The sequence below is a fragment of the Engystomops pustulosus genome, chromosome 4 (assembly GCF_040894005.1).
Source record: "Engystomops pustulosus chromosome 4, aEngPut4.maternal, whole genome shotgun sequence".
In the NCBI taxonomy this organism is placed as follows: Eukaryota; Metazoa; Chordata; class Amphibia; order Anura; family Leptodactylidae; genus Engystomops; species Engystomops pustulosus.
In genome coordinates, this window is record NC_092414.1 from 25,797,336 (window position 1) to 25,913,953 (window position 116,618).

The 116,618-nt window shown below is 44.9% G+C and overlaps 5 protein-coding genes across 6 annotated transcripts; 1 reads left to right on the forward strand and 4 right to left on the reverse strand.

Annotated features, from left to right (window-relative positions):
* Nucleotides 1-10,499: 10,499 nt before the first annotated feature.
* On the reverse strand, nt 10,500-13,768 carry LOC140126290 (zona pellucida sperm-binding protein 4-like). Of its 2 annotated transcripts, none has more exons than XM_072145556.1 (11): nt 13,622-13,768; nt 12,992-13,144; nt 12,625-12,812; nt 12,302-12,399; nt 11,988-12,115; nt 11,673-11,862; nt 11,451-11,601; nt 11,203-11,281; nt 11,038-11,121; nt 10,738-10,863; nt 10,500-10,664 (listed from the first exon to the last, which is right to left on the reverse strand). In XM_072145556.1, the coding sequence occupies exons 1-11, from the start codon at nt 13,698-13,700 to the stop codon at nt 10,522-10,524; spliced, it is 1,419 nt and encodes a 472-aa protein (XP_072001657.1). In that variant the 5' UTR covers nt 13,701-13,768; the 3' UTR covers nt 10,500-10,521. The 2 variants fall into 2 exon arrangements, with proteins under 2 accessions (XP_072001657.1, XP_072001656.1); XM_072145555.1 differs by having other exon boundaries at nt 10,738-10,866.
* An 11,353-nt stretch (nt 13,769-25,121) lies between these two features.
* Nucleotides 25,122-30,615, reverse strand: LOC140128905 (zona pellucida sperm-binding protein 4-like). The gene is made up of 12 exons (XM_072150600.1): nt 30,408-30,615; nt 29,710-29,831; nt 29,194-29,290; nt 28,922-29,077; nt 27,999-28,189; nt 27,804-27,901; nt 27,602-27,729; nt 26,304-26,493; nt 26,088-26,235; nt 25,917-25,995; nt 25,661-25,774; nt 25,122-25,281 (listed from the first exon to the last, which is right to left on the reverse strand). The coding sequence occupies exons 1-12, from the start codon at nt 30,586-30,588 to the stop codon at nt 25,145-25,147; spliced, it is 1,641 nt and encodes a 546-aa protein (XP_072006701.1). The 5' UTR covers nt 30,589-30,615; the 3' UTR covers nt 25,122-25,144.
* A 3,161-nt stretch (nt 30,616-33,776) lies between these two features.
* Nucleotides 33,777-40,168, reverse strand: LOC140128906 (platelet-derived growth factor receptor-like protein). The gene is made up of 6 exons (XM_072150601.1): nt 39,971-40,168; nt 38,557-38,887; nt 36,677-36,828; nt 35,118-35,411; nt 34,690-34,829; nt 33,777-34,187 (listed from the first exon to the last, which is right to left on the reverse strand). The coding sequence occupies exons 1-6, from the start codon at nt 40,017-40,019 to the stop codon at nt 33,966-33,968; spliced, it is 1,188 nt and encodes a 395-aa protein (XP_072006702.1). The 5' UTR covers nt 40,020-40,168; the 3' UTR covers nt 33,777-33,965.
* Nucleotides 40,169-49,250: 9,082 nt separating this feature from the next.
* On the forward strand, nt 49,251-55,047 carry LOC140126293 (zona pellucida sperm-binding protein 4-like). The gene is made up of 12 exons (XM_072145558.1): nt 49,251-49,455; nt 50,543-50,664; nt 51,918-52,011; nt 52,408-52,563; nt 52,672-52,862; nt 53,600-53,697; nt 53,763-53,890; nt 53,969-54,158; nt 54,231-54,381; nt 54,459-54,537; nt 54,699-54,803; nt 54,885-55,047. The coding sequence occupies exons 1-12, from the start codon at nt 49,278-49,280 to the stop codon at nt 55,025-55,027; spliced, it is 1,635 nt and encodes a 544-aa protein (XP_072001659.1). The 5' UTR covers nt 49,251-49,277; the 3' UTR covers nt 55,028-55,047.
* Nucleotides 55,048-57,578: 2,531 nt separating this feature from the next.
* On the reverse strand, nt 57,579-87,030 carry LOC140126294 (cationic amino acid transporter 2-like). Its single transcript, XM_072145559.1, has 12 exons — nt 86,898-87,030; nt 74,016-74,391; nt 72,307-72,462; nt 71,928-72,093; nt 70,379-70,515; nt 69,932-70,154; nt 61,326-61,462; nt 59,585-59,687; nt 59,380-59,507; nt 59,062-59,228; nt 57,909-58,017; nt 57,579-57,739 (listed from the first exon to the last, which is right to left on the reverse strand). Exons 2-12 carry the CDS (start codon nt 74,389-74,391, stop codon nt 57,666-57,668), a joined length of 1,776 nt encoding a protein of 591 aa, XP_072001660.1. The 5' UTR covers nt 86,898-87,030; the 3' UTR covers nt 57,579-57,665.
* Between the last annotated feature and the right edge of the window lie 29,588 nt (nt 87,031-116,618).

Consider the following 116,618-nt stretch of genomic DNA (forward strand, 5'->3'; position numbering starts at 1 on the left):
TTCTCCCTCCAATAGCCCCAAAATCTAAACAACTGGAGACACTGGCAGGGTAATGCCATAATTCTGCAGTATAAGGCCTCATGCCCACGAACCGTGTTGTAAATCGAACGACTTTGCGGGTCAGATTTTGGTCAGATATTTTCGTAGTTTATTCAGGGTGCGTTCAAACATTCAGGTTTTCAGATGCAGTTTTTGATGTCCAAACCAGTGGAGTGAAAAAAAGAGCCTGATAGATATCCTGCATGTGTCGCTTCCCCGCTCAGGTCCGCCGGAGTTCACCTTCTTCTTCCTGGTGCATGTAAGTGCATTGTCTTGCGACACAATTTGAAAGTTAAATCCCGCGCTCAGTCCGAATCAGTCGGATCATCGGACAGCCCACCCCCGATTTATGTTGCATGAAAGCCGGCACAGTTACGCCACAATCCGATCACGTGCAACTCAATCCCACCGCAAACCCCAGTTAAATACCTGTCAAAGCTGCGCAAATCCCGAAAACAGTGAACAGTCTGATGAAAGTGCCATCCGCGACCCTTAGTAAATAAGCCCCAATATCTTTCACTTTTGTCAGATTCCCTGAATCACTGACCTAGTCAGGTCAGTTTTATTTTTCACATACCCATAGACTTCAATGGGCATTTTTTCCCTCAAGCTCACATCAAACTAGAACATACTCTACTTTTGATGCATCGCAACGGAGACAGACAGTCGAGGAAAATGACGAATGTGTGTAAAGATCTATGGAACAGCTATGTGTCAGTGTTTAGTGTGAGTCAAACACGAAGACAGATCACATTGGACTTGCACAAGAAAAAGCTAATGGGCAAGGGGCCTTAAAGCCAAAAAGGTCCAAGAACCTGACAATCCCACATCATGTTGATCAGGTAGGCTCCATCTATCCCACACCTCGGACACAACCTCTAAACCTCACTCTATGAACCCGGCAAGGGGTCTTGTACACCCAGGGCCAGATTAAGAGGGCCATTGGCCCTGGGCTGTATGAAAATTGTGTGTAAATGTAATTATTTACTTCCTTCATATGGTACTAGAACTAGCTATTTGGGAAAGGAGGGGGTCCCTTCTGTCATCTTGTAGTTCTGCACTTTGAGTAATTTTGGAGGATCTTCAAAGTTCCTAGAAGGACATATGTATATATATGTGCTGAGGGATTGAGGATTTCATCACTGGAGGTCCTTCTGTTTGTTATCTTTACATGGCAGTATCATGGCGATTGGTTCAGGCGACTTGGGCCCCCTAGAAGTCGTGGGCCCCAGGCAGCTTCCCAAACCATCTATATCTTAATCCACTACTGTATACACCCTGTGTAAAAGTAATGGCTGGGAAAGCAGATGTGATTCACATGGTGACAAATCAGGAACCCAGGTAGCGTAGACCACTGCTCATCACACAGGGGCCTACATCCTCCTGCCATTTAGTTCTAATATGTAGCGGAAATTGCTTATGTTAGGATTCAAGCAATCAATTATACACAAAGTAGAGAAATCCCCTTTGTGTGAATTAATTGTTAGGTCCATGCCCCTTACCCTGCATCTCTAGAACATGGCGAAGCTGTAGATATTGGTAAAAATAACTATGTAATATGTTAAACTCCATCTGGAATTGATCAAATGACTTCACTTGGGTACCCTGGTATAGTTGTGCCACACTGTGAACTCCCATCTGCTCCCACCTACCTTCCAGCTGTTGTACTGGTGAAGCTGCCTCCCGGACTTATAATATAGACCAATACTCTGGTTGGCCCTGGTGTACAGCCATATATAGGGATTTTTTTAATAGGTAAATGGAAAAAATGTCACCTAAACGAGGGAATTCTAGAAAGGACAATTCATACCCTACCTCAGTGCGATTGTAGTTTAATGGGGTAAAATACAAGTTATTAAATGGAATGTTATTACATATTATTAAGAAGGAAGATAAGTCCCGAGGGATGTTGGAGAGTTGAGCCGGCGCTTCCTATGTCTTAATTCACACAACGTGATGTGTAGATCAATAGGTTGCTTTATTGTTATTGATCTACACATCACGTTGTGTGAATTAAGACATAGGAAGCGCCGGCTCAACTCTCCAACATCCCTCGGGACTTATCTTCCTTCTTGGTCTACACGCATCCGGGATCCTGGTCCTGCACACCGAAGCGTGGTTCATCGAGGCCGGCTGCTCCGCTTCACTTCTATGACATGCCCTGTTAAGCTAACCACCAGGTGAGAGTCCACTCACAGCCTGACACATATTTTCTAGTGGTCAACGATATTACACGAGGTTGCGCTCCCGTTTGTGTCTCCCCTCCACACGGGGTATCTCGAGACCCCTCGAGTCCCCTCCTCTCCAGGTATCCTCCAATTACATATTATTAGACAAAGCCATAACTGAATGAGACATGACAGCTGGAGAGACCAGTGACATCACAATGGAGGTTGCCATGGTGAGGAACATTATGACATCATCAATGACATCACAATGCCAGGGAGGTATAAATACCGGCGCGTGGGAGAGAAGATCAGCATTCACATTGAGGAGGTCGAAGGAGACACATGTGAGAGCGTTCATAATGCCGAAGTCAAAGAAGAAGACTAAGCATTTGGAGGAAGAAGTAGAGAAGAAGGAAGGCAAAGCTAAGAAGACCAAAACACAACGCTTCATAGCGCGCCTTCAGAATGCCTGGGCAAGACTCACCTCATGTATGGGAAGAAGAAAAAAACCCAAAAAACATGAGGCGTCTTCCAGTGATGTCCCAGGACCCAGCAGCATCGGTCTGGAGGATGAGAAAGGTCGGAAAGGATAGAACCTTTATATATATTCACACAACAGGCCTCAGCCACCTGACACCACATTTATCACTTGTATACACATTATGGGGGATTTATTTCACTCTGTGGTTATTTTTTCCACTTTTTGGGGTCCATTGGTGGATTTGCACCTAAGACACTCACTCAACAAATATTGCTGAGACTGAGTTATTTATTTATCTTACAATTCCAAATTTTTGCATAAAAGTTGCAAACAGACGCACATTTTTGCTCAGAAACTCCACTCCCCTAGCTGCGTAGGATAAAGATTAGAATGGGTTGCTCAACCGTTGGTGACTTTACACTGTATAACTCCATCATATAGGGAAATCTGTCACAATCTTTCTGGAAAAAAATCTAGATATATTTATTACTATAACATGTGATATAGATCTTAATGATGTATGACTCGTCTATTTCTTCTTTATAGTCCATGTGACTTCTGCCAGGAAAGAGAAACCTGAAGCTGGAGAAGATCAGAGCTTGAAGACACATGGCCAAGAGAAGGACAAGCTGACTCCGAGCATCGATGTGGTCCACCACATTCTCCAACACAACCAGGAGATCCAGGCCCAGTTCCTCATCAATGAGGATGGATGCGGCCTGTACCATGGCCACCCGGAGACAGAGGAACCTTCTTCCATTGATGCCCCCAGACCCAGTAGCATCAGTTTAGAGGATGAGAAAGGTAAGAAATAATGGAGATAAAGTGAAAAAATTCAAATACATAGAATGAATATTAACATACTAACATTTTCATATGTTTCCCAAAAAGTCCATGATACATTGGATAGGAAGGAGATTCCTATTTGCTCCACTGAAGAGCAAATTCTCCTGCATTACCAACAAGAACTAGAACAGATCCAGTGCTACGAGGAAGTGTACGTACACTACTATGGCCAACAGGAGATGGAGGAACATACTGGAGAGGAAACAGAGGACAAGAAGGACGTGACTCCAGAACTGTCACAAAGTCCCAACAGTTGCCACTGGGAGAGAAGTGACAATGTCTGTCTGGAAGAAGAGGCCACAACATCTTCTCAGAGCAAGGAGAAACATACTGGAGAGGAGACAGAGGACAAGAAGGACGTGACTCCAGAACTGTCACAAAGTCCAAGCAGTTGCCACTGGGAGAGAAGTGACAATGTCTGTCTGGAAGAAGAGGCCACAACATCTACTCCGAGCAAGGAGACTGCCACGGTACCACTGACTCTGCAATCCTTCTCCTTCCATGATCTATTAGGAAAAGGTGGATTTGCAGATGTTCTGCTAGCAACAGATATCATAAAGAAACAACCAGTTGCCGTTAAAGTGGTCACCAAGATATTCTACACAGAATATAAGTATAGCCTGGCAGAGCGGGACATCCTCCGCATATCCCATCAGAACCACTACCTGGTCCATGGCCTGGCCGCCTTCCAGATGAAGAACCACGTCTACTATGTGATGGAACTTGCCACCAGGGGAAGCCTTCATGAGCTGATTTTCAGGAACAAACGCCTGGATTTCCCCACATCACAATTTGTAACAGCAGAAGTCATCTGTGGTCTGCAGTTTCTCCATGAAAATGCCATCATTCACCGTGACATAAAGCCTTCTAACATTCTAATCACCAGAGAGGGCCACATCAAAATAACCGATTTTGGAATATCAATAACTAATGTGCAGGAGAAAACCACAGACGTATGCCAAGGAACACCAGGCTTCGCTGCCCCAGAAATGATCAAGCACTTAAAGTATGGACGAGGGGTTGACTTCTTTGCCTTGGGAGTGACCTTATACCACATGACCGCTGGATATTACCCCTTCAAGGGGTTAACAATGGGAGCACTTGAGCGTGATGTCATCAAAAAGACGCCTTTCTTCCCAGGATTTCTCACCCCCGAGACCGTACAGATCTTACAAGGACTTCTGTGTAAAGACCAACACAGTCGGCTGGGAGTCCATGGAAACATCAGAGATCATCCATTCTTCTCAGCTATAAACTGGGCTGATGTGGAGAACAGGACAGTGGTTCCCCCTGAGATACTGGTGACAGTTCGTGAGGTCCTAAAGTTTACTGATGACCTGTGCTATGAGGAAGAGCCATGCATCCAGACTCAGAAACTCTTTGTAGACTTCAGCTTTGTATGTCCTCCGTGGTCTGACACCTATTATGTCAACAACAACGTGCAGACCTCAGGACGGGGGGCCAAGCTGTTCTCCAAATGGACATCCAGAAAATAAGATCAGGACAATACTGCAGTAAAAACTAAGGAAAGTTATCACTATAGCCAATCTATAGATGAAGAAGCAGACATTTGTCCTCTCTGTGGCCATCCGGTCCTCACTCAAAACTCCTGAAATTAGAAGACCAGTGCTTCAGGGTCTGGGTTTGGATTCTGCCCTCAATTACTGGATATGACAAACCCATTGGATTTTCCAGCAAGAAGATGTATTCAATGATCAAGTGGATTTCCTTCTGCACCCACTGGATATAAACCAACCGACCGTGACAGAAGTGAGACGTATTCACTCTTGAAGTGGATTTCCTTCTGCACCTACCGGACTTGACACATTACATGGACTTTCCGCAGCGAAAACATCTGCTGCCACCATCATGGGCAACACGGAGGCTCAGTGACTAGCACTATTGCCTTGCAGAGTCCAAATATAACCAAGGACATCAACTGCATGGAGTTTGTATGTTCTCCCCGTGTTCGCGTGGGTTTTTCTCCGGGTACTCCGGTTTCCCCCACATAAAAAGACATACAAAAATAAAAAAACCTATTCTATTGTGATCATATATATTTTGATATGCTATTGTTTTTATTCAAAGCCCAAGTGAAGGACAGTGAATGCAGGGTTATTTCTATACAAGTTCTCAAAAATTTCATGAGTTGTCCCCTGGTCACCTTTTGGTGCAATACAGTGTTTTGGGGTCTTGGTTTATTGATAGTGCAGGTTCCTAAAGGTGTTAAGGTCAACAACATTACATTAATAAGATAGCCTTTGGATGGAATACTTTATATAGCAGAATGAGCTGTATACTCCATTAGGTGATATAGCCACTTAGGGCCCAGTCAGATGTTCAATAGGTTCTGTGTCATCGGTTCCTTCAAAGTTGCCAGAGGGTATTGGCATTAGACCTGTTATTGTGACCTCAGTGAGAATATCAATACCCTCTGAGTGGGGTATCGCACACTTACCCATTCATGTCAAAGCAAATGTCATGGCAAAGCATGTGCCAGGCATGACAGATGTAGATTTCATCTTGGAACTTGCATCTTTCTCCAGACCAGGGGCCGCATCTAATCAGACCTATATAGCTATATGCATCCTTTGGACCAGCCCTTTAATGTAATGCTGGGCATAAGAAGCCATAGGGATTATTCTGTGGTGCACACATACAGTAGTGGAATCCTGTCTTTGTAACTCAAGGCTCTTCATAAAGCATGATACATGGAGACTTTTGTAGCACTAGTGATTGATTTTAACTATTGAGTGACCCACCGGTGTCCATAGGAGAATGCAGTGTCCCATGAAGTTTATTTTTTATTAAGTTCCATTTTTTTTTAATGAAAACCTCAAACTTTACTTATCTAAATGCCCTACCATAATACTCATTCCAACCCCCATATTATTGAATGTATTTAAAGACATCTAGGCTCAGAGTCATAAAAATGTCCATCTGCTGCCACCACTAGGGGGAGCTCATTACATAGGAATTAATACAGCTTCCATTTAATTCAACGAAGGCTGTAAAAATCTATTTTCATTGAGTTTCCCTATATTTGCCAACCTGAAAATGCATCAATTAAGCATGAGAAGATGGGAACAGTTCCCTCTTAAGGTTGAGGGGTGACTTTTGGTTGGCATGGAGCCAGTCTTGGCAGTAGCTGAGGAAGTGATCGCTAAAGATCTGGAATAGAGTATGAAATGTTGTGCCTAAATCTGCAACTTTTCCACTCGCCTAGCTGCACAAGAATTTTTCGCTGTTGTGCCTGTTAAATCTTTAAAATTCAGATGTGGACCTATGAAAAAAAAAAATCACTATTTTGGTGCAAATCATGGCTAAAACATCACAAATAAACTCTAATCCGATCAGGCATAGGAAAACTTTAGAAGGAGTTACAGATGAGTTTTAATAAAAAGTCCCAATAACCCCACAGACTCAGCTGCCTTTAACATCCCCCTCTAAGATAAGTCATTCAAGTCCAAATGCAGGAATAACCAGAAAAAGATACACAAATTTCCTAACTCAAGATAAATGACCCCCAATGTAAGGTCCCCCAAGCAGGTTATGAACTACAGAAACTAGTGATCAGACTGTGGAGGCTAATGTTCTGGAATGATGGTCAAGGACAATAAAGTCATTACAGCTGGAGTGACTCGGTCGGGTCCCCACCAAATGTCTGGGTAATCCCTACAGTATCGGAGGTGTGGGACCGATGTACCTGCTCCGGTCATCATCTCAAAAAAATCCCTCTCAATACAAGCGCCTATTTGAGTGAACAAAATGGAGCTCCACTGCCTTGTACTGGCCTCACAATATAACTAATTAACATATTTGGATGTGGATGTTTATATTATGCTGATTTCACACTTTCGTGGTAGACTTTCCTCCACGTTACATTCCAGAAGGGAAATTCCAGTGATAGATATATATATATATATATACACACACACACACACACACACACACACACACACCCACCCAGTATACGGTATATGGTTATGGTGGCAGAGTAGTGGAGTCAGAGGGTAAAGTTAGATTTGCACCAGATTCTCCTTTCTATAGCTGAAAGCGAGGGAGGTGGCAAGGGTGTGCATAATTAGCAGTCCAGACCACCGGACATTTTTTGGACTTTTTTTTGTCTTTTGTGGGTTAAGATTAGTGACAACAGCATCTGGAGCGAAGTGAAGAGAAGCAGAGGTGGGTATTAATAGTAGAGATGGGCGAATCGATTCTAAACAAAGTGGAATTCGTTTAGAATTTCAAAAAAACAAATTTTTTTCCCCCCTTTATTAGCAAAATGGCCACGAGCAAAGTGTTACATGGGACAGAGAACTATAGGAAGAAGATAGGAAGACCCTCGATCACATGTGCAGACATGTAAGCCAATCAGTGAATGGCAGGCTTATGTGATGTCACACAGCCCTATAAAAACATGCGGCCATTCGCAATCCCGTCATTTCATACTGCACGTGCAGTCTCCAGCGTCTAGCTGCTTGTACTCAGTAGCTGATGGTGTGATTTTTTCAAAGACCAGGGTGTCAGTTGAGGTTCTGTATGCCCCCAATTTCAATTCTTTTTTGTTGCTAAAGTTGACATCAAGAAATCTGTGTCAAATCAACATAGTTGGATGGTTTTTGCTCTGACCACCTGATGTCACCACCTCCACACTCATTGTGCCACACTGTGGCCTACCATGTTGCTGCCACCACCAGAATCTTTCATTGTGCCACTCTGGCCTCATGCTGCTGCAACCCACCTACACACACTGCGATTGTGCCACTATCTAACCTCCTGCTGCCACCTCTACACTGTCATTCTGCCACTCTGCAGCCTACTCATGCTGATGGCAACTGACCGCTGTGTCCCTGGAACACCCTGTGATTTCCAAAATGCTGTTTTCACCCTACACCACTCTATGACGTTTGGTTTCCCCCTTCATTTCATCTCACGGAAGGAATGAAAAGCCACAGCCATTGATAGCCAAAAGCAGGAGTGGATACAGAACATGCAAATATTCCATTTACTGATCATCTGTTTTGGTTCCACTCCTGTTTGTTTTCGGCTTTAGCAATACTGATGGATTATTGACCTATTGAAAGCGGACACTGACGGATGAAAAGGGCAAAATGTCAGTGACATCAATGTAGAATTACTGCCGTCACCCTCTGCACTCTTTGGGGGGGGGGGGGGGGGGGTCTGCATGTATCAGGGTCTTACAGAACAGGTTCTGTCGTAATCTATGGAATCATCTGATGTCAGTGTAAAAAGAGTGCACTCTGATGTTATAGAGGGATCTTGGCCCTCAGCTCAGTCCTTTTGAGCTGGCACAGACATTACCATGTCAGGCTGCGTTCCCGCTTCGCTTATTTGGTGAAGTTGGGCCCCTGTAAGTGCCCATGGAAGTAGAGTGAAGCGTTTCTAAGAGCCGCTGCTGTCATGTGCGTATCATACTAAAACACAGCATTGTTTGAAGACCAAACCACGCTCCCTATACATATTTAAGCATGGCACAATGTTCAACACCCTACATGCTCTCTGCAGCCAGGAAATACCTGTATTTTTTTTTTGCCCATCCCTAATTCTATAGGTTACTTTTTTTGGTTGTTGGTTTGCCAATTTCCTGGTGGTACACAACAGGACCCAAGGAGGGGGGGGGGGTGGGGGTGGGAGAGGAAGAACAATATAAAATTGGGGCATAAATAGGATGCACTTCAAAATGGGTACCAAAAGAGGGGGGGGGGGGGTTATTGCATAGAGAGCATAACCTTCAGTACATGAAATAGGCAGGACAGTCTTCAACTAGTCAGCATCTCAGCTAGGCTTCGAAATTTACTGCACCCATTAATACTTTGCCCCAGCCCATGAGCACACATTATGCACATTAACTTGGCTTTCTCTCTCCTTACTAAAGTGTAGGAAAAGCAGGAGACTTGTGCGAATTTGAGATGCTGCCATTTTCCCAAGCCTTGACATTAGTCACCAATGATCTGTGGCAAGATAGCAGCAGGCATGCCTTCTGCTAGTTGAAAAGAAGCTGCCATTTAAATCAGTAATATCCATAATTTGTGCCAGGTGTTACTGGAGGGATTTCTGTATCCCAGCTTTGAAGTTTGGGCAAAGCCAAACCTCAATTAGGTCTGCTCATCCCAGGGCTGTATCCAAGCTTCCAATATACAGGCATCCACCTTATATTGTCTGAGTCTGCTATAGATATGAATGTGTAAATTGTATTGAAACAGCATTTTTTTGGACTGTGCCTCTAATATTTAAGACCCTAGGAATCAATTACTCATGTAAGCAAGTTATGGATGTGAAGTTGAAAACCCTTGCCCTGGGGCTCCATAATGTTCCAATCCAGAACCACACAGTTAGAAGCAGCGGTGGATTATAATATGGGTGGGTTTGGGCAGTAGCCCAGCCATACTCACACCTAACAAATTTTATACTTCGGACTTAACCCATGAAATGGCTCGTGAATTCAGAGCAGGAACAGATTTACAAGACCTTTGAAACATGTCCTGAAACTGCTGACTGAAAGCAGGGAGAAGGGGCATATCCTCCATTCTCAAAGAATTTTGATTCTAATACCAAATTTAGGAAGAGACTTCCAGATGTGTAGGGTCTACAATATTCATACAGCCCAGGGCCCATGGCAGCTTTAATGTGTCCATGGCTAGAAGAGAAGGCTCTGTATAGCTCTGGTTCTGGATGAGCATGGATACCATTGCATAGACTCTCCAGACATAGCATTAACAAGGTGTGGAGAGAACAGCATGTAAAACACAAGTCCTTGCTTTATCTAATACATAACCTGCTGTAGATTTACCCAATGTCACCCTAACCTTAAGTCCAGGATCTTAAAGTGCAACCCATTTCAGTTTAGAGAAGATGTCACAGCAAACATGTCCCATCTCTCCCAAGCCTTACAACATTAAAGTGGAGCTTCATATACAATCACTACATAAATACAGAAGCCATTTGTGGTGGACATTACTTTATTCAGATTTTTACAGAGTACATTGTGGGGCTCCGTCTTTTGCGGCACCTCCATACACCTAGTACTGCAACAGTAACCGCGAAAACACCTCCTCCAACAGCTAGTGCTCTGAGCCACATCATGGTGGATGAATCTGGATCAAGATCTGGCAAGAATATATAGTATAAGCCAACAGATTTTTTTTTTCTTCATGTCAGAAATCTCAGTTCTTTCATTACCTTTGACTCTACTAGGGAAGTTCTTGCCAACATCAATTAAGCCTCCATCCATAGGATCTGCTTTTTTGGCACCAACGAAGTCTGGCCCGGCTGTCTCATTCCGCAGATCATCCTCCCATGTGTCATCTGCTGGTACAAAACATAACAAAATTGTGGAGGACACATGGGCATGGCAACTTTATACAAGCCTACGGAACCCATTACCAAACAAGGAAGCCTTTACGAAGCTAAAGTTCTTAGAAAACCTCCAAAAATATTCTGAGCTCCACTTGTATTTTACATGGACAAGTCATCTTGTACCTTGAGAGCCAACAGGGTGGTCAATGAAGCTAACAGGGCCTTTGCTTACAGTCATCTTCTCAGTGCCATCCTTGATGTCTCGTTCTAAAGTTGAAAATTAAGAGTTAAAGTTAATGGTTTGACTTTCCTACAGCAGACTGCCTCAGCTAAATAAAAAACACTTACTTTTTCTTTGGCCACATGAGGTACTGCAGGATTCGGTAGCAGATGGGACACATACAGCAGCGCTGCAGTGAAAGTACACCTGTGAAGATATAGGGTCATATCAAACCACAGCATTGCATACAAGTTGGCAAAACCACACACACACTGACTCATGGAGGTATTAGGACATGGTCAAAACACTTGAACTTGAATAAGTACCATGGCATTTGCCAACATGCTACTTGGCACAAAACATGCAAAAGTTTTACCAGTCCACCAAGTGGTTGTTGGTCCTGGGAATCCACAAATGTGAAGGTGCTGACAGCAAAACGCTGGTAATGTGTAGGGTATGGCACCAACTGCGAGGGACCTCCAACTTGGAGTTGTTTGGTCTGGAAGGCATCTCCAGGAAATGGGCATCTGAAATAATCAATGGGTTACAAATGTAGAAGATATCTTCTTAAGCATGTAGTACATGTAGATGTACTTACCCATTTAAAAGTACAGGCCACTGGACTTGTTGGGTGGGATCTGCAGTGGAAGTGGCCCAGCAGTTATCCAACATCAAGATAAGGCTTGGATCTGTTCTTTGAAGTATGCGAACCTCCAGGAATATTGGCTCTTTGAGATATTTTATCACAGGATACTCATTGTCCATGTAGTAGGATGCATATACCTCATCTACAAGAGAATTGAAGTTATTTCAGAAGATCAAAGGTTAGATTCATCATGGAGGCCAACATGTTCATCTCCATGGCAGAGTTATCCACTGGGGCGGTTTCTAGAACTGCAATAGACCATTTTACCTTTAGCTATTCTCATCTCAAGCTTCAGGGGTCCTGTTGTTGATACTAGAAGAGGTGGTGGCAATGTGAGTACCTCAACTTGTAGTGGGACATACCCAGTCTGGGAATAACTGCAGCGAACAGTCAACCTACAGCAAGAGAAAGGGAGATAATTGGGTCAAGGGATGAAGTTAAAAGTGTTGTCCTTTTTAGGCGCTGCTTGACCCCAATTTCCTTAAAAATCAAACAGCCATGAACCTGAAAGAGTGACTAGTATGAAGTACCTGGACCTTGTACATAAAGTACAGAACATCCAACAATTGTGCTCCTCCTACCTCATTGTACTGTCTCTTGTGATTGAGGATCCTTGCCACGTCCGAACATCCCTTGTGGCCTGAACTGTATTTTCATAGACAACGTTGTTTCCAGAAACCTGCCAACAAACATAAAAAGCCCTAAAAGGTTGGTAGTGACCATAGTCATCACATTACAGAGTGTCATGTAGTCCTGGTAAATGTATAGTCCAACTACTTAATAGGAGGTAGAGTTTTTAATCTAGGACCACCACACTACACTAGTCACCACCAACAAGCTATTGGCATTCCAAGGGGCCACTTTAAGGTTGCAAAAGCTCCAGGTTGATTGACTGCCGTCTTACCCGAGATGCTCCACCACATGAAAGGGGAAATTGAAACATTAAAAACATTGAATTCTTAAAGGTTTGCATCTGCAAACAGGATGAAGGGTCCACGCCGAGGACAGAAGCTGAATCCAAGATCAAAGATGGCACAGTTATCTCCTTAGAAAGGGTAATCAGAACCTGACCATCTGTACACTGTGCAGTCACTGGAAGAGAAAAGACAAAGAAATCCAACTTTTCAAAGTTTCCCCATTTTGTGCAATTTAATCACCATCTCTAAACAGTGCCCCAACATCTAGAGTCTAAACAGGTTGAAATTGATATACAACCATGGTCCATACAATGTTTGGCTATACATCTAGTCCTGTGCACCCTCATGACTTACATTTCTTTCCATAATAACACTGAGGCTGGTCTCCTGGAGAGAAGCAGCACCCCAGCCGCTCACACACGTCCTGGGGCACAGATGAATTGGCACATTGCAGGCGATCAGCCCTCTGAATGGCAGCACAGTCACTAGGGCTTGGAGCATCCATGGCTGTAGAAGTTGAGGAATATCAATTAAACTGGATATTTAATGCCTTGGGTACCACCAACCCAATCAACAGTGACCATAATAGGACAGATTTAACATACTGTAGAACATCCAAGTTTTATCAAACTAGTATTAGACTTCTCATTGATTACACTACCAACATCACATACAGTAGATCACGTTGAGTCCCAAGATGACCATCTCGAATTGTTCCCACACGCAGTGGTGTAGCTAGAAGCCGATGGGCCCCAGTGCAAAGTCTGTGCCGGGCCCCCGACTATAATGTATGGTTTATAGTAATAGTCTTCTCATATGGGAAAGTGACGCCATAAGGGCCCCCTAAACCTCTTGGGCCCAGGTGCTACCGCAACCTCTGCCCCCCTCAAGTTACGCCCCTGTCCACAAACTAGCAGTGCTGTGTCACTAGTGTCTTCTACAACCATAGGAATATAGAACCATACAACATGTTCATGCAGATACCTGGTAAGGAAGCACAGTTGATATCCTTTTTGTGATGTTCCACATGACCATTCTTAATCTGTTCCACAATCAGGGTCATCAAGTAATCTTCATGCTAGGACACAAGAACCACAAGCATTAACTCCAAACTCTACCAAATTTTTGCAACCATTGACAGATTTAATGTGACTGAATGCTAAACTACAACCAAATCTCTTCCCACAAAACCCATATTAACTCCACTTTTAAGAACCTGCCTTTGCTGATCCCCTCCCACACCTCCATTAAGGTCAACGGAAGCAACAAAAACAGCCGAGGGTATATGTTCTGCTCCAAGTCTATTTGGCCTTATATTGGTGAATATCTTTAATCAATACATGGTTACCCTTTATAGACTGGTGGTTTAGTGTCCCAAATTGACATCTAATCTTTAGTAAAGGGTAAAAGGGATAGCAGAAGGAACAAGATGGCAATAAAATATAAAAATTTGTTAAAAAAAAAAATTTACACACAAAGTTGCTTGGAACTGCAGGAAGATTCTTGTCCTGTCTGGTGTGCCGGGGTGATGGCCTGGGTGCCCACAGTGAGGGCTCCGAGTGCAGCCTCCAGTGCCCATGCCTTAGGTTCGCCACCACTGCCCTAGGGTACTTTAACATGGGGATTTTGCACATCATCCATTACAATAGGCACATTGTAATAGATTGCCCAAAACATGACAGCCTCAAGTCTTTGTGTGACCTGAGGCTGTAATAGCCACGGATCACTGGTCCCTGATTAAGTCACAGGGACCAATGATCGGCAATGCCTTTGGTGATCGAAGGGTTAACACCCGTGATCGGTGATAACACCCATCGCGGGTGTTTGCTCCATTGTGCAGCAAACACCCGCTGAGTATGAAGAGGGCTCAGCCCGTGAGCATATACTCCTGATTCATACTCTCCCACCATTACTGGACGTACAATAACATAATGCAGTAAGGGGTTAAACCATGCATAAGCAGCCTGTATTCGAAGTAACCACTACAAAAGTGGTTCTGTAGTGTGACAAAGGCTTCTTACTGTACCAGGACAAGAGCCTTCTGTCCAACATGCCGTTCTGTTGCTTTGGTGACATAGTGGTATGGCTAGGCTTAGACCTCTCAGGTGGGGGGTGCTACGTCTTGGCTGACATCTTGCCACAGGAGCACTTGTTAGTTCTGGTTCTATATTACACCTGTGAATCTAGCACTATTAGAGTTACATAAGCTGCAGACCCCTATAGAACAAGTAGCAGTGCAGTCACTCAATACATTGGGGGGGGGGGAGGGGCGGGTTTTATTAACCCACTCGCGCTACAAACACGGTCCTAAAATGCATTGCACCACAGTTAAAGATGTAAACAGTTTTTTAGCAGCTTCCCGACTTGTCCGCTTAAGGGGGTGTGGCCTTCAAGAGATGGGCAAGGCTTGCGGGGAATCATCCGTGCGCCCGAATTTTTGGCGCATAGTTTAGACCAACTACAAGTAAGAACTGACAATCTTATGCTACAACAGAATTAATCAGAGATAAAACTAGCACAGCAAAAGACAAAAGCGTTCTCCAGCTAGAGACTGGCAAACCTTAGACACATTGTTAAATCACCCCCCTCCCCCATTGTGCGGCAATTCAGGCTCCACCTACCAGTAAAACTAACACTATACAGGCAGTTCCCGGGTTACATACAAGATGGGGTCTGTAGGTTTGTTAAGTTGAATTTGTATGCATGTCGGAACTGTATGCAAGTCAGAACTTTTTTGGTGTCTGACAATTGGATTTTAAAAATGTTGGATTGTCATAGGAATCAATATTAACACTAACGCTTCATTACAGACACCTGTGATAACTGTTATAGCTGATAATTGTAGCCCAGGACTAAAAGAAAGTCGTCTCCCATATGCCTGTGGGTAAGTACAAGAAGTTTTTTACCACACTGGACTTACTTCCCTTCTGACATAGCAGCCATCGTATGCAGCTACAATGGTCATTGAGCCATCTAGATCATGTTCTACCCAGAATCCACAGCGAGAGTCATTACGCACATCTTGGGAGTTTCCTTCAGAGTCTGGAAGACAAAGCTCAACTTATAAACCAACTGGTAATATGGATTACGGCCACCATGAGTAGTAGTGGAATAAGACACTTCAAAACCAGCATTTTGGAGCATGAATAATTGAGTGGTAGTAATTCTACAGAGATGTATCTATATATTGATTAAGGCCCAGTTCACACCTGCTTAGTGCAAGGAAAAATATAATTTATATATATCAGAAGTTCATCATGAGTCTGTAGAATGGAAGGCAAACTTTATTACTAATTATAGTTTCCATTAAGATCTATAACAGAGTGGAACAAAACCCAGACTCAGATGTGAACTGAGTCTTATACTTGATGAACATTCATCAGACTGGCAGCTGCCTGACCGCAGGACCCCATGATCAGCAGCCACACTGCTCCTGTATAGGACATGTAGATGCCAGTATTCAAGTAAATATGCTTTCCAATTAACCATTAAGATTAGTAATGACAAAAAAAAAAAAAAAAAAAAAATTCAAAAATATTAATTTACATATGATAGGCTTTGTCCTAATGAGTTAATAACAACCCTTTACTCACCCAGCACCATCAGAGCAGAGGCAAACTCTTTTGGCATAGAAGGGAGAGAAAACCTCATTCCTCTGGACTCACACCGCAGATCAGAAACTTCATCCAAAAAATTCTCAATGCCGGACACTAAACATTGGAAACTACAGCAGCAAACCAGGAGCAGCCTCCACAGAGCCCAGTTCCCCCAAACCATCATAGCTGCAGTTCCCAATACTCCCCACTCCTCCCAGCTCAGACAATTATATCACGAGGAGGGGGTGGAGGGCTGCATTGTGATTGGACAGGGGGAGAGTACTACAGGTGTATGTTATTGAGTATAGTACACCTCCATTCATCATATTATATATGTCATGGCTATTATGCCCCCCCATCCCCCCAAATAAGGTTGACGGCACACGTGACGTTTTGAACCCATTTTTGAACGTTGTTTGTCAGTTTTCAAATTATCCTCATTAAAATAATTGGGAAAAACTGTCAAAAATGGATGCGTTTTCAAAAACACATGCTTTTTTTTAACAGACTGCTTAAAAACAACCCAAAAACGGGTTCAAAATGTCACGTGTGCCGCCGGCCTAAGCCCCCACCTGTTTACAAACACAGCGGGGACAGGCCTCGGCCCGATCGCGATAGATCGGTATCCAGAACCCAGTGGGGGACATTTACTATGGCGTTTCCGCCAGTTTTGTGGCGCTCTCACCACATGTTCTGCTCTCAGACTTATTTATTAGCTGGCGGCGCCAGAAAAAAATGACTTTTTCCGTCTGCTCCGACTCTTCTCCGAAAAGGGGCGTGGCTTTGGCGGAGTGGAAACTCAATTAATATGTGTCGCAGCCCTTTTTGGGCGCTGTAAACTGGTGGAAAGTAGACCAAAAGAAAACTGGTCTAGCAGGGACTGTTGGACACATTTCTGGTGCTCGGGACAGATTTTGGTCTCAGGGGCAGAAAATGGTCTCGGCACCAGAAATGTCTCTGCACAGCTCCACAATATTAAATGTGTATCTTCTTTCCCAGAGCAGGTCGGTAACAAAGCCAATGCAGACACCGACACTTTAAGTAAATGTCCCCCATTATTTTAAAGCAAGACACCAGGTTCTGGTTACCGATTGCATGTGTTTCCATAGAAACACATATGCGATTGGTCCACGGCCCGCCCCGAAACCCTAGCTGGCAGTGCGCATTACTGCACGTTCACACATTGTGTTTTGGTTGCGTTTTCATTGCGTTTTAAAACACATTACAACAGCTGATGAGAGGGGATTTCTGTTAACATTAGCGTTTACAAAGCTATGTTAACGCATGTGTTAACGTTGCATAAACAAATGTAAGTAGTAATGTAATTAGGCAAATCAACCTCTCCTCAGCTGTTGTAATGAGTTTTAAACACAATGAAAACGCAACCAAAGCGCAACGTGTGAACGCAAGTTCACACATGGTATTTGCGTCGCTTTCCAAAACCAATCGGGTCTTTCACAAAGTGTCTTAACTTTGTGACACAAACACTGCATGTGTCACTGGCTTTATTGAAAGCATTTAGTAAACGCAATGTTAACGAAATCTTACTTCACTAGGTGATCGCAGGTGGAGACTGTGCGATGCCTTTTGAAACGACTAGGGAGTTCTACATCCCACTGAAAAATATAGCAGTGGTCCAGCGCCACCCTGTGCTTAGCGTTAATAAATGCCCCTCAGCATTTCATGAGCAGCACAGTGGCTCAGTGGTTAGAACTACAGTCTTGCAGCACTGGGGTCCTGGGTTTAACATCTGTCTCTCCGTGTTTGCGTGGGTTTCCTCTGGGTCCTCCGGACTCCTACCACACTCCAAGACATACTGGTAGATTGATTAGATTGTGAGCTCCATTGGTGACAGGGACTGATTTGGAAAGTTCTGTGCAGCGATGTGGAGTATGTTGGCGATATATAAAGAAATTATTATGGAAAACAACGCTCTGGTCCTATATAATACACACCCCTCAAAATAAACTGCCCATGTTGTGTCCCTTCAGATGTCAAAATACACCCCATACATATATGAAATAGCACCTCCTAATTATCAGGGAACAGTGTAATATGTATATATTTTTCAGGTGCTTCTATTACAATTAATTATGACAATCCATATTTAGCTCCATAGTCTCACTGTAAAGAATACCTGTATAGGAGGATGAAAGAACCAACTCTATGCTTAGAAGATGTACGATGTATATGGTGATGGTGGAATTGCTTCTCCTCTACATGTAGGGGATGCCCTCTGTCTATGGTGATGGTAGAACCTCCTCTACTCTAGGTGTAGAGGGTGCCCTCTGTCTATGGTGATGGTAGAACCTCCTCTACTCTAGGTGTAGAGGATGCCCCCTGTCTATGGTGATGGTAGAACCTCCTCTCCTCTAGGTGTAGAGGATGCCCTCTGTCTATGGTGATGGTAGAACCTCCTCTACTCTAGGTGTAGGGGATGCCCTCTGTCTATGGTGATGGTAGAACCTCCTCTACTCTAGGTGTAGAGGATGCCCCCTGTCTATGGTGATGGTAGAACCTCCTCTACTCTAGGTGTAGAGGATGCCCCCTGTCTATGGTGATGGTAGAACCACCTCTCCTCTAGGTGTAGAGGATGCCCCCTGTCTATGGTGATGGTAGAACCTCTCCTCTAGGTGTAGAGGATGTCCCCTGTCTATGGTGATGGTAGTACCACCTCTCCTCTAGGTGTAGAGGATGCCCCCTGTCTATGGTGATGGTAGAACCGCCTTTCTTCTCTAGGTGTAGAGGATGCCCCCTGTCTATGGTGATGGTAGAACCTCTCCTCTAGGTGTAGAGGATGTCTCCTGTCTATGGTGATGGTAGAACCGCCTCTCCTCTAGGTGTAGAGGATGCCCCTGTCTATGGTGATGGTAGAACCTCTCCTCTAGGTGTAGAGGATGCCCCCTGTCTATGGTGATGGTAGTACCACCTCTCCTCTAGGTGTAGAGGATGCCCCCTGTCTATGGTGATGGTAGTACCACCTCTCCTCTAGGCGTAGAGGATACCCCCTGTCTATGGTGATGGTAGAACCTCCTCTCCTCTAGGTGTAGAGGATGCCCCCTGTCTATGGTGATGGTAGTACCACCTCTCCTATAGGTGTAGAGGATGCCTCCTGTCCATGGTGATGGTAGAACCTCCTCTCCTCTAGGTGTAGAGGATGTCTCCTGTCTATGGTGATGGTAGAACCTCCTCTCTTCTAGGTGTAGAGGATTCCCCCTGTCTATGGTGATGGTAGTATCACCTCTCCTCTAGGTGTAGAGGATGTCCCCTGTCTATGGTGATGATAGTACCACCTCTCCTCTAGGTGTAGAGGATGTCCCCTGTCTATGGTGATGGTAGTACCACCTCTCCTCTAGGTGTAGAGGATGTCCCCTGTCTATGGTGATGGTAGAACTGCCTCTCCTCTAGGTGTAGAGGATGCCCCTGTCTATGGTGATAGTAGAACCTCCTCTCCTCTAGGTGTAGAGGATGTCCCCTGTCTATGGTGATGGTAGAAACCCCTCACCTCTAGGCGTAGAGGATACCCCCTGTCTATGGTGATGGTAGAACCTCCTCTCCTCTAGGTGTAGAGGATGCCCCCTGTCTATGGTGATGGTAGTACCACCTCTCCTATAGGTGTAGAGGATGCCTCCTGTCCATGGTGATGGTAGAACCTCCTCTCCTCTAGGTGTAGAGGATGTCTCCTGTCTATGGTGATGGTAGAACCTCCTCTCCTCTAGGTGTAGAGGATTCCCCCTGTCTATGGTGATGGTAGTATCACCTCTCCTCTAGGTGTAGAGGATGTCCCCTGTCTATGGTGATGATAGTACCACCTCTCCTCTAGGTGTAGAGGATGTCCCCTGTCTATGGTGATGGCAGTACCACCTCTCCTCTAGGTGTAGAGGATGTCCCCTGTCTATGGTGATGGTAGAACTGCCTCTCCTCTAGGTGTAGAGGATGCCCCTGTCTATGGTGATAGTAGAACCTCCTCTCCTCTAGGTGTAGAGGATGTCCCCTGTCTATGGTGATGGTAGAAACCCCTCACCTCTAGGTTTAGAGGATGCCCCCTGTCTATGGTGATGGTAGAACCACCTCTCCTCTAGGTGTAGAGGTTGCCCCCTGTCTATAGTGATGGTAGAACCGCCTCTCCTCTAGGTTTAGAGGATACCCCCTGTCTATGGTGATGGTAGAACCGCCTCTCCTCTAGGTGTAGAGGATGCCCCCTGTCTATGGTGATGGTAGAACCTCCTCTCCTCTAGGTGTAGAGGATGCCCCTTGTCTATGGTGATGGTAGGACCCCCTCTCTTCTAGGTGTAGAGGATGCCCCCTGTCTATGGTGATGGTAGAACCTCCTCTCATCTAGGTGTTGAGGATGCCCCCTGTCTATGGTGATGGTAGAACCGCCTCTCCTCTAGGTGTAGAGGATGCCCCCTGTCTATGGTGATGGTAGAACCGCCTCTCCTCTAGGTTTGGAGGATACCCCCTGTCTATGGTGATGGTAGAACCGCCTCTCCTCTAGGTGTGGAGGATGCCCCCTGTCTATAGTGATGGTAGAACCCCCTCTCCTCTAGGTTTAGAGCAGGGGTAGGGAACCTATGGCTCGGGAGCCAGATATGGATCTTTTGTTGGCTGCATCTGGCTCTCAGACAGATCTTTAATAAATAGTGATGGCTGCTGTGTGTCTTAGACTAATCACTGGACACAGGCAGCGATGTTACCGCTGCCTACGTCCTTTGTATGACCCAGGTGCCATCGCCGCCATCATCTAAACCTGGGTCAAAGAGAAGAGCATGGGAGTGATGAGGAGCTGGCTGCAGGGAGCGCTGGTAAGTGAATATTCATTTTTTCATTAATTTTTGCTGTGACTACCTATCTACTGGGGGGCATGTGCTGTGGCTAGCTACATACTGGGGGGCATGTGCTGTGGCTACCTATCTACTGGTGGGCATGTGCTGTGGCTACCTATCTACTGGGGGGCATGTGCTGTGGCTACCTATCTACTGGGGGGCATGTGCTGTGGCTACCTATCTACTGGGAGTGTGTGCTGTGGCTACCTATCTACTAGGAGTGTGTGCTGTGGCTACCTATCTACTGGGAGTGTGTGCTGTGGCTACCTATCTACTGGGAGTGTGTGCTGTGGCTACCTATCTACTGGGAGTGTGTGCTGTAGCTACCTATCTACTGGGGTTTTGTGCTGGGGCTACCTATCTACTGGGAGGCATGAGGTGGGTGTCAGGATTTAGAGAAGTAAGCCCCCTGGACCACCGCGGACGATGATGTAAGGAGACGCCTGGGATCAGAATCTAAGTGGCACCCGGTCCTCACCAGAGCCCACCGCAAAGTAGGATGGTCTTGCTGCAGCGTGGTACCACCAGGTCATTCCACAGGCACGACTTGTCCACAGTGGCAGCCAAGATCGAGGTACAGGATCACTAGGCAGTCTTGTGGTCAGGAACAGGCAGACAGTCAAGGCAGGCGGCAATGATGTGAGGTCGGGGACGGAGCAAGAGGTCAGGGCTGGCAGTGAAGGAACAGAATCAGGAACAGGTCCGGGGTCACAACGGGAGGTCAACACTTGGGAAGGAAACACTGTGGAAAGCTTCCTCATAGGCAGAAGCACTAAGATCGGCGGGCAATTCTGGGAGCCGCCGAACTTTATAGGAATCCGGGAAGTTGGCAGAGCCAATCAGTGGCGTGCTGGCCCGTAAAATCTGCGAATGCCAGCGCTTGCGCGCTGGGCAGCCAGGGCTGGATAATGAACGTGAAGAGGTAAGTGAGCCTGGTAAGGAGAGGGGCACGGGTGTGCCTGCGATCCAAGACGTAGATCCCAGGGGTACCCGTGACAATGGGACTACCTATCTACTGGGGGACATGTGCATATTGTACGGCTCTTACGGAATAACACTAAAATATGTGGCGTTCATGGCTCTCTCAGCCAAAAAGGTTCCTGACCCCTGGTTTAGAGGATACCCTCTGTCTATGGTGATGGTAGTACCACCTCTCCTCTAGGTGTAGCCAATGCCCCCTGTCTATGGTGATGGTATAACCACCTCTCCTCTAGGTGTAGGGGATGCCCGTCTATGGTGATGGTAGAACCACCTCTCCTCTAGGTGTAGAGGATGTCCCCTGTCTATGGTGATGGCAGCACCTCTTCTCCTCTAGGTGTAGCCAATGCCCCCTGTCTATGGTGATGGTATAACCACCTCTCCTCTAGGTGTGGAGGATGCCCCCTGTCTATGGTGATGGTAGAACCACCTCTCCTCTAGGTGTAGAGGATGCCCCCTGTCTATGGTGATGGTAGAACCACCTCTCCTCTAGGTGTGGAGGATGCCCCCTGTCTATGGTGATGGTAGAACCACCTCTCCTCTAGGGGTAGAGGATTCCTCCTGTCTATGGTGATGGTAGAACCACCTCTCCTCTAGGTGTAGTGGATGTCCCCTGTCTATGGTGATGGTAGAACCACCTCTCCTCTAGGTGTAGAGGATGCCCCCTGTCTATGGTGATGGTAGAACCTCTCCTCTAGGTGTAGAGGATGCCCCTGTCTATGGTGATGGTAGAACCTCCTCTCCTCTAGGTGTAGGGGATGCCCGTCTATGGTGATGGTAGAACCGCCTCTCCTCTAGGTTTAGAGGATGCCTTCGAGTCCTGGTCACAGGCCTAGGTTTAATTAAAATTGCTTAACCCCAAATTTTGTAATTTGTCCTTGTATTCTTGTTAACCCATTCCTGTAAAAGTCTTGGTTGCCCTCTGGTAGTGCTACAATGTCCTTTTTACACACTGGTGCCCAAAACTACACAGCATTACATGTTCAGTCTGACCAGTTATCTGTATAAAGGCAAAACTGTCCTGAGAATCCATTCCCCCCTCTTCATACATTTCTCTTTTTGCTGTAGTTTTACCAGGTAATGGACTTAATTGTTCATTTCCAATTTTTCTTTGCCAAGTGCTTTAGCATAATTTACCTACCCTTAAACTTAGTTGGCCCATTTATCCAAATCTGATCTTATGTGCCTCTATTTGTTACTTTGCAGAGCTTAGTATCTGCAAATATTGAAACTGATGTCATTGAGTGCGCGTTCACACGTTGTGCTTTGGTTGCGTTTTAAAACGCATTACAATGTGACGAGAAGTGATTTGCCTAATTATGTTAAAACGCATATGTTATCATTTACAAAGCATTTTGTAAACACAAATGTTAACAGTTATGTATTTAGGCAAATCACCTCTCCTCATGCGTTTGACTCAACCAAAGCGCAACATGTGAATGCGCCCTAAGTAGTTAAAACCCACACCATTTCTTAGGGGTTGCTGAAATAAGTCCAGCGTGGGATGGTGGAAAGATCTTAAACACTTATTGGCTCCAGTAGCAACAGATACATTCACATGCGCTCGAGCACTGCATCCACAGCGAGGGCTATGGTTCCTTGCCTACGCGTTTTGAGTGCGTTATACACTCTTACTCAGGTGAGCGTTGTTGGCTGTTTCTTACAATGACTGCTTTAAAATGCTGAAATAAGTGTCTGGCTAAGGCCATCGGCACACGTGGCATTTTGAACCCGTCTTTTGGGCCATTTTTAAGCAGTCTGTTATAAAAAGATGTATTTTTGACCGGTTTAACCAATTATCTTAAAACGCATGCGTTTAATGGACTGCTTAAAAACTGCCCAAAAAGCCACACGTGCTAATGTCCTAAGGGGGTGACATGACCAGTCAAAAATTAGTAATTCCATAGAGCATGTCTGAAGCCTACACTTATTGGTTCTTTAAGTAATGTTATAAGGTCATTCTGTTGGGGAGGCTCTTGCAGCTTTATTCAAGATACAGCTCAACTTCTGTCTATAGGTTGTGTCTGGCAGAGCCGGGGTAGGCACCACACTGCAGCCATCCTGGACCTCTAATACAACAAGCATCTTAAAGATGCACATACCTCTGACTACAGGGTTCTGGCAAGGAAGTGATACTGCTACCTTTCTACAACACCAGAAGATGCAGTGACTTGTCATGGGATTGTCCCAAATCAGGTTCCCTTAAAAAGGTCAGGGTGTGCCAGGATTTGGGCCACGCCATTTTTTATATTAAAGGAAACCTACCACTATGGATCAACCTATTATGGTAATTTTTTTAGGTGGCAGATTAAGACCTCCAGGGGCCCTGGACTGTATGAACATCAAGCCTGGAATCACTTCCTACATACAGTTCTAGAATCAGCTTCTTCACCAGAAATCCTTGAGTATAAGGGTGATGGCACATGGCATTTTTTTTGGAGCATTTTTCATCAGTATGTTAAAAATGCATATGTTTTTGACCGATTATCTTAATTCAAACTGGTCAAAAAACGCATGCATTTTTTTGACGAACTGCTTAAAACGGGCTAAAAATGCGTTCAAAACACCACGTGTGCCATCACCCTAAGGGAGTGTATACACATTGCACTTTGGTTGTATTTTAAAACATTACAACATCTCAGGAGAGGCAATTTACCCAATTAGTGATATTTAATTACATTAATGCATGCGTTTAGTAAATGTTAACAGTAATGTAATTTGTCAAATCATCAAAATGCAACCAAAGCACAATGTGTGAATGTACTCCAACAGTGAGTGTTTATGGTAGGCACAACCCAAACCATAATCCCCTACCATTAGGTGGTCTAGCCCATCGATCCAAATTTTGTCCCACAGCCTTGGCCCCTTATTCTTACTATTGTAAATGGTAAAACCAAAGTAGCAAAAGATAGTCATGTTACTCCAGTCCCATATGGATGCATTGACCCAAAAACCAAGCTCAAAAGATTTTATTTCATGGATATGCAGTTCCATGTACAGGACTTGAATTTTTTTTTTGGCAAGAGTAATGACAAGGATCAATTCCCAAAACAATTTGCTGTACAAAATGCATAAAGACACAAGTTTTTAGAAAAGTCCCACTTTATTCAAGCACTGATTGTGGACACTGCACATTTCCTTTGTCTTTTGTACAAATATATACCCAGAAGAGACACCATCACAATAAAACCAGCAACCGCTGCGCCTTGTAGACCGGCCAGAATAAGCCCAGAATCCAGGATACCTGCAAGAGGGAAAAAGAAACTCAATGACAAACCTGGCATACATGTGTTGTAATAATATTGTCTGTAGGAACCACCACACCTAATATCTTATCAGATAGCTCTGGTTCCAAGCATTCCAACTGGCAAGTAACAGAAGCTGCCACCAAAGCTAGGATGGGGCATGTTGAAAGACCTGCCCAATCTTTACCTCAAGTACCTTCCATTAACGTAGGACACCCAACCACTACCAGAGATCTTGTCAACCATTTACCAGGTTGGTCCTTCTCCAGCACAATTCAGTTCCCCTTGTACAGCCATTTAAAAGGGAGTAGAGGTACAACGCTTATGTTTCATTGTGGGTAATGACCAACACCAAAATGTTAACCTATAGCCCCTTACCTTCCTCCTCATTTAGGGCTTTGTCAGCTTCCGTCTGAGCATAGAATATAACAGGTCCATGGGAAGAAACTGTTGTAAGAACGTCTTCTCCGATTCTGGCTTTAGCCGTTCTCTCTGCAGGACAAAAATTGGATTACTCAAAGTTGGGAAAATGGTGGCAGTAATTTAAAGGGCAAGATCCAGTGTAGGAAACCCAAGCCAAATTCCAAACACTTAACCCAGTAAGGACTATTGTTTTATATAATGAACCACCTACTTTGCCTTTGGTTGCAGGTCACGGAGCAGGACACTCCAGAAGTTGGGGTGCATACTGAAGCAGAGCAGTGGAAGAAGATCTGGAGGAACACAAGATTGTGGGATTGAGTTGGAGGTGGCATTGGCACAAAACACCCATGCATAGCCTAAAGTTTCCATGCAAGAAGCTTACCGGTCCTTTAAGGGCAGTTTGGGTTTCAAAATCCACAAAGGTGAAGGCACTAACGATGAAGCGCTTGTAATGTGTTGGGAAAGGCACACTTTGGGAACGGTCAACAGGAACCTGCTGAGTGCGGTAGGTGTCTCCCTCATAAGGGCAGCTGAAAGGAGTTCACAGCATAGTCATCTTATACACAATTATTGTAGACCCTTTAGTGATTTAACTCACCCGTTGTTCAAGACAGGCCATTGGGGGTTATCTGTAGGCACAGGAGAATTGGTCGCCCAACAGTCGTGCAAGACCAGAACGAGGGTTGGGTCAGTCCTCTGAAGAGCCCGAACCTCAACGTGTACAGGATCTCTCAATACTCTCAAAATTGGATAGTCTTGGTCAGTGTAATAGGAGTCATACTGCTCATCTGAAATACATAGTCATGTGATTTTAGTTTCTGATAAGCTGTTTGGACTGACTCATGACAACCTATGCAAGATGGCACAACCATTCTGCTTACCAATCTCACAAGTTTCCATATAAACATTTCATCAGACCAGGACCCACTGCCACTTGTGGGTAACTGCATGACTGCACCCTAAAGAGAACCTTTTTACCGGACTAATAAGTCCCCTCAGGCAAGTTACAAAATGCACTTTTATACTTTGACATCTCACCCATTTACCTATAAAATATCTCCCCTAAAGTCAGACAAATATGACTTCTCACATAAGTTTAGTGGTTGCAGGGGTAGTGTCACTTCAGAAGGTCCCACCTTCTGTTCTGTAGCACCTTGAAACATGCTGCCGACATCATTAAAGATAGTCTCAGGTCAAATCACACAACTGCAGCCTATGAACTACAGAACAGGTGGTTGAAGACAACCATGGGTGGGAATGCAAGCTGCATTATTAACTCATATGGGCTCACAGAACTGCAAACTTGACAGTATCTTGTCATCTTTAATAAGACAAAAGCTCATTTTAGGCCCTAAAAACAAACTAGGGGCTTCTGAAGAGATACTCCCATGTAAAACTGGATGAGAAGAGTACTAAAAAAATTCTCCAAGTTAGGCAAATATAAGACTTGATATAAGAGCATTTAGAAGTCACTCAGTTTGGTAGAATTTGCGCTACACAAAGAACCTAACAGTCACCAAGACATAATAGGATATGGACCATTCCAACAAGAAAAACCATGACCAGGAACACCAGGTATACGGCTAAACACGCACAGTAACTTTCATGATATGAACTTGCAGGCAACAACAAGTTCCTCAAGAACATTAGCAGCAAGAAGTCCTATTCTGTGGCATGTACTCATGTTGCAGCCAACAACTAGGATGTCCAGCATTTTGCTTTGCCTCTTCATCTGCCCAAGTAGATACTGTTGGTACTATTACAGTGAATAGATCTAGTAATCTTAGACAGAATCCCCCATCTTGGAATGGTTTCCCTTCCAGTTAGATCTTGTGCCCTTCCATCCTGTGCAAAGGCAAAATACAGGAAACTAAAACACTAGTCATGAGAACTTACCTGGAGCTATTCTCATCTCAAATGTTAGAGGTCCAGAGGTAGATACAGGGAGAGGTGGTGCATGGGTGAGAACTTCAACCTGCAGAGGGGCAACGCCAGTCCGAGCATAGCTGCAGTGTACAGTCACCCTGTGTAGAAGGAACATAAGGGTGAGACTAAAAGTACCATAGAAGACCACCACTCCCATTTCTAGTCCACTTACCTCATTGTACTGTCTCTAGTTATTGAAACCGCCTGCCAGGTGAGTACTTTTTGGGTTGCTTCAAGAGTGTTTTCATATACCACGGACAAGTCAGCTGCCTGTTACACCAACAAACTAGTGTTAGACACCAAAATCCCTTTGGACATTGCAAGTCTTTGTAGGTCCTTCATTAGACACATCTGTACATTCACTTACCTGTTTGGTACCACCACAGGACAGAGGGAAGCGGAAGGCAATGAATGATTCAGTTGATGATATCCGCAGATCTTTGCAAGAGTCAGAATCCACGCCAATCATGTGTGCAGAGCTCAGAACCAAGTCAGGTATGGTGAGATGTTTGGAAATGGCAACCACCATGTTGTTATCAGCCGTACACTGGGCAGTCACTAGGCAAAGGAAAAATATCAAGGACTAAAATATTTGCCAACATACAAGACAGGGGTTAGCCAAGCCAATACAAGTATATAAATCAGTAGGGGCCATGAGCCATCCCACACGATGCACAATACCCCCATGAATTTGGCAACTATTTAGCCACCAGTAGAGAGTCGGAGCTGGGGACTGCAGGGAATTTTGGGTGCATGATTTGAAGTGCTTAAATGATTGGCCCCCTTTCCCCCTGGGCAATCATCAAGGGTGGGCACTGGCCACAAGTTATAAGAGTTAAGGCCTGTGTGGAGGCCTACGCCACCTTTCTTTATGCCCTCAGGATCGGGAGGCACGGAGTCTGCCCTCAGGTTAACCCTCTTTACCAACATTTCCCCTTTCGTATCCGACTCCAAAACTTAAGTCCTTCATTCTTTGGAGTCTGGGGTCAAGAGCCAGATTTGGCTTAGTTCACAGATCCATACAGCCTAGAATAGACAAACATGTGTACCAAGTGGGAATTGCCAAGAGACCAGAACCTATTAGTAATGCAGTCATGTAGTAAGACTTAACACTGGTGCCAGTGCATATTACAAGAAATTCTGGGGTTTCCCAAAGCAAAATACATCAATTCTAGTAGACTACAGAATGGGATCATCCAACCAAATCCCAACTTGGCACCAGACATCCCACTAGGAGCCTTTACACGAAGTGCCACCACTAATACCTGTAGTTTTATGACAAAGACTTACATTTCTTGGCATAGTAGCAGCGCACATTAAAGTCACTTTGGGAATAGCAGCATCCAAGACCTTCACAGCGTTCTCTCGATATGGAGTCATCGGCACATGACAGGCGCTCAGGTGGTGGAACTGCACCACATTCACTGGGACTAGGAGCATCCATGGCTACGGATCAGAAATGGAGTCAAGAGTTTTTTGACCAACATTCACTTTACACATCTTTCAAAGTCAACTATACAACACCCAGAGGTTAAGAAATCCTCAGTGTTATGGTCATGTACCTGGAAGTATTGGGCACTGAAGATCTTTCTTGTGATACTGGGTTTTCCCATCATGAAGCATTTCTTCTAGAGTGATTGTCACGGTGTAGTTCCCATCCTGTAGTTATAGAACAGTTATGCTCTGATGTAGGAAGAAGTCATGTGCTCAAATATAAAAACCAAACCCTTACAATAGTAGGGATGCCACCCATATGTCAACTGAAGGGACATTAGCATTCAGTTGTTTACAGCACAATGTGAAGTACAGTGGCCATGCTTTGTATTACAGCTCCATCCCAGTTACATAGGTGAGAAGGAACTTCAGGCAGATCATGTAATGGACACTTCACAAGATTTCTGATGGGCGTCAACCATTAATCCCTACAATATTAACTAGTACACAGGCAGATACCACCCATTACTGAATTTGTACCTACGGTCAGGAGAGTTTTTGCAGTTTGGCATGTACTTGAGTCTACATTAAAACTCAGGAGTGGTTGATCTCAACATTGCTTTCTAAGGTCCTTCACAACTTACCTCCTCCCGTACATAACAGCCATCAAAACTAGAACCGACCACCAGCGAGCCATCATCTTTCACCACAATCCAGGTTCCACAAGTGGAGTCATTGCGAAGATAATGGGGTTTTCCATCCTCATCTGGAGAAGAGTCAGATATTTCACACATGTTAGGAGTTATTGACCCTCAATTTCATCTCAACATTTCACTCATGAATTGTTGATGGTGAAAGCTCAGGGGTCTGACTAGGACGCTTTATAAGGGCCAAATCCCATCAGTGTCCAGGTTTCCATCTGATAACTAATGAACAGATCTGGTTTTTCTCATTGATTTCAGAAGACTTGGTGGAGGATTAATTATCCACACTCAGATCCAAAAAGTGACCACCACATTTGGTCTCCAAGGTGGACATTTCTACAAGGGATCGAGTGTCCAGATTGTTAACAGAACCACATACAAGGCAACTGTAAGTTCCCCTGCGTTATTGGTGGGGGTATTAGGGTTCTTGACTAGGGATAACCAGGGTGCATTAACATTGAGTTTGATGTCTAAACCAGGACAGGAGTTAATCAAGGGAGCAACATCTCAATAATATGTCCTCACCCATCCACCACCTGCTTTTGGCTGAATCTGAACATGGGAATCCAGCCTTATGAAGGACCATAAAAACCACATGAGAGTTGTAGTGCTATGGACACCACCACCATGGTACTTACCAATGATAGTCAGCGCAAACACTGCATCATCTAGCAAAGAAGGGAGCGAAAACTCCATCACTTCAGACCCACAATGCAGATGGGAAGGGTCATCCCAATAGTCCTGCACTGCACATACCAGCACCAGGCCATACATCCAAAGGACTCCTGCAAAGCCCAAACCACTCCTACACAAGGCCATCCTGCCTGCAAGTGCCTGTACCCCAGCCTGCCCCAGGCCAGAGCTATATACAACAGGAGGGAAACCAATCCGCTCTCTGATAGGACAGGAGGCAGGGGCGAGGGCTATCACTAATGTGCACCTGTGTAACCCAGGAGAACAAGCTTAACCCCGTCATAGACTAGTCAGGCAGATCTGTGGTTTTATGGCCGCGGTCACACATACCGCTAGGCGTCCGTTTCCAGGGTAACGCATGCGATTGTTAAGCCGATCGCATGCGTTTCTCTGGAAACGCATGTGCGTTTGGGCCGAGGACCTCCCCCTGTGCGCTAGCGTCGTGTTATGAACGGACGCCCAGTGGAACGTGTGACCGTGGCCAAAAGGCTTCAGCCTTGATCACATGTAGAAGTAACATTGCGTTTTAGCAAATGCAATGGAAACGCAATGTAACTTCAACATGTGATCAAGGTTGAAACGTGACGCAACGCATTGTGTGGATGCGCCCATACAGTGAGTTTTTGAGACACGCGTTCACACGTCGCGTTTTGGTTGTGTTTACATTTCATATTGAAAAGCATTACAACAGCCGAGGAGAAGTGATTTGCCTAGTTACATTACTGTTAACATTTGCATTAACAAAACAACTGTTTAAAGCAATGTTAACACACAAGTTATTGGGGCTCATTTACTTACCCGGTCCTGCAGCGCGTTCTCCATCGAGGATTCGGGTCTTCCGGCGATTCACTAAGGTCGTGCGCACGATGTCCACCAGGTGTCGCTGCTGCGCTGAGGTCCGCCGGAGTTCACCATCCTCTACCTGGTGCATGTAAGTTCGTGTCAAGTGACACATTTTTTTTTTTTTAAATACAGTGGTTTTTCCGAATCTGTCGGGTTTTCCGACGGCCACACCCCCCATTTCTGTCACATGCAACCTGGCGCCGATGTGACACAATCCGATTGCGTGCGCCAAAAACCTGGGGCAATTCGGCACAAAACGGTAATTTTCAGGAAACCTGACGAAAATTAGCAATTCGGGCCCTTAGTAAATGAGCCCCATCGTGTCACTGTGTGGACAAAATGAATGTGTTAACATGTTGTAAAACATGTGTTTACATTGTGTTCTGTAAACATTGTTAACACATGTGTTAACATCCCGTTTACAATGCATTTTGTAAATGCCAATGTTAACAGTAATGTAATTAGGAAAATCACCTCTCCTCAGCTCTTGCAATGCGTTTCATGACGCAAATGGGTGACACTCATTGAGTTTTTGTTGCGTTTCAGGCCGCGGTCACACGTACCGCTAGGCGTCCGTCATAACGCGACGCTAGCGAATAGGGGGAGGTCCTCGGCCCGAACGCACATGCGTTTCCAGGGAAACGCATGCGATTGTTAAGCCGATCGCATGTATTTCTCTGGAAACGCATTTGCGTTCGGGCCGAGGACCTCCCCCTGTGCGCTAGCGTCGCGTTATGAACGGACGTCTAGCGGTACATGTGACCGCTGCCTAAAAGGATGCATTTGAAATCACAAAAAAAAACGTCAAGTGTGTCAGCGGCCTCAACAGTAAGGCCGCGGTCGCACGTACCACTAGGTGTCCGTTCATAATGCGACACTAGTGCATAGGGGGCGATCCTCGGCCCGAATGCACATTAGTTTCCAGAGAAACGCATGCGATCGGCTTATCAATCGCATGTGTTTCCCTGGAAACGCATGTGCGCTCGGGCCGAGGACCTCCCCCTGTGCGCCAGCGTCACGTTATGAAGGACGCCTAGCGGTACGTGTGACCGCGGCCTGAGGGCGCTGTCACACGAGACGTTTTGGTTGCGTTTGCAAACGCAGACCAAACCGAAGCCATCAGGGCTAAGGAAACGCCTGCAATTGGGAACGAGCCGCCGGTGTTTTGCATTACTTTAATGCATGGGTGGAACTTGGTCTGCGTTTGCAAACACAAATGCAGCCATAAACTTCTCGTGTGACAGTGCCCTAATATTAGGCCGGGGTCAAACGTTCCGCTAGTGCTGCGTTCCAGAGAAACGCATGCGATCAGTAACCAGGCCCCGGTGCTTGTATGTGTAAAGACACTGGGGCACGGTTACCAAACGCATGCGTTTCTCTGGAACGCATATGCGATCTGGCCAAGGCCCACCCCATGTGTGCTAGCGTTCCGTTATGAACGCAATGGTAGCGGAACGTGTGACCCCAGCCAGATTAGACAAATCACCTCTCCTCCGCTTTTGTAATGTTTTTCAAAACGAAGTGCAAACGCAATCAAACCGCAACCCTGAGGCCGCGGTCACACGTACCGCTAAGCGTCCGTCATAACGCGACGCTAGCGCACAGGGGGAGGTCCTCGGCCCGAATGCACATGCGTTTCCAGGGAAACGCATGCGATTGTTAAGCCGATCGCATGCGTTTCTCTGGAAAAGCATGTGCGTTCGGGCCGAGGACTTCCCCCTGTGCGCTAGCGTCGCGTTATGAACGGACGCTTAGCGGTACGCGTGACCGCGGCCTAAGGCCGGCGGCACACGTGGCGTTTGAACCCGTTTATGGGCCGTTTTTAAGCAGTCCATTAAAAAACGCATTGCAAAAACCGGTCAAAAATGGATGCGTTTTTAACGGACTGTTTAAAAACGGCCCAAAAACGGGTTCAAATCGCCACATGTGCCGCCAGCCTAAGGCTTCTCCCATGATCACATGTTGAGGTAACATTGAGTTAACATCGCGTTGATGTGTTGAAAACACATGCAAACAAAACGCAACATGTGACTGCGGCCTTGAAAAAACACATCCGTTATCTGAAAACGCTTCTTATTTTTCCAAATTATGAAAACGGACAAAGACGGAAAAAACTGATGTGTTTTCAAAAACGGGTTCACTTACTAAGGTTACTTAGGTTTTGGGCTTACTGATTTATCTTAGTTCACACGTTTTGCTAGTGTTGCATTCATAACGCGACGCTAGCGCACAGGGGGCGGGGCTCGGGCTGATCGGACCCAAAAAAGCTATGCTTTTTGGCCGCACTTGGGGGTTATGTTAGGGGCTGATCAAGGGCAGAGCTTAAGAATTACATATTTTTACATGTTGCCTTTCCAAACGTTGGGGTGGGGGGGGGGGGGGTTTCGCTATAGCCTGTATGTGTCTCTCTATTCTATAAGTCACAAGTCAAAGGTATAACCTGGACCCGACACTATTAAAGGCAATATTGCTACAATAACAAGCTAAAACGTGCACTTTAATATACTATAATGAAACAGATACAAAACATATTGTGGGTGTAGTAACCAGGAGACTGTAGAACCAGTCCCTCAAAAATATTCAACACAAAGACAAGTTTTATTTCTTCCATCAAGTCCTATGACGTCGTCCAGCCGGACATACACCGGATCCTAGGAGTCTCATCCTTGGTTTCTTGCCCTGCTTGTAGAGGATGCTGGGAGGACGGTAACCCTTGTGGTAACAGACGTGCTCCCCTGTAAGTTTTGGGCGGTGCAGGTATAGATGCCGTCATCCACAGCACGGGCTTCGTCGATATAGAGGACGCTTTCTGACTGCTGCATCAGCTGGCCTCCGCGTCTGGTCTGTAAGGTGTTCTCCCGGACGTAGGGTGGCCGACCGATCTGTAGGAACACAAATATAAGTCCATAGTTTTACCCAAGCAAATTTTACCCATATTCAGGTTAGATTTTTTTGGCTTTACCATCCAAAACTGATCATAGATCACAGGGATTTTGTTGTCCATTAAACAGGGTGAACAAGGAGAATTCAGCTCATCATCATGCTACTCCCTAGTTCCCCAAAACCTGACGAACTAGCATCCCACCATAGTGTGTTTCCCCCTGGGATGCATTTTAGGGAAATCCACCCAATGCCATATATTAATGCAGCCAGTGTCGGACAGACCCACCGGAGTACCAGAGGATCCTCCGGTAGGCCCTTTCTCAAACCTAATACTAGAATACATAGATATAGCAGAAGACACCCTAATTTGGAGGGTAGTTGGTCTATCTTGTTGGGGGATAATGAGGGGTAGATCCCAAAATCATTCTCATTTGGTGGGCCCACAGAACCCCATTCCAACACTGACTTCATCTTAGAGGGCAAAGATTCACTCCGCTTTACCTGTTGCCCAGGAAATTCCCAGGTGAAGTCCACACTGATCTCCAGTTCTCCTAGAACAGTACAGGTGACAATGAAGTTCTCTCCTGCTCGTATTGACTTCACTGATGCTTCAATGGTGGGTTTAGGTGGGGCTGATGGGTCTGTGAAAAATAGAGAACTTTTTGGGAACTTTTCTTCAAAATCAAAATCAAATTACTGGACTCAGGGAGCTAGAATTAACCATTATATAGAAGATATTGAGATTAGACCCCATGCAGGTGGCATCTCTGCAAGCATTAAACCTATTTGGTGGACCATAAAGTTCACACTTTTAGGTGCTCTACAGATCCATATAACATGGATTTATCACATTTATCACCCTAATAAATACCAGTTAAAGTAGGACTACAGGATTGTCCTGCCTTGTTTCCTCTGAAGATAGCACTTACAATGCACATAGATCAGCATATACTTAGTGGACATCTGTCGGAGGTTTCCATGCTCTGCGATGCAGAACAGTGATCCAGCAAGAGATTGTTTGGGTTGATATATGACAAATCCCTTCTTTAGGTCATAGGCAATCTTCACTCCATCCACTGGGATCTCTTCTGGTGGGAACTCTCTATGTAGAGTCACCTTGGCTAGAGGGTTGGTGACCTGACATGGAAGTAACGCCGGCTGTCGTGTTCGGAGCTGGACAACCACATAATAGTCCTCCGTTGGGACAAAAAGTTCTTGAGGATCTACATGAAAACATAATAAAAATCTTAAAAATATTTATACTGTAGCACTTTGAAATTTTAGAGAACAGATTGGACTCAAAAACTTCAACTACAAAGAGAAACGGACATGGCAATGGACATCATTCAACCAAAGGCGGCTTCAATCAACTATAGGCGGCATCTCTCAAACATAAGTGGCATCAACCTCGCAAAGGTGACATAAATCAACCATAAGTGCATTAATCAACCAAATGCAGCACCAATTAACCATAGGTTGCATCAATCAACTATAGCCTGCTTCAATCAACGGTGGCCCCAATCAACCATAGGAGACATCAATCAAACATAAGTGGCATCAATTAACAATAGGTGACCCAAATCAACCATAAATGACATCAACCAATCATACGTGATATCAGGTCACCACTGGAAACATCAATCAAGCATAGGTGGCATCAATCATCTATAGGTGTTACCAATCATCCATAGGAGACAACAATCAACCATAGATGGCATCAATAAATCATAGGTGCCATCAGTCAACCAATGGAGACCTCAATTAACAGTAGGTGGCATCAGTCAACCAAAGGGGAATCCATCAACCAAACACAGCATTAATTAACCAAAGATGGCTTTAATCAACCATAGGCAGCTTCAATCAACAAAAGGTTGCCCAATCAGGAAGACATTAATCAATTATAGGTGGCATCAATCATAGGTGGCATCAGTGAACCACTGGAGACATCAATTGACTATAGAGGGCATCAATCAACCAAAGGGGAATCCATCAACCAAACCCAGCATTAATTAACCAAAGATGGCTTTAATTAACCATAGGCAGCTCAATCAACAATAGGTGGCCCAATCAGGAAGACATCAATCAATTATAGGTGGCAGTAATCATAGGTGGCATCAGTGAACCAACGGGGACATCAATGTACCATAGGTGGCATCAATCAACCAAAGGGTAATCAGTGAACCATAGGTCACATCAGTCAGAGCTGTCATCAGTCACCCAAATCAGTGACTCAAAGCTGAGATCAATTAACTAAATCCAGTATCAGCCACCTATGGGTGACATCAATCGGCCAAATGCAGTTTTAATAATCGAACGGTGGCATAGGCAACATCAATCAACCTTAGGTGGCATCAATGAAACACAGCAATAGGCAACCATCAGTGACCATGTTGTGTGTGTCTAATATTTGTACGGTTGCTGATTTTATTATTTCTACCAGCACCAGGTTTGGTTTCCTATAGAAGGTCCATACAGTGCATACACCCACCTGTGACAAACACAAAGGTCTTTCCAGTTTTCTCTTCTCCATCATGGCAGTCATGTCCTCTGCACTGGTAACCTCCACAGCTGAACTCCCCAGTATCGGCTGCCGAGGCATTTACCAGGATGAACTGGCTGTAACGTCCAAAGTGTTTGATCCTGAAATATAATGATTGTTCTAGGCATGAGAACATATTTTATGACGTCTCCTTCATGGCTGGACCTTGACTTTCCTTGATTGAAAAGATGAACCTCTCAGATCATCACAGCCCTTGGAGAATTGCTAGTTTAAGGTATCAAGAAAATAAAAAGGGGTAACTCAGACAAGCCAAAATCCAGTAGCCTCTTTTCTCCTCCTACCCTGACATCTTTGGCGCACAGGCCTCGTAGCTGCACGCCCTCGTACATTCTTCGTACGCCCTGCGCAGCCGCGGACCAGCCATTCTGCACATGTGCAGAACGCCGGCTTCTCGGACGAGGGCACGTAGCTCCGAACAGCTGCGCGCCGCAGATGTCAGGGTAGGAGGAGAAAAGAGGCTACCGGGGCGTGGAGTAGCCGCGACGTGTAGCCTCATGTCCGGCTACTCCACACCCCAGTAGCCGCTTTAGAAAATTTACATATTAGGGTATTAAAGATAGCGGGGACGTGAGGATTAGCTCTAAAAAGGTCTATCCTCACGTCCAATACATCCACCTACCACCCGATCTACCTTTATAGGTAGAATAGGGGTTGTAGTTTCCCTTTAAAATATCTTTCGAAACAGTAGTGAAGCTGTAGACCATCAGCACTGTTCATCAGGGATGTCTCCATTAACCTATTTCTGCTCCAGGATATCAGAAAAGAAAGGTTTTCTATAAGAAAACATTTATTCTAGATTTATAGATTTATATACTGTACATATATACAGATGAGTCACTTTAAGAGGCTGGAGGAGTGGGGCCATCACTTCAGACACTCGTATTTTGGACTCTACAGTAGCTAGTACCAGGCTTCTGGAGTCATTATAAAGATGAGATCTCATCAGGATTGATGTTCTATGTGCTATAGATCCAGAGATTAAAGGGTTTGTCCACTTTAAGCAAATGATTTGTACTGTTTGTATAATCAAAAGTTATATAATTTTCCAATATACTTTCTGTATCAATTCCTCATGGTTTTCAAGATCTCTGCTTGCTGCTCTTCAACAGAAAGCTCCTACCTATGTTTACTTTCAGCGCAAAGAAACCTGTTCATGGTCATTTGATGGATACACAGGTGCACAAGGCGTTATTATCACAAAGAGTAATCAGAGCCGTGTGTTATAACGATTCTTGCGCCTGTGTGACATCACATGACCACGGACAGATTTCTATCCATTGGAAGTAAACAAAGAAGATTTCTATAACAGGGCAGCAAGCAGATATCTAGAAAACCGTGAGGAATTAAAACATTGAAAATATATTGGAAAATGATGTAACTTTTCTGTACACAAACAACATCAATTATTTGCTGACAGTGAACAACCCCTTTAGTTAAAGTTAAAGACACATGCGGTGAGTTAGATCTTTATCTGCAGCTTGTTATTTGAAAGATGAGATTCTCATCTTTACAATGACACAAAAAGCATAGTTCTTCTGGCTATAGAGCGTCTCCTCCTGTATCTAAAAGTGACTCAGCTCTGGCTAAAAAGTGACTCTTCTCAGCTCATTTGCATATGGCTTTGGAGGTGATTTTTATGGGTAAATGGGGCAGTTTTGCCATGGAAGGGGGAATTCTAAAAATTCTAGAATTCTATATATCATAACTGACCTGAGATGTCTGGTAGTTTAGGGGTGTAAAAGCTGGTGACAGGTGCGGCGTTCGGACCCTTAGTAAATGAGCCCCAATATTTAGCAGATTTGACTTACTTTAATCTTCCTTCATCATCCTCCTGTAAGTAATGAGGATAGTTCCAGCGCACGGAGCTGCCCTTACAGCGGAGATCCAGGGTCTGACCAGCTTTGATTGTCATCGTGTCTCCGACTGGGACAAACTTTCCTGCTTGCAGGACCTGAGACAGAATGGACCCTGCTGCTTGGCCCTGGAAGGAAGGAGTCGCTGGTTTCACCTTGGGCTGGCGTTTGATGGAGTCCTGCTTGGGCTTCTTTGTTGTACTTTTAGTTGATGCCCCGAGGGGTTCTTGCTTTGTCGCCTTTTTGTCGGCAGTCTTTTCGGGCTTTTGCTTGACGTCACATTCCACTGGAAATGAATTTTTAATAAAATTTAATAAAAGCTTTCGTATATTTATTAACTCTTGCCACTTCACTTCCAGTATACATAATCTTTTATTTGTATATATACATGAAAGAGGGTGTTTATGGGTAGTTATGAGGATTTGGACAGGCAGTTATAGGCAATGTTTAAAATGCCCCCCAATACTTTATGGACGGATTAAATGCCCAAGGTCAGCGCTTCTTAGATCCAGGGTGCTCTGGGGTGGAGCACTCTCCACACTTATGGGCGTTATGATGAGATCCACTGCACTTTTTTGAAGGTGCAATTGGACAAGATTGTGCACTAGACCTCATTGCCCCTCCCATAGTGCACCAATATACTAATCTGCCTATGTATAAATTTAAAAATAAGATTTTTTTTCTTGCATTTGGGATTTTCTTGAGGGCTGGTCATGATATAGGAAGCCATGAAGCGAGTTGAACCTCTTGCCTCAGGCAGCACCACCTGCAGGAAGATAGTGGGGAGGATCAGAGGTGCAGTTATATGCTACAAATCAGGATCTGCCACATAAAAATAGTGTCTCTTCACATCTGATGTCCACATGGGTGGCCCTGCAAAGAATAACCTGATACATTACTGTTGGATGGGGTGGAGGGGGCGCCGTTCTATAGCTCGCTTCAGGCAGCACACAGTTGTAGATGTAGGGAACTTAATCTACAAGATCTTATGTTTAGGTAGAGGGTTTAAAGTCTCTTTAAAAAAGAAAAAAGATAAATCATACTGTTCATACTTGAATTAGAAAGTGACATATTCCAATCTTTTTATAGCAAATGTGACAAAATATACAGTTTATAGTACGCGGTGTACGAATTTTAGAATTGGAGAAGGCTATACACTTCCATTAGGCACTATGTGAGCTACTACAGCTCCAATGTGACTTACAAAGAACTTACTATGACTTTCAGAGTTTTTTTTGCCTAAAAATGAAGCTGTATATTTGGGGCCCACATACAATAATCCCATTGTCCACTGAGCTCCATAAATCGTCAGCACGGATCCACCATGTAGAGGAATTATAATATCAGAAATGGTTTGGAAGGAACTCACCGAGAAGTAAGAGGCTGGGGAGAAGGATCAGCAGCAGTTTATACTCCATGACTTGTCTGGCAAATTCCTCTCCAGAGTGAGAAATGTTGAGGATCGTTATGGAGGTCACAGGATTCCTGACTGCTCTCCTGCCAGGCGGAGGGAGGTGCAGGGAGGTGGAAAGGGGGAACGAAGAGGTGGGATTGTATAAAGGATGAATTTTACTTCAGGAACTTGTTGGATCTGAGAGCAGATTTCACATAGTTAAAACACATTGATCTTGGAGACCTTGTATGGTTGGACATTGCGTCTCCAAGGTTTTTTGACATATAAAAAGAGGCACAATATGGATCCATAGCCATTTATAAAGACTTAATTAGAAGCCTACTGTATACATGGCAGATCTGTAGGCAATATAGAACCCTATGAGATCTTGGTGGCATACATTGGGGCCTACTTTAGCATTTTACCTCTAAGGGTGATGCCACAAGTTCAGTTTTTAAGATGCAACACTTCTTAAAGGACTGACCGTATTACCGTTTACCCAACAAAAAATGTACCCCACTCCCCCTTTCCCAAAAAACCAACACAACTACAATTCTTGGGATAAAAAACAGGGGGTCGGCCACAGCTTTATTATTTACATAACAAAATAAGTGACCTGTGGGAAGAACCCTGACCCTTACCCTAACTTCACCTTGCATGCCTGGCCCCGCCTCCGCGGGGGCATGTCCTAGTTGTTCCGTCAGGTGATTTAACTAACCGCCGAGAGGGTCAAGATTCCACCACAGGCCAAGCTGTGACTACCAACAACAACATGAATAATGCAATAACAAAGATCAAAGAATAAAATATTAACAAAAACAATAATATACAATATTAACATAGGGAGGGTGGGTGGGATCTCTTGAGCGCGGAGCAGTCAAAGAGGCTGGCTAGCTCCGCGCTCAAGAATAAATATCCTGGCCCGCTGCCCCCCAGTGGCCAGCGGAACTCACTGGCCACCAATGGAAATTAAAACAGAGAAGGAAAGGGGAGGGGGAGAGCAGGAGGGACCGTGCCCCTTAAAGGAGCCAGAGCACGGCCAGTCCTGCAGCCCCCCCGCTTATACAGCCTGCGGGCTGAGCAGGAACCTGTCACCAGGGACCTCATTTTCACTAAAGACAGATTGGAAAAGCCCATGACACCTGCAGTGCACATCTGCCTCTCTGACTTTTCTAAGAAGTAGCATTATAATATAATTATGTGTTATAACTTACTCTTGCATCCTGACAAAATCCTGGGGTAGTCACAGGGGCTGGACTTTGGATTGGATCCATTTAAAAAACAACAAGTGACTTATCTGAGCTGCAGGCTGCCTCCATCTTTGTGCTCCTGTACAGCTCCTCCATCCCCTACTGATGTCATCTCACCTGGCTGTGACCTCTGAGAAGGAGCAGGAGGTGGAGCTGTGCAGGAGCACAAAGGTGGGGGCTAAGATCTGAGGAGTGACTAACACAGACATGTCACATGTTTTTAGAAATGCATCCAAACCAAAGTCCAGCCCCTGTGACTACCCCTGGATTTTGTCAGGGTGCAAGGTAAGTTATAACACACAATTATATTGTAATGCAAATGCTTAGAAAAGGCAGAGAGGCAGATTTGCATTGCTGTCTTTAGTGAAAATGAGGTCCCTGGTGATAGGTTCCCTTTAAAGGGGTTATCCGAGATTAATAAATAAATTGGGGCCATGCTGGGGTGGACTTTTTAAAAATAATAAACGTGTACTCACCTTCTCCGATGCTGCTGAGGACCCGCGCCGCGGTCTGTCTGATCTATGCCTATGTTTGTTTACAGGGGCACAGAAGCCACACACAGTGAGCTCCCATTCGACACCATCTCCCAGTGCCCTACAATGCTGAGAGATAGGGACGGATGGGAGTGGCCGGCCACCTCAGACGGCCGAAAGCTCCGTGTGCAAGGCTTCTGTGCCCCTGTAAACAAACAGGGGCACAGATCAGATGGACCGTGGCGCTGGACATCAGCAGCGCCAGGGAGGTGAGTACACGTTTATTATTTTTAAAAAGCCTGCCCTAAGTTATGTATTAATCCCTTTAACCCCTACACGCACCAGGATGTTATAGTACGTCCCTGCGGGTAGATACTTCCCGCACGGGGACGTGCTATAACGTCCTGCTTCTGGCACCGGCTCACAAACGGAGTCGGCACCAGAAGCAGCGGCTGTCAGCTGTGTATCACATCTGACACCGCGCGCTAACACCCGCAATCGGAGCCAACTCTGATCACGAATGTTAACCCCTTACATGCCGTGGTCAAGCATGACCGCGGCGTGTAAGGGTCTTCCCCTTATGGATCGGATCCGCTGTGACGCTTACCGGGGGATCCAATCCACTTTCCTCTATGCAATACATGTCACAGCCATGCAAAACCCAAAATCGAAAGTGAGGCCGCGGACTCTTAGTAAATGAGCTCCATTGGGTGCTGATTGCATGCGTTTTGAGTGCATTTCAAAACAGAATCAGCACCCTAAGGAGAGCTGTGTTCATAATTGACATTTTTAAGGCCCATTGCCCTTGAGTTTTATCCGGCTGGTAACATTGCTATGTTCACTTCTGAGTTTCTTCTTATTATGTCTTTCCTGTCTTTCTCCACAAGATGTCTTCACCTGACCAGCAGTTGGATACTTTCCATAGTGCTGTAAAGAGAAACAGAAAGAGTGGCTGTAACGACAAAGAGAGAGGGCAGATTTAGATTAGGATGCATTCACACGTTCAGTTTTTCAGATGCTGTTTTTAAAGCTAAAAGCAGGTGTGGATCATAATGGGTGAGAACAAATCATCGAAAGAAGCTGTTACTCCTCTTGTTTTATTCCACTCCTCTAAAAACTGCACCTGTAAAACGGAATTGAACGCAGCATTACACAACACGCATGAGCAACCCTTAAATGATGCTAATATATTTAATATTTGTGCTCCTGGGACAGGAAACTGTCGGCCAAAATGTGTGCCAAACCCCCAATTATAATGTATTGTGCAACACCCCTGCCAATGCATAGGCAGGTGGGTAGTTGCGAATAGCGCCCTCTCCATGTCAAGATCCATCTGGCGAGCTCGATCAACTCATCCTGAGGATAATGCTAGGAGAACATCGTGTAATTGCAGCTGTAGATACTGCCTGGAAAGGCAACAGTTAACTGGTGTGTGTAATAATCTGTCTGCTATGTTAGCTGGAGTGTGATTGGAGAGGTGCTACCACCTGACCAGGGGGAGTATAAAAAGCCCTGCTGGGTGGAAGTACATGGTCTTTGATCCCAAGGACAGTGTGGAGCACATCATCAGTGCTGCCATAGATACTAACCCTATCCTAAAGTATTTATAGTCCCTCAGGCCTAATGCCTGACACTTATGGCGAGTCAGGAGACTCTAGCCCAGAGCTGCAGCTTCCATAACTTGGACACAGCTCCACCTCCACTATCCCAGCCTGCATCTACTACCAGGCTGCGTGCACCTCTCCTGCAGACCACTCTCCATGACCACTTCAGCAACCTGAACCTGCTGTTAACCGTTTTTGGGATGTTGCCTGCTGTTCAATAAAGAACTGCAAGTTGATTTGCACAACGTTGCTTTCGTCTGATCCCTGGATATGGCTGTCACCACCACGGGTTTTCCCGTCCATTACCCAGGGACTCAACCTACAGACACTCAGGGGTTGCCCCAGGGAGAACCAGCCTCTCCCTCCATATTTCTTGCACACACCACCTGCTGGAGAGCTGCCAGGCTGTTGGACAGCCCTCCGGTCCCCATACCAAGCACCGTGACCACAGCGTGCCCAAGGCCACACCAGCCACACCAGCCAGCCACTCCGGTATTCTGGACCCGGGTGGCTCCAGGCCCACAAGAAAAGGGATGTTGGGGGATGTTGCAATTGTTTATTTCTACTCATATAGGAAAAGCACACCATATGGGCCCCCTAGTGGGTTTTCCCACAAAAACAAGTTAGGCCGTATCCACAGGATAGGGACTAACTTGCGGATCAGTGGGGGTGTCAGTGATGAGACCCACAAAGATCACAAAAATTAGGGGTCTGATGGGGTCCCACGTACCTCCATCGGGCCCCTTGTCGCTCTGTCAGACTAATGGAGCAGACGGCCGCACATGACCGTTCCATTAATCTCTATGGAGCTGACGGAAATTGCCGAGTGGCCACAGCCTTTTTCTTCAGATTCAGGATCTTCTTCAGAAGAACGCCTTGGAGGAAGTGTCATATTCTCAGAAATCCAGAGGGAACTATACCAGGGTCTTTCAAGTGATGAAACTGCAGGAAAAAATGGCGCCTTATAATAGATGTTACCTATCTAAACAAATTTTTACTGAAATAAACACTTCAAGATGGAACTATTGGATAGCTCTTCAAACCCAGTCAGAAATTTACCATTTTCAATTCAAGTGTCTCCCGTCCAGGATCTGCTCTACTTCCCAGGTATTCACAAAGCTGGTAATAGTGATAACAGCAGCCCTCCATCTTTAAAGGACACCTGTCATCAGGTCTGTGTCACTTGTCCTGTCACTACTACCTGTTGGAGCAGCTCACAAGGATCCCATCCCAGCCTTTATCTAGTTATTTCATACATTAATCATTATAAAATCATCTATTCTTTATTATGTAAATGAGGCTGGTCACATGGTCAGAGGCAGTGATGTCACCCCTGTTACCCCTCCCCTCTCCTCCCCCTTCACAGGTCTGTGTGTAATGTATAGTAAAGCATAGTTAGTGTGTGTGCTGCATCTGCTGACATGCTGCATCCTCCTAATACACAGAGACACAGACATCAGCTACACAAGTACCTGACATGTTCTGCTATAACATGTCTGCCTGGAGCTGTTGTATCTCTCCTATACACACGCACACATGCTGCAGGGGGCGTGGCCAGCACCAGGAAGCAATCTGGACAGCTTGAATATGCTAATGACTCATTGGACACTTCACAGGTCATTTGCATACAGCTTTAGGACCTCATTGCTTAGGTTTACAGGCATGTAGAGGGACAATGAAGGAATAGAGGCAATGCTCTCTAATGGCAGTTTCTGAAAATCTATTTAGATTAGGGGGGTTATTTTGCATGACGGGTTCTCTTTAAGGCATGACAATCAGCCCCTACTTAGACCATTGGCTGATTCTGGCACAATCTCGCGTTCTGCAACTCCATTATCTCCTGATTATTATTTAAGAAGTCCTGTCAGATGAGGTTCTAATAAACTTAGGGTAATCTCAGCTGCTCCTGGTTCAGAAGATAAAGTTCCTGGGCTTTCTGATCGATTCGCAACAAATGAACCTAAGTCTTACATCAAACAGGAGACGTAAGATTCTATCCAGCATTTCTTCCCACTCATCAGCCTGCAGGATCACAATTCGTAAGGCAATGAAGGTTCTGGTTCGCCTTACTCCTGCGATCGATGCTGTGCCCTGGGCCAAGGCTCACATCAGCAGCATATCAGCTTATAACCCCTTTAGGTCTGGATGTTCAGATGATCCTCCTGGGAGAGCGGAGCCTGCGTAGCTGGGCGGAGAGCGGGCATGACAAGCTTGGCAGGGAGGGACGTATAATAGGTGGGTGGATTTCTATTGGGGGAGGAAAATAACAGCGTTAGGGATAGGGGGATTTAAAATGGGGGAGGAGTTAGAGGTTGTTTAGGTAGCTGGCAGGAAGGAGTGGCCTCATTCTGGCCAGAAAAAATCGTACCACCCACCCTCCCCATAGTTTTGTTTGTATAGGGAACACATGTGTGTTTTGGGGGAGTAGGGATACAAGTAGATAAAGATTCATTGTCAGGAATTTAGGCATTATTGTTTGTAAGGTGGCGGGTTCTTGGCAACAGCCAGTGGTGCATAAAAAAGTGTGGTTAAAAAAGGTAGCCACGATTTATCAGTAAGGTGATGTTATTGAAGTGAGGTGCTGGTGGTTTTTCCCTTGGATCGTCATCCATGTGGAATGGTTGGTTTCATTGTCTCCGAGTTGGTTTGGTCTAGGGCAACATCTTCGTTTGCCATTTTGCTAGGAGGGTGACGGCAAAGTGGAGCTGGGGGTGTGGTCCTCGTGCGCTGTGTGTGCAATTTATGGTTTATGGAGACAATGAGGAAAACAGTGGTTTGGTTATGGTTTAATTACCATAAATGCCAATTAGGGTTGTTGCCAAGAACTTTGCTGTCATTAGAAGTTTATGTATTTTATTGTTATGTTAATAAATGTTTCTTATTTTTCAGATTTACATCCAATTTGTAATAAAGAGCTGTGACCAATCACCTTTACAATCAATAAATGTGTCCGTATTTTATTTGTAGTTAGGTGGTGGTCAGGCTAGGGGGGTATTGGGGTCCTTCCCTGAGTGCCGAACTCGGCCATTGCCTGGTCATGAAGGTGACGATCACGTTGGATGCCTCCTACTGGGGATGGGGTGCGCATGCTGGAGACCCTCTGGGTCCAGAATTTATGGTCACCACAAGAAAGGACCCTGTCCTCCAAACACAACGTGTAAGAGCAATAAGATTAGTTCTGCTTCATTTTTAAAAGATCCTATCCAAAAAGAGCGTAATTGATCAGTTAGACAATATAGCATCAATATTTAATCTGAACAAACGGGATCTCTTTCTTCCCGGGCAAATCATCCTTGAACCTGAAAGGTATTCCAGATAATAATTTGGAAGATGGGAGTCCTGCAACTGGATGGGAGAACCGGAAGCTACCTATCTCCTAGGAGTCACCCAATTACCATAGACGTTATCAGTTTGTCCAAAGAAATGATCATTGCGTTCCCTGAACTGCCATTGTACTAAGATCCATTGATCCTAAATTCTGGACGAGAAAGCCAAAGCCATAGGGATTCTTCCATTATGGCCCTGTCAGGCCTGGTTTTCACTTGCACAATGGGGCTCATTTACTAAGGGTCCGCGGATCGCACTTTCATCAGATTTTGGAAATTTTTCAGGATTTGCACGGCTGTGACAGGGATTTAACTGGGGATCGTGTTGCACGCAACCTGATTTTGACATCAGTTGGACGATCCCACTGATCAACCGTGGGATTTAATATTCAAATTGTGTCGCATTCAATGCACTTGCATGCACCGGGAAGAAGATGGTGAACTCCGGCGGAACTGAGCGGGGAAGCAACAGATGCAGGGCACCTTCCCACGTGGCGTTTTCGTTGTGTTTATAAACGCATACAAAACTAAAGTGGGGTTTTGAACAAAGCGCAAATACGTTGAAACATGCGTTTGAGGCAGACCCCCTTCCCACTTGCGTTTAAAAACGCAACGAAAACGCCACGTGGGAAGGTGCCCTTAGGGGTAAGTGAAGGTTATTGATTTTTTACACATATTTGGGTCTGTTCATGCGCATCCATCTGTTTCTTATTGTTTTGATAACCTATGTTAACCCCTTTCCGCACCTTGATGTGATTCTACGGCATAGGATGCGGGTCTTTCCCACACCTTGACGTAGAATCACGTCATGGCGATCGCCCGGGCTCAGATAGTCGCGATCCCAGCTGTTTAAACCTATAGACGCCATGGTCATAGTGACAGTGGCGTCTATGGTGCATCTGCGCGACGATCATGCTGATCGTAACCATGGCAACCCTGAGGTCTGACAAGGACCCCAGGGCTGTCTACAGTAGCTGCCTGTTAGGATTGTGCACTTTGCACGATCTAACAGTGCAGCAGAATGCATAGGCTGACTGTAATATGCTGCAATATATTAGTATTGCAGTATATTACAATGAACAAGTGATCAAATGATCAGTTGTTCATGTCCCACCCTGGGACAAAATAAAACAGTAAAAAAGTTTAAAAATAAAAGTGAAATTAAAAATAAATATTAAAAAAGCATAAAAGTCCCCTTAAGTCCCATCCCATGCAGTAATCAGATATAACATAAAAAAGTGAAAATCACCAGAAAAACATAACATATTGGGTATCACAACGTCTGTAACAACCCGTACAATAAAATAAAATTGTCACTAAACCCGTACAGTGAACGCCGTAAAAAAAACACAAAAAAACTCACAAAAAATTTTCCACATCTGACCACAAGTGATCAAAAAGTAAAATTTACCCCAACATGATACCACGAAAAAATACAGCTTGTTTTGCAAAAAATAAGCTCCAAACCAGCTCTGTAAACAAAAAAATATAAATGTTCTTCCCATTGTTACATGGCAATACAAAAACAAGCAAATTTATCCTGCAAAACAAGTTAACCATAAAAAAGCTATATAACTGGGGTATCGCCGTAATCGTGACGACTAATAGAATAAAGATAACACATTATTTTTATGGTCTGTTGAACGTCCGGGGAAAAAAAATGCTAAAAACCATAAGGAAGAATTAACCACCACCAAGAAAGAGTTAAGAAAATCTGATTATTAGCTATTGAACCCAATGTAAATGATGTACCTGGAAAGTGGATCTCATCCACAAAAAAATAATTCCCCATATGTCCAAATTACAAAAATAAGAAACATTTTACAGCATGTTTACATTAAAAGCGTCACTAAGTTATAACCTCCTATAATGACACAGGGCAAATTTTAAAAATCAGGCCTGGTCCTAAAGGTCTAAAATGGCTTGGACACAAAGGGGTTAATGCAAGCGCTAACATCGCATTTACAATGTGCTTTGTGTTTTAACAGTAATGTAATTAGGCAAATCCCCTCTCCTCAGCTGTTGTAATGCGTTTTAAAACGCAATGAAAACGCAACCAAAGTGCAACGTGTGAACGTGCCCTAAGGGTGATGGCACATGTGGCGTTTTGAACACATTTTTGACCCAGTTTTAAGCAGTCCGTAAAAAAATGCATGCGTTTTTGACCAGTTTCAATTAAGATACTTGGTCAAACCTGTCAAAAACACATGCGTTTTTTTGACGGACTGCTTAAAAACGGGCCAAAAACGCCACGTGTGCCATCACCCAAAGGGCGCGTTCACACGTTCCGCTAGCATCGCGTTCATAATGCTACACTAGCGCACAGAGGGACGGGGCTAGGGGCGGTCGCATATGCGTTTCCAGAGAAAGGCAAATGCATATGCGATCGGCCCGAGTCCCGCCCCCTGTGCACTAGCGAACGCGACGCTAGCGGAACGTGTGAAAGCGCCCTTTCTCTCGCAGCCAAAAATGCAACAAAAAGCACAAGGCCATGTGTGAATTTGGCCTAACTCCTCCTCTGTTTGCAGGGAACAGGTGTTCACGTCAGTAGCTGCCCAATCACATTAGACTCCGCCCCCTCCTCACCATATAAATGCTCAGTGTGGGCAGCAATCAGGATCACAGGGAAGATGGGGAGCTGCAGAATGGGACTAGGGATTGGGCTGGTGTTCTGGACATGGTGTGTGCTATGGAGTGAGGCCAGGAAGTTGTGGGATGAGTCTTCACATCTCCATTGTGGTGTTGAAAGCTTGGAGCTGTCTTTTCCTATGACTATAGAGGGTGCTGCTTTTTCACTGACTGTTCTAGGTGAGTGTGACTTACCTCTTTAATATATGGGAAAATAATTAGGAACTCAGGCCCTGTTTCTTTTCTTAGTGGAGTCTAATGTATGTAACTCAGAATGCAAGTTCTAATTTTAACATTAATGTGAACATGGTCTAAATTTGTACAGAAACTGTGCAAACGCTTTGGTTAAGCACTGGAATTTAAGGCTGAATTCACTTGTTAAGTTTGTATTGCTTTTAGAAACTCTGGTGTCTTGGGTGGGGCTCAGTCCAATCCTATATCTGTTTCCATAGTACGCAGCACCTGCTGTTTTGTTGTTCACGTGTGAAATGGTGGGTGCTAGTTACCAATCGTGTGCGTTTCAATGGAAAGTCATGTGATTGGGCCATGTGCCTTATTTTACTAAGCACAATGCAAACTGAGCAGCTGCATGCAGTCTAAGGCCGTGTTCACATGTGCAGTTTAAGTTGCGTTTTGGAATGCAGTACTATAGCTGGGGAAAGGGGTTTTGCAATTACATAGGATAACATTGTGTCTTGCAGCAATGTAATTAAGCAAATTAAGCCGCACAGTTCATGTGCTTTTCTTGCCTAATTTAATGGCTCTCGACGGCAATGACCAAAAAACTCTTCAGTTTAAAGTTGAAGCCTGAGCTCAGCTGCTGTATTGCAAAAACCAATGTGAACACAGCCTGACAGATGTCTCTGCACAAGGGACTCATGAATGGTGAAAATGGAAGAAAGCATCTATGAGAAAAAATTTTTTTTAAAAATTGGACAAATGTTTTCTTGGCCAGGTTAAGGTTGCGTTCACACTACCGTATGGGGGGGGGGGAGTGTGTGTGTGTGTGTGTGTGTGTGTATATGTCCCACGTGGATGGCAATGGCCGCTCAGAGATACAGTGCCATACACCAGGGTGGGGGGCTTTGTTTAGATAAGATATCTTATCTTTCCCTGTAGTACGGCTTGTATGCAATGCAATATGGAGAGGTGAGGGGTCACCTTTCTCCATGGCGCCAGATATATGCACGGCTCTAGCCGTTCTTGTAAATGCAGCCTTGCACTTCTCAATTTTTTTATTTTCTTTCCACACTTTCATCTCCGTTAGATTATCAGGGGGAGCCTCACATCCTCAGCAATAACTCGGCTTGTGGTTTTGGGGTGAGCAAGAGACTAGATGGCACAATGCTCATCAGTGCGGCTTACGATGGATGCTACATAACCAAGGAGGTAAGACTGTGAAGATGGATGTGTACTACTCAGCCCTAGCAGTTTAAGGGGATCAGAGACTTAAAAATATTGTTGGTTTAGATGCCTAAAATTCAGCTTTTAGGACACCACCTGGCCAAGAAGCAACTAAAAAAAAAGCCAAAACTGAGATTGTGGAGGTTTTTGAAGGCTGTATCCTCAAATGTGTTGACAACTTTACCTTATGTCATTTGTTGGGGGGGGCAGAATATTGGGTAATTTACAATCTACATATCAAGAAAGCACAAATATTTATAGATTTAAAGTGAATCTTTTACCTCATCAGCCAGAGATTCCTGACCATAAAATGGTGGCAGATGGAGGGTTACGTGATCTATCTGCCCACGAATAAGCGCCCTGACGGGACCTTATGATAGTATTCATGAATATAAGATTAAAGGAGCACTCTGGTCAAAGCCAATTCATTGGTCTGGTGTAGGACTCTTTTTCACTGTATTCCTAGAACCACATGCTCTTCCCTTCAGGCCCTGCACAAGGTATAACTCATTGAATGTGCTTTTTATTGGAGTATTCCTTTAAGGTGTTGGTGATTTCTCATGGACAGAGATGCCTGATCCTCAGAGGCCATTTTATGGTCAGGAATCTCTGGCTGATGTAGAAAGGCTTCACGTTACATATCAAGAATGTGGTGCAGAACTATTGATAGATGTATATTGGTAAGTTTTCTAATATCCACCCCCCCCCCCCAAAAAAAATAAAAATAAAAAACTTGAGGCAAAGGGCCAACCCTTTAATGTATAACCTGTGACTGGCATTCCATAGAGATCCAAAGCAAAGAGCACATCAACATTCACTATGCAAAGACCAATGTAGAGTAAGACTTCAAATATATCAAAGCAATGCACACCTCTCAATAGATGTATATTGGTAATGTACCTAATATCCTGCCCCCCAACACTTGCATTCGCACACTGAAAAAAAAACACTAGAGCTTCTGTCATAACTAACTAAACTTCTAATGGTGACATTTCCAGGGCCACTTCTACTTATCTCTACATTAATGGACCTCATTACATGGGTGCTGGATTACCTGCTGCTAACATCTTGTAAAAATGGAGTTGTGTGGTGTCATTACAATCACCAAATGCCAACTACCAGTAGCACAGGATATTAGACAATGACTGTCCTCCCTTAGAAACCCAATTGTCCTTTATCCAGAGTATCAAGGAAAATTGTCAATAGAAAAATCAATTTTCATCTATGACTCTTTCCAGGATCAGGAATACGTGATGACTCTTCTCTTAGAAGAAATTCAGAATGGAGAAGTTGATCAGTACAAGGTGGAGAAAAGATGTCCCATTACAACTGGTAAATCTGTATTATAGATGTTTGCGTTTCGCTGGGAAGGGTCTTCATTGATTAAGGAAGTCTTGTAACTGTTCTACGGTGGAGTCAGCAGCTTCCCCAAAAGTTAATGTTCCTTTAAAATGTGGCTCCTTGAAGATGATTAAAGTATTTTAGGTGACTAACCTTTGGACCTCATGGGTGTAAAATTGACCATCCCCGTAAGCAACACTTCTGCTCCAAACCAGTGCATCATTTTTGTGACTGATCTTAGAATTTCTTCCAAATAATTTTAGTTCTAAAGTAAGTTTCTGACCTACTGGGCAATGTAGAAAAGGGGTGACCTCATGGCACAACCTCATAGTAATCTGTTATTGGTCCAATGTAAGTTACATATCCCTACAATCTCTCCTACTCTAGTCATGGATGTTCCTAGCCCAAGTATTTGCTCTTCTGTGAGTCAAGTGGACAAACTTTCTTGTATGGACCCACCCGTGTCTCAAGAAGTCTGTGCACAAGCTGGGTGCTGTTTCTCACTAAGTGACCCTGCAATGCCCTGTTACTATGGAAATTTATGTAAGTATCATATGGAAAAGTGCTACTGCCTTCCCTTAGTAGTTACAAGAAACGCTGGAGAGGACAACGGGTCACCAGGGGTAATATGTAATACTCCTTTTTCTGCAGTGACCACACAATGCTCTGGTGACAATCACATGGTGGTTGCATTTTCCAAGGATCTAACAAGGCCACCGCTAAACCTGACTTCTGTCCATGTGGTGGGCTTGGACTCCTTCACTTGTCCAGGGTTGTCCATGACCATGAGTGCATCTTTCGCAGCCTTTCAGTTCCCGTTGGCCTGTGCCACCAAAAGCCAGGTGAGTATTATGCTGTTATAATTTAGTTAAACCATTCAAGGCTGTATTTGACATTTGTTGGCTGTGTAATAGTCACCACTAGCCACACATTGAGGGCTTGGTTTATGAGCTGTCTACCATTTCATGAGCTCCCATGTACATTGGCTGGTGAAAGGGTTACACAAGTTTATTTGTGTTCTTACTGAACATGGGCTACAAATCTATTACAATCTAAGGTCCAATGCAAATGTGGGAGCTATATCGGTTCCCGTTGGCACCTATGGTACCCGATTAGTGTGTACTGTGCAGCACATGTTGTCTCCCTGCAGTGTCCAATATTTCACTGCAACTGCCCTGCCCGCTTCTATAGAGAAAACAGTGCTCCATTCTCTCCTGCACTATGGCCCAGTCAAGCATACACTAGTATGTAGAGATCCTAATAGAATCTAGGATTCAAAATGTGCCCTGCTTGGTGGTCACTTAGGCCATGTTGGCTAGCTACTCCATACTAAAGTTCTTGGCTTGTCGAGAACATAATCTAAAGTCATTTGGTGCCCTTTTCCATGATGGAATGTCTGGATATTGGAAAACTCAATGTAAGAAATTGTCCCTCTTGTTCATGGGTTTCTGCCATTGCTGCTCAATTGAAGATTTAATGCTACATCTCTAATTATTGAATCTTTCATACAGCCAAAATGGTGCACGCACAAAAACTTCTTGTTGGATATGACAACTTGTTGGTTAACTGTCCAATGTAGGTACCTGGTAGCCCAATTGTGTATGAGAGCACCATTGAAGCTTTAAGAAATGCCATCTCATGGCGAGGATCTACGATAACAAGAGACAGCACAATGAGGTAAGTGCAGGTGTATTTGGGAGGGTTCTCTGGTTCTGTAAGAATAACTATATACTCTTGTCCAGGGTGACTGTACAGTGCAGCTATTCCCAATCCGCCATTGTTCCTGTACAAGTTGGTGTATCCACTCTACCACCACCGCTTCCTGTTACCACCTCTGGACCACTCTTGCTGGAGATGAGGATTGCACAAGGTGACTGAATTCACTGGCGCATCTTCATGAAGAGGACCTCCTTACTAATTTATTGACCTTTTGATCTGATCTTTGCAGATGTGCAATACTCCTCATACTTTTCTGAGATTGATTACCCTGTGGTTAAAGTACTGAAAGATCCAGTGTACTTGGAAGTCCGTCTCTTGCACAGAACTGATCCCAATCTTGTCCTCATCTTGAATGACTGCTGGGCCACCAACACTCCAGACCCCACACTTGTTCCTCAATGGCCTATCCTGCTGAATAGGTTAATAACACACTACCTATTTTATATCCACTAGTTGGGTTTATGTACCATACTAACTTGCATTATTTTCAGATGCCCCTTTGATGGTGACAACTACAACACCCAGACTTTGCCTGTTGGAGGACCAACGCAAAACTTTCCTTACCCAGATCACTATAAACACTTTGCAGTGAGCACTTTTACATTTGTGGACCAAAGCACCCAAATGGCTCTTCAAGGATTGGTAAATATAGAGGGTGGGGGAAGCTGTCATGACACGGTTTTAATGGATACAAACTGGTTGTGATCTTTCCATTCCAGATCTATTTTCACTGTAGCGCTTCAGTCTGTGTCCCATCTGCTACTGAGAACTGTGTCACTTCATGTGCCCCAAGAAGGAGTAAGTATTATCTGACTGGGGAGAAAATTTCGGCATTCTGAAGGGAGATGTACGTTTGGCTTGAAATGTCTTTGTCCATGAACTTGGAGGAGTGGGTGTATAGCACAATTCAGTCTGCTATGCTGAATGTACTAATCTCATGATTATGTGCTATCTTGTAGAACGTATGGCTGAAAACGTTGCCTTCAAACCGCTGAAGAATGTGGTGACCTCAGATGGACCAGTTGACTTCATCCCTATTGGAAAAGATACCTTAAAACTGGAAGGTAGTGTGGTTGTGCTATATGTATATACTGTAAAGTTTGACCTTAGATGTGCTTGGTTATTAACATGTGTCCGTCTTGTAGGTCACCTGTACTCTGAATACTCTATGCTGGATGTTGTCAGAGCGATCACCGCTGGAGGAGTAGTGGCAGCCATGTGTCTACTATTTTTAGCAGTTTGGTTTCGGCGTAGATCTCAAAGTAAAAAGCACAAACTAAATGCTTGAATAAAGGCTGTTTTGTAAAATGTTGGTCTGTAACTGTTTGATTCCAGGCACTACACTCCCCATGGTCCCTGGGATATGCTTGTGATCACCCTGTAGTGCTAGCGCTTCATCCTGCTTATGCTTTTTCCTTCATACTTGTTACTGAACATCATGGAAACTATTCTGCCTCTTGACATCCTTAGTCAGTCACAGGCACATCACCCCACCATGACTGCTGTGCCCCCTCTGTCCAATGTAACTGCCTCAACCCAGAGGTTGTCTCTCATCCCCCAGGGGAAAGGAATAGGTTAAAAGCCCCTCCTGCCATTAGTTTCTTGTCTCTACAGAGAACTTCCTCTGGGGAATTTCCTTTGTGGAGGGCTGGGGGGTTTAGAGGTTCAGGTTACACCCATGGAGCCTCTCCTTAATTGGCCCTTGACCTTCATTGCGGTCCTCCTTGGGGCCTGAAGTCACTTGTGGGTGCATCCCTGGCTGACCTACAGCTCCAAGGCAGCCACAAGGAGTACTTGTGAGTGCATGTATGCTGATCTGTGGTCTTGTCTCCTTTCCTCCTGTCCTGTGCCTTCCGGTTAAACTGGTGTCCATGGATAACACCCAGAGGCAATCTTACCACTTCCTGGTGACCATGTAGTCTGCATAGGGTCTCGTTTGGGGCATATTGTGTCTGCTTTTACAGGGGTCCCTAGATATAGCAGCTGCCGGCTATAACTAACAGTTACTTCCTTTTGGGTTATGTTTTGTAGGACCCCCCTTAAGAGCAAGAAGCATAAAACCTGATCTAAGATGTAATTCATGTGGGCAAAGCTACCTGAAGCATATAATAAATCCAATTGTAACGATCCTGGCAGAATTAAGGGTGTTGGTCAGACAGGAGGCTTGTCTCTCCTAATCAGGCTAAGACACCAGGGTCTGAGTCAGGTTCTTATTCAGGGCTGTACCTGGCTGTGTAGGATTATCTTACTCCTAGCACATTGGGAGGAATGAGTGGAACTTTTTATCTGCAAATTAGCTTTCAGCAGAGGATCTAGATATCTGATACATTTGATACTGAATGTGGTAGAGCTTAAGACCATCCAGGATGAACTGTTTGGGGGGCAAAGATTACAACATGTTTCCTAATAAGAATTTAAAGGAAATGGAGTTTGTTGAATGGAGGCAACCAGAAAGGTGACTATAGAATCCAGAATTTTTAAAAATTGCCTCTTTTGATGCTATGAAGCCAAATGTGACTAGGTCCCTAAGGTAGACATTCTGGTAGCTAGGTTAGTAAGAGATACCATGTTTCAAAGACTCAGCACAACTAGGCCCCAATGGCGAGGGAGACTCAAGAAGGATCTGGGCCAGCTCAAAGCTCACATTAAGGAGGGCACCTCCCAGAGGAGACATACTAGCATTAAACGGTTCTAAAATCAGTCACAAGGTTTCAGGTGGACACTTCAGCAGAAAGTCTGAGAATGGTGGTGCAGGAAGGAATGCTCAACGTTGCAAGAGCCCTATGGCTGCTTTAGTGGAGATGGGATTTTTTTCTAAGGATAAATTATGTAGCATTCCATTTGCTTGAATTTTTATTCCGCAAGGATCTGGACGAAATCTTAGGGGTTCTCGGAAATCGTAGTCCTTTTGAAACCCCAGGGATAAGAACTTTCAGGGTAAAGGAAAGAAGGGCTGTTAGAATTACCCCAAGGGAGGAAAAGGTAGACCATTCCCCTTTAATCCTGCAAATCGACTCTCCACTTCTAAACAGCAATGACTACAGGGTAGAAGGAAGACTTTCATTTCTTCACCCAGTGTCATCCAGCATAACACATTGGGTCATTTCTTTAATGTAGACTAGTTATTGTATAGTGGGAAGGTCCCCTCCTCAAGGTTTCATAATTACAAGACAACCAACCCCTCCTGTGGGGAAATGTTCTCCCTTTTCCTTTCTTCAAATGTGGTAACCAGAGTTCCTCCGTCTGAGCAGTGTATCAACCACTTACACTCCCCTCTTCCTCATATATGAAAACCCAATGGCTCATAATGGTAAATATCTTGTCATAATGTAGTATCTCCGGGGTACTGTTAACACTGCGCATAACAACGATCTTGCAGATCCTAAATGATTTGAAGCCTGGGCTAAAGACCCGACTTCCAGAAACCGTCCAATGGGGAAAACATAATAACCCATAATGAAAAAGGAAAGCAGACAAACGACTAGTACAACATCCACGAAACAAAACAGACTCAGACAAAACACATTGAGATGTTGGGGGATGCAATGGCCCACCCATGATTCATTTGTTAATGCCCAGAGAGACCCATGAGACAAAATCTTGAGGAGTCTCTAAAGGACGTCCACAGGAACCACCTAAGATGTGCCGCATCCAATCAGAAATCATCCAATACCAACAGTTCCTCCATTTGCACTATATAGGCCATTTCTGCCACCCACATCGCCCTGGTAAGCACAAAGTAAAATTTCCACAATCTAGGAATTATTTGCCTAACTGCCATTAGTCCTGAAAGTGAGTGATTGAGGAAACATTTTTTGAACTTATTAATATATTTATTAAAAAAAAAGGTTCCCGTTGGGTGCGGTAAGGATACTAGCAGAATATCCAAACCGTTGATCCCATATCTGCTGTGTTAGCCCCGTCCTTCATGAGATCATAGTTGGCAAGTTCAACCTCTCAACACTGTGGTGGATTCCATAGCCGAAATATATTGCAAAACCTGCAAAATGACTTTGTATAGTAATTAGTGGAAAACAATAGGTTGTTAAAAGAAAAATAAAACTAATCTTTAATGTTCATTTTCTAAAATGTATTTTGATGAATATAAGAGATGTATAAAATGTTATAAAATGTTCTCTTTACAAGTTACGACTTCTCTTTCAACTTACCAAGTACCATCCAGACGGCGTATCGCAGCCAAGTGTCGGGACTTAGTTGGACCATCAAGTATATATTTACAAGGATGCTAAGTACTGGTAGAAATGGCAGACAGGGAACCTACAGAAAATAAAAAAAAAAAACACGAGTGACTACCTCACTACCGAATGTTGTTCCCCAATCGGCATTGTCCCCAAACGTTTGATTTGATATGGACCAGATGGTGTGAGACACTACCTTTGTGTTAGCCCTCTTGTGGTGCTGGATTTAGGGGGTGGGGATCTGGATGTCTGTGGTAGTGAATGGTTTGTCTGTTTCTGTGGCGCTTTATTTTGCTTCATTGAATTTTGATTGTTTGCTCTAATATAATTCACTCTGTATCATGTGTCTTGTGCTTTGAGTGCATCTGTTTGCCATATATTGATGGTGGAGCATCTACTCGAATTCTATGGTGTCCTAAGCATCTAGACAACCTAGTCTTCCCGTTGTGTCTTCTGTTATTGCCTATGATTTTTTTTTTGTAACACTACAAGGCTTTATTCTTTCAAATGTGTTTCCAATCTGTGTGTTTTTGGTCCATAACACCACCAACCTGAACAACCTGCCAATCAGTGGTGGCTTGTTGTTGCATTCTTCAGAAGTTTCCAAAATGGCACCCTCTTTTTTGATGTCACCCTCTGATACAGCTTTAGCCAATAGCTGCAGAGCACAAACACTCCCTGTTCGGCCCCTACCCCTGCATCCACTAACTCATAAAATTAAGACTGCCCCAGAGTATAAACCAATCCACTTATCTTGACATAAAATGGACCTCAAAAATCCAGGAATAGGAACCTTCTTTTGGACTATTTTTTGGAATCAATCGTTTGCCACTGGCGATTTTTTTTTTTTATGGATAATTACGGTACAAATATTCAATTAGAAACCATAAATATTATATGTCCAATGATTGCAATGAATAGAACGTGACTAGATATTCTGTGGGATATTCCAGAATCTGTTCCTCTATAGAACCTATGTTCTGACCCATAGAATACTGGTTATACTAGTGGTTATATAAATGATTCTTGCTCTATTTTTATTCTCTTGTCCCAGAAAGCAGAAAAACCTGGAGATTTTACTCCAACTTATGTGTGGCCAAAATATGGTGTGTCTACCACTTACCATGAAGGAGGCTTTGCTCGGATTCTGTGGTTGCCTCCAGATGAAGATGGTAAGTGCTGCTATTCCAAGCAGAGCCAAAGCAAGCAGAATTATATACCACACTGTACCGGACAGCAGATACTCCGTTCCTACTGTAGACATCACACTGGTGATACAGATTAGAATGGCTGGAAGAAGAAGATACTTGATAAACGTTATTCCGATATTTGCTTCCCCATCAGGTGACTTCTACTAATGTAATTTCCACAAAAGTTTCAAAAATAAACCTACAAATTATATGGTGCCGATATTCCCGCATTATTCTTTTTGGGCACTTACCTATTGCTATCACGCTCCGTGTCACCAGTATGGAGGAACGCGCTGGTGTTATGGTTAAAGGCCCGTTACCATTAAGTTCCTGGAAGTTTCCATTGATCGTTGGGCTGAATTCAGTGTGTAATTGATACCTGGAGTTATAAAATCATATTTTAATAAAGTGCTGTCAATTCTAGTAATATAAAAACTTAATCGTTTATTACTTTACCTCAGTAAAAGGACACAAGACGACACCAAAGTGTAAGCGAGCAGGGTGCCAATAGACATCATATCCACCAAGGCCTTCAGATCAAACAGGAACGCCATGACAGCTGTAGACCAGAACTTGTGATGTTAAAAATTATTGTTTTCTTTAGTAATGTTATTAACTAATATCCATTATTTTAAGGGTGTTTCAGGAATTCTGGAAAACCCACTGGGGACTGGGGCAGGTGTGAAAAAAAAGGATGTTTACTGAACCCGCTAGGGCTCTGCATTGCTGTGGTCTTCAGGTTTTGGCACTAAAGGCAGTGGTGGAGGTCGTACGACCCAATTTAGCCAATCAGTGGCCTCACAGGAGAAAGTGACCACTGATTGGCCAAAACGGGTTCTATGTTTCCCGCCACTTCCAACCAAGTAGTCCGTACTGAAAACAGGAAAACCCTAGCAACGCCGTAAGCAGGAGACGGAGTAGTGTAAGTACATGGTGTCACGAGTCCAATTCATTCAAGAATAGCATGCAAACCAAGAATAAAAACACAAGACAGTCCGACTGCTTTATTATTGAGTAACCCAATTTCTTAATAAATAATTCGATAATGGGGCACATTTGCTTACCCGTCCTGCGCAACCCTGAAAGTGCATTGTCCGACCGAAATGTACATCTGCCGCGATTCACTAAGATCGTGCACCCGATATCCTGCATGTGTCGCTTCCCCGCTCAGGTCCGCAGGGGTTCACCTTCTTCTTCCTGGTGCATGTAAGTGCATTGTCTTGCGACACAAATTGAATGTTAAATCCCGCGCTCAGTCCGAATCAGTCGGATCGTCAGACGGCCCCCCCTCGATTTCTGTTGCATGAAAGCCAGCGCCGCTGTGTCAAAATCCGATCACGTGTGACACAATCCCCTGCTAAATACCTGTCACAGTGGCGCAAATCCCGAAAATGTTGGGGAAATGCGATCGGCGGACCCTTAGTAAATAAGCCCCAATATATTCATACATTAAATAGATTTAATAAATTAATAATAGCGTTTAAAGACATATTAATAAATATTGTAAAAATGGTACAGCTCGAAGAGAAAACCACCACTAATAAAATATTGCGATATTAAAGATCTCTTACAAAGGAGAACCAGGCGGGGGTTTTCTTAGCTGCAGTTTGATCTCAGACAATTGCTGCTTTTATAGGTGAGTAGCCAGGCTAAATAACCAATCAAAATAGAGCCTACAAACATTAGCATGGAAACAGCTATTCTATTGGTCCAGCTCGTGACAAATCACAGCTTACCTTTTACTACCACTAGGCAGGAACAGGATAAAGCTTAAGGATAAAAAAAAGTGCGGGAAAAATGAATACCAGAAATTACCTCATAAAATACAAATACTTCAACCTGAGGTAAATTTAAGCAGCTGTAAAGAAAAATCCTAATGGAATCTTGAAAGTGAGAAAATTCATGAGGAACTGTGACACTATGCTTCCCCTTACACAATTAAATCCAGTGGGCCCCTACATTTTGTTTTTTCTTTTGCCAACCCAATCCTGGCTCCCAGTGGCGTTCCCAGACTTCCATGAAAAAAACATGTTAATTTAAACTTTCTTAATGTGTTTTTATAGATGGTCTTTTACTATGTCAGACCCCCTGATCTCATACAACCCATAATTTTAATTCCTTATTATCCGACACAACACTTTACAAATTGTAATGAATATATTCAAATTTTTAAATGCTCTAGAAGAGGAAGTCATACCTGCCACTGCTCCAGATGTCATGGTGGCGATAACAGGACTCTGCCGACTGCTCACCCGGGACAGGGGTTCAAATAGTAATCCATCTCTAGCCATGGCAAAGAGTATGCGCGGCATCGGGAAAATAGACCCTAGAAGACTGTCGCAAAGATATCATTGGCAAAGTAGAAAACGTGAATGTGCAGGGCTGTTATATAAAATAAATCTACTATGAAAATCCATCATGATAAACCAGGTACACACTCATAGATCAGGCAGCATATAAGCCGGAAGAAGCATTGTAACGCTTAATGGCCGTTGCTGATTTTGTGATGTCCTGTGAGTCCTCCCTTCCCTCTGTGATGTACTAACTTGTTCATGTAAGGTTACTAATGAAGAACATTGGACCTGTTATGTTGTGTGCCGCTCCAACCCTTCCTTCTATGGATCTTTTTGCTGCTGAGGAAGTACAACATCTCCACACCGGGGCCTGGCCTGTTGGCTTGGGCTAGCTGGATTCCCCTGGTACTGGAATGGCTGGCTAGAGGGCGGCCTAGTACAGGTACAGGTGGAACAGGCCTCGTCCACGCCAGGCAGTTGTCCGACAGGTGGAATGCAAAAGAGGGAGAGGAGGATGGAAACACTTTTCCATGGGGCACTCCGATGTATGTCTGTGAGAGGATCTCTAGGTAGATGGTAGAAGGGAGACCCTTGATGTTATGCGGCCTCCAGGGATCACACTTAGAAAGGGTATGTGAAACATCAGTTCACAGTTCCTTTATTCCAAAACACCAACTTGACAGAGGCAATAGGCCAGGGTAATAGTCTACCTCAGGGATGGCAAACCTTTTAGACGCCGAGTGCCCAAACTACAACCAAAACCCACATATTTTTTGCAAAGTGCCGATTCAACAATTTAAGCAGTAACTTATTACTCCCTGCTCTGTCACAGGTTTAAATTGTAGGCACCTGAGGAAACCAATACAGTAGAAAGAAGGAGAAGAAGTTTGGATTATCATTGTAGCTTCCTTCTAGGGTCCTGGGCTGCCTGGGACTGCAGGAGGCCTTGAGTCCCTTATGGTGAACTCTGCACTGGGGTGATGGTGCAGGTGCCCATAGAGAGGGCTTTGAGTGCCACCTCTGGCACCCGTGCCATAGGTTCGCCACCACTGGTCTAACTGGTCCAGGTCCCAGGACACTGGTTGGATTGTGTATGGCAATGGTGTCTGGTTTAGGTAACTTCAGGCTGGAGAGGTTAGAATGTGCTTCTAGCTGTTGTTCTATGCAGGCTCTGTAAGGTAGAGTCCTGCACAAGGCCTGATATCTGCAGGTTGTGTATCTGCTCATCACTCCTTCTTAGAAAGAACTCTCTCACCCTCTCTGGAACTTTCCAGCCACAAGGGATTTTATAAACTTTGATTGAGAAGCTAGCAAATTCCATTATCCAACCAGGGACCTTCTTACAATACAGAATTAACAATTAATAAACATTCTCTAATAGGTCAGTTTGTTAACATCATGCTGAGGACATGTTCTAAAAGGCAACTTCCTATGGGACTACACAGATTACAGGATCAGCTAGCTGGCCATACTTCACCTACATCTGGAGGATATTGAAGACACACAGTTTGTAACGTAAACCCGTCTGGTGGGCCATTACAGAAGCAAGGGGGAGGGGGAGACAGTGTAACAGTCCGTAAAGCCAGGTCACAGAGGGGCTAGCCAATCAGGCTCTTTAGATTAATTTTTTAAGTTGCGTTTAGAAGGAAGGAGTTTATTTCACAAAAAAGGCCTATATGGCCTCACAAAAGACCCATTGGTCAAGGGATAGGGAGATAGTAGATTTTTCCCATTAAAAGCGTAAATCTTTATTTCAATTAGTTAAAATTGTGTTTCTTGACACTACCAGAAAGTTTAAAAATCTACAGTCAGAAGGGGTTGATATTTCTCAGTGTCGTTCTAAGCTATAGCGGCAAAGGTCTTCTGTATTTTTTATATTTTATATTATTTTAGTAGAGGTGGCTACTCAGGGCTTGTAGCTCCTATATTTTTTCAACTACCCTAAGTGTGTTCATGGGATCTATGGATGGGTCACCTTGGATCGGTATAGCTCCAGAGAAGTGGAGTGGACTGTATAGTGCTCATACGTTTATTATTATACTGTGCTTGCAACTACTAGGTGTCCCACTCAGGCTCTCACTCTAGTTGTCCATAGTGTGTCAAAATTGTATTGTTGCAACTTTGTTGCTAAACACTAGTGTCCTTCATTGGTAATCTATTTGGTTAGGTCCCTCTATCATACCACTATTCCTCTTTTGGAGATATTTCATTGATATCCACTCATCCATACAGCCACTCTACATCCATTTGTAGTCTACTACATTCACATACACTCTTTGGTACTGCCGCTAATCTTCTAGCTCCAATTCAAACCCTCTGTTCTGCTAAATAAAACCTAACTAAACACTACAGCCCCCCCGACATGTTTCGCCACATCCGTGGCGTCCTCAGGGGTGCCGGGGCTAAGTGTGCGATCTCTCAGTCCATCACTGCTATTTAAGACCTCTGTTTGTGACGTGGTGAGTGACGTCTTCCGCTAGAGAGTGCGTATCTGATTGGGTCCTCGTGGCCAATTGGTTTGCGTCCCTCTCAATCAAAGACCGCGCATGCGGGAATACTTGCATCTGGGAGGGTACCGAAACGGGTATGCTCATATTCGCGCATGCGCCCTAACTCGAAGTGTTAGCATCATACGCGCATGCGCGTGGACTTAGAGCGATTCCCATCGATTCGAGTGTGCAGGTGGCATTCCCACCATTCCTGCCCCACTCCAGGTATCAAACTCTAGTTTATATGCTCATATGTCACTCAACAGTCTATATGAATACTGTAGTAGGACTGTAATAGATACAAGATAGTGTCAATCTGTCGTTGTTGCAATTATTTAACATAATATGGTAAGTATTTTATTTTGACAATCATTCTAGAACCTCTATCCAATTGTTCAAGGTAAAAGATGCTACAGGAAGGCGGCGTAAGTAAAGCCTTCATTTAGTCCCTTTGGGCTAAGGCACCCAAGTCTCTCTATCCAACGCGCTTCAAGTTGTAATAGTTTTTTATCAGTGTTCCCCTTACGGGGTCCTGGTTTTATTTGGTCTATAGCCCAGAATCTTAGGTGCTCCATCTGACCTTCGTGGCACACTTTGACGTGTTTTGCCAACGAAGTTTCCTTATCAGTACGTATTGTACTCAGATGGGAAGATATCCGTCTCCTAAGCTCTTGAGTCGTTTTCCCGACATATATTTTAGGGCACGAGCATTGGGCAATGTAGATAACACAAGTGCTCCGACAGTTGTAAAATTTTTGAATGGAAAACATTCTTCCATTAGCTTCAAACTTTTTCGTTCGTACCATGTATCTACAAAAACTGCAATCCCCACATGGGTATGAACCCAAGACTGGGGTAGATAGCCAGGTCTTTTTTTCTAAGGGTTTTACTTGAAAGTGGCTATGTACCAGTCTCTCTCGTATGTTTCTACCACGTCTGAAAGTAATGGATGGTTTATTTCCTATAACTTCAGCTAACTCACCATCTGTCTGAAGTAACGGCCAAAATTTATTGAGAATTGTCTTGATATCCTCAGCATACGCATCATAGGTGCCAATGCAGCTTACAATTTTTTATCTTGTTTTTCATCATTGTTGATCCCTCTGTTGATAAGGGTTTCTCTGTCGGTCATCTTAGCTCGTTTGTATGCCCGTTTCAGAACCCTTTTTGGATAGCCTCTATCCTTAAATCGTTTTTGTAAGGTCTTACATTCTTTTTCAAAGGCGTTTTCGTCCGAACAGTTCCTCCTCGCTCTTAAGTATTGCCCAATTGGGATACCTTGTCTTAGTGTTTTTGGGTGCCAGCTCTCCCATTGGAGTAGGCTATTTGTGGAAGTGGTTTTCCGGAAAACAGTGGACCCTACCATCCCTTTAGTGTCAATGTGTAGTGTGAGGTCCAGGAAATTAATTGTGACCGGGTGAATTTCTGGAGTAAATTTCATACCAATTATATTGTGATTAAGGGTCTTAACAAACGCATCGAAGATGTCCTCACCCCCATGCCAGAGGATGAGGACATCATCAATATATCTGCCCCAGAAAAGAATGTGGTCTGTGAATTGAGTCAAATTATCACTGAAGACTTGTGTTGCTTCCCACCACCCTAAAAAAAGATTAGCAAAAGTGGGTGCACAAATAGTACCCATGGCGGTGCCCTTCACCTGTTGGTAAAAGGCACCGCCAAACAAAAAATAATTGTGTTTCAAAAGAAAATCAAGCAAAATAAGAATGAAAGAATTGTGATCCCTGAATTGTGTTCCCTTGGTGTCTAAGAAGCTTTTTACCGCAAGAAGTCCCAACTCGTGTCTGATGTTAGAGTAGAGGCCCTCGACATCTAGGCTGGCTAGATGGGTGCCAGGGGGGACTGTGATGTCTTGTAGCTTCGTTATAAGATCTTTGGTGTCCCTGATGTATGAGGGTAACGAAATAACAAATGGTCTCAAAACCAAATCAACGTATTCACTGATCCCCTGTGTCAGGTTCTCTGTTCCTGACACTATAGGTCTTCCTGGGATAGGAGTGCTTTTCTTATGTACCTTGGGGAGGGCATAAAATGTAGATATCATAGGTTTTTTGTTTAGCATGTATTTGTATTCGTCTTTTGATATAAGGTTGTTTTCTAGAGCTTTGTCTAGAACTTCTTTAAGCTCCCTCAGAAAGGACTCCGTAGGGTCGCCGGGTAGTTTTATATATGTCTCTCTATCGTCCAATAGGCGCTTTACCATCGCTATATATTGCTCGTTGATTAAGAGGACGATATTGCCGCCTTTGTCTGACGGTTTCAGAACTAGGCTCCTATTTTGTTTGAGTTTTTCAAGTGCCTTTTTCTCCTGGCAATCTAAGTTGGATGCTACTCTTACCATTTTTGGTTTAATTTTTTTGATTTCTTGTGTAACCATTTGAACAAAAGTGTTAATATTTGGATATTGTGAAAAGGGAGGTGTGGATTTTGATTTTGGTTTGAGACAAGTGAGTGGTGGATTTATCCCTTGTGGGGTAACGGAACTCTCTTGTTCCAAATCTATTAGTATTTGTACCGCTCTCTCATCTCTTAGGGTAGCTATTGCTACATCGTCTTTTAGATGTTGTTTGTGTAAAGCCAGCTTTCTCGCAAAAAGATTAACATCTTTTATCCAGAGGAAGCTGTCGAACAATGGGGTGGGAGTAAATGACAGTCCTTTTCTTAGGAGTCTAAGTTCATTTACATCTAATTCATATGATGAGAGATTGATCACTAATTTGTCCTCCTCATTCCTAGCCTTAAGCTCCTCCAAATTCATCTGACTTTCTTTTCTTGTTATTTTCCATTGTAGCTCCATTCAAAAATTTTACAACTGTCGGAGCACTTGTGTTATCTACATTGCCCAATGCTCGTGCCCTAAAATATATGTCGGGAAAACGACTCAAGAGCTTAGGAGACGGATATCTTCCCATCTGAGTACAATACGTACTGATAAGGAAACTTCGTTGGCAAAACACGTCAAAGTGTGCCACGAAGGTCAGATGGAGCACCTAAGATTCTGGGCTATAGACCAAATAAAACCAGGACCCCGTAAGGGGAACACTGATAAAAAACTATTACAACTTGAAGCGCGTTGGATAGAGAGACTTGGGTGCCTTAGCCCAAAGGGACTAAATGAAGGCTTTACTTACGCCGCCTTCCTGTAGCATCTTTTACCTTGAACAATTGGATAGAGGTTCTAGAATGATTGTCAAAATAAAATACTTACCATATTATGTTAAATAATTGCAACAACGACAGATTGACACTATCTTGTATCTATTACAGTCCTACTACAGTATTCATATAGACTGTTGAGTGACATATGAGCATATAAACTAGAGTTTGATACCTGGAGTGGGGCAGGAATGGTGGGAATGCCACCTGCACACTCGAATCGATGGGAATCGCTCTAAGTCCACGCGCATGCGCGTATGATGCTAACACTTCGAGTTAGGGCGCATGCGCGAATATGAGCATACCCGTTTCGGTACCCTCCCAGATGCAAGTATTCCCGCATGCGCGGTCTTTGATTGAGAGGGACGCAAACCAATTGGCCACGAGGACCCAATCAGATACGCACTCTCTAGCGGAAGACGTCACTCACCACGTCACAAACAGAGGTCTTAAATAGCAGTGATGGACTGAGAGATCGCACACTTAGCCCCGGCACCCCTGAGGACGCCACGGATGTGGCGAAACATGTCGGGGGGGGCTGTAGTGTTTAGTTAGGTTTTATTTAGCAGAACAGAGGGTTTGAATTGGAGCTAGAAGATTAGCGGCAGTACCAAAGAGTGTATGTGAATGTAGTAGACTACAAATGGATGTAGAGTGGCTGTATGGATGAGTGGATATCAATGAAATATCTCCAAAAGAGGAATAGTGGTATGATAGAGGGACCTAACCAAATAGATTACCAATGAAGGACACTAGTGTTTAGCAACAAAGTTGCAACAATACAATTTTGACACACTATGGACAACTAGAGTGAGAGCCTGAGTGGGACACCTAGTAGTTGCAAGCACAGTATAATAATAAACGTATGAGCACTATACAGTCCACTCCACTTCTCTGGAGCTATACCGATCCAAGGTGACCCATCCATAGATCCCATGAACACACTTGGGGTAGTTGAAAAAATATAGGAGCTACAAGCCCTGAGTAGCCACCTCTACTAAAATAATATAAAATATAAAAAATACAGAAGACCTTTGCCGCTATAGCTTAGAACGACACTGAGAAATATCAACCCCTTCTGACTGTAGATTTTTAAACTTTCTGGTAGTGTCAAGAAACACAATTTTAACTAATTGAAATAAAGATTTACGCTTTTAATGGGAAAAATCTACTATCTCCCTATCCCTTGACCAATGGGTCTTTTGTGAGGCCATATAGGCCTTTTTTGTGAAATAAGTTCATGTGATGAGGACCCAGTCAAAAACTCATCCACAACTCACTTGGTATGTTATAGAAGGAAGGAGGACATGGATAACAAATATAAGAAGATTACCTCAGTCACAGCACCTGGATTTATGAGTAAGTGTCCCTGGTTTATCATTATGTATTTTGATGGTAGATTTCCTTTAAGATTGCTGTAGGAGTAACTTTTAGACCTTCCAACATGTCCACCCATGCACACTTACCTATGCACACCTATTACACTGCAGTATATGGGAGCATGTATCAAACTGTGTTCCTCACACCCATCTTAATACTCTGTAAACCTGCCTAATATAAGGCTACATTCACACGATGTACATCGGCGCTGCGGAGAGGAGCAGGGGATGAGCGCTGCTCACTCCCGCCCCTCTCCATAGCGATGTATGGCCGCGGCGCCGTAATACGGGGAAAGATAGGACATGTCCTATCTTTTCCCGGGCTATGGAGCGGTACGGTGCCGCAAGTGTGCTGCACCGTACCGCGCCCGTACAGGGCCGTGAGCCCATAGGAGTGTACGGGGGACGTATATCGGCCGTATATTCGTCGGCCGTATATACGTCCCCCATACATGTGTGTGAATGTAGCCTAAGACGGGGCCAAGTTTAGAACTGACCCAGAGGATCAGTGGGACCAGGCTCTGACACGAGCAGAAGACAAACCCACTAGGTGGTGGCAGAGCAATCTTTTGACACTAGGGGCCATCTTTTAAATTTCCAAATATTACGGCAAATTAGTTAATACATCCTACATGGACATGCAGAGGTCCATTATGGTTGCATAAACAAATACATAAAGAAAGTCCAAAACAGCTAACCCCTGAAAATCCTTGTTAAGATTTTTTTTTAATGTAACTCAACAAAGTATTTAAGATTTTTTAGGCCTATGCCTGGACTCCTCCACTATTGTCTCCATTATAGTTGGACATTAGTCACTTTAGCATCATCACCCCTGAGGGACCATAGTTTCCACTCTTCACTTCAACACTGGGGCACATTTACTTACCCATCCCGTTGCGTTCCCCGAGGTGCGTTGTCCGACGAGGATTCGGATCTGCCGCGATTCACTAAGATTTTTCGTCCAATTTCCTGCATGTGTCGCTTCCCTGCTCAGGTCCGCCGGAGTTCACCATCTTCTTCCCGGTGCATGTAAGTGCATGGCTTGCGACACAATTTTAAATGTTAAATCCCACGCTTAGTCCGAATCAGTCAGGTTGTCCGACGGCCCGCCCCCCAATTTGTGTCACATGAAAGTCGGCAGGATTGTGCCAAAATCCGATCGACTGCGCAAAAAAACCCAGTTAAATGTGGCGCAAAACAGAAAAAGTCGGGAAACCTGACGAAAATGCGCTCCGCGGACCCTTAGTAACTGTGCCCCACTGTGTGCAAGTATTCTAGTAAGTATCACTACACATAAGGAGCCCATGAGCCTCCATGTCCAGACCAAATATACCAATAAGGGTACAGTACGGAAATCTGTGACTTCACAATACAGTTTCATGTCGGCCAGTGTATAATGGCTTGAAATGTCTAAGATAACAAAATAACAAAAATTACAAAAAACCCCAAAACAGTTGACCTCACCTTGTGGTCAAGGCACATAAGGAACCAGCAGCAACCACGTATTTGGCCACATTCCACCCAATGTATTCAAAAGCAACCGGCAGGGGACTCTGGGAATCCAGGAGGTAATATGGCATCATGAGGGTGAGGGAAGCCGAGACTCCAAAATACGTCAGGAAGCAAATGGACAGAGAGACCACTATTCCAAGAGGTATGGCTCTTTGTGGGTTTTTTACCTCCTCTCCTGAAAATAAAGTATTACTTTTATCATTTTGGACCGGTTCATTAACTTATTCATGTCCATGTCCTATATGTGACCACCACTCTTCTATTATGGAGACCCATGTTCTAGCAACTCACAAAGTGGGTGTAACCCCTTCAAATATGGTATAAAATTGATCACAATATAATTTTACATCTAAGAAGACATTAATGTCTAATATATTTTATGACATAGTAAACACCTACCTGTGGTGGCAATGCAGTCGAACCCAACAAAGGCATAGAAACAAGTAGCTGCTCCAGCCAAGGTGCCACTAAAACCGAATGGCATGAATCCACCGACTCCATATGTGCCCGTTATGTTGCCACCTGCAGAATGATTACTGTTGGTATGATGGATAAAAAATGTATCTCAATAATGTCATAGGTTATACAGAGTAATACCTTATATAGTGCACTCTTTATATACATCTTAATGACAAATTGCCTTTCTGGTTAATCTTTTACCTATACTAGAGTTTACAATATATACATCATATACAGCAGCCTCCCCTCACTAATGTAATGCCCAGCAGCCTCCCTTCACTAATGTAATGCACATTAGCCTCCCCCAGTAACGTAATGCCCAGCTGTCTCCCCTCACTAATGTAATGCCCAGCAGCCTCCCTTCACTAATGTAATGCCCATTAGCCTCCCCCAGTAATGTAATGCCCAGCAGCCTCCCCAGTAATGAAATGCCCAGCAGCCTCCCTTCACTAATGTAATGCCCATTAGCCTCCCCCAGTAATGTAATGTCCATTAGCCTCCCCTCACTAATGCCCAGTAGCCTACGTAATGAGCCCCCCCTCACTAAAGTAATGCCCAGCAACCTCCCCAGTAATTCAATGCTCCACCAGCCTCCACTACTAAAGAAATAAGGTTATGGCTATAGATTGGTGGGAAAGATGGGGTATCATCGTCAAAGAAATCCTTGACTCAATTCCCAATAAAAACTAATTTATTCAAAATTGTTAATGTGTCCATCCTGAAACGCGTCAGCTGGACTGTAAATGTGATCATTTTAACCTTTTAGAATAAATCAGTTTTAATTGAAAGTTTAGTCAGGAATGTATTTGACGACGATACCCCATATCCTACTACATTTTCTTACTGAATCCCAATGTCAGTTGTTTTGGCTTAAGGCAGCTTTATTCGGCACCAATTGATATTGAGTGATTTCCTCACATTGTTAAAACCGGTCCAACTTTGTTGTCCCATTTGGGGTCATTTCCCCATTCGCTTAGAAGGTATTAGTGGAGGAGCCATCCTCTATATGTTTTTTTTTATCCACTAAAGAAATCTCCAGCAGCCTCCCCCACTCTTGCCTTACAGACTCTTCTCACTAATGATATCCCCAGCAGACTCCCCTCACTAATGATATCCCCAGCAGACTCCCCTCACTAATGATATCCCCAGCAGACTCCCCTCACTAATGATATTCCCAGGGACTCCCCTCACTAATGCAATGCCCAGCAACCTACACTCACTAAGGAAATGCCCAGCAGCCTCCCCTCACTAATGAGCAGCCTCCCTTCACTAATGAAATGTTCAGCGTGCACGCGGGCAGAGTGCATGGATTCGCCTCTGTGCTGAATAACTAAGCTTATACTTGAGTATATACAGTATATGAATATTCACCTTTGTAATATACTAAGCATATGTGATTACCGGTATCTACTGATTTCAGGCTTGGCATACTCTTATGTGTCGTGTATGACAAATTACAATATGATCCCATATATAAGATCACCATTACCTCCTATTCTGAATGGCCTCATTGAGCTGCTCCTCTGTGATCTCCCAGTTCCTCAGGTCACCCTTCACACATCCACTCACTATGACAAACACCAAGACTATCATGTTTACAGTGGTGAAGACTTTATTCACTGTGGTTGACTCCTTCACACCAAAGGAAAGAAGCCCTGGAACATAAGAAAAAAAAATTTCCATATAAAACAAAACAACAAATCAGGTAACACGGGCTATAGTATAACAGGATGGGCTCCAGGTTTCAATAGGCCCCTGGGCAACAGAGCCTCAGTGGGCCCCTTTGCAGTGAACTTAGGTGGCAGCACTAAAAATTCAGAAACTATCAATATCAATAAACACTAAGTAGTAAAATATTCCTCAGATACCTGAAATAATAAGAATAAGACACACAGCGAAGATATCCGGGTATTCTGCCAACCCTGGTAAATTCATTGGCATTGTACTGCTGAAAAATGTTCCTATTTCCTTTCCAACAAGTTCATCAAATGTAGCGCTCCAAGCCCGGGCCACACTAGAAGTGCCTGCAAGACAATACTGAGAGGTTGAAGAAAAGGGAAAACGTAAAATTATGTAAATTATCTGTGGTAAATGCACCGTCGCCACTTACCACTGTGAAAAATTTATCTATATTTCCGGATTGCAGCTGGACTTAGAGCACTCTGGTGCACTGGTATGTGAAATCTCTTCACTGTACAGTACTACATAGAGAAACTACTGTAGTATCCAAACAGAAGCTGCTACAGTTCTTATTCAGAGCATACGGTTGGTCCTGTACTGAGAGATCCAACACACTTGTGTACCAGTAAGTCCAGTTCCGATCCTGGATTAAATGTCCATATTTAAATATTCTGCTGCTACTAACAACCCATGCTAAAGTATGGTGACAAAGATCTCCAGCACTGTTACTGTGTGTGAGCAAAACTGATGACAGCTTCACTTTAAAGGTCAGTACGATTATAGGGCTTATTTATTTATTTAGTATAATATATTATAAAATTAATATTTTTAGCACAATAAAAACTAGACCAAAAACATGAATATTTTAGGGTAGATTCATCAAGCTGTCTGAAAGTTAGAATATTTCTGGTTGCCCATGGAAACCAATCACAGCTCCCCTTTAAAATATTCATGAACACTGGTAAAATGAAAGCTGAGCTGTGATTGGTTGCCATGGGCAACTAGAAATATTCAGATTTTCAGACAGCTTGATAAATCTGCCCCTTTGTGTCAACAAAGGCCTAGGGCCAGACTTGTTTTTTCAGGAATGATATGTTATTTTCATCAGTACCATTTGGGGGTAGCTGTCTTGTTCTACCTGCTAAGGAGTTTAGGGACTAATTTGTTCCCTATTAAAGGAAATCTACCATTTATTTTTATGCATTGTAAACAAACATGCCTTGAGAAATCTGTAGCTACACTGATGCAGAAACATATCTTGTTTAATCCCTGAACCAAGTGGTTTTGCTGAATAAAACAATTATAAAATTCAGGACCTTTGGAAAGCTGGGTTGCATGCAGGCTTCCTACTTTAACACATTACACGGAGCTTCCTGAACTGTCCAGACAGGACTAATCAACCTGAGCTGGATGACTCATACACAGCAGCTGGGGGATGGTGCAGCGATTGATTACTTCTGCCTGTCAGGGACAACACAGTGATGAAACATTCTCGGCTTATGCTGGACAGGACAAGGCCGAAACAGTGCATAATTAGGTTAAGAGGAGAAGAGCTGGGGCAGCCACAGGAGCGACAGAGCCTCATTATCATAACATAATAACTTTTTCAGCAAAACTGCTCAGGTTCAGGGATTAAACAAGATGTGTTTCTGCATCAGTGTCGCTACAGCATTGTCAAAGTATGTTTTCTTCATATTGCATAAAAGCAAATGGTAGATTTCCTTTAAATACTTTGGAGAGGTGAAGGGGAGTAGTAAGTGGATCCATAGTGACAGCAGGAAGAGCGCTACACAGAACTACTGCAGGTAAAACTTAAGTTTCTATCTCCCCCCAAGTGCTTTAATCAGTACAATGTGTTTGCACTTCATACTACAGATGGAGAAACTTTAGCACTTGCCTATGACATAGGAAAGTATCAGGTTCCACCCTGTGATGAAAGCCCAGAGCTCTCCGACTGTTACGTAGCTGTACAAGTAGGCAGATCCAGTCAGGGGCACCCGGGCGCCAAACTCAGCATAGCACAATCCCGCCATCACCGAGGCCAGAGCCGCAATCAAGAAGGATATGATGATACTTGGACCCGAATCCACTTTAGCCACTTCTCCTGCTAGTACATATACACCAGCGCCTAAGGTGCTCCCTACACCCAGTGCCACCAGGTCCACGGATGTCAGACATCGGCAGAGGCCCGATCCCTGTAGACTTTCTGGGCTTATTTTTTTTGTTCTCGTTAGACTTTGGTAAAAGTAACTCAGGGCATCACAGCGCGGCATCTGTAAGGAAGAAGTGTAGCTATTAAGTCAGATATTAGCTTTGAAGAATGAACATGGAATCATATGTATGTTCTTTAAATGTCATCAAAACTTTTGTATTCAAACCATAAATCATTCTACTCAGTTCCTCCTGCTCTATAACATACTGCCTGTAGATCGGACACTATGTATAATCTGCTCAACTCCTGCAGGTAGGACACTATGTGCAATCTGCTCAGCTCCTCCTGCTCTATAACATGTTTCTTGCAGATAGGACACTATGTAAAATCTGCTCAGCTCCTCCCGCTCTATAACCTGCTGCCTGCAGATAGGACACTATGTACAATCTGCTCAGCTCCTCCTGCTCTATAACATGCTGCCTGCAAATAGGACACTGGGACAGATTTACTAACCCGTCCCTGCACGATCCCGAGGTACGTTGTCCGACGAGGATGAACAGTTACACAACAGTTTCACTTACAGCGTGCGCCCGATATCTTGCATCTGTCGCTTCCCCGCTCAGGTCCGCTGGAGTTCACCTTCTTCTTCCCGGTGCATGTAAGTGCATTGCTTGCGACAAAATTTAAATGTTAAATCCCGCGGTTTGTCAGAATCAGTCGGATTGTCCGTCGGCCACGTCCCCCGATTTGTGTTGCATGAAAGCCGGTGCGATTGTGCCAAAATCAGATCCAGTGCGCCAAAGTAAATGTGCCCGACTATGTTCAATATTCTCAGCTCCTCTTGCTCTATAACATACTTCCTGCAGATAGGACACTATGTACAATCTACTCAGCTCCTCTTGCTCTATAACATGCTCCCTGCAGATAGGACACAATTTACAATCTGCTCAGCTCCTCCTGCTCTATAACATGCTGCCTGCAGATAGGGCACTATGTACAATCTGCTCAGCTCCTCCTGCTCTATAACATTCTGCCTGCAGATAGGACACTATGTACAATCTGCTCACCTCCTCCTGCTCTAATTACCTATTTTGACAGAATCTGCATTGATATCTCTGTTGTAGGTTAAGCCTTAAACTTGAGCACATACCCACTAATACATTCATTGTGACATATTATAATCCTCACTGGTTGAACGGTCTCTTTTACTTTTAAAATTTGCTCACTGAAATTTTTGTTTCCTGTAGTCTAAAGGCAGCACATGAATACACGGTTTCTATATGCAGTAATATCAACATTTATTGGGGGGGATGGGGTTACATGTGCTGCCTTCGGACTACAGGAAACAAAAAAGGGGTGGGATTAACTTGAGGCAACCATACTAAGCACTCTTCTGACGAAGGCTGAGCTTACCCCTGGAGCCTACATCCAGCCCGGGGTGTTTTACGAAGGTTGAAGGGTTTGACCAGACTGCGGTTTTACATATCTGGTCAAGTGTAATCTACGCCATCTCAGCCCAGGAAGATGCTGTTGATCTGGTTGAATGTGCTCTAAGATTCAACGGGGAAGCAATATCCTCCAGCTGGTAACATAAAGAAATGGCACTTTTGATCCACCTTGCCAAGGTTGGTTTGCTTGCCCTTTTGCCCTTGTTAGGACCTCTAAATTGCAAAAATAAAGCTTCTGACTGTATGAAGGAATCAACTTTTTGCAGATAGCATAGCAGTGCTCTCTTCACATCCACAGCCCAAAGTCTTATTTGTTTTTCATCAGAAGACTTCATCCCCAGGAGTCTTCTGGTAAGCATTTCCTCATTCAATGCTAACTGAGAGGAAGAAACCTGTCAGGCTACGGGATGTGGATCCTCTGGACCACTGCAGACGATGACCCAAGCCACTACCTGAGACCGGAGTCTAAGTGGTACCCAGTTTTCACCAGAGCCCGCGGGTTAGACAAACTGCGGCGTGGTACCACCAGGTCGTTCTTCAGGCGTGACTTGTCTGCAGTGGCGGCCAAGGTTGAGGTACAGAAACAGCAGTCACACTCGAGGTCACAGTCCAAGCACAAGGTCAGGGCAGGCGGCAGAGATGCAACGTCAATCCGGGGTCAGCAACAGGAGGTTCAAGCAGAGGGGTGCGGGAACACAGCACACAGGACAGCAACACGGAGGAACACTTGTACACGGAAACACAGAGGGACTCAGGCAACAAGGGAACACGGAGGGAGTCAGGAACGCAGGAGACACTGGAACGCAGGAGACCGTGGCACGGGCCCGAGCGCACACAGAGCGAGGCCGGGACTCGGGAGCGGGGAGAGGTAAGACGGAGTATGGCGATATGTATCCTTCAGATCTATTGTTGTCATGAAACGGTTTTCTGAAATTATGGCGACAGCAGTCCAAATCAACTCCATCTAGAATCTCTTCTTCACCAAATATTGGTTAAGATGGGTAAGGTCTATTACTAGCCTCCATGAACCGCCTGATTTTGGTACTGGAAAGACCCTGGAATGAACGCCTAAACCTTGCTGATGGAAAGAAACTGGTTCTAATTTGGAGACAAATTCCTGGATGAGATCCAAAACAACCTGAGAGGAGGCAAGATTGAGGTAAAACCTGTCTGGAGGAAAACTCTCCACCTCTATTGCATAACCTCTCTTGATTAGAGAGGTGACCCAAGTGTCTGATAAAGTCTTGGCCCAGACGTGGGCAAAGAGGGACAATCTTGTTCCGACCTGGCATTAGGAATAATTCCTCTTAGAAGATTCAGGCTGAGGTTGTTTTGACTGAGAAAACCGCCCTCTATCATTCCTCCTGTCAAACCTTCTGAATTTCCTCTTGAGTTGAGGGGATTTCTACACTCTAGGATGAGAGGACCTGAAATTGGATCTCCTTTTGGGCCTAGGAAAAGATGATGAATTATGATCAGTGGCCACTTTGAGAATTTCTTCCAGTTGTTATCCAAACAAGCTAGAAGGCTGAAAAGGTAAATTGCAAAAATTAGATTCAGCAGGAACTTCACTTGGCCACAGCTTAATCCATAAGGACCTTCTCCCATAAGCTGAAGCTAGTTTAACTGTGTCAATATGTGAAGCACACAGAAACTCCGATGCAGACTTCAACATAGGAAGGTCTTTCAGAAGGTCACCTCTTGGTACCCCATCTTGGATATCATTAGTCAGCTGACTGAGCCATATTCTGGGTGCTCTCGCCACCGGCACATGAATTCACAGAGTGAGTGTAAGATTGTTTTGAGCAAGTGTCTATCTTTCTATCCCGAGATACTCTTCTGCAGGAAAGACTGAGTTCATGACCAGTTTATCTAGAAACAGGTTTATCTTGGGAACCGACTGCCATTTAGCAGACACTTGAGGATCTAATTTATAGACCCTTTTAAATTTGACACCAGGGTCTAACCTTTTGTCAGGCTTGTTCCAAGAAGATTCAACAATGGTTTTCAAATCAGGTGTCTAAGCATAAACTTAGACTTCTTCTAAGGGAAGTAACTTCCTTTTTAGAAAGCTCCTCAGGGTCTTTATCAGATTCTACAGTCTCTTTAACTGCCCTGATCAATCTGTTAATACCTTTCCTATTGAAGAGATAGTAATCATTCGGATCTGCATTCACATCATTATCATCAGAACTATCAACAGACCTATACCCCTCTAACCCAGAAGGCCCTGGAGACTCTGAGGGTACAGGTTCAGGCTTCTTCCTCTTGGGTTGTGTAGCCTCAGAAACTGCTTGAGATATAATAGCTTTAAGCCATGAAAAGAAAACCCTGGAATCAGTCTGTAAGTGCAACAGCCCTGCCAACCCAAGGGTTTGCGAAACTCAAATCCCTCTCCATGCAAAAGGGTGATCAACTCACTGAGGGCCTCCAGTGTGGAATAGTGGTAATGCAAGTGAAAGTCTCTGCCTCTGAAGTACTGTTATGCAATCAGAGTTTAAGTATCATTGTAATGTCAGGAGCAAGCTGGTTGGGTAAGGGGCTTGCCACTTGACACGGGGAATTGATAAAACCCCTTTTGGGAGGAAGCTCAATCTCTTGGTGTTCTTGGGCTTGTCTTGAGATGCTGCCCTGACACATTGCTCTGTTTGGACTCCTCCTGCAGTGGGGCACACCCCTTACAAAATTCAGTCTCACAATCATGTTAGACAACACCTGTGTCTAGACTTTCTGGATTTCTTTCTCCCTTCAGTAGGCATCTAGAGCAAAAGACACAGACATTACCATATGCACATAAGAGATATAACAGTCTTGGCATAAAGAGTTCAGGAGTCATTACTTACTTTACCCGTGGGTAGACTCAGCTGCCACGCTTATCTCCTTTAAAAAAACATCCCACGTTACAAGAATGCCCTGCACGTGCACAGTCCAGCTCTGCCCGCAAGTACAGGAGAGCCCGGTAATGGAGACCCCCAACCAATGAAAAATGGAAGGCTGAGACAACAGAGGCACAAGGTCAATACACGTGGGTTTGCAACTGGCTACTTTAAGGGAACCTGTCACCGGGGACCTCATTTTCACTAAAGATAGGTTACAAAAGCCTATTACAGCTACATTGCAAATATGTCTTCTTGCTTTCTCTAAGCAATTGCATTGCAATATAACTTACCTTGCACCCTGACTGAATCCTCTGTGTAGTCCCAGTGGTTGGGCTTTGGTTTAGATGCATTTCAAAAGACAGTGGGGCTTATTTACTAAGGGTCCGCAGATCGCACTTTCGACAGATTTTCGAAGTTTCTGGGATTTGCGTTGCTGGGACAGGTATTTAACTGGGGATTGTGTCGCATGTGATTGGATTGTGGCCGCCTTTCATGCAACAGAAATCGGGAGGCAGCCCATCAGATTATCCGACGGATTCGGACTGAGCGTGGGATTCAAGATTCAATTTGTGTCGCAAGACAATGCACTTACATACAACAGGAATAAGAAGGTGAACTCTGGCGGACCAGAGCGGGGAAGCGACACATGCAGGATATCGGGCGCACAATCTTTGTGTATCGCAGCAGATGGGCATTCCGGTCGGAGAATGCACTTTCAGGAGCAGTACAGGAGCACAAAGGTGGGGGCTGAGAGCTGAGGAGTCTGCAGCACAGACAAGTCACATGTTGTTTTTTGAAATGCTCCCAAGCCAAAGCCCAACCCCTGGACTACACAAAGGATTTTGTCAGGGTCCAAGGTAAATTATAACACACAATTATATTGTTATGAAAATGAAGTAGGCAGATTTGCAATGCGGGTGTGGCTTCTGTAACCTGGCTCTAGTGAAAATGAGGTCCCTGGTGACAGGTTCCCTTTAAGAGTAGCAGAACACCGAGGCCATGGGACAGAGAGCCAAGCTCAACAAACATTTCTTCTGGAGTTAACTGCACCCTTAGGGCCCTTAGGACCCTAAATAACTGCACCCTTAGGGCCCTTCTGCCAATAACTATTATACCAGTATTATAAATGTGGGTTACAGATTTTGCATTAGGAGCTATGAGCTCCTGTTTGTCAGTACAATTTTCTCATTACAATATCCTTAAATGACCTCAAGCAACCCGTTACATTTGTAAGCAAGAAGGGTAATGGTCATTGTTATTTCTTCTCCCACTGCGGGACCAGAGTGGAATATTAAGTACAGTTCAGAGACTGATATATATGCACATGGAAAAACACTGAGGTGCAGAGGTAGGGGATTATATTATCTGGATAATGCCAAAATATCCTTGAACATGCATACAGTAATTATTATAATATTCTAAGAATTTTTTTGTTTTGTTTTTCATCCGTTGCTGATTAAAATCCTATCCTCTGATTCTGATTAGCTTACCCTACTTCTCTCTACTATCAATGATTGTCACATACTTTTAGTTTCAGTCAACAATTGTATGTAAAGGGCAACCTTAGACTGTGAGTATAATTAGTTCTTGGGAACATGCTTGTAATCCAAATCGTTTGTATATCAAAGCAAGTTTTCCCATAGAAAAACATTGAAACCCATATGATTGGTTCCACAATGACCGAATACCTTGTATCACAAGCAGAATTTGTGTTCGTAATCCAAAGAGCTGGTATATAAAAGCAAATTTTCCCATAGGAAATCATTGAAACACAGACGATTCGTTCCGCACCCCAAAAATATTTAGTCATGTGTAAAACAACATCTAGCCCCTTTATTTCTTATACTATTGTGTTATACAATTTTGTGAGGGGGGAGGTACAGTACAGTAGATGGTGTGGAGGGCACATAATAATAATTCTTTATAATTATGCTCGTAATATTAAATTTTGCTTGTAAACCAAGGTACATTTTTCGGTCTTGCAGATCAAGTTATTTGTAATCCAAGGTTCCTCTGTATATGGAGGACTTCTAACCTTTTGCCGATGGCAGATACCATGGAGTTGGGTATGTTGGATTTTGGATGCTTGATCCATTATCCTCACTGCTTCCATATTGCATAAACTGGGCATACACATTAGATGAATGTTTGCCTCCAATCTTGGAGGAAGAGGCCAAACATCTATGCCCGATGATCTTGTTCTTAGTGAAGATAACCCACCATCATGGGTGTCTGACACTAGCTCACATCTCTTTCTCTAGTCATGAAACACGAGGGGAATGATATCTCTGACAGTGAGATTTAGCAAATTTGGGGCAAATCAAAAGAGAAACGTATCAATTTCATTGTTTTCGATGGGTAATTTCCCAACTTTTTTCCTACAGACCAATCAATGGTTGTAACGTTACTAACTGGTCAAGGGATCAAGAAAGATCAGTACAGTGATGGTGTTTAGTTGCCTACATGCACAACAAGGTTATCTCCTTGTGTGGACCTATTTGTTGGCATTGATGATGAGACGGCTAAACATTTTCTTTGTTAGAAAACAAGGAGAAAATGCACAACAAATGGGTTAATAATGGGTCTACCACCAACTTACCATAGACCTTATTGAACTGTTTCACTGTGGTTATTGTTGACCCTGATAGATTTTATTGAGTTCGAGTTACCACCAGTATAAGACTAGGGCTTAAAGGACACCTGTCATCAGGTCTGTGTCACTAGTCCTGTCACCACTACCTGTTGGAGCAGCTCACAAGGATCCATTACAGCCTTTATCTAGTTATTTCATACATTATTCATTGTAAAATCATCTATTCTTTATTATGTAAATGTTACCCCTCCCCTCTCCTCCCCCTGCTCATGTCTGTGTGTAATGTATAGTAAAGCATGGCTAGTGTGTGCTGCATCTGCTGACATGCTGCATCCTCCTAATATACAGGTGAGAGACACAGACATCAGCTACACATGAATCTGACATGTTCTGCTGTAACATGGCTGCCTGGAGCTGCTGTATCTCTCCTAAACACACACACACACATGCACACACAGGCTACAGGGGGCGTGGCCACCAGCACCAGGAAGCACATCATTATACAGCCTCACATCATCATACAGGCTGTCAGTCATGCACTGGGGGTGTGGCTGTGCCTCCCACTCATGAATAGAGTGGACAGCTTGAATATGCTAATGCTTCATTGGACATTTCACAGGTCATTTGCATACAGCTTTAGGACCTCATTGCTTAGGTTTACAGGCATGTAGAGGGACAATGAAGGGATAGAGGCAATGCTCTCTAATGGCAGTTTATGAAAATATATTTAGTTTAGGGGGGTTATTCTGCATGACGGGTTCTCTTTAATGCTGAGTCCTTAAAGGAAATTTACCACATGGATGTAGTATTGTACACCAAGAACACTAACACACTGGTGCGTGTCACCTGAAACAGGATCTGTTCTTCCTTTGTTTTGTGTGAAGCCCGAGTGTTGCAAGTTCAAGTCATCACTTGGGTCAACACTGTGGTGGATGCCACATTGATTTCTAAAAATCTTCCACCATTCCTGAACGGTGAACTGCTCTATCACCGAAGGGAGACCACACAATCCAAAACCTTTACAAACACAACCTACAAATCTGAGTTGGGGACCCCATTGTAAATTCTACCAGATCCGCATTGTAACTCATTGAGGTCCGTCAAAGGTTGGGTTCCGTCAATGCTTATGTTTACAGATCCTCTGTCTTTCATGTCCTTGTGTAGTGGGGCCATATTGTGTTTTATATTTTATACCCAAGGTCAAAAATTTACAAAAAATGATACACTTAAAGGAAAAATGCAATAAAAATACTGTACTAAGCAAAAGAACCCCTTACCTTTAACGTGTTGCACTGCCACCATCTGACAAATGCCACTGATCTGTTCCTTCCTGAAAGTATTTCTAAATTAATTCGGATAGCCCCCACCTCCTGGCTTTTAAGCCTTCTAATATTTTAACCCTTACTATAGTCCACTTGCACAGAATCCCGCCCCTGTGTTACATAATCCATCATGCAATGACTACCATAATGCAAAACTCAAGCTTCCAAGAATTTCGGAAACAGGGGGTTAAAGCTGCTTAAGACGCCAGACCCGGTCCAATACTAAACAACTATTTAAAGTTGGCATTTCTCAAATCTCATAATCTCCTTTGGTTGGGAATGCGCTGCAGGTCTCGCCTCTGCTTGTGTTTAGCAGCGATAGTCAGCAGATTGTTGGCTTGGGCCCTTTGTGTTGGCATCGGCGACGAGAGGGCCGAACATTTTCTTTGGTAGAAAAAAGTTTAGGAAACAATTAAAACTTTTGGCAAGATCTGACTCATTGATGTCAGTTTCTATTCGTCGGACAGTAAAGTTCATTGTCATTTCTCCATATTTTGTTGTGGACAAAGACCTTATTCATATTCGTCAGTTTTCTGCTGACTTATGCCAGTGTTACAATATCAGTTACTGTTGGCTTCAGATGCCAATCTCTTGTACCAGCTGTCAACTGCAATACAGTATATACTGAGCCGGTGCCCGCATGTAGAATAGAATTGCCAGTAATGACTCTGTACCTAAACAAGGTCAGGGACAAACTGGAACCTTAGTTAACCTTAAGTTAACCTTAAAAGTGGCGTAACTAGAAGCTGATGGGCCCCAGTTCAAAGTCTGTGCCAGGCCCACGACTATAATGTATGGTTTATAGTAATAGTCTTCTCATATGGGAAAGTGACACCATAAGGGCCCCCTAAACCTCTTGGGCCCTGGTGCGACCGCAACCTCTGCACCCCCTCAAGTTACGCCCCTGAACCTTATATGGTATGCAGTTTAGAGGTAACCATCCATTAACTCAAATTTACTGCATGACATGACCATTTTGCCACAAAAGGGAGATTTATTACGCTTTCTCTGCCAGTTTTTGCAGAATCTCCCTGACAGTTTTTATGCTTCTCCGACCCTCTCACCACTTTGGGCATGTCAGGTCGGAGGGTGAGCTCGGGCAGGTGGAAGGAGGGAACCTTTACATTTACTATAGTCTCCAGTGGACACTAAGCAAATTATTCCGTCAATTCTGATTTGGTCTACAGGTCGGAACAGGCGGAGTTTGTGCCCATGTCCATTAAAAGGTCAAAGCCTCTGAGTAAATATGGGCACCGGACTGCCAGTGGGGGCAATTTTAAGACCGGCGTTCAACATGAATTCCCCCCCATAGAGTGCCAATGTAGTGGTGTCATATACCAGTTTACATGCACATTTCCTAATTTGGGATAAATTGCCCAAAAAATAGGGTGTTTTTTCCTTTCACTCCTTACTTTGGGGTCAAGGTGACCCCAGGTACTCCCCAAATGCATCCTGGTATCTAAAAACTATGTCAGCCAAATCTGCCTCCCAAAACCCCAATGGCGCTCCATCCCTTCTGTTCCCCACAGCAGATTACCACCACATATGGGGAACTGCCATACTCAACTAACAAACTACCAGGTTCCTTTTTTCTGGTTAACCCTATATGAATAAGCAAATTTTGAGACTAAATGAATGTATTATTTTAAATATTTCGCATCCATTTGTTTTTAACCACGGTGAAAAACCATTTTGGATATGTAGTTTCTAAAATGGGATGAATTATGGAGGTTTCCTTTTACACAGACCCATTAAAGCCAAAACTTAGGTTTTTACAGAAAAGCCGCAGACACTACAGATTTTCAATCTAACAGCCAGGTGCATCTCCGGATATACTAAGTCTATGTGGACATGTACATGTGCTTAAAATGGACCAGAAACCAGAGAAAATCTTTTGGAGATGGGAGCCACGAAATGGGCCGGAATGGAACTCACAGGATCTTTTGCAGCATTAGGCCCAGCTTGGCCATGGCGCGGTGTACTCACTTCAGACCGTGAACGTGAATATTGAATGTCAATGGCAGCCATCAGCCAGGTGCATATTGTGTGGCTTGTTTGCGACCTCCAAAAACCGTCATATGCATGAGGCCCAAAAGGCTGGAGCTCCTTAGTAAATCTGGCATGCAGTGCACTGGCAGTAGAAAATTACAACTGGTGCTCAATGCACCCCCCCCCCACCAAAAAAAAACAATCTCAAAATTAACTAGTTACATAAAAGTGTTTCTAAAATGAAACCACTTAGGCCAGCTCCCTACTAGTCGAGTGTCAATTGTGTAAGATTTTCACAAGTTAAAATCTTATAAGTTTGGTCTGATATCAGTCCTAGAGATATCCAATGCTATCCGAAGCCTTTGTTTTTGTGTTCCAAGTGCCATCCAAGTTGTGTCAGACTTTGCAAGTTCTGAGCTCCTTCCACGAATCATGTGCTTGAACCCCTGACCGCACTAAAGATGGCGTCTTAGTGTCGTCCGTCTTATTTTCACTCGCAGCTCACATGAGAGTAGTGCATGCTACATTTTTCTCTAAAAGGATAGGTGAAAAGAATCTGAAGTGTGCAGAACACGATAGACTATCAATGAGTCAGATGTACAATAGAAAATCTCCTGCTACATTTAGCTTCCCTTCTTCATTCTTTGTTATTTCTCCGCTCTGCCACTAGAGGTTGCGTAAAAAGGCAGAAAACTGATGGAACAAACGGATACAAATCGAGACCCTCCGTTTTACATAGAAAACAATGTAAAAATTCTGACGAAAAGGGGGTCTTCCATAGGCCTTCTGTTACTTCTGAAGAATAAAAATTGCTCAGCAGTTTGGGTCCAACTATCCGCTCAAATAACGGAAGACCTATTGGAAAATGTCAATATACATACTCAACCGTTGCAAGTCTATTGGAATCAACAGGAAAAACGGATCTGTTAGCCATCCTTTTCTAAACATAAAATTCCAAACGGAAGCCACAGCGCAGATGTGAATTAACCCAAATTTATTATGCATTTTTAAATATGCAGTTTTTCCCAATTCGTTTCAAAACGCACTGCAAACGCATAATGTGAACGCAACCTTATACGAAAAAAATTTCTCACAATGTCTGCAGCTTTAAAACACCAGAGCAGCCGCTGGCCGGCCTCTTATAAGAGCAGATGCACCCTGCGGCAGGTAAGTACTGGACAACTCTAGTATCAGGACTGTCCCTGGGTTTGGTACATGGCTATATGGTATGGTATAGGTGAGCAGTCTTATGAGCAAAGGAAAGAATAAAACACACAGGGGGTCATGATTCGCGTTTTTCCGACGTGTTACCCGAATATTTCTGATTTGCGCCGATTTCCCCTGAATTGCCCCGTGGCATACGTGCGACGGAAATCGGGGGGCGTGGCCGAACGAAAACGCAACGGATTCGGAAAAACCGCTGCATTTTAAAAAAAAAATGTGTCGCGGAGCTTGCACTTACCTTCACTCAGCCCGGCTCGGTGTATTCCAGTGCGTTCCAGGGAACTTCAGCGCAGCAGCGCCACCTGGTGGACGTCGGAGGAACTTCCTTAATAAATCCCGGCCGGACCCGAATCCAGCACAGAGAACGCGCCGCTGGATCGCGAATGGACCAGGTAAGTAAATCTGCCCCACAGAGTTTTTACTAATAGCCATTGAATGCTAGACATTGACCCCTCTGCCCTCTCCACTTGAGAGGTAAGTATTATGTCATACTATATACAATATACAGGTTAGTATTAAGACATGCAGACATCAGTTTCACTGTATAAGACCAAATTTGGCATCTATAATACCCTTGGCCACCGGCATAGCAGATACTAACCATTTCACTACCCTTCTCTTTATCACAAGACACAAAACCACTAGATTGTAGCAATATATCCTATTCAATACCCCATTGGTAAGTAACCTCTCTACCATAAAATAAGGCATTAACCCTTTTAGTATCATATGAATCAATAAAAACAAGTACTAGACCACCAGGGACAATAGTTTTAACATCTTCACTGTCGACATTGTTTCTTCTCCTACTCAATCAGGATACCAGAAATGAATCCATCCTATATCAAGACGGGGAACAAAACTTAGAATCGACCCAGTTACCAATATACATTACTAAGGATGCAGAAAATAACCCCTTCCCTACAGTATACCAAATTAGGGATTGATCCCTCTTCTGCTCTAGACCACCAGGGATGTATTCTTTATGATCGTATGATATTACATTAAACCTCATTCTAAAACAGGACAAGATTCCATAAAATTCCATAATTCTTTGACTTCCACCTCCATTCCATGGACATTCTAAGTAAACAGGTGCATTATTTTCTGGGAATAAAAAGGGAATCCAAATTATAATCTGATCATAGGGTACTAGAATATTTAATACTTACTGTACATCAGGTATCGGAGGAGGCTATACGCTGGCAATCATGATCTGGTATACAGAGAAGAGGAATGGTCCAGAGTCTGGGCAGTCCTATGTAAATAACTGGATTTTCAGAGAAATGCTTTCTTTTCAGCCAGATCCCCCACCTACTGATGCCCCCCATCAGCGCCTACCGCCAGCTCCAGGAGAAAAAAAAAATTCCCACAACACTTTCCAAATTCTTCACAAGTCAGAGCACAGATAAACCTACTGAAAGGGTTAAAGCCGTCATTAACATTTGGAAGGGACACATTATTGTGGCCAGAAATTTCTATCCTGCGTGTTACGTTCTTTGGAATTTATGCTTAAATTTAGTATAAAACGTCATAATTTTAATAGTATTTTCAATTCCGGATTTGGAAACCTTACGGATTCTAGGGGGCGCGACCTTTACCAATACAATAACTGTATAGAAGGATCCATTACCGGAAATGATCACAATATTAGAAGTCATGACCATAAAAAGTAATAGACCATTTATAACTGTTATAAATTCATTATTTATTAGAATATGTCTCAGCTGCAGAACCTCTTTGAATTCTTCCACAAATTTTGTGAACCCAAAGCAGCATAAGAAAAGAGGTCTCTGAGATTCCTCTGTGAATGGTAGTACGGTGTGCATGACCACCCACTTTTCGATTCAGTTCTATAGGGCTGCCGAAATTGCTACATCAGTAGTACCATAGAAGTGAGAGGAACTTCTTCCATGTTTCACACCAAAAAAAAAACAAACACTGTTTATTAAAGGGCATCTAGCACCAGGGTGAAGGACTGTATGCAAATGAGCCTGAGGGGCTCCAGGCTCCATATGTGTTAATGGAGCCCCTGAGGCTCATTTGCATACAGTTTCATCCTGGTAGTAGAAGTCCTTTAAAGGAAACCTACCATGAGGAATCTACTATGAGAAGTAGATGTGATCTTAGATTCCTCCTGTCTCTTCCCTAATCTGTAATTTAATAATCCTGGAACAGAACTAATTTGTTAAAAACTTTATTTTAGTAATATGTAAATGAACTGCAGAGGCTACTGGGGCGTGGAGTAGCCTTAGCTCCCAGTGCCCGACCAGGCTAGTACACGCCCCAGTAGCCTCTGCAGGTAATTTACATATTACTAAAATAAAGTTTTTAACACGTTAGGTTCCCGGATTATTCAATTACAGATAAGGGCAGGGACAGGAGGAATCCACCATCACATCTACGTCTGATAGGAGATTCCTCATGGTAGGTTTCTTTAAATGAAACTGCATTCACACATTTTGCTTACATTACAGTTTTGAAACTCATCCTACAAACGAATGTGTTTCAAAACTGCAATGAAAATGCAACGTGTGAACACAGCCTGAGGCCGTAATGAGGTCTGTGTTCTGTTTGCTGATTTGCGTGTTGAGCACATGATGTATCTCTGCACCGTGACCGCTTGTCTGCCTATGGAGGGAGGAGGTGGTGAAGAGCACCCGGCATCTGGTGGGGATGCACCCTGAGAGTGAGTTCCCATTTTCAATTTTTCAGAGGCAGTTTTCGAAGTCCAAACGTGGCCCAAAGTGTAAAAAAGGGAGGAGTTGCACCTTTCAGTGATAAGTTCTCACCCTTCATGATTAGCACCTGCTTTTGGCTTAAAAAACTGCATTTGAAAAATTGAAAGCAGGAATGCACCCGAGGTCACGTTTTCGATGGCCAAACTATGAGTGGAGTGCAAAATAGAGGAGTGTGATCCACACCTGATTTGGGCTTCAAAAACTGCATCTGAAAAATGCAACGTGTGAATGTGACCTTAGGGTGATGTCACAATACAACATCTGAGAAAAGGAGATTTGTCTAATTACACTGGGGCTCCTTTACTAAGGGTTGTGCTGCTGACTTTTGTCTGACTTTTTGCCGTTTTCGGGGATTGCACGGTTTGGACAGGTATTTAACAGGTGTCTGTATTGCGATTGTGCCGCACACGATGAGATTGTGGGGCGACTGCGCTGGCTTTCATGCAACACAAATTTGGGGGTGAGCCGCCTGACGAGCTAACTGATTCGGACTGAGCGCGGGATTTAACTTTTGTGTCACAAAACAATGCACTTACATGCACCAGGAAGAAGAAACTGAACTCCGGCGGACCTGAGCGGGGAAGCGACACATGCAGGATGTCGGGCACCCGGTGTCTTGTATCATCTAAATGCAAGACACCGGGTGCTGGTGATAGGGATACCCTATTATTGTAATTTAGTGAGATACCTTTTTAGTTAAAAAGATCCATGACCCCAAAGCGCATAGAGAGGGGGCGTGAGACTGCAGGGGATTTCGGTCCCCTTTTTAAAATGATGCCAGACGGCCAACAAGGAGGGGGGGTGGGGGTGGCGGGCTTTGGTGGGGCAAGGGGTTCTCTTTCCTTCTGCTCCCAAGATCGGGGAAGTTAACACGAGTTAACACATGCGTTTTGTAAACAATGTTGACAGCAATGTAATTAGGCATATCTCCTTTTCTCCGATGCGTGTGAAGACGCATTAACGGAACGTGTGACTGCAGCCTAAGCAGTTTGGCTTAGCTCTTATATCCCTGCAGTCACAGTATAGTTAATATAATACAGTATCTGCCATATATCTTGGGTCAGAGACTTTTTGGCTACAAGGAGTTTTTAGCTTTACTGACTGTTCAAATATCAGCTCAAGACCGAATAATGGAACTTTGACATCTGAATCCGGAAAGTACACAGCAACATCCCTTGTGTCAACATAAAGCGAATAAAGGCCAAATGTTTCTAATAAAATGTTTTACCCTGTTAACATTGCCCTGAAAAGTAAACTAACGTAAACTTTTCAGTGAGATTAGCGAAGATTTCAGTGAGATTAGTGAAGATTAGGATAATGTAAAAGAGATTAGTTTAGTGCGTGTTCACATGTGGCGTTAACACATGCGTTTTCAACAGCTGAGAAGAGCACGCATGCGTTTTGTAAATGCAATCTTGACTGCAATGCAATTAGGCAAATCTCCTCTTTTCAGGTGTTGTGATGCATTTGAAACCGCATGCGTTAACGCCATGTGTGACCGCACCCTTCATACATACTTTGCCAAAGATGTAGGTTAAACACCTTCTCTGTTTGGTCTATAAGATAATCACCTGATCCATAAATTATACTGTATGCCCAGACTAACCCCATATCTGTGGCTTACTGCGAGCACCTTAACTATTTTAAAGCGGTTTTCCCACCAAACAAGTAAGGCCGGCGCCACACGTAGCGCTTTGTCTGCGCTTGCAAACTCAAACGCAGATAAAGTCGCGCCCACCGGGGCGGGCCTCGGCCCGATCGCATCGGCGCTTCTATGGAAATTAACGCAAAACACTGGCGGCTCATTCCCGATCGCAGGCGTTTCCATAGAGTTTTCTGTATTTTCATGACTATAAACAATTCTTGATTCGCACAAGACATAAAAACTATGAGTTAACACGTGTGGAGTAAACAACTGAAAATATGTCTTATATTCTAGGTTCTTCAAAGTAGCCACCTTTTGCATTGATTAATGCTTTGCACACTCTTGGCATTCTCTTGATGAGCTTCAAGAGGTAGTCACCTGAAATGGTCTATCACACTTGTTGGCCCTTTTGTCTTCACTCTGCAGTCCAGCTCACCCCAAACCATCTCGATTGGGTTCAGGTCTGGTGACTGTGGAGGCCAGGTCATCTGGTGTAGCACTCGATCACTCTCCTTCTTGGTCAAATAGCCCTTACACAGCCTGGAGATGTGTTTTGGGATCATTGTCCTGATGAAAAATAAATGATGGTCCAACTAAATGCAAGACAGATGGAATAGCATACCGGCGCAAGATGCTGTGGTAACCATGCTGGGTCAGTATACATCCCGAACAAGGCCCCCCTATACCATCACACCTCCTCCTCCATGTGTCACAGTGGGAACTAGGCATGTAGAAGGTGTGACTCGTTGAATGAGAATGAGTCCAAACTTGTGGTCGGACGCCTTGTCGCTCAGCAAGATGAATGACCGTTCTGCTCCATTCATCTCTATGAGATCGCTGTTCTTAAAAACTGATGAAGAACGCACAAGTTTTTTTCTCATTGATTTCAATGGACTTGCAATAGTGTCCATCAGGATCCTTTTTACATCTTCAGCTAAGCCTTCAATTATTTAAGCTGATATGAGTAGCAATTCAACGAAACGGATGGCTAAAAAATAATGACAAATTGGAAAGCAAGGTATCGTTTTTTTTTTCTTTCTTTATTAAAAGTAACCGGATCTTTTGATATTAATGTATCCATTCAGACATCTCTTTAAATAAGGCTCATTTCACACTACCGTTCCTTCCCTCAGTTAAAAAAGTAAGGAATGGCGGATTAGCGGAGGTTTAAAGTATCAGATATAAATCTCATTGGGGCACATTTACTTACCCGTCCGTGGAGTTCCCCGAAAGTGCATTGTCCGACCGGAATTCACTCTGCCGCGATTCACTAAGATTGTGCGCCCGATATCCTGCATGTGTCGCTTACCCGCTCAGGTCCGCCGGAGTTCACCTTCTTCTTCCTGGTGCATGTAAGTGCTTGGGCTTGTGACACAATTTGAAAGTTAAATCCCGCGCTCAGTCCGAATCAGTCGGATGGTCCGATGGCCCGGCTCCTGATTTCTGTCGCATGAAAGCCAGCCGCGCCACAATCCCATCGTGTGCGACACAATCCCCAGTTAAATACCTGTCCCGGGGGCGCAAATCCCGAAAACGTCGGAAAATCTGAACAAAGTTTAATCTGCGGACCCTTAGTAAATAAGCCCCATTGACATCAATGAAAATCTTATGTCATCCCTTATGGTCAGTTAGGCAGGGATCCGTTATCCAAGCGGAACTACTATCTAAGATAGACCTTCAAATTTCTTGCTTTGTTTCATAATTATAGTCTAGCTGCCTATTATCACCACTAGAGGGAGCTCACTCGAGATATATATGTATATATCTATAAATGAAGCTGTGTGAAACATCTAGCTCCCCCTAGTGGATCCTTAGGGCAATACATTTCCTAAATGCGTTGGAGAAAGAGCATGAGTATATATACTGCAGTGCAGATCTGCTGTAAGGACAGATTTTAAACAGTTTTTTATTGCTTTTGACTTTACATATTGTTTTTCCTTCTAAATATGTTACTGCTGATAGTGGAAATGGATTGGAGATCCCCTTAAATGTCTTCTATGAGGTTCCATAGATACATTAGTATTGGTACAATGTAGTATACAGGAAGGTGTTCAGATATTGAGGACTCTATGTGAGTGTCTGCACACAGCCCTCGTTTTTGTCAGAGAAGGTCCCATGACGTTGGCTTTGATCCCAGACAACACAAGAATGGACTCTCTGTTCGCTGGACGACTTTCAATATCTCAGCATCTTTCAGACATTCTGAAACAATCTGACAAAGATGTTAGAGTCAGCTGCTGGGCTGTGGTTAACTTAAAGGGGTGTTGCAGGATTTGTTTTTTATTGACGCAACTGTTGTAAATTCGACTTGCCTGATTTTTCCTTGTGGACACCAGCTGTTTCCCTCTGCCCCTTTACTCACCCATAGCCCTCCAATTTTCTAACCTTACCCCTCCAGGTGTTTGGACATGCACCTCTATCGCTTTACACACCACCTAATACTATGACAGGTATAATATAGCTTCCTTTAATGCAGAGGGGCTGAATGTCTCTGAAAAACAGTCCCAAAATTTGTACTCCTTCAACAAATGGAAGGCTCAGGTTCTGTGCATGCAAGAAACACACTTCAACTCAGCGCACACCCCAACAATACTCACAGGTACTGTGCTAAGTGTATATAGAAATTGCTTTTCTCCAATTTGGGCTGAACCCATTATCAACTGATTTTATCTTGACCTAGAGACCTTTCTGTGGCTCTTATCTACTTAAAAAGCCAGAGACATTGCTGGACTTCTCTACAGTTGTGCTTAAAAGCACCCCTCTCTGTTAAAAGCAGAACTAGTTCTGCTTAAGCACTGTGCCCCTCATTCAGAGGAGATTCTTCACTCCTGTTCCTGCTCCACCCCTTCCAGGTTTGGCAGCATACCCGGACCTCCTGGAGGCTGTGCTAGTAATTACAGCCCCAGCCTTGCTTCCCCAAAAAGGTCCATAGCCTAGCCGTGGGATAAGGGGTAATGTAACAGCCAAACAGATGGGTTATGTTACAAAATGTATCCACTTCCAATGTTCTTAAGATGTAGGAGTATGGCCAGCTAATCCTACAATCTGTCTAGTTCATAAAGGAAGTTGCCTTTAAGAACATGCTCTTTACTCTCAATGATATATGATATATTCATTCCTTAGTAACATTGTTATATACTGCCTGTATTTCATATTGCTGTTTTATATCTGCCCAGGAAGGAAATGTTTACATTCTGACCAATAGGATGTCATGTTGATTACATATTGTAAGAAGGTCCCTGGTTGGATAAGCTCTGAACTCTCCTCCCCAGGTGAAGTTTATATAAACTGTTGGCTGTAAAGTTCCAGTTCTTTCTAAGATAGAGTAAGAAGCATGTGTCTAAAACCTGATATCCAGACACCTGGCCTAAAGATAGAACTGTTACCTTTGCTGTGTTATGGAATAAAGGAACCATGAGATAGTGTTTACATCTATTGGGGCAAATTTACTTACCCAGTCCTGTCGCAATCCCCTCTCCGGGCGGTCCGACGATGGAACCTATATTGTAAGTAACCCGGGGACTGCTTGTACTATGGTAACAGAGCAGGACAGTCTGTTACATCATTACTGGGAGCAGAGCATACGAGGGATGAGGAGTTACTGAGGGATCATGGGACTTGTCGTTTCCAGTGGAGGCCATTTTGGAGATAACTCCAGCCATAACATTTGTGAATCCTAAAATCAGACTATTTAAGCTCCATTTTGTGTCTATTGACATTGAGTTTTGTTATATTCATTTATTTATAGCATCATGGGTTTTTGTATCAGACGTTCATATTCCCGGGATATCCCTTTAAATCAGTCAACATCTTCAAGGTTTAGGTGGGTTTCTTGAGTACAAATTATGTCACTCTTTAAAGCTAAGGCCTCTTTCCAAAAAAATTGCTCTTTCCATAGGGTTATTTAGGTCGGTTGATTCATTACCCTGTGGTTCTTGTGCTTTCTGCAATTTGATGCCAAGGACAAGATCTTTTGTGAATCCTGTGAATGTGGAAAGGGTTGAGATTAGGCAGTCTGTCAATTGTAAAGGCGAAGGAGTAGTCTATGTGGCTAGATGTTCTTACCCGAAACTGAATGTAGGGCAGACTGTACAAGAACTCAGAATCAGAGAATCTCTAGTCACATTAGTACTATCAATACTGAGGAAGACGCCTCCCTTTCTAGGCACATAAGAATGGTACATTAAGGTAATATGAATCAAATTACCGCTAAGTTATAGGACTTTTTCAGCTGAAACAAAGAACATGTAAAGGAGATTTGAGTAAAAGGCTACAAAAACCTGGATTCAGAGACTGGGCACCCTGAGCCCTAGAGGCCTTAATGAAGGATTTACTTATGTAGCCTTTTTGCAACTTGCAATCAACTAATTGTATATTGATACTGATATGTATAATTTATTCACTAGCAACAAATGAAGGGAAACATATGGGCAGGACGAGCCGATGTTATAGGCCTGCAGCTGCCCCAGGGCCAGACTATTAGTGTAGGGGGTCAGGCAGTGCAATATGTTTATACAGTATATAGCCAGCCAGTCCCCCTATTATACATCCAGCCCCCCTGTATATTGCCAGCCAGCCCCTCCCAAGTATACAGACAGCCTGACTCCCCTGTATATAGCCAGACAGCTCCCCCAGTATATAACCAGCCCCTCTGTATATAGCATGCCCCCCAGTAAACAACCAGTCAGTTCCCCCAGTATACAGCCAGCCAGTCCCCCTAGTATACAGCCAGCTTGCCCACCCAGTATATAGCCAGCCTGCCCACCCAATATATAGCCAGCCAGTCCCCCTAGTATACAGCCAACCCCCCAGTATATAGCCAGCCAGCGGACCCAGTATATAGATGGCCCCCCCAGTATATAGCCAGCATGCCCCTCCCCAGTATATAACAAGCCCCCCTATACATAGTCAGACAGCCCCCCAGTATACAGCCACCCAGTGCCCCTAGTGTACAGCCAGCCCTCCCAGTATATAGCCAGCATGCCCACCCAGTATATAGCCAGCCCACCCAGTATAAAGCCAGCCCCCCTATATATAGCCAGACACCCCCCCCCCGTTTATAGCCAGCATGCCCATAGTATAGAGACATCCCCCCAGTATATAGCCACCTAGCCCACCCAGTATATAGCCAGCCAGCCCACTATATAGCCAGCCCCCCTATACATAGCCAGTCAGCCCCCCCAGTATATAGCCAGCCCCCTATACATAGCCAACCAGCCCCCCTAGTATATAGCCAGCCAGCCCCTCCCCTGTGTACAGCCAGCCCCCCCACCCTGTATACAGCCAAACCCCCACCCCGTATACAGCCAGCCAGCCAGCCCCTCCTCTATTTACAGCCATTCTGCCCCCCCCCCCCCCTGTATACAGCCTGCCAGCCAGTCTCCACCCTAGTTCATACATATAAAAAACCATGTACTCACCTTTCCGACGCTCCCCTACAGCTCTGCTACTTTAAGCAGTCCGGCAGGCGGTAACAGCTGTAACTGTAGGCCGGACTGCTTAAAGTAGCAGAGCTGCAGGAGAGCATCAGAAATGTGAGTACATGCTTTTGTATTTTTCCACCGGCCCCACCAGGAGCCTGGTCCGTGTGTCAGATGCTGCCATTAAAAGAGCCACATCTGGCTCCCAAGCCATAGGTTCCCGACCCCTGGTGTAGATGGTCTGTCCCTGCAGGTACCCGGATATTCCTGCCACCCCTGGTGGTGGTGGTGGGTGCCGGGGTATTTATTTGGGGCTTGGTGCTAGCACTAAGCCCCAGCCTTAGTAATGGTCGCCGTCTATAAGACTAAAAATCTACAATGTGGTAAAAATAAATAAAACTCACACACAAAACTCACACACATTAAAATATATTTTATTTATATAAAAACTCCCCCAGACCCCTGATTGATCATTTTATTAAATATAATAATAATCCAAAGGGTCTCGAAACCTGTAATAAAAAAAAAAAAACATTAATGTATATAATAAAAATATCTGACCTGTCGCTGAAGCGCAGGCAATCGGTAAGTAGCACCGGGTGTTTGGCATTGTTTACATGGAAAACACTGGGTGCTCGCTCCTGATCACATGTATTTCAGTGGAAGCGCATAACAGATCAGGGCAAGCCTTCACCTAGAACTTAAAGGGGTTGTCCGGTAATAGCAAGTTGGGCGCTGTCCACAGGATAGGGCCTAACTTCTTGATAAGTGGCGGTCTCAGTGATGAGACCCTAACGGATCACTGAGACCATCACTGGTCAGCAAGTTAGGCCCTATTGTGTGGACAGGGTGTAACTTGCTATCACCAGACATCAGACAACCCCTAACTTAGGCTGAATTCACACAAACGTATGCCTGCACAGCTATATTTCAGCATGTCGGACATATGCCCACACGGCCGTAGCTGTGGGCGTACGTTTGTGTGAATTCGGCCTAAGTTAGGGGCAGCCTTGCTTCCTTACCTCTCCATGCTCCTGCTCCGGATACAGCAGCCCAGAGCACATGTCCCCACCTCCTAGGCCGTGCACACGCTCGTAGATTTAAAGGACCAGTGCACCGCTAATTGGTACTGGCCATTCCCAGGAAATTTGATAAAAGCTGGCCTCTTCCTGCATTTGCCGCCGGATCTTTGTGCCATATGCCTCAAATAAAGTGTGTTTCGTTGCCTAGTGCCCGTCTGATTTCCAGTTGTGACTCCAGTTCCGTTCCTGACTGTCCTGACTTCCTGCTTTGTTCTTGACGTTGATCCCGTGCTGCCTGTCTCAACCTCTTGTCTGTCCCCGACCATGATCCTGCCTCACGAGTTTGTACCACGCCTTGGCCACTAACACGGGCAAAGTCGCGCCTGTGGAGCAACCTGGTGGTACCCTGCTGAAGCAAATAGATCCCGCTTTGACCTGGTGAAAACCAGGTGCCACTTAGACTCTGCTCCCAGGTGTCGGCTTACACCATTGCTTGCAGTGGTACAGAGGATTCACTACCTCAGACCGCTAGTTCTCTAAGAGATAACAAAGGCAGCTGTGGTTATCTCTGACCCACGGAAGGTGCCTGTGACAGTGGGGCATGAATCTTAACTCTGTTAACATACAGCAGTACCTGGCCATACGGGAGAACTGTAAAAACACAATTCTTGCTATCCAACACGTGGCGCCGCCTGTGGGCAGGAGGGGTGCAACCCGCGTAGGCGCTGTGCCATACTGATGGCCAGCGCTGCATTACATCCACGGTGCACCAGCCATGGCCATTATAGTGCACAGCGCTGTAGTCTGGCTGCGGCGCGCTGTGGGCATTAAAGGTTGCAGCTCTGCAGCTGGACAGTGGCGCCACAGGCCCGGGATCTGGTGGTGATGCAGAATTAACTATAGTGGAGGGAGCGGCAAGGTGAATGATAATTCACGTGTGTGCCGCCCCCTTAAGGGACCGGACTTCTGCCGCCTAAGGCAAGATTCTAATCTCGCCTCGTGGCAGATGCAGCCCTGAGGGAGAGAGAGCTTGACTTTTGTGTTAACATCTCCTTGACTTTATACAAGCAGTTTACATTTCATTTCAAAGTAGATTTTCTGGATGATGCCACCACACTAGGTCATGAAAGAAACATTATCGGAAAGGTGTTCAGCTTCTTCACAACACAATTTTTGCTGACAGGTTTCCTTAAAATTCCATAGCTTAGAATCTAGGTCCATGCACATGCGCCTATCAACGTAAGGTTATTGTGCATAGCTGTAGATATACATGTAAACATGTAATATGCAAATACAGAGGGATCGCAATGCCGACGTGTGACACCAGAAGCAATGTAAGGTAAGTGTTATCACGTGAATGTGACACACTGTTACTACCAATGATATTGCTGAATGTCACGATCATGACACGGAATTAATCAGTAGTAAATTAATAAAAGATGGGGACTCGTTTTTTGCATTTCTTAATGCCCCATGTGTGTTTCCCCTGATGATGCCACGGAGGTGGCAAAACATGTTTGGAAGGCAGATATTATACTTTTAAATAACACCAGTAACCCGCTGATGTGTAACCCTATACTGCAGATAGGTCTCACAATGAATAACTAGATGTACCTCATATGAAAGTGGAGACCGACATAGTAACCCCAATTCCTGTTTAGAAGGACAAAAGGGCTTTACTATTACTGAATGGATACAGACATAATAATCTCTGAGAGACAGCTGACCTTATGTCATACTAGTTACTTAAAGAGGACCTGTCACCCAATTTATCGGCACTAGGAGCTGCTTACTAAAGTAACACTGCGGCGGGGTACAATGTAATTGTCGGACCGATCGCAAAGCTGTCCGACGTATTCATGAGGAGGCGGGGTTGGGGCATGGCTATGGGCGGTGACTGCCGCCTAGCGCGCGGCAGTCACTGCCGGCCTATGGAGCGGGCGGGGCGGTCCGGGGAAGAGGCAGCGCCTCGGACCGCCCCCACATGAATGCAAAGCTGTCCGATGATTACACTGTTCCCCGCCGCAGTGTTTGATAGTGTTACCGGAGGTTTCCGGTAACGCTATCACTCTAACACTGCGGCGTTTGATCAAGCACTAGGAGCTGCTTACTTTAGTAAGCAGCTCCTAGTGCTGAAAATTTAGGTGACAGGTCATCTTTAAACAGTCACATAAAGAGATCTATGGATTGACACGTAATATTACCTATTTATGAGCAGGGCTGGAAATTAAAGGGAACCTGTCATCTGGAGACCCCCTCCCCATCCCCATAGAGCATTGTACATACACTGCTAAAAAATACGGGAAACCGCTCCTCTGTGTGTAATTTTCAAAAGACTAATTCCGCCCCTCACCCACCCTTCTCCCTTCATTTCAACGCCCCCCTAGCCCCGCTGACTGCTTCAGGCATTCTCACGCCTGCGCGGTCAGCATCTCTCGTAACGTGCACACGGACAAGCGCAGGTGAAGCGGATCCCACATTCATCTGCCCATGCACCACACTACGCTGCCGACTCGGAGTGGCTACTCATCAGTCAAAGTGTATGAGAACTGACTATGAATGAATGGTAATATATATTATCACAAAAATGAGTTGACACGAAGTAGAGTAAGAGCCAGATGTATCGCACCTTTTCATTTACCAGCAGTGTTTGTGCGCCCATTTTGCGCCTAAATGCTTAAAAAATGACCATGTTTTCCTTATTTATCCTATCAATCCAGATGTTTTTCTGTGCCTAATAATCGTTCATCATTAGCGGCTTCTTCATTTAGGCGCAAAAACTCTCCAGCCTGAAGGTGGCATAGACTGAGAAGCAAGAACTGAGATCTTGTGCAGAGCCGTATATCCCCTGTATAGTACAGCAGCAGAGCAGTGTATCCCCTGTATAGTACAGCAGCAGAGCAGTGTATCCCCTGTATAGTACAGCAGCAGAGCAGTGTGTCCCCTGTAGAGTACAGCAGCAGAGCAGTGTATCCCCTGTATAGTACAGCAGCAGAGTAGTGTATCTCCTGTATAGTACAGCAGCAGAGCAGTGTATCTCCTGTATAGTACAGCAGCAGAGCAGTGTGTCCCCTGTATAGTACAGCAGCAGAGCAGTGTATCCCCTGTATAGTACAGCAGCAGAGCAGTGTATCACCTGTATAGTATAGCCGCAGAGCAGTGTATCCCCTGTATAGTACAGCCGCAGAGCAATGTGTCCCCTGTATAATACAGCAGCAGAGCAGTGTGTCCCCTGTATAGTACAGCAGCAGAGCAGTGTATCCCCTGTATAGTACAGCAGCAGAGCAGTGTATCCCCTGTATAGTACAGCAGCAGAGCAGTGTGTCCCCTGTATAGTACAGCAGCAGAGCAGTGTGTCCCCTGTATAGTACAGCAGCAGAGCAGTGTATCCCCTGTATAGTACAGTAGCAGAGCAGTGTTTCCCCTGTATAGTACAGCAGCAGAGCAGTGTATCCCCTGTATAGTACAGCCGCAGAGCAGTGTGTCCCCTGTATAGTACAGCAGCAGAGCAGTGTGTCCCCTGTATAGTATAGCAGCAGAGGAGTCTGTCCCCTGTATAGTACAGCAGCAGAGCAGTGTGTCCCCTGTATAGTATAGCAGCAGAGGAGTCTGTCCCCTGTATAGTACAGCAGCAGAGCAGTGTGTCCCCTGTATAGTATAGCAGCAGAGGAGTCTGTCCCCTGTATAGTACAGCAGCAGAGCAGTGCATCCCCTGTATAGTACAGCAGCAGAGCAGTGTATCCCCTGTATAGTACAGCAGCAGAGCAGTGTATCCCCTGTATAGAACAGCAGCAGAGCAGTGTGTCCCCTGTATAGTACAGCAACAGAGCAGTGTATCCCCTGTATAGTACAGCAGCAGAGCAGTGTATCCCCTGTATAGTACAGCAGCAGAGCAGTGTATCCCCTGTATAGTACAGCAGCAGAGCAGTGTGTCCCCTGTATAGTATAGCAGCAGAGGAGTCTGTCCCCTGTATAGTACAGCAGCAGAGCAGTGTGTCCCCTGTATAGTACAGCAGCAGAGCAGTGTATCCCCTGTATAGAACAGCAGCAGAGCAGTGTGTCCCCTGTATAGTACAGCAACAGAGCAGTGTATCCCCTGTATAGTACAGCAGCAGAGCAGTGTATCCCCTGTATAGTACAGCAGCAGAGCAGTGTATCCCCTGTATAGTACAGCAGCAGAGCAGTGTGTCCCCTGTATAGTATAGCAGCAGAGGAGTCTGTCCCCTGTATAGTACAGCAGCAGAGCAGTGTGTCCCCTGTATAGTACAGCAGCAGAGCAGTGTATCCCCTGTATAGTACAGCAGCAGAGCAATGCATGCCCTGTATAGTACAGCAGCATAGCAGTGTATCCCCTGTATAGTACAGCAGCAGAGCAATGTATCCCCTGTATAGTACAGCAGCAGAGCAGTGTATCCCCTGTATAGTACAGCAGCAGAGCAGTGTATCCCCTGTATAGTACAGTAGCAGAGCAGTGTATCCCCTGTATAGTACAGCAGCAGAGCAGTGTGTCCCCTGTATAGTACTGCAGCAGAGCAATGTGTCCCCTGTATAGTACAGCAGCAGAGCAGTGTGTCCCCTGTATAGTACAGCCGCAGAGCAGTGTGTCCCCTGTATAGTACTGCAGCAGAGCAGTGTGTCCCCTGTATAGTATAGCAGCAGAGGAGTCTGTCCCCTGTATAGTACAGCAGCAGAGCAGTGCATCCCCTGTATAGTACAGCAGCAGAGCAGTGTGTCCCCTGTATAGTACAGCAGCAGAGCAGTGTATCCCCTGTATAGTACAGCAGCAGAGCAGTGTATCCCCTGTATAGAAAAGCAGCAGAGCAGTGTGTCCCCTGTATAGTACAGCAACAGAGCAGTGTATCCCCTGTATAGTACAGCAGCAGAGCAGTGTATCCCCTGTATAGTACAGCAGCAGAGCAGTGTGTCCCCTGTATAGTACAGCAGCAGAGCAGTGTGTCCCCTGTATAGTACAGCAGCAGAGCAGTGTATCCCCTGTATAGTACAGCAGCAGAGCAGTGTGTCCCCTGTATAGTACAGCCGCAGAGCAATGTGTCCCCTGTATAGTACAGCAGCAGAGCAGTGTGTCCCCTGTATAGTACAGCAGCAGAGCAGTGTGTCCCCTGTATAGTACAGCAGCAGAGCAGTGTGTCCCCTGTATAGTACAGCAGCAGAGCAATGTGTCCCCTGTATAGTACAGCAGCAGAGCAGTGTGTCCCCTGTATAGTACAGTAGCAGAGCAGTGTATCCTCTGTATAGTACAGCAGCAGAGCAGTGTGTCCCCTGTATAGTACAGCAGCAGAGCAGTGTGTTCCCTGTATAGTACAGCCGCAGAGCAATGTGTCCCCTGTATAGTACAGCAGCAGAGCAGTGTATCCCCTGTATAGTACAGCAGTAGAGCAGTGTGTCCCCTGTATAGTACAGCAGCAGAGCAGTGTATCCCCTGTATAGTACAGCCGCAGAGCAGTGTGTCCCCTGTATAGAACAGCCGCAGAGCAGTGTGTCCCCTGTATAGTACAGCAGCAGAGCAGTGTGTCCCCTGTATAGTACAGCAGCAGAGCAGTGTGTCCCCTGTATAGTACAGCAGCAGAGCATTGTATCCCCTGTATAGTAAAGCAGCAGAGCAGTGTGTCCCCTGTATAGTACAGCAGCAGAGCAGTGTGTCCCCTGTATAGTACAGCAGCAGAGCAGTGTATCCCCTGTATAGTACAGCAGCAGAGCAGTGTGTCCCCTGTATAGTACAGCAGCAGAGCAGTGTGTCCCCTGTATAGTACAGCTGCAGAGCAATGTGTCCCCTGTATAGTACAGCAGCAGAGCAGTGTATCCCCTGTATAGTACAGCAGCAGAGCAGTGTGTCCCCTGTATAGTACAGCAGCAGAGCAGTGTGTCCCCTGTATAGTACAGCAGCAGAGCAGTGTGTCCCCTGTATAGTACAGCTGCAGAGCAATGTGTCCCCTGTATAGTACAGCAGCAGAGCAGTGTATCCCCTGTATAGTACAGCAGCAGAGCAGTGTGTCCCCTGTATAGTACAGCAGCAGAGCAGTGTGTCCCCTGTATAGTACAGCAGCAGAGCATTGTATCCCCTGTATAGTACAGCAGCAGAGCATTGTATCCCCTGTATAGTACAGCAGCAGAGCAGTGTACCCCCTGTATAGTACAGCAGCAGAGCAGTGTACCCCCTGTATAGTACAGCAGCAGAGCAATGCATGCCCTGTATAGTACAGCAGCAGATCAGTGTGTCCCCTGTATAGTACAGCAGCAGAGCAGTGTATCCCCTGTATAGTACAGCAGCAGAGCAGTGTGTCCCCTGTATAGTACAGCAGCAGAGCAGTGTATCCCCTGTATAGTACAGCAGCAGAGCAGTGTGCCCCCTGTATAGTACAGCTGCAGAGCAGTGTGTCCCCTGTATAGTACAGCTGCAGAGTAGTGTGTCCCCTGTATAGTACAGCCGCAGAGCAGTGTGTCCCCTGTATAGTACTGCAGCAGAGCAGTGTGTCCCCTGTATAGTACAGCTGCAGAGCAGTGTGTCCCCTGTATAGTACAGCAGCAGAGCAGTGTATCCCCTGTATAGTACAGCAGCAGAGCAGTGTGTCCCCTGTATAGTACAGCAGCAGAGCAGTGTATCCCCTGTATAGTACAGCAGCAGAGCAGTGTATCCCCTGTATAGTACAGCAGCAGAGCAGTGTATCCCCTGTATAGTACAGCAGCAGAGCAGTGTACCCCCTGTATAGTACAGCAGCAGAGCAATGCATGCCCTGTATAGTACAGCAGCAGAGCAGTGCATCCCCTGTATAGTACAGCAGCAGAGCAGTGCATCCCCTGTATAGTACAGCAGCAGAGCAGTGTATCCCCTGTATAGTACAGCAGCAGAGCAGTGTGTCCCCTGTATAGTACAGCAGCAGAGCAATGCATGCCCTGTATAGTACAGCAGCAGAGCAGTGCATCCCCTGTATAGTACAGCAGCAGAGCAGTGTGTCCCCTGTATAGTACAGCAGCAGAGCAGTGTATCCCCTGTATAGTACAGCAGCAGAGCAGTGTATCCCCTGTATAGTACAGCAGCAGAGCAGTGTACCCCCTGTATAGTACAGCAGCAGAGCAGTGTACCCCCTGTATAGTACAGCAACAGAGCAATGCATGCCCTGTATAGTACAGCAGCAGAGCAGTGTATCCCCTGTATAGTACAGCAGCAGAGCAATGCATCCCCTGTATAGTACAGCAGCAGAGCAGTGTATTACCTGTATAGTACAGCAGAGCAGTGTGTCCCCTGTATAGTACAGCAGCAGAGCAGTGTATCCCCTGTATAGTACAGCAGCAGAGCGGTGTATCTCCTGTATAGTACAGCAGCAGAGCAGTGTGTCCCCTGTATAGTACAGCAGCAGAGCAGTGTACCCCCTGTATAGTACAGCAGCAGAGCAGTGTACCCCCTGTATAGTACAGTAGCAGAGCAGTGTATCCCCTGTATAGTACAGCAGCAGAGCAGTGTGTCCCCTGTATAGTACTGCAGCAGAGCAATGTGTCCCCTGTATAGTACAGCAGCAGAGCAGTGTGTCCCCTGTATAGTACAGCCGCAGAGCAATGCATCCCCTGTATAGTACAGCAGCAGAGCAGTGTATTACCTGTATAGTACAGCAGAGCAGTGTGTCCCCTGTATAGTACAGCAGCAGAGCAGTGTATCCCCTGTATAGTACAGCAGCAGAGCAGTGTATTACCTGTATAGTACAGCAGCAGAGCAGTGTACCCCCTGTATAGTACAGCAGCAGAGCAATGCATGCCCTGTATAGTACAGCAGCAGAGCAGTGTGTCCCCTGTATAGTACAGCAGCAGAGCAGTGTACCCCCTGTATAGTACAGCAGCAGAGCAATGCATGCCCTGTATAGTACAGCAGCAGAGCAGTGTGTCCCCTGTATAGTACAGCAGCAGAGCAGTGTGTCCCCTGTATAGTACAGCTGCAGAGCAGTGTGTCCCCTGTATAGTACAGCTGCAGAGCAGTGTGTCCCATGTATAGTACAGCAGCAGAGCAGTGTATCCCCTGTATAGTACAGCAGCAGAGCAGTGTACCCCCTGTATAGTACAGCAGCAGAGCAGTGTACCCCCTGTATAGTACAGCAGCAGAGCAATGCATGCCCTATATAGTACAGCAGCAGAGCATTGTATCCCCTGTATAGTACAGCAGCAGAGCAGTGTGTCCCCTGTATAGTACAGCAGCAGAGCAGTGTATCCCCTGTATAGTACAGCAGCAGAGCAGTGTACCCCCTGTATAGTACAGCAGCAGAGCAATGCATGCCCTGTATAGTACAGCAGCAGAGCATTGTATCCCCTGTATAGTACAGCAGCAGAGCAGTGTGTCCCCTGTATAGTACAGCAGCAGAGCAGTGTATCCCCTGTATAGTACAGCAGCAGAGCAGTGTATCCCCTGTATAGTACAGCAGCAGAGCAGTGTGTCCCATGTATAGTACAGCAGCAGAGCAGTGTACCCCCTGTATAGTACAGCAGCAGAGCAGCGTATCCCCTGTATAGTACAGCAGCAGAGCAGTGTACCCCCTGTATAGTACAGCAGCAGAGCAATGCATGCCCTGTATAGTACAGCAGCAGAGCAGTGTGTCCCCTGTATAGTACAGCAGCAGAGCAATGTATCACCTGTATAGTACAGCTGCAGAGCAGTGTGTCCCATGTATAGTAAAGCAGCAGAGCAATGCATGCCCTATATAGTACAGCAGCAGAGCAGTGTGTCCCCTGTATAGTACAGCAGCAGAGCAGTGTGTCCCCTGTATAGTACAGCAGCAGAGCAGTGTGTCCCCTGTATAGTACAGCAGCAGAGCAGTGTATCCCATGTATAGTACAGCAGCAGAGCATTGTATCCCCTGTATAGTACAGCAGCAGAGCAGTGTATCCCCTGTATAGTACAGCAGCAGAGCAGTGTATCCTCTGTATAGTACAGCAGCAGAGCAATGTGTCCCCTGTATAGTACAGCAGCAGAGCAGTGTGTCCCCTGTATAGTACAGCTGCAGAGCAGTGTGTCCCCTGTATAGTACAGCAGCAGAGCAGTGTATCCCCTGTATAGTACAGCCGCAGAGCAATGTGTCCCCTGTATAATACAGCAGCAGAGCAGTCTGTCCCCTGTATAGTACAGCAGCAGAGCAGTGCATCCCCTGTATAGTACAGCAGCAGAGCAGTGTATCCCCTGTATAGTACAGCAGCAGAGCAGTGTGTCCCCTGTATAGTACAGCAGCAGAGCAGTGTATCCCCTGTATAGTACAGCAGCAGAGCAGTGTGTCCCCTGTATAGTACAGCAGCAGAGCAGTGTGTCCCCTGTATTGTACAGCAGCAGAGCAGTGTGTCCCCTGTATAGTACAGCAGCAGAGCAGTGTATCCCCTGTATAGTACAGCAGCAGAGCAGTGTGTCCCCTGTATAGTACAGCAGCAGAGCAGTGTGTCCCCTGTATAGTACAGCAGCAGAGCAGTGTGTCCCCTGTATAGTACAGCAGCAGAGCAGTGTATCCCCTGTATAGTACAGCAGCAGAGCTTAGCCATTGTTTACACTACATGCAACCTCTGTTTATAGTTCGTGAGCTTCTATTTACAAATAATCTGCAAAAGCAGAAGCTCAAGGCAGGATAGAAATAAAGTGTGAGGGGGAGGGACAGTACAGAGAAGTGTCCTCTTGTAGCAGGATAGAAGAGAAGTGTGTAGGAGCTTCAGACAGGGCAGAGAAGTGTCCCCCGTGTAGCAGGATAGAAGAGAAGTGTGTAGGAGCTGTAGACAGGACAGAGAAGTGTCCCCCGTGTAGCAGGATAACCACACAGGTGTCTGAGGAGGATACTGACCAGAATTACAGGGGGGCAGCAGGAGACCAGCACTGGGGGATCCCCTACAGGAGAAGCCCCTGCTGAGGAGATCACTGGGTGCAGCTTGTCACACACCTGGGTGCTGCTGTGAGGGTCATTCTCATGCTGGGGTGCGGGAGAGAAGCAGAGAGGAGCTTGTAGGAGGATCACATGTAAGAGACCGAAGCGCCTAAAGTAAAGTGCAGTCGCACAATCATCCTGAGACCCACAAGTGATTAAGGGTGATGCCACACATGGCGTTTTGAACATGTTTTTGGGCCGTTTTTGAGCAGTCTGTTAAAAAACGCATGCGTTAAAACTGTTTTTGTCTGTTTTTAATTGCACAAATTTGGTGGATTTTTTCTTCATTCTTTGAATGTTACAATTGTTGTTTTTAAAAAAGAGGATAAATAAAAGTTATTTCTTAACAATAGGCTTATATATGAGGTCATATTTAGGTGTTTCATTACAGCACCTCTTTTTAGTGTATGTAAAATAGAGACAATGGCCTTGGACACAGTCCCATGTGTAGATACTTTTTGCAGGAGGTGTGTTGGTGCTGTGGGGCTGCTGGGGGCACTATATCTCATATCTGGTGGAGCTGCCCCAGGTTCTAACCCTTCTGGCAGAGTGTGATAGCTCACATCCAACTTCATTTTGGGTAATACACCAGTGGCCCTTCTGTTTTCTACCTTGCCTACCTCCATCCCCAAGGCAAAGCGCTCCCTAGCGAGTTTTATGCTTATTGTAGCTTGCCTAGTAATTCCGAGACGTGGAATTCCCCCAGAGCATTTTCGGTATCTAAATGGTTCCAAGAATTCCTCCATCTTCAACGCATGGATGAACTCCTGTCTGGTGCAGAAAACAGATCTCAGGCCTTCTCTCAAACATAGGGACAATGGGGGTCATTTACTAAGGGCCCGATTCGCGTTTTCCCGACGTGTTACCCGAATATTTCCGATTTGCAACGATTTTTCCTGAATTGCCCCGGGATTTTGGCACGCGATCGGATTGTGGCGCATCGGCGCCGGCATGCATGCGACGGAGATCGGGGGCGTGGCCAAACGAAAACCCGACGGATTCGGAAAAACCGCCGCATTTAAAAAAAAAGTGTCGCTCAACACGCGCTTACCGTCACTCACGATAGGACGGTGAACTTCAGTGCGTTCCGATGGTCTTTAGCACAGCAGCGCCACCTGGTGGACGTCGGAGGAACTGCCTTAGTGAATCGCCGGGTAAGTAAATCTGCCCCAATGAATCAATTCCCAGACATGCCAACGATTTGGGACACTTTTTTGATCACTTCTGAAGCCTTGAATAGTTAGAGCAGCGTCCAAAGACCCTCCTGTCCCCCCCCCTCTTACCTCCTTTTTCCTGATTTTTTGTTATCTAACCAGGGGCATACCTAGGAGAGGCAGGGCCCCATAGCCCATTTACACACTCTTACACACATATGAATATTTATGCACTGATATATACATTTATACACTAATACGTATACGCCCCAGTAGCTGCTGACCACTTGGGGGAAGTACATGGCAGGGATTAGAGAGATTCATAGTCCTGTCATCCTGCTCTCCCCTCCCTCTCCCCAACACTTCTTATCTCAGCTGCCGCCTCATGTTGTGTACAGTGGAAGACATGCAATGTACAATGTGCAGCATAATATGTATATAATGGTTTACCGTATATACTCGAGTATAAGCCGACCCGAGTATAAGCCGAGACCCCCAATTTTACCACCAAAAACTGGGAAAAACTACTGACTCGAGTATAAGCCGAGGGTGGGAAATGCATTGGTCAAACCCCCCCAGTAGTATACAGCCTGCCAGCCCCCAGTAGTATACAGCCTGCCAGCCCCCAGTAGTATACAGCCAGCCCAGCCTGCCCCCAGTAGTATACAGCCTGCCCAGCCTGCCCCCTGTAGAATACAGCCAGCCCAGCCTGCCCCCAGTAGTATACAGCCTGCCAGCCCCCATGTAGTATTTAGCAGCCCCCTAGTAGTATACAGCAGCCCCCTAGTAGTAAACAGCAAGCCCCTAGTAGTATACAGCAGCCCCCTATTAGTATACAGCAAGCCCCTAGTAGTATACAGCAAGCCCCCTAGTAGTATACAGCAGCCCCCTAGTAGTATACAGCAAGCCCCTAGTAGTATACAGCAGCCCCCTATTAGTATACAGCAAGCCCCTAGTAGTATACAGCAAGCCCCCTAGTAGTATACAGCAAGCCCCCTAGTAGTATACAGCAGCCCCCTAGTAGTATACAGCAGCCCCCTAGTAGTATACGGCAGCCCCCTAGAAGTATACAGCAGCCCCCTAGAAGTATACAGCAGCCCCTAGTAGTATACAGCAGCCCCCTAGAAGTATACAACAGCCCCTAGTAGTATGCAGCCAGCCTGTCCCTTAAAAATATAAACTTATATACTCACCCTCCGATGTCGGCGCTACTTACCGATGTTCCCGATGTCAGCGCGGCTCCCCGATGTCCCCGATGTCAGCGTGTCCCGTCTTCTTTCTTCTCCGCGGCTCCTCTTCTCTCTTCCGGCATGCACGCGGCCATGTTTTCTTCTAGCATGCGCATACTATGACGCGGCCGCTGCTGACGTCATAGTATGCGCGGCCACTAAGAAACCATGGCCGCATCCATGCCGGAAGATAGAAGAGGAGCCGCGGAGAAGAAAGAAGACGGGGCGCGCTGACATCGGGGACATCGGTAAGCCGCGCCAACATCGGAGGGTGAGTATTTAAGTTTATTTTTTTTTAAGTGGGTAATTTTTTTTGTTATAGACTCGTGTATAAGCCGAGGCGACGTTTTTCAGCACATTTTTTGTGCTGAAAAACTCGGCTTATACACGAGTATATACGGTACATCTTACATAATTTAGTGTGTCTGGTTGTATCCCAGGGCCCCCTACCACTGTGGGCCCCATAGCAGCCGCTATGGCTGCTACCATCGTAGTTACGCCCCTGTATCTAAATTTACATTTTTTCTTGGTGTTTTGCTGTAAGTATGTCTTGACTCTCTGTGAACGTACTAGTGAAGCATAATAACCTTTAGTTCCCTATTTGTCGCCATGCAGACGGAGCCTTCTGCTGACTGTTTGCTGCTGCATGTTTTTGGAGAATATGTTGCGCTACTTTTACTTGCGCCCGTAAGACGATATGCTTGACTCTTCCATTACCTAATATTCCTGTTGCTTTCGATAGGTCAAATAAAGTTAAAGGCTGACTGAAATGTAAGATGTTATAATGTCAGCTAGCCATTAAAAAGGTATCACAATATCAAGAAGGTCACTTTATTTGACCTATCAAAAGCAACAGGAATTTCTTCGACTGGCTAACACGGTGCAAAACTTTTTTTCTTATTACCTAATACTGTGATGTTTCTAATAACGCGCTATATCATGCATTTTTGTCAACTTGTTAATAAAGCTTTGATTGATAACAAAAAAAAGGATGCTGCATCAGGGGAAACACACCTGTGTGTTAGTATACTTGGGCTAAAACCACAAAATCCATGTGGTTGATTTACTTTCAGGCACTTGGGGGAGAGCTGCAGAGGGAAGACATTGGGGCACATTTACTTACCCTGTCCGACGATAATGCACTGTACCGCGATTCAAGAAGATTGTGCTCCCGATATCCTGCATGTGTTGCTTCCCCCATCAGGTCCGCCGGAGTTCACCATCTTCCTCGCGGTGTATGTAAGTGCATGTCTTGCTACACAATTTTTAAGTTAAATCCTGCGGTTTGTCCGAATCCATTGGATCGTCCAACGGCCCGCCCCCCGTTTTGTGTTGCATGAAATCCGCCACGATTGCGACACAATCTGATCGCATGCGACGCAATCGCCTACTAAATACCTTTTCCAGCGGCGCGATCCCCGAAAACATCGGAAAACCCGACGGAAATGCGGCCCTTAGTAAAGAAGCCCCAGTATCTGGTTGTAAGAGAATCCTAGGAGTCATCTGAAGTCTGTAGGTAGTGTCTGTTTTGGTCTCTGTAATTGTTCTCGATGTCCTTTTAGAGTGTTCGGTCTTGGGTCTCCATTTTGTTACATATATGCAGTGTGAAAATGCGATCAGAATTAAAACTGTGTTTCCACTGTTAGCCCAGAGGGGGCAGTGTTACCATATTAATACCATTGTTTTCCAAACAACACTCGACAGCCTAGGACAGTGGTCAGAACTCATCTATGAAATAATACAGAACCGTAAATTAGTTTTTTCACCCTAGATTTTAATTTGAGGTTTTAGTTTTATATTGTATTTTTCAGCTTCTTTAGAGAGGTCAAACCAAAAAAGAATTTTTTGCTATAAAGTTGCTAAGTTCAAAAGGCACATAAATACCATGGAACACATAAAGAGCACTCAAACCAAAAGAAGAACAAGTTCCACAACAAGAATAATCAAATATAAATAAATATTATAGAAAAAATATAATAAAAAGATTATAAATATGTACTGACTAATGGACAACTATGCACAGGAAAAGTATGCCCCGGCACTAGACAGCGTGGGCTAGAGCTATATACAACATTTTACACAATGGCAACATCCAAGCTGCATGATAAAATTACTGACATTAAGTATCATGCAGGCACGGGTGAGAGGTATGTACAAAAAACCAAGTATGGGATCTGTACACAAAATGGACACAGAAGAAAGTATACAGTATACAAGTGTATGAGAACAAAATAGACTGCTGGTGATCAAAAAGTAAACAGGAAAGTCCAAATATCCTCACCCATAATGAGAATGAGCCCCAAGCTGACCCCGACGCACGTTTCAGCTGTCAAGCCTTCATCTGGGGCTTGACAGCTGAAACGTGCGTCGGGGTCAGCGTGGGGCTCATGCCCCATCATGCCAGCATGATACTTAATGTCAGTAATTTTATCATGCAGCTTGGATGTTGCCATTGTGTAAAATGTTGTTTCTAGCTCTAGCCCACGTGGAGTTTTTAAACTCGGCATAGACGCAAGTAGGAGGGGTTTGGCCAAAACACACACATTTCGGGACGAGCACCACATATTTTGCATTACTTACTTTGCAAAACATCTGGGGAGAGCACCGTTGTATGATGAACTCCCCACCCCTCAGACGCCGCCGGATACACAAAGAGACTCCTGCCCCATGATATATCCGGCAGGCCGGGCTGTGAAGCGGCTATTTCTACGCCCGGTCCAACCTGGCGTAGGAATATGCGCAGAAGGTGAACTTTCACTCCTGCGGAGGCAGGAACTCAGCACCAGCCCATTCTTCTGCTGCCCGCGCCCACCATCACATATGGGGAGAAATAATCACAATTGCTGATAGTTGGCTAGTAATCTCCCCCCATGGTGCTTATTCTAAAACATGGAGGTTTAAGAGTGACTGACTGATTCGCGTGAGCCGGTAGTTAAAATTCTACCTGGCTCGGCTGCGCTCTGGATCCCTCCCCTGACCCCCTTCTCTAGGCTTAGTGTGTCAGGTTGGATTCCGGGGCCCCCTGACACTGCGAGCCCCATAGCAGCTGCTACCGCTGTAGTAATGCCTCAGTAGGACACTGTAGATTATCATTCATAATGTGGCACTAGATATATATAATAATGTGATAGCAGATATGGTTTTTCTGACACATTTCCTTTATAGAGATGCTGACCATGTAGTCTATGTGTATTATTAATGGTTGAGGGAAGAGTGGAGTACGTTCACAGATAACATTTCCTGACTTTCTCTCTCTTCCTCTTTCCTTCTATAGGAGAAATGCCAGAAAGTTCCCCTTATGTCACCCATATTGAGCATTTACCTCAAAACACGAGGAGGCCTGTGCAAGGAGAGGAAAACTCCTCAGCAATGCTTAGCCTCGGCCCCCCAACACTCATACTCATTAGCAACCGTTTGGAAAATTTGGGGTGTAAAAGTGCCCCTCAGGAAACTGCTATGACTGGGGTTATTGGTCACGTCTATGGAGAATCTATGATACTAGCAAAAAGTGTCCTGATTAACCCAATACTCACACTCTACTCATTGGGGGGCACAATGGATTCCCTGCTCATCCTATAACCCTCAACCAATATTATGATTGGCACATGGTAAGTTGGGGGCTCTGTTACAGATTTAGCAAAATAACAGTATATTCAGACATGACTAATGGAGGTTACCTAGCACCTGCCACCTGGGCATGTTTAAAGGGCATCTACCACCAGGAGGAAATATTGTATTCAAATTAGCCTGAGGGGCTCCAGGCTCCATCAATACTTGAGGCCGGCGGCACATGTGGCGTTTTGAACCAGTTTTTGGGCCGTTTTTAAAAAAGCACTTGCATCAGTCAAAAACACATGCGTTTTTTAACGGACTGCTTAAAAACGGTCCAAAAACGGGTTCGAAACGCCATGTGTGCCGCCGGCCTATGGCACCTGTAGCCCCTCTAGCTCATTTGCATACAGTCTTTCATCCTGCTGGTAGATGCCCTTTAAACATGTCTGCTCACTTCTTCCAGCAGGTTCCTGGATCCAGATGAACCCTGGACTCATGTACATGGGGAAAGAAGTCGATAGGCAGGGGCGTAACTTGAGGGGGTGCAGAGGTTGCGGTCGCACCCAAGCCCAAGAGGTTTAGGGGGCCCATATGGTGTCACTTTCCATTATGAGAAGGCTATTACTATAAACCATACATTATAGTCGGGGCCTGGCACAGACTTTACACTGGGGCCCATCAGCTTCTAGTTACCCCACTGTCGATAGGGATAGTGTTAATTCTAAACTTTTAGACCGGTTTGTGTTTATTGCATTTAGAAATACAATTCAAGGACGGTGGGGAGGAGTTTCTCCCAATTGCAGATGCATTTACCACTGAACAATCGTGAACAAGCAATGCATATTTTGCATTGTTTACCAGCAGAACAATTTCCTAAACACAATTCAAATGCATCATATGAACACGTCCTAAGTGTACCTACAGAAGGGTGTTGATCAGGGGCCGCGCTAGGTCAAAAGATCCGGGGCTCGTGACCCGGATCTTTTGGCTGGAGCCCCGAATCTCCCCGGGTCAGCAGGACATATGTCTCGCTGCCCGGGCATCCTTCCGTCTCTCATCCTGATCTGAGTGCAGACACTGCTTTCCCCTGCAGGTCCTAGCCTCAGGGAGAATAAGACTGCAGGAGGCTGAAGGACCTGTGATGATGTCATGATCACATGACCTACAGGGGAAAGCAGTGTACACACAGAGCTGCATCAGTGAGGTGAGGGGAGAGGCATGATCGGGACTAGGGAAAGACTTGGGGACATAGGGAAGAACATGGGAGGCTGTGTGGGCACATTACTTACTGGGGGGCTGTGTGAGGCACATTACTTACTGGGGGGCTGTGTGAGGCACATTACTTACTGGGGGGCTGTGTGAGGCACATTACTTACTGGGGGGCTGTGTGAGGCACATTACTTACTGGGGGGCTGTGTGAGGACATTACTTACTGGGGGGCTGTGTGGGCACATTACTTACTGGGGGGCTGTGTGGGCACATTACTTACTGGGGGGCTGTGTGAGGACATTACTTACTGGGGGGCTGTGTGGGCACATTACTTACTGGGGGGCTGTGTGGGCACATTACTTACTGGGGGGCTGTGTGGGCACATTACTTACTGGGGGGCTGTGTGGGCACATTACTTACTGGGGGGCTGTGTGGGCACATTACTTACTGGGGAGGCTGTGTGTAAGGACATTACTTACTGGGGGGCTGTGTGAGGACATTACTTACTGGGGGGATGTGTGTGGGCACATTACTTACTGGGGAACTGTGTGGGGACATTACTTACTGGGGAACTGTGTGGGGACATTACTTACTGGGGGGCTGTGTGGGGACATTACTTACTGGGGGGCTGTGTGGGGACATTACTTACTGGGGGGCTGTGTGAGGACATTACTTACTGGGGGGCTGTGTGTGGACATTACTTACTGGGGGGCTGTGTGTGGACATTACTTACTGGGGGGCTTTGTGTGGACATTACTTACTGGGGGGCTGTGTGGGCACATTACTTACTGGGGGGCTGTGTGGGCACATTACTTACTGGGGAGGCTGTGTGTGAGGACATTACTTACTGGGGGGCTGTGTGGGCACATTACTTACTGGGGGGCTGTTCGAGGACATTACTTACTGGGGGGCTGTGTGAGGACATTACTTACTGGGGGGCTGTGTGAGGATATTACTTACTGGGGAGGCTGTGTGTGAGGACATTACTTACTGGGGGGCTGTGTGAGGACATTACTTACTGGGGGGCTGTGTGAGGATATTACTTACTGGGGGGCTGTGTGTGAGGACATTACTTACTGGAGCAGCCTTACAGTATTTGGGGAGGTCTAATGGAGAAGATGGAGGACGCGTCGCCTGCAGTCACTGGATGTAACACGTAGGGATTTCTCTGGTGTTTCTGTAGCTGTATATACACTCAGTAAAGTTGTTATTGGCACAACCACATGTGAGGGGGTTATGTACAGGAGGGGGCATTACTGAAAGTGTGATACACATGCATTGGGGCCCGTGCCCCGGATCTTTTACCACCCTAGCAACGCCCCCTTTGTTGTTAAAGGAAACCTACCACTTGAAGTGGCAGGTTTCAGAAGAAAACACCGAGCACCAGCTCAGGCTGAGCTGGTGCCGGTGCTTATTTTTGTTAGTGTTTTAAACTTTATAGCCGGCGCAGGGAGGTACGCGCTCGGCGCTTACCATGCACGGTTTACCATGCGCTTACCATGCTTACCATGTGCGGTTTAAAACGCTAACAAAAATAAGCTCCGGCACCAGCTCACCCTGAGCTGGTGCTCGGTGTTTTCTTCTGAAACCTGCCACTTCAAGTGGTAGGTTTCCTTTAATTCTTGACTGATTCCAAAATCTGTACTGAATCTGCATGTAATATGTGAAAATTGATTGTGAGATTTTTAGTTGGAGTCTGCAGTTAGAATTTTGTTACTTTTTTGGTAATTTTTTTTTTTTTAGCCAAAACCAGGAATTGATTAAGCTGAGGAAGCCCACACACTTTCTTTTTATTGTTTTTAACCCACTACTAGCTCTGGCTCAAAAAAAAAAAAGCAGCAAAATCTGCAACAAAAAAGACAACAACAAACCCCAAAGGGGGATTTATCATATGGTGGCTTCTTCTAGTATTTACACTGTAAGGCTGCGGTCACACGTGGCGTTTTGAACACTTTTTTGACCCGTTTTTAAGCAGTCCATCAAAACGCCTTTTTTTTTTTTTACCAGTTTTAAGTAAGATAGTTGGTAAAACCTGTCAAAAACAGATGCGGTTTCACAAAACACATGCGTTTTTCAAAAACGGATGCGGTTTTTAGACGGACTGCTTAAAGACGGACCAAAAACGGTTTCAAAACGCCATGTGTGGTATCACCCTGAGGCTGGTGCCACACGCACCGCTTTGTCTGTGTTTGAAAATGCAGACAAAGCTGCGCCTACTGAAGCGGGCCGCGCCCCGAGCGCATTGGCGTTTCTATGGAAACGCCTGCGATCAGGAACGAGTCGCCGGTGTTTTGCGTTAATTTTATGCAAAACACCGGCGGCTTGTTCCCGATCGCAGGCGTTTTCATAGAAACGCTGATGCGATCGGGCCGCGGCCCGCCCCTGTAGGCGCAGCTTTGTCTGCGTTTGCGTTTTCAAACGCAGACAAAGCAGTGCGTGTGGCACCAGCCTTAGCAGCAGGGAATTTTTCGGCCAGACCCAGGTGTTCTTATACCTCAGGAGGCTTGGGTTTCCTGATAAATCCGGTTGGCAGCTTGTCCTTACGGGGCAATTTTACGCTATCACTTTGAGCCGGACCCGATTCCACTCATCAATAATGAGGAGGCCTCGGACTCCTGACAAATCTAGCTGGCAGCTGCGCTGGCGGGGCAGTTTTACGCCATGTCCAGCCGAGCATTGAATTGCGCTATAGCTTAGCTAGGCAATGTAGCTTTGCGCAGGTTGGGTCAGGTTCTAGGTAGTGCGTGGGGTGCACTCTGCTGCTGGGGTCACTTAGTTTGGAGGCAGCGTAAGGGTGATGACATGGGTGACACGTGGCGGTTTTGGTCCGTTTTAAGCATGTTTAAAAATGCCTGTGTTTTTAAACGGACTAAAAACGCATGCTTAAAAACGGACCAAAAACGCCTCATGTGGCATCACACTTTGGCCATGTATACCTGAAAATGGAAACTCAAAATCCGGCCCAAGTGTTTTGATTCCTGGCTAATGTTAAACCATCATTTTTTTTTTTTTTTCTGTT

What these genes read in the sequence shown, in the direction of transcription:
- LOC140126290 (XM_072145555.1), bottom strand. Translation starts at nt 13,700, where the DNA reads ATGACCCTGATTGTGGAACAGATTAAGAATGGTCATGTGGAACATCAC. An exon ending in CAACTGTGCTTCCTTACCAG is followed by an intron (nt 13,145 to 13,621) that starts GTATCTGCATGA and finishes CAACTTCTACAG; the next exon opens with CCATGGATGCTCCAAGCCCT. An exon ending in TGGCCTGTACTTTTAAATGG is followed by an intron (nt 11,602 to 11,672) that starts GTAAGTACATCT and finishes TGATTATTTCAG; the next exon opens with ATGCCCATTTCCTGGAGATG.
- LOC140128905 (XM_072150600.1), bottom strand. Translation starts at nt 30,588, where the DNA reads ATGGCCTTGTGTAGGAGTGGTTTGGGCTTTGCAGGAGTCCTTTGGATG. An exon ending in GTTTGCGCTGACTATCATTG is followed by an intron (nt 29,832 to 30,407) that starts GTAAGTACCATG and finishes ACTCTTCTCCAG; the next exon opens with ATGAGGATGGAAAACCCCAT. An exon ending in CCTGTGGTGGTACCAAACAG is followed by an intron (nt 27,902 to 27,998) that starts GTAAGTGAATGT and finishes TTGGTGTAACAG; the next exon opens with GCAGCTGACTTGTCCGTGGT.
- LOC140128906 (XM_072150601.1), bottom strand. Translation starts at nt 40,019, where the DNA reads ATGGAGTATAAACTGCTGCTGATCCTTCTCCCCAGCCTCTTACTTCTC. An exon ending in GATGATGAAGGAAGATTAAA is followed by an intron (nt 36,829 to 38,556) that starts GTAAGTCAAATC and finishes ATTATATTTCAG; the next exon opens with GATCAAACACTTTGGACGTT. An exon ending in GGGAATTTCCTGGGCAACAG is followed by an intron (nt 34,188 to 34,689) that starts GTAAAGCGGAGT and finishes GTGTTCCTACAG; the next exon opens with ATCGGTCGGCCACCCTACGT.
- LOC140126293 (XM_072145558.1), top strand. Translation starts at nt 49,278, where the DNA reads ATGGGGAGCTGCAGAATGGGACTAGGGATTGGGCTGGTGTTCTGGACA. An exon ending in AAATGGCTCTTCAAGGATTG is followed by an intron (nt 54,382 to 54,458) that starts GTAAATATAGAG and finishes TTTCCATTCCAG; the next exon opens with ATCTATTTTCACTGTAGCGC. An exon ending in AGATACCTTAAAACTGGAAG is followed by an intron (nt 54,804 to 54,884) that starts GTAGTGTGGTTG and finishes TCCGTCTTGTAG; the next exon opens with GTCACCTGTACTCTGAATAC.
- LOC140126294 (XM_072145559.1), bottom strand. Translation starts at nt 74,391, where the DNA reads ATGCCGCGCTGTGATGCCCTGAGTTACTTTTACCAAAGTCTAACGAGA. An exon ending in TCTTATTCTTATTATTTCAG is followed by an intron (nt 72,094 to 72,306) that starts GTATCTGAGGAA and finishes CTTATGTTCCAG; the next exon opens with GGCTTCTTTCCTTTGGTGTG. An exon ending in CGAGCAAAGCCTCCTTCATG is followed by an intron (nt 58,018 to 59,061) that starts GTAAGTGGTAGA and finishes TATTTTCTGTAG; the next exon opens with GTTCCCTGTCTGCCATTTCT.